This window comes from Vombatus ursinus, unplaced genomic scaffold (assembly GCF_900497805.2).
Source record: "Vombatus ursinus unplaced genomic scaffold, bare-nosed wombat genome assembly UNPS02014812.1, whole genome shotgun sequence".
In the NCBI taxonomy this organism is placed as follows: Eukaryota; Metazoa; Chordata; class Mammalia; order Diprotodontia; family Vombatidae; genus Vombatus; species Vombatus ursinus.
In genome coordinates this window covers 43,269,652-43,413,830 of record NW_020954590.1, presented here as the reverse complement: position 1 = coordinate 43,413,830, position 144,179 = coordinate 43,269,652, and positions in this window count along the sequence as shown.

The following is a 144,179-nucleotide window of genomic DNA, read 5'->3' as shown; positions in this document are numbered from 1 at the left end:
CAACATATTTTTTCATCAACTTTTTTTCCTCCATAAATGGTTTGACTGATTTTTTTTCATTGTAGATTTCATTGTAGATTTGTAGTATTCACTAAATGGACTTTGGATTAAGGCAAACAGAGGTTAAGTGACTTGCCCACAGTGTCACACAGCTAGCATCTGAGACTGGATTTGAACTCAGGTCTTCCTGACCCTAGGCATGCTGTTCTATTCACTGAGCCAGCTAGCTGCCTATTGTAATATTTACATGCTAAATGGGGGAAACTGTACCATGAGGTAAGAAAAGTTTTTGGTTTATAAACAGATGCAACAATAATAACTTTAAACATAAAATGAGCGATTTGTGATGCTTTCCCTTTACAACCTCAGAGGCATTGAGTGGAGAACAATTTGTTTCATAAGAGAATGTGTACTGGAAACTCAAACCTAATGAACTCTGAACTCCGAACAATCTTTACACATGTCCAGTGTGACTGCCAGCAGTAGCATCCTTCTCTAGGGATGAGATATTAAAAGGAAGCTCAGCTGGTACAATGCTCATTAATAGTGCTAGGCTGAACTGGACCCCAGCTTCTGTTTATTGTTTATCTCCCTGATTCTGAAACATGTTTTGTGTGGATTAGTGTGAGTTATGAGCCAAGATTAAAAACCAACACCTTCCAACTCCACAATGACAACATAAGAGAAGGACACCAGGAACTAGCTACAGGTGCCTCCATTGTACCTTACCTCCCAGCCTCCAGCAGCCCCTCCTCTATGCACACTCTGCTATGATTTTTTGAACTATAGCTCTGGTAAACCAGGCTTTGATAAAGCACATTATGATTCAAATGGAGTTAGTCGACTATGCCATTAAACCCAAATCACTCTGACTTTCACTAATTGGCCAACAATAGGTCCCAACCCAAACCCCTCTTGTTCATTGTTTGGTTTTAGTAGCTCACAGAGAGTACAAATAGCAACTGTTTCTGTTCTGGCCAAAAAATCTGAGGGTCTTCCCCTCCCAGACTGATTCTTTTGCGAAGGCAAATTAGGCCATCTTTTGCCTCAATTCTTTTTTTTTTTTTTTAGCCAAAGACAAGGTTTATTAAAGATAAAGGCTCAATTCTTACCTAGCCTTTAACTACTGAACAGGCATTACCTCAAATTGAGACCTGAGAAAGGCATTAGCTTAAAAAGGCCAAGATCTCCCACTGCATCGGGGCCATTGCCAGTTGTCTTGACCTATGTCTTGCCACTGGACTCAGATAACTCTGGAGAAGAGAATGGGGCTGATGACTTTCCATAGCTCTGCCTCACTGAAAACCAGTTCACTTGCAATCACATCACCCTCCTGATGCCATGGTCCTCTTCTAGAAAGAAGGAAAAACAACAACAATCCTCATGCCCAAATATGGGTCAGTTTCTATATGCCTCCAAATCAACATACAATAATCCTCCCTTAACACGATAAGTGTTAAAGTAATTCTTTGTTTCATCCTCTCTTCAGTGTTGGTTAGTGTTTTCTTCACTGAAGATTGTCCATTGGGGCAGCTAGGTGGCTCAGTGGATAGCGCACTAGCCCTGAAGTCAGGAGGACCTGAGTTCAAATCTGACCTCAGAACAAACACTTGACGCTTACTAAGGTGTGTGACCCTGGGCAAGTCACTTAACCCCAATTGCCTTAAAAAAAATGATTGTCCATCTTCTCCACAAATCCTCCCCTTGCCCAATTATTATGACTCTCTCCTCCTTCAGTTTTCTTATTACAATTAATTGTGTATACATTGTAAAGCCCTCCCTCCCCAATAAATGTAAGCCCCTCAAGGGCAGAGACTTTTATTTTTCTCTACTTCCCCAATATCTTGCACCTTGCATGTAGTAGACATTTTTCAATTCAATTAAATTGGATTTCTCATACTGTGCAATTCTTGTCTAGTTATGCCTTCCTGCAAATGCTTCAGAAGTCTGTCCCAGTCATCTGTACCAGCATCTGGTACAATGGATCACTTAGCACTTGAGGGCTGAAATATCAATCCCTTTTATAAAATGAGATAATATTTGTAAGGCATTTAACACAGTGTCTGTCACATAGTAGGTAGTTAGAAACATGCCCAAGTTTCCTTCCCTTTAAATAAAAACATATTCAAATGTCCCCAGGTGAAAGCAGGGCCCAAGGCAATTAAAAAGCAGTTCACAGGATGATATAAGTAGGTAAAAGCCATGGGCAAGAATGTTTAAAAAATAAAAATAATGAGCTAGGAAGTTCTATGGGCATGTTGAGAGCTCACTGCCAGAATCTTAGAATTGATTTGGTATCTTCCTTGTCCAAAAGGCCCACAGTTGCAACCCAGATCAATCCACCTGAGGGTAAAACTAACTCAAACATTCCCAGGTCTGCTCAAAAACTTTTTTGCTTACCCAGTTGGTGTGGTGGGGATATAACACAAACATCACTGTTTCACCAGTAAGTATCCTGTCCCACAAGAACCACTCAATACTCCACAGCAGGCCTGCACAACCTGCCCTCCACAGAACAAGCACACCAAAGGATTTCCTACAGCCTGCATAAAAATGTAGAGGAAAGCATCCTTTGTATGTAGAGGAAATCCTTCCGCAAGCTGCAGGCTGGACAGGTCTGCCCTAGAGGCATTTAGGTAATTCTTTTGATACTACATAGATGTAAACATAACACTTACACTGTGCATTTGTCCTTGACTCATCAGCTTAATTTCTTTTCTCATCATTCTTGTTCTTGATGAGAGGTGTATAACATAGAGTCTGGAATACTGGACTCAGTCACAAAGACTTAGGTTTCCATCCTATTTCTTGTACTTACTGTATGACCATGGATAAATCACTTTACCTTAATTTATAGAACAGAGGCATCTGTAATGCCTACCTCAAAGGATTGTTGTGAGGCCCATATGAGTTTGTGTGGGGTGTTTGTGACCCCCAAAATAATCAAATCAGAGACTTTTTCTTAAGAAAGGCAAAAAGGAGTTTTACTGCTTTCTCATGAGAAAGGACACACCAAGCATCCCCTCAAGATGGCTCCAGCTAGGGTGTGTGAGGGAGTGTAGCTCAAAGCCACTGTAGACCCTAAGGCGAACCCCTACCCTCCCACTAGCTCCTCTTCACATTGGCTGGGCTTCAGAGCTCACAGTCTAAGCACGGAAACTTTTCCCCAGCAACAAGGTTTGCAAAAAGGCGTGAAACAAGGAATTGTTGGTTCAGCAGGAAAGTAAGAAAAAAGGAGGGGAGAGCCGGAAAGCCTGGACAAACAAGATACTTTCGGGGACATCGCCTGATGTACTCCCATATCTTGTTTACATATTTGTGTAAACCAATAAACCAAGAAATCAATTAATCAATAACCTAATCTCCCCCTGTCCTGTTTTCTTATCAATTCTGTGGGAACCAAACTGTAAGCATTCCTCACAAGTTCGTTGTGACAACTTTAATGAGTTATATAAATATTAGTTATCATTATATATTGCTATACATTACGTTTGCATCTCTTGTAACTGTGATTCTCAAAAGCTTATGGCATGCTATGATGCACAAACACATAACATCATTGTGAGAATATTTGTATGAAAAAAGTTGGGCTTTTGTGGTGTGGAACAGTTTGGGATGGTTGAAATGTTCCATAATTTCCCAAATGGTCATCCAACCCAACCTCTTTCTCTGCAGTTCTGGCCTAGATCACTGTCTAGTCAAAACATGCGTAAAGTTGTTTATTAAACTTATAATTTTTTTTGGTGATTGTGATGTTTTCTAGATATATAACCATGTTGTCTGCAAATTTAGAGACATACTTTGACATCCTCATTAACAATGATTTTAAAAAATTGTTCATTATTTCTAGTGCTAAGATTTTGAAAACTATATAAAGTGAGAGTAGTAAGAGTGGACATCCCTGAATCACACCTGTTTTTAATGGAATCTTCTATTGTTCCTTCACTGTATATAATCATAATTTGTGGCTTTGAATATTCATTTTCAATTATATTAAGGAAAGATCCTTCTGTTCTTGCATATTTAATCTTTGTCTTGTATTTTTTATGTAGTCATGTATTTCTTTTAGATTCTCATGTTTATTAGCATAGAGACATGTAACAATTGCTGATAGTGTCTGAGAATGTCTGTGATCTGTCCTTTTTCATCTCTAATTTTGATGATTTGGAGCTTCTTTATTATTGTATTTGTTGAACAATTTCTTTTAGCTTTTCCAAAAAAATTAATTTGGATTTACTTGACAGGTCAATTTTTCTCCCCGCAATTTTCATTTGCGCTGATATCTGGTCTTGGCTATTTTCTCATAGTGACCCACTAGGGGACAAAAGGGGGAAGAATAATTTCTCAAATAGCCATTATTTTTATTTTCTGCTGGTGTGTCATTTTTTCTTGTTTGAGGTTTTTTTTTAAAGTGAAGACAATCAATTGATTTTTTTCTCTCTTATTTAATTAAGCTCTAGGACTGTTACTCTTTGAATACTGCTTTGGTTACAATACATAGATTTTCATATATGATGTCTTCTGTCATGATTTTTTTTTAATATAGTCTACTATTGTTTTTAAATTTTCTCTTTTACTCAGTCATTATTAACCCTGTTTTTGTTTTGATGTGGGCCTATGCCTTTTATCCATTGTATCATTAATTTTTTTAGAAGTCAATCAGAGTTAAGTGACTTGCCCACAATCACACTAGTGTGTCTGAGGCTAGATTTGAACTCAGGTCTTTCTGACTCCAAGGCTGGTGCTCTATCCACCGCACCACCTAGCTGTCCCTCATTGTATCATTACTTATAATGGATATTATTTCCCCATTATCCATATATGCAGCATATAGAATCTCTGTTTCTTCTCATGGGGCTAGTTTTTGCGTAAATTTTACATTCATTTGAAAAGTGTGTTTTTTTAGCTCTTTCCATTAAATAATTTCCATAAATTTTTAATATCTAATTTATTCAGTACTTTGTTCAGCCTTATAATAGCTTTATTATCTTTCTATTAGATTTATGATATTCTGGTAGTGATGCACTAAAATGTATTGATTGACAGTTATATTGACGTCAGCTATTTCTTCTTAGGAAACTGTGATATTTTCCAGTACAAATTTTACTGCAGAATTTTTCAAAGATTACTTTTCTTTGTTGAAGATCTTTGATTTAATCTGCATGGGGAAAACTCTTGGTTTTTGCAACTTATTTGCAAACTTATATTTGCAACTTAGAAACAGAGATTTAGAGCTAGAATTTGCCCTCAAACTTGCCCAAGGACACACAGCTAGCCAAGGACAGAAGCAAGAACAAAATGTAGGTTTTCACGACTCCAAGGTGAGTTTACCTGCCCTGTATATCATACTGAATCTTGGCAGAATTACGAAAATATATTTTAAATAGGCATACTCTCATTTTTAAATAGAAATTTTTTATATAACATAACATCTTTGTTTATATCTTTTAATGTTTCCTGGTTTTAATTCAATTTTTTTATACCGTCAGAGCCACTTTTACTTTTTATTATGTAGTGAAAACATAATAAACTTTAAAGCACATTTTCTGTTTTGATATATTCAAACCTTTAATTACATGTGTTTTCTGAAAGAAACATACTGTTGGATTCCAGTTTTTAATTCCTTTTTCTTTTATTAGAGAGATTCATCCATTAAAATTTAGCATTACAGTTGTTATATTTTTCTTTTCTTTAATAATTCTATTAAAAGGGAATCCATACCTCTTAATCTTATTATTTCTATTAACCCACTATGAACAAAATTCATGTCTATTAATAACTATGCAAGTTACATTAACTTGGACTTCCCTTTTATTAAAGAGAAGAATTTATTTTCAGAATTGTAATGTTCCCAACTCCCACTCCTTTCTTCTTCTGCCACTCTTTTCTTTGTTTACTCCAAATACCATTCTGAAACATTTATTGATTTAGCTGATATAATATTTGAATGGTACTCATTTTGTTAGCAAGTAGCTTGTCTTGATTTGAGAAGTGGGAATTGTTTTAATTACTTGTCTTTTGGGCTTGGAGGCTTGGCTGCTGTTCAAAGACTTCCCTGAAGTTTATATATGACTCTCTGCAAACTTTTCAAAGTCTAAATGTTTCTCAAATTTCCATCTTTTGCCTTCTTACAGAATACTAATTTTGCTGGGCTCATTGCCCATGCTTCTTCATTTTGAATATGTTATAGTATTCCATTTTCTGTAATTGGCCTTTCTTAAAAGTCTACCACTCTTTGGTATGTTAATTCTTTCTTCTTGTAATTTAGAGGATTTTTTCCATAGTTCATATAATGTAGCTAATGTCGAATGTGGGGCTGTTCTTTTCAGGATTCCCTTGATTCATTTTATTTTTATACTATTGCTTCATTTTCTCAATTTTAGGAAGTTTTCTTTGATAATTTGCATTAATAACTTTTGCTTTGGAGCAGCTAGGTGGCGCAGTGGATAGAGCACTGGCCCTGGAGTCAGGAGGACTTGAGTTCAAATCCAGCCTCAGACACTTGACTCTAACTGTGTGACCCTGGCAAGTCACTTAACTCCATTGCCTAGCAAAAAAAAAAAAAAAAAGGAACTTTTGCTTTCAGGAATAGTTTACCTGTCAGATTTATGGAGAACAGAAGAATTCGTGACCAAATAGGAGATAGAGAACATTATGAAATACAAAATGGATAATTTTGATTACATCAAATTGAAAAGTTTTTGCACAAACAAAGCCAATGCAACCAAGATTAGGAGGGAAGTAGAAAACTGGGAAAGAATTTTTACAACCGGTATCTCCTCATTTCTAAAATATATAGAGAATTAAGTCAAATTTATAAGAATATAAGTCATTCCCCAATTGATAAATGGTCAAAGGATATGAACAGGCAGTTCTCAAATGAAGAAATTAACCATCTATAGTCATATGAAAAAATGCTCTAAATCACTATTGATTAGAGAAATGCAAATCAAAACAACTCTGAGGTACCACATCATGACTATCAGATTAGCCAACCTGACAAAACAGGAAAATGATAAATGTTGGAAAAGATGTGGGAAAATTGGAGCACAAATGCATTGTTGGTGGAGTTGTGAAATGATCCAACCATTTTGGAGAGCAATTTGAAACTATGCCCAAAAGGCTATAAAAAAGTACATAATCTTTGACCTAGCAATAGCACTTCTAGGGCTGTATCCCAAAGACATCATAACAATGGGAAAAGGACTCATATGTACAAAAATATTTATAGCAGCTCTTTTCATGATGGCAAAGAATTGGAAATTGAGGGAATGCCCATTGAGGGAATTCCCCAATTTGGGAATGGCTGAACAAGTTGTGGTATATGAATGTAATGGAATACTATTGTGCTATAAGAAATGATGAGTAGACAGACTTCAGAAAAACCTGGACTTACATGAACTGATGCTGAGTGAAGTGAGCAGAACCAGGAGAATGTTGTACACAGTAACAGTCACGTTGTGCAATGACTAACTTTGAAAGACTTAGCCCTTCTCAACAACGCAAGGATTTAAGACATCTCCAAAAGTCTTATGATGGAAAATGCTATCCACATCCAAAGAAAGAACTATGGAGTTTGAATGCAAATCGAAGCATACTATTTGCTATTTTTTTTTATTCTGTTTTGTTTTGTTTCCTCTTTCTGGTGGTTCCTCCTATTGGTTCTAATTCTTCCTTTCAACATGACTAATGTGAAAATATGTTTAATAAGAATCCATATGTATAGCCTATATCAGATTGCATGCCATCTTAGGGAGGGAGGGGGAGAAAAATTTAAAACTCAAAAGCTTATGGAAGCTAATAAAAAAAATTTTTAAAAAAGAACTTTTGCTTTTCCAAGTCTTTTATTGGTAATTTTGAAGTTGTTGTGTTTTTCAGCTGTCATTTAGGCCCCATCACTTGAATCTCTATGTCAAGTTCTTTGGGTAAGTTAATGACTTTCTGATCTTGTTTTCCCCATTCCTTTGCATCATCTGCCATTCTATTTCCTGCTGCAATAAGTCTGTTGTTGGTTACTTCTATTTTTTTTTGTTTTTTATTATATTCTATGTATTTAGTCATTTAAAAATTATGTCCACCTGATTTTTTTTAGCCTCTTTTAATTCTGGCTTGTGATTGGTTTTGTTTGTTTGTTTGTTTTGTTTTTTGCTTTCTATAGATTCTTATTTTATATAGTCTTTAATTTTTTTACTAACATTAATTATTACTTAATTTCTCTGTGTGTTGTTGATCTATTTTTTTTTCTTCTTCTTCTTCTTCTTCTTTTTTTTTTGGCTAGGCAATGGGGTTAAGTGACTTGTCCAGGGTCAAACAGCTAGTAAGTGTTATGTGTCTGAGGCCAGATTTGAACCCAGGTCCTTCTGAATCCAGGGCCAGTGCTCTATCCACTGTGCCACCTAGCTGCCCCAGTTGTTGATCTATTGATGTAGTCTTTCAGGGTAGTCTTGTATTTCTTTCCCATTTTTACTGCTTCTGGTATTTTAGCTGTTTCTTTTGTTCCACAGCATTTTTTTCAAAATCATAGTGACATTTCTCTTTACTTCACTTATTTCTACTTTAGGTTGATTTTTACTTTCTAATGTGGATTTTGAGCTATTTCTCTTCTCTTTGGTGTTGCCATTTGTTGTTCTGGGAAGTGTATGTGAGCAGTCTACCTCTCTCAGAATCTTTCTCTCTTCCACCTTGATGAGAAAACTTTGTCATGAAATCTTGCATGCTAGTTACCCACACTTGGCAAGTACCTTTTGGGGGAAGAGCTTTTAAAGCTACAATTGCTCTTTTATTTCCAAAGATGACTAATTCCAACTGCCTACAACATATGTCTAGCTGGATGTCCCACTGTTACCTCAAGCTCAACCTGTCCAAAATCAAGTTTTCCCTCTTCAGTTGCTCTTCTAATTTTCATCATCTGGTATAAGCTTATTCATGTTCTCTTATCTGTTCCTCAGGACTTGTCAGCATCACCTATTTTTTTTTTATCCTTATCTCTGATTATAGCAAATATTTACCTACTCTTTATTATGGCCCTCTATATCCAGGATCCTATTTCCTCCTACTTTTACCAGCAATCTGGTCTATCAAATGCATCTTTAATGGTTCCCTCTTATCTGCTTATAGACTTACTCAGGTCTTTCCAAGCTTTAAAAAAAAAAACAACCCTCTTCTCTTGACCTTTCTACCCCATTTGCCTGTTGGCCCATATTTCTTCTGATCCTTTATTCTCACTCCAGGCTATTACCAGAAAGCCCTATGTCAGCACTAGATCCTGGCCACCCTCAAGATGTCTCCTAGCCTTTGACTCCATGCCAAGGTTTTCTAAGTGCATCCTATATTAGCCTCAGATGCTGGCTATCTGCCTCTTCTCTCTATATTCCCCTCAGAGTCTTTTTCATGGCCAAGAGGCACCTCCTCCTATAAGACTCACCTTCCTCTGTCATCTCTTTCCTCCTGATGGTCACTGCCCTCCAGCCCCTTTCCCCCTCAGGGGTCACCCACTGTTTCTTGCTTTGAAATGGGTCTCCTAGACCTCTTAGGACACAACATCACCTTCTGCCGCAAGACTGACCCTTGAAAAAATCTATTTTCCTGCCTCCTTCAACAGACTTCTTTTAACCACCAAAAAGACTGTCTAGCACCCATCTGATTCATTCCTCAATCATTAGCATACTTATACCTTTCCCATCCCAGTGCTCCTGAGCTGGGCTGCTACATAACAAATCCAATTCTCCATTTTCACTTGCCTTGCTCCCTTACTACTATTGCCCACTTAACCACATCCTCACAATGTCCCATTCCACATTTATCTATCCCTTCCTCTACAATCTATGGAATGCCTACTCCATAAGAAATTTGCTTTTACTTTAACTATTTCTTTTCTCATTCCTCCTACCTTCTGGTACTCATTGAGTGTGATCAGGTGGCTCCTTCTGTTGAGGTTTAGGGGTGCTGGGACCCCAAAATCATGACAGGTGGGTCCTGCCCGAATGAATTCGACCCAAGCCTTCTTTCAGCCAAAGACAAGGTTTATTAAAGATCCACCATATTGGCCAGACTCTTAAGGAATCTGAACATTTGTGAGCTATTGGCTAGGTTATAAGAATCCGAGTACCTAAATGGAGACCAGATGGACCTTATATACAGAAAGTGTAGGAGGGATCTAGGAATGGCCAAGTAATTTGAGGCAACTGGAGGAGGGATCTGGGTGAAGGGGTATCTTGATGGGAGTGACTGGGAGGTAGAATGGGGTCTAGATAGAATCAAGGGTGGGAAGTGGCCAGGGGGCATAGGGAGGTAATAGACAATGGAGGGCTGGGCTAGGTTAAGGATAACAGAGAATTGGAAGATTGGGTGAGGGCATAGAGAAAGGCCAGTTGATAGGATTATAGCCTCAGGGGACCACTAGAGACTTCCTTGATCAAGTGAGAGAATTCAAGGACAATCCAAGGAGGGGTATTCTTAGGGCCCTTCTTGGGCCAGTACTCTCACCTCCTTACAATACTAGCCCTGACCTTTCTAGTACTTTTCACTTATAACTCCCACTCATTGGTTGCAGTGGATAAATCATAATACTCATTGCTCCCCATTTCCACTTTTAGGTTGTTCCTCTACTCCTCTAACTCAGTAGTCTCTCTTCCTTAGAGGTTCACACTACTCAAATTTGTCATTCTATCCAGACCCTGGTGGTTGATATCTAAGCATCCTCAGAACATTCTCTTTTCTCCCTCAATGAGTTCAGTGTCTAGTACACAGTATTTCTCACCTCCCTAGCTCCTGTCTTCATACTAGAGACTTCAACATATAGGTAAGCTCCTTGAGGGCAGGGACTATCTTTTGCCTCTTTTTGTATCCCCTGCACTTAGCACAGTGCCTGGCACATAGCAGGCACTTAATAAGTGTTTATTGATTGAATGATATTAATGCTGCCTTGAATTTTTCCCACTCACTCAATCTGCTCAATTCCCATGACCTACTACCTTAGCTTTACACAAGGGAATCATACCACTGATTACCCATAAGAGTTTTACATCTATGTTTATGAACTACAAAATTCCTTTATTTAATCATAATTACATCTTTCCGTCTGCCTTATGAATCCTAACCCTCTTCTTCATTCCCACCAAGGCCTCCAATCCGTGCTCTGGCAATATTTTCCTCCCTTCCCAATCTTGACCCTTTGGTAAGTCAGTTCAATTGTACATTATACTTTACTCTTACATCTCTTGTCCCCTTGACCTTTCACTAATCATGATTTACCAAATTCCAAACTTGGATTACTCCTACTGATGAGGTCTAGAGGCTTAGGGATGCCAGAACCCCAAAATCACAACATGTGGGAGCTGCCTGAAAGAATTCGACCCGTCTTCTTTCAGCCAAAGACAAGGTTTATTAAAGATCCACCATATTGACCAGACTCTTAAGGAATCTGAACACCTGTGAGTTATTGGCTAGATTGTAAAAATCTGAGCACCTTAATGGAGACAAGATGTACCTTATATACAGAAAGACTGTGGGAGGGATCTAGGAGTGGCCAAGTAGTTTGTGGGGAAAGCGAGGTAATAGAATGCCAGAGACCTGGACCATATAGCCAAGGGAGAATGGAGCCTAGCTAGGATTAAGGGTGGAAAGTGGCTGGGGACCATACAGAGGTAAGACAATGGAGGGCTAGGCTAGGTTGAGGGTAACAGAGAATTGGGAGATTGAGTGTAGACACAATGAAAGGCCAGTATAGCCTCAGGTGAATGCCAGAGATTTGGCCATGTGGGAGAGTCCAGAGTTTTTCTTTTCTGGGGTCCAGATCCCAACCCCATCACTACCATTAAGCTAACTTTGCTGCTATTCACTGCTACTAAATGGAGAAGAAGAAAACCATGAAACTACCAACTTATGTTATATAATCTCAAAACCCTCAAAACAATGAGGTGAATCCCTTTATACCTTCCTCATCAATTCATTATCCCATCTGCCAAAGAGTTTATTCCAAGCCTTTTCATTCTGCCTCAAGTCTCCAATTAGTACCCATTCTTCTCACTCTTTCAACTGAGAAGCTCTTCTCATATTTCCCTGGGAAACAAAATGAAATCATTCTCTGTGCCCTCCTTCTTCTTCTCTCCTCCTCAATTCATGATTCAAGTATTTTCCCCCACGATTTCATTCTTTGCCTCTGCCACACCTGAAAAGGTAGACATTCTCTGTGCTAAGGTAATCTCCTCTACATGCATTCTTCATCCCATCTCCTTCTGACTTCTCCAGCAGATTTCCAATAGTCTTCAGTCTCTCCCTGTATACTGGCTCCTTTCCTGCTGTCTAAAGACTTGGCCCTATTTCCCCCTTCCTAAAACAAAACAAATTCAAACCAAACCAAAACAAAAAACAACCCCTCCCTTGATCATACCATCCCTGCTTATTTTTACCCTTTCCTTGGCTGATCTACTTGAGAAGGCCATTTACACTGGGTACTTCCAATTCCTTTCCTCTCACTCTCTTCTATACTTTCTGCAATCTGGCTTCTAATGTCATCATTCAATTGAAATTGTTCTCTAAAGCTACTCATGATCTCTTAATCAACAAAACTGACTTTTTTTTTTCTATTTCAACACTCCATCTCCTGACTCTGTGCCTTTTTGCTGATTGTTTCCCATCCTGGAAACCTGCTCCTACTCATTTTTACCTCACTGGTTTTTTTCAAATCTCAGCTCAAATTCCATATGCTGCAGTAAACTTTTCCTATTTCACCCTCCACTTTCTGGTGTTTCCCTTTAAGATTACATTTCATCTATTTTATCTATTCCATATGTGCACAGTTGCTTTCATATTGTCTCCCCAATTAGAATGTGACCTCCTCGACAGCAAAGACTGTGTTTTTGTCTCTTTTTTTGTACCCCCAGTGCTTAGCCCAATGTCTGAAACAGAAAGCACTTAATAAATATTTGTTGACTGACTAGTGCCTTTGACAGAAAAAGTAAAGTTTGGAAGAGATAAGGATTTGGGAGGGAAAGGTAAAATAATCAGTTTTAGACATATTGAGTTTGAAATGTCTCTAGGATGTTCAATACGGAAATGGTGATGTAGAAGTGAAGCTTAGGAAAAAGACTAGGGCTGGCTACATAGATCTATGAGTCATCTGCATAGAGATGATAATTAAACCCATGGGAGCTGTTAAATGAGCTGCTCCTTCCTTAGCTGTTCTCTAAATAAGATTTCAAAAGAAAGCCTTCCCAGTATTGCCTATTGAAGGCTATTGCCAGAGCATTTTTTTTTTTTGGCCTCTCAGGTCTACTGTAACCTGATGCCTTTATTATACTAAAAATACTATCCCTTGGAGCCCATAATTTCCTTCTTTCATTCTGTGGGAATACTGGCCATTTATATTTCTCTAGTTTATCTTTTGGTTATTCTCCCAATTCTACAAATTGCTCCGTAATAGTTGTTCAAAATCTATCCAATTATGTGGATTCCTTTTCAATGTCAAAAAATTTCACAGATTTCCACGTGCCAGGAGTTGTATTATTAGTATTCATTGACTGAGAAAATACACTATTACACAGTGTTAGTAGGAACTCAGTAATGCTTTCCATGAATTTGTACTTTATTATTCGCAACTTTATACATATACATTTGAAAAATAGCTACACACACACAATTTACAAGATATGTTTGCTTATTTGTTATGCAGAGTAGCACTAAGTATTTTGCTGGAGGTATATGGTGGGAATATGGCTATCCAGATACCTTCCTCAGGGGCTGTGGACCCCAGGTTGGGGGAGCATTGGTCTAGAATGCCTCTTCCTCCATAGCCTCCCACTCTTCTCTTTGTTTTTCCTTTCTTCTCCATTTATGCTTCACTTCTTTTCTCCTCTTCCATTGCTCCCCAAATCGAAAGATGTGTACGGCATAGGAGATATCGTCAGAAGTGAGAAGCTTAATGAAAGTTTGACCTTAAGTGTATGTTATCCAGAGTTCCCAATCACTTTGAGAGTTCTAAAATGTTTTTGTTTTATAAAAATACAATGTAGATTATCAGCCCAAATATAGGCATCACCTTTTACCCAAACCTGATTTCTATAAAATCTCATTGCATATCATCACTGGTGTTAATTTTTACTACATACATTTCTTTCAAAGAAAACACATTTTAGTGTCATGGCTTACATTTGGGAGTGGTCTATAATCAAACCAATATGGCAATTTATCTATTCATTTAGTGTAGGGTGTGAGATTATGTAGCACAGGAAATTTGATATACTTCTGTGAATATAGTACAGATAAAGGTAAAATATTTTAAAATATGAAAATAAACTTTATAGTTCTTGACTCTAGTTACATTTTAATGCTTTCCCTCCACCCCCATTTAACCCTAGGGTTTATAGTATATCTTAAGTGCACTTTATAAACAGTGTATCATAAAATATTTTTATGAGTTTGGATGGATATGGACTATTCCATTTTTAAAGTATAGTCTGGTGGGACTCTGTGTGGTACTCAGTAGAAGTGGGGGTTAGAAGTGGATGACAATATTTTAGTGATTTCATTAACTGCAAGTTATCAACTTTGCCTAAGACTTATTGAAGTATACCTTCCATGGACTAATTGGTCATTTAAGCTGTTCACAAATGTAGAGAAAGAAGAAATGTTGCTAATGTGTTGGAGCTGGCAGCCCAATAAAGCTGTAACAGTCTTGGGGGTGTAAAGGCATTTCAACCAGTTCTTCTTATGTCACTGTGGGTTATTAGTCATTAGTGGGGATGATTGCAGTGTCAAACTGATATTATCTATTTGTCTCAGAGACAAATAGCAGTCAGGTTGTACTGTCCCTAGCCACCCCATTTTGTAGAGAGACTATATTAAAATACAAAATAAACTGCTAGGAGGCCTTGCTTTCGTTTCCATTTGGATAGCCACTACATAAGATAGGGAAATCTTGTCTGTTAGAAAAGAATGGTCCCTATCTTATAGGCATTACTTCTTCATAAGAAAACTAGCTTCTTAGGAATTTTAATTATTTTTAAAAGGTAGTCAGAAGCTTTGTTTTCACAATAGGCAAGAGGATAGCTAATACTACAGAGTGGGTGTAAGCATCTGATTCTCCCATTCATAGCTAGGGTAGGGAAGGCAAAGGTTTTAAAATTAGCTTTGAATTGCTCTCACTGCTGGTTTGCCATGGCTGGCAAGGCTGTCCTTGTGAGGAAGTCACAGTCTGGCCCCGGGGGGTGGGGGTGGGGGTGGGGTTGGAGGGGGAGAGGAGAGAGGGGAATGGTGGGTAAGAAACATGGGACCATGGATTTGGAATTGATAGGGACCTCAGGTGCCATCTGGTCCAACAGGCAAATTATGAATCAGAAAACTGAGGCTCAAATGTGTTAAGTAGACTTGCCCAAGGTCACAGAAGCAGTAAATAGCAGAGGTGGGATATGAACCTGGGTCCTTTGCTGCCAAATTCCCCTTTCTGCCTGTAACAATTGAATTGTTGTGGTGCTTAAGCAGGAGAATGCCGGCAAATGTTCGACAATCAGCTCTCAGAAGAAAAAAATACTATTCAGGACACCCTTTTAAGTTTAATATTTATTATTAACATTTTCTCCATCACTTTCTTAAGTCTAAACTATCAACAAAACAATGACTATAATAAACAAACAAAGCCCTGATTTGTAGCTTGCTGGGGTTTTTTTGTTTTGTTTTTAGGCAATCAGGGTTAAGCGACTTGCCTATGGTCACACAGCTAGTAAGTGTCAAGTGTTTGGTCCAAGGTCAGATTTGAACTCAGGTCCTCCTGACTTCAGGGCTGGTGCTCTATCCACTGTGACACCTACCTGCCCTGTGCTTGCTGATTTCTGAAGTCTAAATGTTCACACTAAAAACTTAACATTCCTCTCCCTAACCCAAAGGAGCAGGCTCCAGCACACCTCTGACCTTACTTTTTCCTACGGGTTGTTGTGTGATCTTTTGGTGGCTATATAGTCAAAGAAAACAGACAGGAATTCATAGGGTATGCCTGTTTCTCCAAAATGTCCTCTGAAGAAGGAACTTCATTGACTATTTGATCCATCCCACACCTGAATGAGAATCTCCACTACAATCCGCCTGACAAATAAGAATCCTTTGCTTGATTTCCTTCAATGAAGGAGAAGCCACTAGCTCCTACAGCAAGCCCATCCTATTTTTGGACAGAACTAATTCTTAAAGTTTTCTTGACACTGAGCTTAAATTGGACTCTTTTCAATTTCTATCAATCATTTATAGTTCTCTCTAAGGATTTTTTTTTTTAACAAATCTTATCCCTTTGTAACATTACAGTCCTTCAAAAACTAGAATCCCAGTTATGTATCCCCTAAGCCTTTTAAAATAAGACTCCCCATTTCTTTCCCATTACTCTTCATTATTCTCCTTGCCCTTCTCTGGATACTCTCCAACTTATCAATGGTTTTCCTAACATGTGTAGCACAGAAGTGAACATATGCCTCTAAATACAGTCTGACCATGGTAGAATGCAATGGAACTATGATCTCATGATTCATGAATGGTAACCTCCTTTTTATGCAGCCCAAGATCACATTAACTTTTGGTCAGTCCCATATGACTATCTACTCCTATTGAGCTTCCAATTGGTTGAGATCCTCAGATCTTTTTCAAGTTAACTGTTTTCTAGCCACGCCTGCTCCATTGTGTATTTATAGAGGGGTTTTTTTTATTCCAGGTACAAGACTTCACATTTATCTTTATTGAATGTCATCTTATTTAATTTAATTCATTATTATCCAGTGTATTTGCTCTGGCTCTCAGTTTTGTGTCATCTGAAAATTTGGTGGCTATGATATCTCTTCTTTTATCCAAGTTATTGATAAAAATGCTAAAAGCAAGGGGTCAAGGACAGAACCCAATGGCACTCCATGGAGTCCTCCTTTCAAGTTGACATTGACTCATGAGTGATTTTTAAGGTCAAAACATTTAACTAGTACTGAGTCCAACTAATTACACTATCATCTTTCTAGCCCACATCTCTTCATTTTTTTTACAAGAATAGCATTAGAGATTTTTATTGAATGTCTTGCTAAAATCTAGACAGATTATATCTCAAACTTTCTCCTGATCTCCCTTTGCTACACTCATATGTGATCACTTATCATACATTCTAGAGTTTTCTAAGGAATGAAAATCAAATGTACTGGTTGATAGTGTGTAGACTTGACTTTCTTCCTTTTTTTTTTTTTAAAGTTGGGACAACATTTTCCCTTCTCCAAACCTGTGGTATGTTTCTCATTCTCTAAAATCTTTCAAAAATGCCTCATAATCATATTCCATAATTTTTTCAATACCTGAAGTTGTGGTCAATCTAAAACAGATTATCTGAATTTACCACTCTCTTTACTTAACTTGACATTGACTCTCAATTAATCCTTTTTGTTCTGTCCTTTCCAGCACAATGCCTGGTACAAAAGTGCTTAATAAATGTTAATTGACTATGACTATTGACTATTTTCCTTGGCAGAAAAAAAGAAATGGAAACCAAATAAGGGTTGAGCAACTTTGCCTTCTCTTTATCACCAATGATCATTTTCTCATCCAGTTCATGAAGAACTTTATACCTTCTTTGATCCTCTGTTTTTCTCCAGTATAGCTTATAAGAAAAATAGCTCTCTTTATTATCCTTAGCTTTCTTCTGGACTTTAGCCTTCCTGACCTTATTCCAGCAAGAAGGAAGGAAATAAATCTTTATTAAGTGTGCCAGGCACTGTGCTAAACCATTTGCAAACATCATCTCACTTGGTCCTCACAGCAACTCTTGTGAGGTAGGTGCAGTCATTATCCCCATTTTACAATTGAGGAAAATAAGACTGGTAGTGGTTAAGTGACTTGCTTAGGGTCATGTACCTAGTAAATGCCAGAGGCTGTGATTTGAACTCAGTTCTTCCTGACTCCAATTCCAGCGTTCTATCTGATGGGTTACCTAGCTGCCTTTCCAGGCTTCCAGGATTACCTGTCTTGCTTCCATTGATACATGTCTTTTTAAAATTTAAGCTAGGCAATCCTTGTTCGTCCATCCTGGTCTCCTTAGACAATTTCCCCTTTTTCCCTTTATGGAATTAATTCCCTTTGTATCATCAGAATTTCGTTCTTAACTATTTCCTATCCTTTTGGAAATGATATCTATTCTACATAGTGAGTTCATGGCAGAGCTGGGTTCTAGAGCCAGACCTACCCCTAATTGTGTATCCTTTTAATCTCTCAGTGCCTTCTTCCTCTGTAAAATGAGGGAGTTGAATCTATGGCATCTAAAGCTCCTTTCAATGCTAAATTTTAAATTTTTAACCACTTTTTTGAAGTCTTTGCAAGATCAAGGAAAACTAAGGAGCAGTGAAAGAAAAAAGCTAGACTCAGGGCTTGACAACCTACGTTAGAATCTCTGCTACTTTCCAGCTGTGTGACCTTGGGTAAGTCACTCAGCATATCTGGGTCTCAGTTTTCTCATCTAGAAAATGACTCTCACCTTTTTCAGGAAGCCTTTCTTGGTACTTCCCCATTCCCCACTGCTAATACCTTCCCTTTTAGACTACCGTCCATCTATATGTAACTTGTATGTTCATAGTTGTCTGCATGCTTCCTCCCCGATTAGATCATGAGTTCCCCGAGGAGACGGAACATGTTTTTGCTTTTCTTCCTATCTCCAGCACTTAGCATTGTGCCTGGAGCATAGGGTAGCTGGGTTGCACAGTGGAGTGAGCTCCAGGCCTGATGTCAGGAAGGCTCATCTTCCTGAGTTCAAATCTGGCCTCTGACACTAGCTGTGTGACTCTCAGCAAGTCGCTTCACTCTGCTGTCCTCACTGTCCTCATCTGTGACATGAGCTGGAGAAGGAAATGGCAAACCATTCCAGCATCTTTGCTGATAAAATCCCAAATGGGGTCATGAAGAGTCAGACACAACTGAGACTGAAAGGACTGAACAATAGCGACATGTATGTTGACTGACTAAATAAGCTTGACTTAAAGGATCTCAAAGGCGCCTCCTAGCCCTAAGTCTATGATCTCTGAACATGAGTGAAATTAATTCATTGAACTGGACTGAGTTTTTAAATGACTGCAAATACTTGAGGCTTGGTTTAACTTACTCCTTCTATGAGGAAAGGAAGCATTAAGGTTAGGAAGCTGAATGTAGAAACTAAAAGTGAACCAACAAAAGAACTTCTACTATGAAAAGTATGCTAAGTACCCTCTTTAATTTCTCCCTGTCACCTGACACTTACTTAAGAGGATCTGTTTAACAGTAAAAACCATATTCACAGAAGTGTAGGTGAAATCTTTTGGACCTGCCAAATGGAATCAAGGAAATTGAGACAAAAGACCCACATTAGGAGTTTTTCACAGAAGCAGGAGCAGAAAATCATGTTTTCATGGGACTTGTGGATCTTTAGGTAAAGCTTGCAGCCCCTGGATGACAGAAGATAGAGCCTAAGGTTGTCCTCTCAGGTCACCTGGACTGCTTTGTGCCAGATCCAGTAAATGCAGGGCTCTCACCACCATCTTTCCACAACCTCATCTCCTAGTTTTCCTGAAAGTTTTCTTTAGTTTTTCATTCCATTTTTATACAGGTCCAGGTGGTTATTTGCAAAGAATTCCATCCTGACCAGGCAATGCCAAAAGCAAACCCTTTGAATACACACAGAGGCATGAAGTCCTGCAACAGAAAATGTTCTAGAGGCTAAAGCATTTGGAAAAAAAAAAATAAAAGACCTTAGCCAAGGAATTAAGTGTTGAGGAAGATGCTTTTTGAAACTGTTGTTTCAGGGATTTAAGTGTCTTCCTGTTTAGTGTCTCGATTTATGGAGGGGTTTTGTGAAGCTGCAATGTGTATTTGTGTAGCTTTGGAAGGCCTTGTGAAGGGGATTCATTGTCTCAGACCTCACTAGTGTGCAAACTCAGATTCTTCCTTACTAAGGAAGACACAGTTAGTGAGTCAATAAGCATTCTTAATTAAACACCTACTCTGTGCCAGACACTGTGCTAAGTGCAGGAGTGGGGATGAGGGGATGGATACAAGGAAAAAGGAAAAAATAAGCCCTGCTCTCAAGAAGCTCGCAGTCTAATATGGAAACAACATAAGTGGAGAAGGTTGATACTTCTATGTGGGTTTCAAAATAAATGGAGATCCTGCTCATCTCTTCCAAATACACTCCCTCCCCAAAAATGGCCAGGCCAATGATAACAGTAAATAGCTGTCCAGGGCGTTAAAAAGCCAACCAGCCAGAATGGCCCTAATGAGAATCAGGCAGTGGACCTAAAAGCAACGGAATATCTTCATCTCTTTTCACTTTCTATGGGAATTTATATTTGCAGGGACACTGGGGCAATATTTGCTGTAGATAGATGTCTGTGTTCGCCTAGCCCAGAGATAGGGAGAATAGTAGAAAGAGAGAGTGAATGATTTGAAAGGTGGAAAGGTAGCCTTAATAATAAATTAAATGTGGGCCAAGCAAATGGAAATATACTAGGACAAATAGCATTTTCCTCAGAATACTGATTTTTTAAAAATGACTTTAAAATACTTTCAAGATTATTTTAATAGGTGCTTCACAAGATTATTTTAATGAACTAAATAGCCAAAGCAAAATGCTGCTGCAGAAATGTATTGGTACTCCCCTTGACTCTCAGCAAAACTCCAGCACTTTCCCTTACCTGTTTGATAGTCAGTTTTAAAGACCTCAACAATTATAGCAGGCTAAGGATAGATTTACAACAACAGAGCTGTCAATCAGCAATTGGAAGTGAGCCAGTTTACCACACCAGGAACCAAAGACACAATAAATCCCACTGATACACACACACACACACACACACACACACACACACACACACACACAAAAACACACACACATACATGTATGTATGTATATATGTATGTGTGAGAGAGAGAGATTGAGACAGAGAGAGAGAGAGTTGGTTTGATAGGGAATGGGGGAAATACTAAGGGAAAATGCATGCTCCTGAATCCAGCAGGGAAAGATCTTGTCCCTGGTACATGCCGACTTCGTAAAGATGTGACATTGATGGGAATGAGGTCTTAATCTCCAAGTGTTTATTGATCAGTTATTTCCAAGAACAGAGCTAACATCAATTTCAGGCAGAATAACTCTGGTTCAGGTTATTTTCTCCCATTTTCCACTTGAAATGGCAGATGGGAGACTGTCCCAACATCATATAGTTCATCAGAGGGTAATTTTCATCTGAGACAGTCAAAGGTAAAGCCTTACTCTGAATTTTAGTCCCTTTGGACATTACATAATGAACTCATTTCTCCCTTTTGAATCTTCTATGGATTTGGAGAGCAGGGAGGCGAGAGAGAAGGAGGAAGAGAAAGACACAGGGTTAGCATGAACCTTTCTAGGCAAAAATGGGAAAAGACGTTCCTTCTAATATTTCTCATATTTTTATGGGGAGAAAATCCTAAATAGTTCTTACAACCATGCTCCTATTAAATGGTGTCTGCGAAGAATAGGTTAAGTGTAATAGATTGCTAGTAACTGTTTAGCAACCCAGTTCTCCAGGGGAAGAATATATACATAATTTTAAATTTAATCTACTTTATTACCACTTTCTTAAGTCTAGACAATCAACAAAACAATAAGTCTATTCAAGATTTGTAGAGATTTCCGAAGTGTAAATGCTCACACTGGAAATTTAACAATTGGCTCTCAAGAGCAGGTTACAACATCCCTTCTCTCCTCCACTGCTGTTCCCCAATCTGGCCAGTATGTGCCACAGATTCATTCTAAGGGGCAATTGCCATTTTTCCTCCACTGTTTCCCAACCACACTCTAAGCCACTCTTCATCTGGGGATAAATCATAGCCACACAGGGAAAAACTCCAGTGGAGAGCATTGATGAAAATCTATGCTTATGTTAATTACTACCATCTGCTCCCATCACCAGCCATACAGCTAAAAAAAAAATACCCTGATGGTTAATAACCATGATGCAGTAATGCCAACAGCTCAATTTAACTCATTTCTGGTTGTTAGGACTTTCACTAGAACCTAACCAGGGCTTATATTTTTTTTTAAAAAAAGTGAAACAAACAGCAACAACAAAAATAATCCTTAAGTGACTTTTTGGTAAGTCCTGTAAATTGTTTTAAAACCCAACATTATATGCTCATATTTAAATAACCAGCCACCTGTTCTCTGAAATTTGGAATGAAGTGTAAAAGATGGATAACACAGAGAAATTGTGCAAGGAAAAAATCTTTATGAGATTTTCCTGGGAACCAAATTTTATGGTATGTTTTATATAGCATTTTTAAATGCTAAATTAATTGCTTCATGGTCTGTGGCTGTGGCTTTCTAACAAAGAGTGGGAACATTTCTTTCCTTGCCTTTGCAACCTTGTTTTTTCCCAACCCAGGTCTATGAACTCCTTGTTCTGTATATAGTCTGGGGGCTGCGCACACAAGACTGTTGCCACTGTACTCTTGAGTCCACAAATACCCATTTAGGTATCAGGCTCAGGTCAGACAACAGTGAAGCCAGGAAGCGAATGGCTGAAGACAAATTGACTTTGGCATCCTTCAACTCCTCTATATCTAAACAGGATCCAAATATCTACTAATTGAAAATGTTCCTTGAGAATGAGCTCTTCTTGACTTCAGCCCAGTTGGAAGGGTAACAGGCTTCTCAGGCACAGAATCTGAGGGAGAAGCTGCAGTCAGGCTTCTTTCCCCAGGCCTAAGGATGTGGGACTTCAACCTTTTTTCAGGTCAAAGGAGAAAAACTGAGCCTAGTGAGATAGGTTATTGGTACAGTAATATAAGCAAATTTGGGGTTCACCTGAATCCTAGTGGTGATGATGCAGTTTAGGGGGTTCAAGGGTGCTGGGACCCCAAAATCACAACACTTAGGTCCTGCCCAAAAGAATTTGACCCAAGCCTTCTTTCAGCCAAAGACAAGATTTATTAGGCCATCCATCATATTGGGCAAACTCAAGGAGTCTGAACATTAGAGTAAACTATTGGCTAGATTTTAAGAATCAGAGCAGTGGCTAGATTATAAGAATCTAAGCATCTTAATGGAGACAAGGTGGACCTTATATACAGAAAGACTGTGGGAGGGATCTAGGAGTGGTCAGTAAGCTGGGGTGAACAGAACTCCTGGGACCTGGACCTCCTGGCGAAGAGAGAAGGGAGCCTAGCTAGGATTAAGGGTGGGAAATGGCCGGGGGCCATAGGGAGGTAAGACAATGGAAGGCCATTTGATGGGTTTATAGCCTCAGTCAAGTGCCAGAGATTTGGCCAAGTGGGAAAGTCCAGGGTTCTTCCTTTCTGGGGCCCAGATCCCAATCCCATCATTCCCTCCTCAGACAAATGGGACCCAAATTCTTTTGGAGTAAGGGGCGAAGGTCTCAGCTTCTGAAACTGCTTCCTGCTGGCAAGGGGTCTAGAGCTGTCCCTGCCTCAAGGGGGTCCCAAAGAGGAGGTTGACTGGAACCAAGCACAGGCTGCATCCAGGGAATGATGTGGGGACATTGCCTGGTACTCGCTGTTTACTACGAACTGTAGGTGAATGGCCCATAGTCTAGAAGACATAAATCTGACAGAAAACTGCAGGGGCCAGATATAACAGGATAAAAACATCTTTAGCTCTGTTTAGATTCAGTTTTCCAACCATGCAGTATCAAATCCACCTCATAGCCAGACTCAAGAATAGCCGGGTGGGTAACATTCCCTTTCAAAGGAACATAATGGGGAAACTGAGCCAGAAGGACCCCATCTTAGACTAAGGCTAAAATTGTCCTCTCAGCTTTTCCCTGATGCTGACTACCCACCAGTATCACCTTCTCTGATGGTGGATTATTGATTATCGATGGATTATACCCATCAGACAACTCAAAATAAAATCCTATGAGCTTTCACCTCATACAGCAAGTTTTACTAATTACAGCTTCAGAAAAACTTTTCCAGGATTTACACCTCAAACTTAAATTTATCCTAAAGTAAAAAGCCAATCATTAGAGATTTCTATACACTTGCAAATTCTCAGCAAGCCATACATAACCCAAACAAGCTTTTTGGCTAGTTTACACGTTAAAACAATAACCAACAATAGCCAAATTATTTTAGCAGTAACCAAATTATTAAAAATTGCTTGACATAACTGATACAGAAAGTTCACCAATTTGAAACTTGAAACAAACTCAGTACCAATCAGGTGACTTCAGTTTTGTTAAATGCACTTCCAAATTACTTTACACAGAGAATCAACATCTCATCATTAACAGTTAAAACTACAAATTTAAAAGAGCATGCTTACCCAAGTTCAGAGGCCAGCTTCTTTACCTTGAGCAGGATGTGCTGAACCTGGGTGATGCTTCTAGGCAAAGGTTGCCCTCAGGCCCACAGCCATTGCTAGTGGGGCCCACCCTGTAGCTGCTGCCTCTCCCCGCTCCTTCCTTTTCCCCGGCGGGGGGGGGAGGGCAAAAATCAAAGGTGTTTCAAAACTCCCTAATGATCAATCACAAAATCTCCAGAATATACCAAGATATTTTTAGCTGTTCTAACTTTCCCCTGTAACCTCCATGAAGAAGGATTCAGAGGTGCAGAGGGAAGGGAGTAAGTAATCCTCAGGGAACCAAAAAGCAACTGCAGTTTTTCCCAATTCCTTAGCACCGAGGGATTTAACAGCTTACATACCTTCCAGTCTTGGCTGCAGAAGAACTTGGGGTTAGGCAGTTTCCCCATACAGGCCACTAAAATGATGTGGTTTAGGGGTTCAGGGGTGCTGGACCTCAAAATCACAACACGTGGGTCCTGCCTGAAAGAATTCGACCCAAGCCTTCTTGCAGCCAAAAACAAGGTTTATTGAAGATTCGCCATATTAGCTAGACTCTTAAGGAATCTGAGCATCTGTGGGCTATTGGCTAGATTGTAAAAATCTGCGCAGCAGCTAGATTATAAGAATCTAAGCATCTTAATGGAGACAAGGTAGACCGTGTATACAGAAAGACTGTGAGAGGGACCTAGGAGTGGCCAGTAAGCTGGAGTGAACAGAACTCCTGGGACCTGGACCTCTTGGCCAAGGGAGAAGGGAACCTAGCTAGGATTAAGGAATCCTATTAAGGATTATTTATTTTGTTATTTGTTAATGCCACCAACTATTATAGGAAGTTTGCAACTGGGGCAGTTGCTAACACATCATCTTTCACGCTTTACTTTTCATCCTCTCAAAAATCAAGTTCCTAGGTTCTTTCCCCCAACCTAGTCCTGTGGATCCAAATTTTTCATCTATAAGTCATTCCTCTTCCTAGCCTAAGGTGTATACAACAGTAAAAAAAATTGCATCTGTATTCACTGCTTTGTATTTGTATTCACTACTTTGTATACAGTTGAACCTAGACCAAGTGCCCGAAGGGCCTTCTTAGGAGAGATGGGTGGGGAATCTATAGTTTGTATATAGCTAAGGTCGACAAAATCCTATTAAGGAAATAGTGGGCAGCCATAGGGAGGTAAGATAATGGAAGGTCAGTTGATAGGATTATAGCTTCAGGCAAATGCCAGAGATTTGGTCAAGTGGGAAAGTCCAGGGTTCTTCCTTTCTGGGGCCCAGGTCCCAACCCCATCAGTGATAATAAAAGTTATTTTTTTTCCTTGAAGAAAAGGAAACATATTTACCTTTTCTCCACATTAGACCAATAGCTTTGGAGCTGGAAATGGCCCTTCAGATCACCTAGCTCTGATGTGGTTTAGGGGTTCAGGAGTGCTGGGACCCCAATATCACAACACATGGGTCCTGCCCCAAAGAAGTCAACCCAAGTCTTTTTTCAGCCAAAGACAAGGTTTATTAGAACATCCATCATATTGGGCAGACTCTTAAGGAGTCTGAACAGTAGTAAGCTATTGGCTAGATTTTAGGAATCTGAACAGTGGCTAGATTTTAAGAATGTTAGCATCTTAATGGAGACAAGATGGACCTTATATACAGAAAGTCTGTGGGAGGGAAGACAATGGAGAGGAGATTGGGTGTAGTCACAATGAAAGGCCCTTGATGGGATTATAGCCTCAGGTGAATGCCAGAGATTTGGCCATGTTGGAAAGTCCGGGGTTTTTCCTTTCTGGGGCCCAAATCCCAACCCCATCAGTTTACCTCTCCCCCACCCTCCCTGCTCATTTTACAGATGAGGAAATTGAAGCCAGTTGCAGACCATCTCAGAACCCACTTGGGATGACCAGGCAAGAAGAATGCCCCACTGGGTGAACCTTACCCCTTTGCCTTCCCTATCGTCTGGGCTGCTTGGCTGTTCATAATGTTTTATTGAGGTGGGAATCAACAACTCCTTGTCTTCTGATGAAATGGAGTATCCTCAGGCCCGATCACCAGCTCTGCCATTGCCTCCAAGGAATCTCTAAGCCTTCCCCCTCTCTAGCCCCACCAATCTCCTAATCCTTGTGGTGGAGATTTTTTTATTTCCTTTTATTATTTGGGACTTGGGACCATTCCTCCTCCTCCTAAGACATTTATCTCTTTTTATCCATCCCCAGCTCTTAGTGTACAGTGCCTGGCACACTGTAAACACTCAATTGGCACACTGTAAACACTCAATCAATTCTTTTTCATTTGTTTTCTTAGATAAGGAGTAAGTAGTAGAGTTAGGTACTCTTTCCATAACACCGTGCTGAATCAAACACATTTTCTCCCCTTGAGCGAGACAAACACCCTTTTTTGCTTACAGGGGAAGGAAAAACCAACAACAACCTTCTCTGTCTCTGCATTTTCTGATATGTTTTAAAACTCAGAGTGTTACCCACCATCATAACTCCATTCTAGGCTGTAGAATACTTAAAGAAGCATCATTTCCCCAATGGATTTTCAGTGAATTTTCTGAGATACAAGAGTTAAAATAAAATTTCAATACCTTATGGTAATTTAAATTCAATTCAGCAAATATTTATTAAGTGACTACTATGATGGGATAATGACCTTAGCTATATACAAGCTATAGATTCCCCGCCCATCTTTCCTAAGAAGGTCCTACGGGGACTTGGTCCAGGTTCAACTGTATACAAAGTAGTGAATACAAATACAAAGTAATGAATACAGATGCAAATTTTTTTTACAGTTGTATACACCTTAGGCTATGAAGAGGAATGACTTATAGATGAAAAATTTGGATCCACAGGACTAGGTTGGGGGAAAGAACCTAGGAACTTGATTTTTGAGAGGATGAAAAGTAAAGCGTGAAAGATGATGTGTTAGCACCTGCCCCAGTTGCAAACTTCCTATAATGGACGGTGGCATCAACAAATAGAAAGGTCTTTTCTGTCAGCAGACTTTGGGCTGCTGAGCTTTTGCAGTCAGTACTTGTGGCATTAGTCAAGGAGCCCTTCTAGATGATGATTGAAATGCATGGCAAGGCTATCTACATCCCTCCCCACAAAATCTAGTGTGACAGTGCTCTTTGAGGATATATCCTCCACCCCTTAGCAAGCAGTGGTCAATGTCCCCTAGAAATCTATAACTTAATTTTGACCCGCGGTTGACTTGATATTCAATAGCATTCCTTTCCCCTTGAGATTTCCCTAGCCAGATATGCCCTTCTAAAAGCCCTGATTGGGTTAGCAGAGAACAGAATTAGTACTCAAATTGCTAGATGTGCTATGCAGCAAAAATGTCAGTTCTTGTCTTCTACTAATGAGGGGCATTGATTGTATTATTTGTGATGCAGACTCCCCCAGAGTGGAAGGGGCTAAAGAATAGTACCTCTTACCATTGTAGTCACAAACCAGTTTAATACATTCTGTACTTTGCTGCTGCTAAATGTATTAAGTAATTAATTATGGATTCCATGCTTTCCTTGGGAATATTCTGGGCCATACATAGCTCAAGGCTCACCAATATGCCCAGAGGGCTCAAACTGTAATTAAAGAAAGTGATCATAATTAGTATCTCTGGGTTTTTGCAATCATATTAAAATAAAATTTCTATACCTTATTTTTATTTAAATTCAGTTCAACAGATATTTATTAAGTGATCACTGTGAAAAGACATTGTTTAGGCACTAGGAAAACAGAAGCAGAAACTAAAGAGCCTGCCCTGGAGGAAATTACATTCAACTTGGACAGCTACAATATTGTTGTTTAGTCATTTTTAGTCATGTCTGACTCTTCATCACCCGCCCTTTTTTGGGGGGAGAGGGTGGTACTTAGCAAAGATACTGGAGTGGTTTGTCATTTCCTTCTCCACCTCATTTTACAGATGAGGAAACTAAGGCAAACAGGATTAAGTGACTTGCCCAGAGTCACACAGCTAGTACATGTCTGAGGCCAGATTTGAACTCAGGTCCTCCTGACTTCAGTGCTGATACTCTATCCACTGTGCCATCCAGGGACGGCTCTGGATCCATACCACCCCACCCCACCCCCCCAAACTCTCCTCGAATTTTCCCACTTGATCTAGTAAGGCTATGGTGTTTGCCTGAGGCTATAATCCTCAACACCCAATTCTCTGTTACCCTTAACCTTGCCCAGCCTTTCATTGTCTAGAACCTAAGGATCTCTTCCAGCTACTTCCCACCCTTGATCCTATCTAGACCCCATTCTCTTGGTCTGGTGGTTGACCTCCAGCCTACTGGCCACTCCCATCAAGATTGTCCCTAGACCCCACTTCCAGTTACCTCAGACTACTTGGCCACTCCTAGATCCTTCCCACAGTCTTTCTGTATTAAGATCCATCTTGTCTCCATTAAGGCACTCAGATTCAATCTGGCCCCTTGCATTAGTGATACAAATGTTCAGATTCCTCAAGAGTCTGGACAACATAGCAGATTTTAAATAAACCTTGTCCTTGGGTGAAAGAAGTCTTGGGTCAAATGCATTCGGGTGGGACTTGCATCACTGTTTTGGGGTTCCAGCACCCCAAACCCCTAAACCTCAACACTAGCTGCCCAGCTATAATATGCTCCTTAATAACTAAATAACTAGATAGATATATAGATGATAGGTGAATGAATAAATAGATAAATAGTTAAATGATATATAGATAGATAGATAATATAAAGATGGAAAATACTAAAAATTAAAAATAAAAGATTACCAAAAAGCTTTATTGCTGAAAAGGACCTCAAAAGTTATTTAGTCCACTCTTCTCATTTTACAGATGCATTGATCAATTATTCATTCATAAGCATGTGTTAAGTACATATTACATGCCAGGCATTGTGCTATGTAATGAGGATAGATACAAAGACACAGATAGAACCACCTTTTCCCTTAAGGAGATTACAGTCTATCAGAATAGAGATGAAATCAGGGCCCAAAGAGGTTGTGACTCACCCAGAGTCACCCAAGTATCAAACTGAAGAGTCAGAATTTCAATGCAAATCCTGAGTCCCAAGTAAAATATAGTGCTTTTGTCTCTGTATTTTAGGGAAAGGTTCACAGAACAAAAAGCACCTGGATTATGGCCTGAGGTAGGTACCTGGGAGGGGAAGGGGTGTCTGAAAGGTGGATTTAAGTAGAGAGGCCATTACAAACAGGAGGGACAGTTTATGCAAATTCATGAAGGAAGGAGAGTAAATGTGAATTTTGGGTAATAGCCAGGAATCCAGTCTAGATGGAACATAGACTGTATATAAAGAAACAGTAATATATAAATCATCAGAAAGATAAGTTAGGGTGAGATTGTAGAAGGCTTTAAATACCATACTAAAGTGTCTGAATTTTATTCGAGGCAAAAGGACCCCTCCCCCCATTTCCTAGATAGCTTCTATTTGAGCTGAGAATGGGGGAACAAGAAACTATGAAGGGAAAAAATGTAAATAAAGGTTTACAAAATGCTTCCTTCACAACTCTACATTATCCCTGTTTTATGAATAAGGTAACTAAGTTTTAGTGTACTTTTGTCACTCAACAGGGCCACTCATTTGGAGCTAGGATTCAAACTGATCCTTTTGGACCCCAAGTCCAATGTTCTATTCATTTTACCCTACTACTGAACTTATTGTTACCCCCTCTTTATTGCACTTTCCTTTGAAGTAGGGAATCCATTCACATAAAGTTCACATAACTGATGGGGTTGGAATCTGGGCCCCAGAAAGGAAAAACCCTGAGCTTTCCCACATGGTCAAATCTCTGGGGTTCCCCTGAGGCTATAATCCCATCAACTGGTCTTTCATTGTGGCTACACCCGATCTCCCCTCCATCATCTTGCCTCTCTATGGCCCCAGACCACTTCCCACCCTTGGTCCCACCCAGGCCACTTTCCACCCTTGGTAATTCTATTACCTCATGGACTACTTGGCCACTCCTAGATCCCTCCCACAATCTTTCTGTATATAAAGTCCATATTGTCTCCATTAAGATGCTGTGATTCTTAGAATCTAACCTAATAGCCCATAGATGCTCAGATTTCTTAGGAGTCTAGCTAATATGGCGAATCTATCTCTACCTAACTTTAAATCTATAGATAATTACAGATTCATAGAACTTTTAGAATTGGGAGTGTTGAGGATTAGGGGTGCTGGGACCCCAAAATCACAACACATGGGTCCTGCCTGAAAGAATTTGACCCAAGCCTTCTTTCAGTCAAAGACAAGGTTTATTGGAACATCTGTCATATTAGGCAGATTCTTAAGGAGTGTTAGTGAGCTATTGGCTAGATTTTAAGAATCTAAGCCTCTTAATGGATACAAGATGAACCTTATATACTGAAAGACTATGGGAGGGATCTAGGAGTGGCCAAGTAGTCTATGAGGTAATAGAACTCCAGGGACTTGGACCACCGGGGCCAAGGGAGAATGGAGCCTAGATAGGATTAAGGGTGGGAAGTGACCTGGGGCCATAGGAAGGTAGGGCTAGGCTAGGTTAAGGGTAACAGAGAATTGGGAGATTGGGTGTAGCCACAAGGAAAGGCCAGTTGATGGGATTATAGCCTTAGGTAAACACCAATTTGTCCATGTGGGAAAGTCCAGGGTTTTTCCTTTTTGGGGTCTAGATCCCATCCTCATCAGGAGGAATCTGAGAAATCATCTAGTAAAACTTGTAATAGTCATAAATGAGGAGACCAAGGTCTAGGGAATTCAAGAATTTTATAAGGTGATATAGATCACATACATTCAAAAAAGTTATTATTACTAATAAAATATACAACTTTCTGAAATAAAGTACTAGAGATTGTAGGTTGGAATAAATAGAAAACAGCACAATGGGCCGCCATTATAATTTAATTCCAAGTGACTCATCACATCAATTGTCATGCAGATTGATAGTCTTCACCCTCTTTGTGAAGCCCTTCAGAAACCTATTGAAATGTAAAAACTAGATGAAGGATTGGAGAGGAAAAGTGTTGGTAATCAGAATTCCAAATTTCCATCAGAGATCCACAATCTTCCACCTAAATGTCACTGGTGTGCACAGTGTACAGTATTAGCGTCTTGAAATCTAAAGAGTCAGGGAAAAGGAAGGATAAAAGAATGCTTAGGAATTAAATCAGCTTGGCTTTATTTTCCAGTTCTATAACATCACAAAGTGGAATGTATTGAATCTCTCAAACTATAGAAATAAATGAATAGTTAATGTAAGCTTTTTGAATCCAGGCTGATATGTACGACAAGGTACACAATGTTTAGATCCAGTTGCACTGAACCATTTAAAATGGCTTCTAATAGCATGTGAATAGCCTTTAAGTTGAAAGGTTGCCCTAAAGGGAATTTGTTGAAAGTTGTATTGTTTACACCTTCTAGTATGCTTTGTTTGAATGATTGCATTATTTTCCATTTTTCTTATATATTGATATTGCTTTCATTTTAAGTCCATTATGGAAAAAGATGAAAATGCCAACATTGCCTCACTCTATAAAACTGAGTCTACATACAAGCTAAAAATGTCACACCATGTTTGCATCATTTTTCCTTCTGTGACTCTAAAGAGCTGAGGTTGTAAAGATGTAACTTTCATAATTCTGGCTAAGGGAGGGATTCTTAGCCAAACAAGGGAAGGAAGTGATCAAAAAAAGATGAAATAGATAGTTTTGATTACATAAAACAGAAAAGCTTTTGCATAAATAAAATCAATGCAGCTAAAAGAAGACAAGGTTGAGAAAAGTATTTATATCAAATATCATCGAGTAAATTCTGATATCTGAGACATATAGTGAATTGACACAAATATATGACCTGGAACCATTCCCCGTGATCAAAATGCAATTTTAAAACACCCTGCTATCCATTCAGATGCATGGTATAATCTGGTCAATAGACATTCTTCATTCACTTGGCTTTTCTCATGTGGATGGTCAGGAGAAGATCTTTTGAATGTTTATGATTCTCTTTTAGGAGACTCTGCAATATTTTAGGGCATGATGAAATCAGCAGACTCTCATCTGAAAACATGAGGATTTGAGTCAGGACCTCTCACAACATGTAAGATATACAGTATTGGATATTTTCTCTATCTCTCAATGTATTTAAATTTTGTTCTGGACAGATTTTGATCTGGTGTAATGAAGGATTTGGAACATGAATATTCAAATAACTGGTCATTTCACTACGGACATGTTTTCAAGCAGTATTACAAAGATACATAGGTATCATGGGTTGATTATCTAGAATGCCAGAAAAATCATTCTTGTTGTTCTAAAGCTCTGATATTTGTGTTTATACTATATAGTTCCAGATTTCAACTGTGCCCCCAACTGATTTTTGTAAGGGGTTGAAAAAGTTCTGGCTCAGAGGAGGAATGTAAATCATACTGAAAGCACATTTGTGTGGTAGAGATTGATTGATGCTGCAAACTTGTGGGGTGGCATTGGTGAAAGTTTGGGAGGGAAAAGCCTAGTCTCCTAACTTGCAGCTTTAAGAGAGAACATAAATATCCCAGATTCTTTTCAGGGAGAAGTCCCTGAAGAGAAAGACTCTGAAAAGAAGCCAACATATAGTATAATCATGTCAATGTTGAGGTTTAGGGATGTAGGGGTGCTGGGACCTCAAAATAATGAAAGCAAGAGATGCAGGTCCTGCTCAAATGAATTTGACCCAAGCCTTCTTTCAGTCAAAGACAAGTTTGATTAAAGATCTGCCAGTGGATCTTATATACAGAAAGACTGTGGGAGGGATCCAGGAGTGGCCAAGTAGTCTGAGGTGACTGTGAGGTAACAGAGAAGGACTGGGAACACCAGGGACCTGGACCATGTGGGCAAGGGAGACTGGGTTCTAAATTGGATCCAGTAGTGGAGGTCTAGGTTGGGGCAAGGTGCAGTGAAAGAACAGCTAATTAACTGTGAAGGGCTGATGCCTCAGGCAAATGCCAGAGAAAATAAATGGCCAGTTGACTGGGATAGGTCAATGTCTCAAGCCAAAGCCAGATTTGACCATGTCAGTAAATTCAAGGAGAGGTTTTCCAGAGCCTGTACCCTGTCATCCCTATCCCCAGCTTGCTTCACTAGAAACTTGGGGGAATTTTCCTTTAAGTGAGATCTGGAACTCTGTCTGTCTCTTTGTCTCTCTTTATGTCTGTCTCTCTTGTCTCTTCTTTTCACTGAGATATCTTGCTTCTAGGAGAGCTTATTCATTCTGTATTATCTAGTATATTCTCATATGTATACCTTCTCTGACTTCTATTTTGCTATTGACTTGATTAAATGGTTTTATTTACTACAAAGATACAGAGTGAGTACAGCTTTTATTATAGTCTTCTTATTACCCTGCAAAGGTGCTGGGTAACCCCCAGACAAAGAAAACTGGCATGACACTAGAGGTTCATTCAGAGCTGAAAGATTTTGAGTTGTAAAGAGGACATTAGCAGCCGTCTGCTGCTATTCATTCATTTTGGTACTTCCCCTTTATTTTTACTTTCTGGAAAAAATTTTACTTGCTGAAAGACTCAATTAATCAATCAATCACTTATCCAAGTAAGAAACACAGAGGAAAGCAGCTTGAGGAGAGACATACACAGTTCTAAGGAACAGAAAGAAAATATCTCTTCAGATAAAAACTGAGAAGATTTGAGGGGGAGTAGCTCAGAGGCAAAATCATAGATTGATGTTAGTGATTTCAGAATTATTGCTTAGCAACTAGTTTGAATACAGATGTTTTCAAGACTTTGGAGTTGATTGCTGGAAAACTCCAAATCGAAGAATTTTTTTGATAATGAGAAACAATTGTATAATAACTATTTCTGCCATATCTTGTGGAAATTTGGGGGGTTTTAGGGTTTTAGAGATCATAGGATCAAAGACAGAACTAGGAGGGACATTGACAGGAGAGGCCATTGTAGCAGCCTATCTAGTCCATTCCCTTCATTTTCCAGATGACGAAACTGAAGCCTAGGAAATTTTTGATTTGCTCAAGTCAAAGGTAATAAATGTCAGATACATGAAGAGGGTCTACTTTGCAGTATTAGAAGACAGTTGAAAAGCCACAACTTTGGGTGTGGGGGAGGGGGAGGAACTGAACTGATTAGAAGAAAGCTTTGATGCTGGGAGCTGATTGGCAAGAACAACATACCATTCTGTGTGAAGATCTGGCTGGAGAAAGGCTGTCTTGATATCTACAGCCACCTACAGGTTTAATATGGAAAATCCTTCAATGACTCACATTTCCCTTCACTGCCCTCTGTGACTCCAGAGGGTAACACTCCCTAAAGACTATTCCAAGAACTAGACCTGAATAGCTTTATAGAAGTCAGGATTAGATGGAACTAATTCTCCCTCATGTTGTTTCAGTGTTCAGCAAAGGGATCACACTTTGGAAGCTATTCAGATTTTAGGCTTAAGGTTGATTTTTTTGTCTCTTTATTTCTTTTTTTTTTAATTTTTAAATTTATTTTTAGTTTTCAACATCTTTTATAAGATTTTGAGTTCTAAATTTTTCTCTTTTTCTCCCCTCTCCCCAAGATGGCATGCAATCTGATACAGACTATACATGTACAATCTTATTAAACATATTTCCACATTAGTCATATTGTGAAAGAAGAATCAGAATAAAAGGGAAAAACCACAAGAAAGAAAAAAAAAGAGAGAGAAATAGTATGCTTCAATCTGCATTCAGACTCTCTTTCTATGGATGTGGATAGCATTTTCCATCATGAGTCTTTTGGAATTGTCTTAAACCATTGCATTGCTGAGAAGAGCTAAATCTATCAAAGTATCATTGTACAATACTGCTGTTATTGTCTACATTTAAGGCTGATATTAGCTGAAATAATTCAACATTATTTGAGTGGCCCCAAAGTAACAGATAAGTGGCTTTATCCAGTAGGAGAGTTCAGAAGAAGAGCAGGTAATTTATGGTATACACTGTTCCCCAAAGAGACCACAGACATCTAGCCTGCAAAATTGTAACTTGCCTCAGGCACGTAGGTTTTTCTACTCTTGTGTTTCACTGCTTGATTCTACACATATGTGTTCTCTCTCTCGCATGGACACTGTGTCATTAATGGGACTGTGACTCTGGTTTATGGATGAACTGTTATGTCTTGGTTATTCCTGCTTTTTCCTTCTATTAGTAAATGTTTCCTGTTTAAGAGTTATTGGTGCAATTTTAATTGATTTGTACAAATAGAAGGCACACCAATGGGGATTTAGGGGCTTCGTTTGTGAGTATAGGTTTGTATTTCCTCCCATACCAGGATCACCCTAGGACCCTGAAAGTAACTTGTAACAGACTGACCACCCTCTGAAGGACATCCTCACTCGCCTGAGTATGTAAAAGTTGGAGTGAGTGAGCCAGCCCCATTCCAGGAAGAAAGAACCTGGAAAGAACTGGGGCCATTTCCTTTATATGTGCTACGTATAGATGGGTGAATTGATGTCTGAAGAGGTTAAGAGACTAGTCCAAAGTCATACAGGTAGTAAGTGACAGAGTCTGATTTGAACTCAGATCTTCTGACTGAATTCTGACCAGTAACGCATAGAGTTGATACATCTCTTTGTTGTTATCAGGTTGATAAATTCACTAGTCAAAATAACATGAATCTTTTTTTAGATCCTTCAGACACCTTCACCTTTCTTTCTCAGAGGGTCTAGCTCCCTCCTCCTCAGAAAAATCTACATCTTACCTACAAGTGTTCAATGGTCTATCTTCTTTGCTTTATCTACTGGGCCTCTGACTCTTGAGATCCTTATTCTTTGTTCACATTGACACTCTTCTTCCATTTTTAAAGGGATATTTCATTCTCCCCTAAAACCTGGAATGTGGGATGGCGATGTTTGAGTCCATTCTCTTTCCTTGCTAGGAAAATAACCAGCCTGCATGGTAGACAGCAGTCACTTGATCAAGGCCAAAATATCACAGACTTTCGACAGGTCATTTCGAAATTCTCCTTGCTCTTAATACTTGCTGGAAGTGAGATGTTCAATCTTATGTTCTTGCTAGCAGCAACCCTGGAGAATTGCCTCCAGGAAGAACTGCTTGAAGTCAGGTAACCTTGAAGCTCCTGGTGTCTTTGAAATATATATTAAAACAATTGAACCTGATTCTCTGAGCATCACTTTAATGCAAAGGGATGGAAAGGATTCCTAAAGCTTATACCTTGGCACATTACCGACACATAGGCACAACCTTGTGGGGTGAATCCAAAAGAGATCATGGTCCTAGACAGAATGGAAAATGGAAGAAACCAAATGATGTCTTTACTTATGCACATTGTCAGCAACTTCTCTCTCCCATAATCTATTTCATAAATACCTATATATGTTGTCTCTCCTGATGAAATGTAAATTCAAGTATAGGAACTGTTTCACTTTTGCATTTTTATCTCCAGCACTTGGCCCAGTGTCTGGCATTTAACAGGAACTGAATAAATACTTATTGATTGGTTACTTACAGCAATCTTTTTCATATATGCAGTGTAGTGTATAGAACATTGGCCTTGTATTCAGGAAGTCTTGGGCCCTGATCTTGCCTCCGAGACTTACTAGCTATGTGGTCCAGGAAAATCATTTAACCTCTTTAAGTTTCAGTTTTCTAATCTGTAAAATGGGGACAATAATGTAAGGAAAATGGTACAGCGGAAAAAGCACAAGATGTGGAATCAGGAAATGTGGGTTCAGATTAAACCTCTGTCACTCACTATTTGTGTGACCTTGGGTCTCTCTGGGTCTCTGCTGCTTCCCTTTAAAATGTGGGGCTCAGAGTAGACTCCTAAAGTTCCTTCTAACTCTGTATCCATGTTTCTACAATCAGTTGAGATAATCACTTGGGTAAATCATTTTCCCATTCTTAACATTCTCTGTAAATATAAGCTTTAATTGTTGCCTTTACTTTTGAGGTGAACATGGCTATAATAACTAATGTTTATACAAAGCTTTAAGTTTAAAAAAAATTTAAGCTACATGGTCTCATTTAATCTTCACAATTCCCCTTTGAGATTGGTACTGCAAGTATAATCATCACTCCCACTTAAAATATGAAGAGACTGAGGCTTCAAGTGGTTAGATGACTTGTCCTTGACAACACACTCCTGTCTAAGTCAGGATTTGAAGCCAGCATCTTCTTGAAACCAAAATAATCCACAAATCCTCTGCTGTTCTCTTGTTATCCTACTGTTTGATGTCAGGACAAGAGACGAACTATTTTTTCTTCCTGAGGAAGAAGTCACATGCTTGGTGCAGTGCCTGGCATATAGTAAGCACTTAATAAATGTTGATTGATTGATTTGTAGCCCCTAGCCACAAAGGACATTTGCACTGTGTCGAATATTTCTAATCAAAATAAGGTGGAAAGTATTGGGGGAGGGGCATGCTTTCCTTCGGTTTTAAAGCTGTTTGACATTGGTTATCTCCTTTACCATGGAGTAGCCTTCCGAGTTGTGCCAAAATATCTAAGTCTTTTCACTGCCTAGTTATATTTCCATTTATGTTTTTTCATCATCCTTTTGATTTTTACAATAGACAAATCATTTAACATTATTTAACACTGATAATAGGCAATAACATTATCTCTCCTGGGTTGTAAGGGCAATTGTCATTGCTTAGAGAAGAATAAAAAGGAAATCTGCATAGCAATAAGGGCATTTAGACAAAAATAATTACAATTTATCACCACTACAAATAGATCAATCATTACCCCATGATGAGGGAAAAGGAATCATCACCCCTTGAAGTTGAAAGAAAAATATTCATCCATATTAGAAAGTATAAAATTCACAATTGAAGCCTTTTTAACAGTTTTGAATATGGACAGTTTTAGAATGCATTTGGGGAAAGATCCTCAGGGCACCAATATGCAACTGTTTCATAATTGCTTTGGAACATTAAATAGAATTTGTTACTGATTTTAAAAAATAACTGTAAGAGGGATTAAACATAAAGGAACAGTTATAAACATTAACCAGGCACTTCTCACAATTTGAAATCCTTGTCATAGATTAAAAAGACTAAGATTACACATTGTTTCTCAAAATGGAGAGTCCTGACTCTCTGAGGGCTTAGGCCACCATAATTCAAGAGAGAAATCTTGCTGCATGAGATGTGATTTGCATAAAGCCTAAACACCATCATGGAGCTATTTTGTCAGCAGGCTGTATTTTCAACACTTGCATTGTAAAGTAATAGTGACAGGAAGGCAGATCCAGAGACTAAAGGAAGCTAAGAATCACATCTTTTCAGGCTGTCTCTAGACTTTCACTTAACTTTTGATATTTAAATGTGAAATCTTTGTCCAGTGACCAATGAACTGACATTCTTCTGGAAGAACTAAATCACATTAATTTTGACATTCCATTTTCATTATAAACAATACCAGAAGACAAAAGGAAGTTGCAGCTAAATGGAAAGATGGTCCATAGCCTTTCCTCAGAAAGGTACAGAAAGGAATTAGTGGTGTTAGACAAGCCAAGCTCTTGAGGAAACAAACATTCCTTAAGCACCTACTACATGCCAGGCACTGTGCTAAGTGTCGGGGATACAAGGAAGGCCCAAACCAGTGCCTTGTCTCAAACAACTCACAACCCAATTAGGGAAACAATGAGCAAGCAACAAGATCCCAACAAGATAACATACACTATAAGTTGGAAATAATTTTGAAGTGAAGACATTAACAATAAGGATGATAAGGAAAGGCTTCTTGCAGAAGGTGAGATTTTAGTTGAGACTTTCGAAGGAATCCAGGGAAGCCTAGAGGAAGAGGTGGCAAAGAAGAGAATTCCAGAAATAAGAGATAGACAGTGAAAATTCCCAGAGTCAGGAGATAGTGTTTTGTATAAGGAAGAGCAAGGAAAGCAGTCACTCGATTGTACAGTATGTGAAAGGGAATAAATTGTAAGAAGACTGGAAAGGTGGGAAAGGGCCAGGTTATAAAGGGTTTTAAATGACACAGTTTGATATTTGATTCTAGAGGTGATAAGAACCACTAGAGTTTATTGAATAGGGAGGGTGACATGGTCAGACTTGCACTTTAGTCAATCAGCCAATAAACATTGATTAAGCACCTACTAGGTGCCAGGCACTGTGTTAACTGCTGGCAATCAAAATAAAGGTAAGAGACAGTCTCTGCTCTCAAGGAGCTCACAATCCAATGAGGAAACAAAAAGCAAACAACAATGCATAAAAAACTATATACAAGGTAAGTTGGAAATAAGCAATAGAGGGAAGGCATTAGAATTAAGAGGGATTGGGAAAGGTTTACTGCAGAAGATCAGATTTTAGCTGAGACTTGAAGAAAACCAGGGAAGCCAGGAGGCAGAGATGAGGGCATTCTAGATTTGGGTGACCGCCAATGAGAATGCCCAGAATCAGGAAATGGAGTGTTCTGTTCAAGGAACCTGAAGGAGGCCAATGTCACTGCACCGTTGTTGTTGTTGTTAGACCTTCGTTTTCAAAAAGGACCAATGGATCACAAAGTAAGGGGTAGGAGTAGTGTGGAAGGTGTAAGAAGGTTAGAAAGATAAGAAGAGGACAAACTATGAAGGGCTTTGTATACCAGACAGAGGATTTTATATTTGATCCCGGAGTGAATAGAGAGCTTCCAGAGTTACTGAAGAGAGGGGTGACACGGTCATACCTGAACTTCAAGAAGAACATTTTGGCAGCCGAGTGGAGAATAAACTGGAGTGGGGGAAACTTGACACAGAGACACCAACCCAAAGAGCATTGTAATAGATGAGGCATGAGATGATGAAAGCCCTAACCAGCATAGTGACTGTCAGAAGAATGAAGGAGGACATATGGGGGATGATGCTTAGGTAGAATCAATGGTACTTGGCAACTGATATGGATATGTGGGGTGAGAAAGACTGCAGAGTCAAGGATGACACCTAGGTTGTGAGTTTGCGTGGCTGGGAGGATGTTGGTGCCCATGGCTATGATGGGGAAGTTAGGAAGGGGTTTTGAAGAAAAGATAATCAATTTGGTTTTGGACATGTTGAGTTTAAGTTGTCTATGGGACATTTAGTTTGAGATGTCCTAGAGACAGTTGGAAATGTTAGATTAGGGTTTAGGAGAGATGTTAAGACTGGCTAACTAGGTTTGAGAATCATCTGCATAGAGATTGGTTTCATTGTCTGCTCCCAAGTCTCAAAAAAATATCCTTTTGTGATACTTGGTTATTTCATCTTCCAAGGTTAATGATAAGCATAGGCAAAAATTCCTGGTGATATGGTGATCTTGGTGATTATAATTGCAACTTATGTGCCAACAGATGTTTAATGCCACCCCTCTACTGTCAACGTGGGTAGTCAGGTGGCATAGTGGATAGAGCTCTGGACTGAGAGTCAGGAAGACTAACTTTCCTGGGTTCAAATATGTCCTCATACACTTATTAGTTATGTCACCCTGGGCAAAGCATTTAACCTTGTTTACCACAACTTTCTTCATTTGTAAAATGAGCTAGAGAAGGAAATGGCAGATTACTCTAGTATCTTTGCCAAGAAAACCCCAAATGAGGTCATAAAGAGTTGGACTTGACTGAAAACGATTGAATAACATACTACTACATCCTCAATAAACTATTCTTAACCTGTTTCTTTTCTAGGACAAAGATCCCATTTGTTCAAATGATCCTTGTGGAAGGTGTGTGTGTGTGTGTGTGTACACGCGTGCGCATGCACCTATATAGATTATGTGTGTTCATGTGGGTCTATCTACATGTGGTTGACAGGGAGGCATGAATAGCTAGATCTCTAGAGTTTCCTCTGACCACTGTTTTCCAAGGGAGACTTTGATTCTTACCAAGTGGAGAGCAGGAAATTTGGGCTATGCGGCTGGGTACTGTAGAGAGGGGGTACCAGAATAGAATTATATCTATTTGCTTCCTTAAGTATTTTTAATCTAAGGGAAATAATTTTTAGCTTCAAGCTGCTCTCCTGATTACTGTCCCTTTAATGGAAGTAATGTTTCAAACTATATATCTAAAGACTTGACTCCTTTCCCATAAGATACCAGTTCTATAAAAATTATCATTCACAGCAAATAGCAAAGGAAATCATTTATTCAATCCAATAGCAAACAGAAATCAGAGAAATTAAGCAGATTTGAATATCCTGGGCAATAGCACAGTGAATGATCTTTCCCTCTGGGACTAAGATATTTCAGTTCAACAAGAGAGAGACAGACAGACAGACAGACAGACAGAGACAGAGAGAATTCCTAAGGACAAGTTCCCTGGGCAACGTGGAACATAACTGCTTTACATGCTGGCTTCTTCTCAGAGTCTTTCTCTCCCTCCAGGTACTCCTCCTTGAAAGGGAGTCTGGATCTGAGAGTGTCTTCTCTTGAGGATGAAAGCCAGATGATCAAGAAAGTTTCCTCTGCCAAGTTCTTGCCAATTACATCCTGCACACGGGCATTAGAGCATTGACTAATCATTCTCCAACAAAAAAGAGTCATACAAATGAGCTTGGGCCTTGGATCATAATTGCATGATATGACTCTCAGTCCACCCAATTGTGAATGCACAGTTTTGTCAGTGTCTTTCTAAAATTTGATGCCATTATTACAAATATTCATTTTGCATTTATAGAAGTCTCAGGCAATGGGGAAAGAAGCTACATCTGGAATATAATGCTAGTGTTCTCTTGTGTAATGTAGTGTAATGAGAACAATACTAGTATCATTGATGCCAGAATGCTAGTAATCAAAGAGTGATTAATAGGCAAAGAAAGAGTCACCTAGTTTGCAGGAGCAGGGGAAGGGGCATGGCATAGGCAAAGTACCTTGGGACAAAGGTCCAAGTGAGTAACCAGTAAGCAGGTCTGGGTTCAAAAGCCAGAAATCCACAATGATAGAAGATTGAGGGAATAAGACAGAAAAAAAATAGACTAGAAACAACAGGTTCTAAATTGAGAAGATCCATGCAGACTAAAGTCAGAAAGCAATATGAAAGGGGATTTCCAGACCATTTGCTACTTAAAATTTGTCTCATGTCAAAAATCAACCCAACATAGTTTCCTTTGACAGCTGTAGGGAGCTAGCTATGCATCATCTTGATTCAGCTGAAGGTAATACCAGAGAGTGCTTACTGTCATACTCCTACTGCCAGAAATTAAAAAAAAAAGTGATTCCTTGATGTGATACAATAGTCACTTATAACCAAATACCACAATGCCCAAATGCATTGGCATCTCTAGAGCATGGGCCAGGTATAAGAAAGTTCAATTATAGTATTTCCCCAAACATTGCCAGCACACCTAGACACTCCCAAGCACACACGGCTTATCCACCTTACGTGCTTATGTAAATACATCAATGAGGGTATTCTTTCTGATAGCACATCCTTCCCCTTCTGTTTGTGTAACTCTCATCTATGTCCTTTCATGAATTCACCATAGAGGGTGCACTCAATATGAAGGGGACTCCCTTCATATTCTCTTGATGTTGCATAGGTATCTATTGAGCACACAGACTGTCCCTACCTTGCTCCTGCCCATTTCCCCCTTCCACTCATATAGCTATTTGATGGCATCTTTTATGTCATTTCTCCCTGTTCATGATGTATCTGCTCACATCCAGCATGTACCTCTCCTTCACAATTTAAGTCATCCTCAACTTCAATTCTTTAAAGATTAGTTTCTTGATTCCCAGTCATACATGGACAAGAGTATCAGCATTGAGAAGATGAGCTTTTATTGCCAGGAAAAGTTTGGGAGTCATTAAAAACTTTGCAATTTCCCAAAGAAAAAATATGTCATGCTTTTGTCTTCCTGTTTAATTGCAGGCCCAATTTATATATTTGCTGCGTTGACTCAAGATTGTGCAGTTATCTCTTCCACATTGCAGGGGATAGGGTCACGGGGCCTCTGCGGGTTACTCTCCAAGTAAAAATTTTGGCCCTACCTTTGTACCAGAAAAGAAGTCTGAATTTTTTCTTTTTCTTTTGTGAAGTGTTTACAATATCTTATTGTAAAATTTGGGTTAAGTATTTGGTCATAGGCTCTGTGTCATCTGCTGGCCTTCACATGTCATCTTCACCTTCCACAAAACTCCCCTAAAATTCCCATTTAATTTCTTACGCCAACATGTGATATATCAAAACTGCAATGGGAAAAGTCATGATGTGGAAGGGATAATTGTATATGTATGCTGTGTGTACATGTATGTGCATTTGCACACATACGTAAGCACATAATATTTAAATATATGCATATATATGTCATACAGAAAGTAACATTTCTTGATCGAGTTCAGAATGCTTCCAAACAGACTATTCTGCCCTGTGCCTTCCAGTTGTTCTTACAAATACCATTCCCAGTTATCCTGTTTAGGCTGCACTAGTTTATTTAAGAAGCATTTTGCCTTTCCACTGAGCAATTAGAGATGAGCCTCCGTGGTGTCATATTGATCTTCCCTGTTCAGATGTATAATTAGTTGTTAACATTTCATTATAATCAAGGTTTTCCTGTGTTCTCTATGACCCTTGATTCATGAAGTTCCAGGAGCTCTGAATGCTGTGAGTTAATTAATTTTGCTGCCTGATGTGAACATAGGTAACCTGAAAAATGTAGTCTGAATACTGCTATAGTACTTATTAATGACATTATTTTTCCGATTAGGCAAGCACTATCAGGCACTATAACAAAAGAAGGAGATTATCAAGTTGAAGCTCTCACTATTCCCTGTATGCAGACAAGTAAATGAGATATGAAATGATAAATTTGGCTATTTATACATTTTCCTCTCAATTGCTGTGCTAATGGGAGAAGCAAATATGCAGATAATCTGAAAGCATGGATAATCCTACAACCTTACTGTTTGATTTTAGAATGCCATCAAAGATATGTTCCCAGATAACCAAAAATGTTCAATCAGCCTATGGCCTATGAAAGCCCTGCCATCACTGACTGATGCCTGAGACTTCCCAGATGAAAACACTCTTTCTTGGTCCCCATTCCTATATATATCTATATATGTGTGTGTGTGTGTGTGTGTGTGTGTGTTTATCTTCTAGTAGAATACACACTCTTTGAAGGTAGCGTCTGTCTTGTCTTATTTTTTGCATTTGTATGCCCAGTGCTTAGTTTAGCATCTGGAACATAGTAGTGCTGAATAAGTTCATCTTCCACTCCCTCCCTCCCTTCCTCCCTCCCTCCATCCCTCCCTTCCTCCCTCTCTTCTTTCCTTCCTCCCTCCCTCCTTTCCTTCCTCCCTCCCTCCCTTCTTTCCTTCTTTCCTTCCTTCCTTGCTTCCCTCCCCAAACCTCTCAACTCATACTCTACTATTGGCACTGAGTTACTGGGAAGTAGAAGCAGTAGATAACCTACCATGTAAATAATGCTTCTAAGTCCAATTTAGGTGACACTCTTTTATGAAACCTCTCTTGATCCCCCTTTGAAATTTCCATTGCACTTTGTGTCAGTCTCTCCTTTGTACTTATAATGTATGCTTAAGATCATAAATATTTTTATCCTTTTCTTATCTTTCTCTTTTACATTGTAAATTCTTTGAATGCAGGGCTTGTGTCTTGTTTCATCTTTATATACCCAGCACCAATCCCCAATAATTTACAGAGTAAGTTCTTAATAAATGTTTGTTGACTTGAATTACTAAGAGTTGATATTTATATTAGCACTATATAAGGTTTGCCAAGCCCATCTCAAACATTAGGCAGCAGCATAGTGTAGTACGGAGAATGGTGAACTTGAACTCAGGGGATCTGAGCTTCATATATGACTGCTACTTACTATATGTATAACCTTGGGAAACACATTTAACCTCTGTGGACCTCAGTTTCTTCATCTGTAAAATGGGAGGTTTGAATTAAATGCTTTCTAAGGTCCTATCTGGTTTTAGGTGATTTCATATCTTTTAGATGATCTCATTTGATTCTTATAACAATCTCGTGATGTAGACAAGACAGGTATCTTTCGCTTCATTTTATAGATAAGGAAATTGAAAGCTAGCAAATAAAGTGATTTGCCTATGGTCACTGGGCTAGTAAATGTCTGTGGCAGAACAGAAATCCAGGTCTTCTTTGATTTATAGGTCCAGTATTTGTTCCCTTTCACTGCACTCTGTTTCGATGAATAAAGAGCTAAAGATTTGATATTATCATTTAAATTAAAAAATTATGCTACTTAAGGCTTCATCACTATCCTTGATTGTGAGTGTAGCTGAGGAGACCAAGTGTCCTTTCCAGATTGTAAATATGTGTAGCCCATGGCCCAGAACTCCAAACTGAGTTATACAACTTGGGTTCAGTTGTGGAGAAGCTTCCCACAAATCATTCTTTGGTTTATGCCCAGTTTCCCTGGGAACATCTACATTTTGCTCATTTTGTCCCTGATTAGGGTCTCTCTTGGGAACATAAGAATATAGCTGGCATCTGTGACTCCACAGAAAAGGTAAAAGGGCTTTAGGTACTATGCAAGCACTCAGGCTAATGATACACCAAATACCATATGGTATTTGATGTCTTAAATTCCCCAGAAAATGCAAAACAAAAAGGATTCACACCAGAACTCATACAATCAAGACATATCTTCTTGTCTCTCTTGTGATCCTCATCTCCCAAAAGGACCTAACCAGTCTACCAAACTTCTAGTTCTCCTCTAAAGTGGAGGGGAATTTCAATTCCCCTAAAGGGAATTTTGTGCTTGGGATTGTTGGAGTATCAGTCACTTTCCCCTAGACCTACATAGTGCATAGAACTCATATACTAGTGGAGGACAAGTTCCAAGTTTGCTTCTTTGCATTGTGCCTTGTGCCTAGATGCTCTTTCACCTTCAGGCCATGTGGTTGTTCCTTTTTTCTCAAAATGGTTAGTTCAGGAAATTCAGTGGAACTCCTCTCACCTCTAAGAACCTGGTCTAAGAACCTGATGTGGTGTAGGAAGGCATTCTCTTCTTTCCAGGAATCTCTCTCTTAGGGTCCCTTCATTAGCTATTTCTTCCGCTAGAAACTTCTTTGGTGCTCTGTCATTGCATCTTTACATTGCCATTTCTGGGACCAAGAGGCTTAATGGAGAGGGCTATATAGTAACCCTTCACTATCCTCCAAAGACCCAAGTGCAGTCTCTTTGTGTACTCACTCTCCCTCTCTCTCTTTGTCTCTGTCTCTCTCTGTCTCTCTGTCTCTCTCTCTCTCCTATTGTGGCAGCTTTCATTGGTCCTTTATTCTGTTTTCCAGGCTGAATTCAAGGGTGTGGCTCAAATCCACAAGTGCCATGATAAAATCAATCATCCACACATCTATGACTCAATCAATTATGCCCAGCTGTGGCACCAATGGCCAGCGAGCACCCAAGGCAAAGATACTCATTTAAACTTCATCAAGGAGACATAATTAAGTCTATATTTATATAGACTATAATTAAGTATAGGCTATAATTAAGTATCTACTCGGGTGTTTCACCTTGAAAAAGAAGTTATGTTCTAAGTTAAATTCAAAGTCAGGACAAAGGTCTTATCCTTTAACCTTATTGTTGACTAGAAATGTCTTTATTACACTCTCTACATATTCAAATGCTTTTAAAATTTGTAACTTTAGCTGTGTTTGCAGGAGTACCTCCCCACCTCTCTCCCACCCCCTTGGAGTTCTGCAATCAAATACCTCAATTAAAAGCAAGCCAATGGGTCTGATGGATGGCTTAGCTCCTCCAAATTCCACGGTGACAGTGCATCAGCTAAGAGCATGATTTTTTTTTCCTCTTGACTTTGCTTACTATAGCCCTGCTGAATCTCACCCTGCAGTAAAGACTGAATGGATGCAAGCATTCTTCAGCTTTGCAGGTAGGACCTAGCAAAAATGTGTTACAGCAAGCATAGATTCAATGCTGATAGACTGGCTGGGCCCCAGGATTTGATTATTGACAATTCTGGGCTGTCTTTTAATATTCAGTATAGTTCCCAGCTGACACTGATGAAACTGCTCAGGAAGCCAGATGTTATATCTGGCGGATCCAACTTTTATATCCATTTAGAAAATTATAATAATAGCTGGCATTCATTTAGCACTTTACATACATTATCTCATTTGAGCCCCATAGCAACTCTGTGAGGTATTTATTATTATCCCCATTTTGCAGATGAGGAAAAAGTGAGATTCAGATATCTTAAGTAACTTTCCAGTGGTCTCATTGCAGCTAAGTGGTACAATGGTTAGAGATCTGGGCCTGGAATCAGGAAAACCTAAGTTCAAATTCATCCTCAGACACTTACAAGCTGTGTGACCCTGAGCAAGTCACTTAATCTCTATTTGCCTCAGTTTCCTCAACTGTATAATGAGGATAAAACTTCAGATGGTTATTATGAGAATCAAATGAGTTAATGTTTTCACAAAGTGCTTAGTACAGTGTCTGGAACATAGGAGTTGCTATATAAATGCTCATTCCCTCTGCCACTTCCTTTTCTTCTCCTTTCTTTTCTTCTTTCTTCTTTTTCTCCTTACATCTAGTAAGTCCCCAAGGTCATATTTTAACCCAGATCCCTAATGATTCCAGGACTAGTACTTGTTGTACAATACCACATGCCCCCTAGATAGCTGGACATCAATGGCTTCCATTTGTAAGTGGGGGTGGTCCTTATTCAGAGGAATTCATTGTCTAATTTGTTTGGAGTCTTAGGAACCTTTGATTGTCCATAACTCTTTCCATAAAGTGAGTAGACAGAAATGAACAGAAAAGCAGTTATTAAATGCTCCTTATGTGCTGAGGGTTGGGGGGGGTAGGATGCAAATACAAAAATAAAGTAAATCCTTTCCTTCAAGACACTTATATTGCAATAGAGAAGACAATAGACAGGGGATAGTGTGGGCAAAGAGAGGAATTTATAGGGATGGCAAGTGGAGCCATATGGGAGTAGAATGACACCCCAATCTAGGAGCAATGGCGGAGTTGATTTGACCTCATTTCCAGAACTGGAAAGAAATGGGAGGGGGAGTGGAGGGGAGGAAGGGAATGTAGGGTGGCAAGGTTGCTGGTGAAAAGATATCTGGGGAGTAAGGACTGAATTCAGTACAGCATAGCTAAATTGCAAAGCTGTGTAACATGAGCAAACCTTGTTAAGAGGACAAAATACAGGTGCTGATTAAAGCTTAGTAACTGGGGCTGCCCCAACATGAACTGGTTGTAGTTGTCCCTTGGTAGGAGTTGCTCCTAGTAGATGTGTTTCAGAGACAGAGACTTCCCCTAAGATAAACTACTTGTCTGGGACTCTTGGGAGGACTGACTCAGGCCAGAGGAGCCATTCCGTTATAATGGCCTATAAAAGGAATCTTCATGGAGGAACATGAGTTGCTCTTTTCAAAAAAGGAAGGAGGGAGGGAAAAATCCATTAAGAGCTACCTTGAGGCACAAACACAGGGGAGCTGCAAAGTTGCATGTACTTGTCCATATAACCTTCAAGGAGACTTTCTTGTCTTTCTTTTACATTTCTTTTTTCTTTTTCTGAAATAGAGATTAGAGATCTATGAGAAACAGCTAGGGCAGTGGCAATTGTGGAATATCTTGGAGAATGTATACAAAGAAACAGAAACTCTTTTATGACTTGAGAGGAGTCCTTGGACAATGCCATTGATGAACCCCTGCCACTTAGTCGGGGGGGGGGGCGATTTTCTTAGTCAATTTGACCTCCTAGCCAAAAAAGAGAGATTTCTTAGAAAGTGCCAAGGTTGCTTTGCTAGTAACCTCAAATTTGAGAGTGTATCCACAAGCAGGCAACTGCTGAATAGCATACTTCTTGAAGGAAAAAGGAAATCACTCACGTGGTATTCCACTGTCAGAAGAGCACTGAAGGATCAAAGTCATGATAGGAGAAAACAAATAGCCCTGGTCTTGTTTCCCAATTTTAAAATAAGTTTTTTGGACACATGGGAAGGGGATTACCTATATAGGAGTTTCAAAGTATTTTTCTCTTCTTGAGGGAAGTCAAAACCAGGGTAGCAGTACTAGTCTGGAGGAGACTATATAGGATTCTGCAGGAGACAAGGAGTTGTTGTTGTTGCTCTGATAGCAACACCAAGTTTATTTTCTTTACAAAGGGAGTTCAAGTGTCATAGCATGGAAGACTTTTAAAACACTGTAGAAAAGTGAAATTCACTAAACAAGAAGTAGAGTTGTACTAGTTGTTTTTTTTTTTATCGTTATTAAAAGCCCTTTTATGAGTTTTCTCCATCTGTTAATGAGCTTTGGTGAACCTTCGCTTTTAGTGTGTTTACTCTGGGGTAAAATAAAGGCAGCCTTGTACCTGACAACATTTGAGTGTTTGTACAAGAACTGGGGACCCTATTATCTACTTCTGTGAAAACTTAAAATCACCTTTGGAGACTCCCTAAAATGAATTCTGGTTAGGGGAATAAAGAGTTAAAGACAGAATGAATTTTTAGACTCACCCCCAAGATTATACCAAATCCAGTGACTTGGGTACTGGATCACAGGTTACATATGCCTGGGATTGAGATTTTAGGTCATTTCTGAATGACTGATCAATGTATGACTGAATTGGTGGAGAGACGGAGGCAAGACTAATAAATAATGATTACTACTTACCTTTATATAGTGTTTTATAGTTTTCAAAGCACTTTATACTCATTTAATTTAATTCCAATTTAATTTCATCTAATTCTCACAGCAATCCTGTAAACATAGGTAGCATACAAATTATTTGTATTTTTAAATGAAGAAACTGAGGCTCAAAGAATGATTTGCCTAAGGTCACCCAGCTAGCAAGTGGCACACCAAGGAATTTGAACCCAAAGTCTTCTCTTTCCAAATTTAGGGCTTTTCTCACTCTTCTACAACTGATTTATCTAAAGGTTCCTATAGTACTTTTAAATAAGAACATCATATATACATGCTTACTTCTGGGTTCTACTCCCAATTGACAGATTGAATTTGTTATGAGGATCTAATTGAACCTCCAACCAGTCTTGCCTAACATTTTCTGTATCTTGCTCATAGGAAAGTTATACTACTCATTTCCCTCCAATTATACCACCACTAGATACTATTATCCATTAGGACCCTTCCGATTTCATTTGGAACCTGGCCCTGTGACTTGAGCTTGGTCCCATGATGGTGTCATAATCTATCCTCCAATCTATCCTCCAACCATAAGGTGTCTTATGGCTTTCTTTCTTTCTTTCTTCTTTTTTTCTGATGAGGCAATTGAAGTTAAGTGATTTGCCCAGAATCACACAGCTAGTGAGTGTTATGTGTCTGAGGTCGGATTTGAACTCAGGTCCTCCTTACTCTAGGGCATATGCTCTAACCACTGTGCCATCTAGCTACCCCCCCCCATGGCTTTCTTGACCCTATATTTTATTTCTTTCCTAATTTGCTGCCCATATAACACAATTCATTGATAGGTCATAGTTATTTTACTGCATAGTGGTAGGTTTCCCAAATGCAAATTAAGATTTGACCTTTTGGATTTCAGAAAAACCTGGAAAGACTTACATGAACTGATGCTGAGTAAAGTGAGCAGAACCAAGAGAATATTGTACATAGTAACAACAACATTGTGCAGTGATCAACTATGATAGACTTAGCTCTTCTCAGCAACACAGTGATCTAAGACAATTCCAAAAGATTCATGATAGAAGATACTATCCACATCCAGAGAAAAAACTATGGAGTCTGAATGCAGATTGAAGCATACTAATTTCACTTTTTTTTTTTTTTGTTTTTTCTTTCTTGTGGTTTTTCTCTTTTGTTCTGGTTCTTCTTTAACAACATGACTAATGTGGAAATACGTTTAATATGATCTTACATCTATAACCTATATCAGATTGCTTACTATCTTCGGGAGGAGAATGGGGAGTGACATAGGGGAAAAATTGGGGCTGAAAATCTTATAACAATGGAATGTTGAAAACTATCTTCACGTGTAATTAGAAAAAATAAAATGCTATTAAGTAGGGGAAAAAATTAAACAGATCAACCAAGAAAAAAAAATATTTGACCTCTTTTTTTTTAGACAAAATATAGAGCCATACTGTCTTCTGGCTAAGCAAATCTATGTATGAGTTATTGTTTCTATATGCACTTTGAGCATTGTCTTCAGCATATAGCAGTTCCCATAGGACTTAGTAACTTTAGATGATGCTTATGGATTGTTGATTATTGAGTTTCTCTGAGGATAATAAGTATAGTATACAATGTCAGGTCATATTTTGATTGTGTAAAACAGATTAAATTAGGCATAGTATGCAATGTTTCTTCAGATAATTAGAGATGGGTCAACATTGTCAGTGTTGATATTCCATAGGGTAACCTTAAATTCATTGAATTTCTCAGAGAAGCCATATTTGCTGGTAATTTCTTTTTTTTTGTTTGTTTTTTTAAGTTGGGCAATGGGGGTTAAGTGACTTGCCCAGGGTCACACAGCTAGTAAGTGTTATGTGTCTGAGGCCAGATTTGAACTCAGGTCCCCCTGAATCCAGGGTTGTTGCTCTATCCACTGTACCACCTAGCTGCCCCCAGATAATTTCTTGCAAATGTCCCTGATACAAGAAGTTTTCCTGATCCTTACAGTTATTATTATTTTTTCTCTCCTCAAATTACCTTGTATTTACTTGTCTTCTTAACATGTTGTATTCCCCAGCAGAAGGTAAGGTCTTCTAGAACAAAGGTTGACTTTTTCATTTTTTAACTTTGTATCTTCAGTGCCTAGTACAGTGTCTTAAGTATAAGAGGTGCTTAATAAATGCTTTCAGATGGAATGGGAATGTTTCAATTAGAGAATAAATTGACCTGTGTTGTTGTTGAGTTGTTCAGTTATATGCAACTTTTTGTGATCCCATGGACCATAGCATGCCAATACTGTCCATGGGGTTTTCTTGGCAAAGATACTGGAGTGGTTTGCCATTTCCTTCTCCAGCTCATTTTACAGGTGAGGAAACTGAGGCAACAGGGTTAAATGACTTGCCCAGGGTCACATAGCTAGTAAGTGTTTGAAGCTGAATTTGAACTAAGTTCTTCCTGACTCCAGGCTCAGTGCTCTATCCACTGAGCCACCCAGCTGACTCAAATGGACCTAAATACTCCTGGTTAATAGTCGTGGAGAATGAGAGCAAGTCTTTTTTTCATCAAACTACTATTTGATCCCGTGTTTAACTAGATTTAAAGATAGCTAATATGTTTAAATTATACCAACTGGAGGACAATGATGGAAAAATCTATTGAGCAGATGGATACAGTTGCTAAATCTATTTAAACACTGAGTCAAATAACAGTCTGATGAAGGAGAGGCTTGGTGTCATTCTTCCGGCTTCACAGACAGGTCAAAGATGGGTCATTTGGGATCTGATTTTTCACTGGTCCTAATCACTGAATAAGTTATATTCGTGAAAGCTACTAACCACTAACAAGTTTGAAACACTGGCAGCCAGGTGTGTTTTGATGCCATATTTTAAAATGAGTTCTTTCAGCATAGTGTTCTGGGCTGGGGTCCAGAGCCTATCTTAATGAGCATTCATGGCAGAACAAGGAAAGAGAAGAATAATCTACCCTCCCAGCCCTATCTCACTATTCTTTCCCCTAGAGGAAACCTCTGTTCTGTCCAGACAGTTCTGCTCTCCATATTCTGTGCATTTAAGTGCATTTGTATCATCATGCCTTTGTTCAAATCATTCCCTCTGCCTGGAATGTTATATCTCCCCCTCCATTCACACATCCCTAACAAAACCCTTAATAAATGCTTACTGACTGACTGACTCACCCAAATCCCACTCAACCTTCAAGGCCCACTTTGTCCATCTTTTTGCCTACAGTGCTCCATACTTCCTCTGAACTCATAAAACTTTGTTGGTACCATTCACTGATCACATGATCTCCTCTAATTATTTAATTTTTAATATATATGAGACATGTCTTCCCAAATGGCTTCTAAGTTCCCAAAGCCAGGGACTGGAACATGCTTCTCTATAAGCCTCAGAGTGCTCAGCACAATGCAGTGCTCAATAAATGTTTGCAGAAGGATGACTTGTTACAGAGAAATTCAGTGTCAGTTCTCAGCACCAGACTTGAAAAAGTACCTGGCACTTGCAAATCCAGGTCTGCCCCTTGTAGCCCTTGCCACGTGCCCGTATCATTAGGTTATGAGTACACTTACATCTGCCCCCGACACACATCCTCAGAATCCTCCCCCAAAATGTTAATTCCTAGGAAAGCCAAATTTAAAAAGGGACTGGAAAACAAAGTAGATCATCTAAAATTTATTTTGGGTTTGCAGCCTGATCCCTATTCTCTCTGCCTTGATTTCGTTTAGGGACTAGACAGATGGGCCAGCACATATTTTCTCTCTCACACACGTAGACCTTACCAAAACACTTTCACATACATCACCTCATTTGATCCTTAAAACTCTCCTTCAAGGTGGGTAGGGTGGGTCTTATTATCTTTGTTTTGGAGATGAGTAAATCAAGACTCCAAGAAATTAAGGCATATGACACACACACACACACACACACACACACACATATATGTATAAAGACATATATATAATCATGTATTTAATGTGTGATAGTCTAGTGAGAAATTCTTTGAGGGTAAAGACTATCTCACTTTTGTATTTGTAGCTTCAACACTTGCTCATAGTAGGTGCTTATTAAATGCATGTTAATTGATTGTTTGTTGATAATGAACAGTGATGCCTGGACTGAAATTCACATCTTTGACTCCTAGATGAAATTTCTTTTCTATCTCATCATGCTAGATTATATAGTTATTGATCAAGAGCTTGTTGGAAAAAAATCACAAATCTAACAACAGGTTCTCTTATAAAAGGATAGATATAGAGTTGAAAGTCAAGGGTTAGCACTGAAATATTTACTCATCTACTTTGTTTTAAGAAAAGAGGGATATTTTACAAATAGAAAAGTGTTTTTATTTCCAGACTAGACTATGAGCACATTTGGTAAAGATCAGCAGAAAATAGGAACCTCAGTTGAATGGATTTCCAAGACAGAACTGCAGACTCTTCAGTCAATCAATAGACAAGCAGTAATTGGGTGCCTACTATGTACTAGGAACTAGGTATAGGTCTTCCAAGCCTGTGGTGTGCTTAGTTATTCCAATTTGCTCCCTTGTTTAAATGATGAAATGACACCTAAGTATAAAAATGTACACTGAGGCTGTTCCTTTGTAGCATCAGCTTCATAACAACTATCTAAAAGACCTCGGGAAAGGCTCCCAGGACTTTGGGTAGCTTCTATGTGGATGATCCATCAAAGAACACGGACAAACACAGTGAAGAATGAGAAAACATGGATGGGTGGTGATCTGTACCATTGGAGGGACAAAGCACATTGCTGAGCTCACATATTATTGAATTATTATAGCATATTTATTGAGTACTCACTCTGTGCCTAGTATTGCCCAAGATGGTGTCTGAGAGTAGTAATGTCCCATTACTACCACTGAAGTTCAGCCTCCTGACCATGTAAGTTCATGTGTGTGGAAAATTTCCCATGCCTGCTCTCCTGTGACATTTCCCATTTTCCCACATCCCCTGGGAATGGTACTTCTACTTCAAAGGGGCAAAAAAGCAGGGGGTTGGGGGGATAGAGATTCCATAATAATAGCTGGCATTTACATAGCACTTCAAGGTTTACAAAGCACTTTACAGATATTATCTCATTCCTATTGTGCAGATGAAGAAACTTAACTATGAAGCGTCTTGCCCAGAGTTGCACAGGCACTAAGCGAAAAATTTGGCAAAATTTGAACTCAAGTTCTCCTGACTCTAAGCCCAGAGCTCTATCCATTGTGCTACCTATTATTGGGGTGTTTGCTATCATTTGCAAATCTCTTCCTATTTGGATTTTATGCCTTTGGATTCTAGGATTTTTGCAAAAATCTAGGGATTATATAATACACACACACACACACACACACACACACACACACACATATATATATATATATAGAGAGAGAGAGAGAGAGAGAGAGAAGAACCCTGTCTCATAACATGGAAAAGAGGAGAATTGACCACTTTTTGAAAAAAAAAAAAAGATGTTGAAAGACTTAAGAAGTCTGATAAATGTAAAGGCCAATCACAATTCCAGAGGACTGAAGATGAAGCATGCTGTCCATCTCCTAAAGGTTGGGTAATGGACTTAAGATTAATAGCCAGATCTGCATTTTTGTACATGACCAATGTAGGAATTAATTCTGCTTGGCAATGCATATTTGTCGCAAGGGCTTGTTGTTAAGTTATTTATTTTAACAATTAGATGGAAAGAAAATAAATGCTTGCTAATTTTAAAAAAGAAACAAAATATTTTTAAAATGGAAAAAATGCTGCTTTTTATCCTGGGATGCCCCTATCTCTAAAAGTTTCACCAGAGATGTATCTGAGCATTAAGGCTAGGCCTTTGAGGATGACAGTAGTAACGTTATGGATAATGAGAATGTTATTGTGAAATAAATGTAGATAATAGACCTGAGAGTCTGGTCCTTGTCACCGTCTTGTATAAATAAGGAAGATGATGGGCCAAGTGGAAGTTGATCATAACTCTTAACCAGAACAGGGACACTGAACTATAGAGCTCTGTGGTTAAATTTAGCTTTATTTTTCACATAGCAGCCTTGGCTCTGTATGTGCTTGTGGGTGTGTGCCTGACAGTGTTTGTAATAAACTTTCCTATTTTTCCACTCATGGAGATGTGCTAAGAATTGTGAGAAGATGCAGGATGAACCTGCTGATCCAAAAGTTATCATAGTGCCTCCTCCCTGAGCTGCAGATATCACCTATTGATTTTATGAGTAAGCACAAGATGTGGGGTGGGACACTATGTCCCACCCCAGTGGAGAGACTGCTGAGGTATGTATGTATATTGTATGAGGTTGTGCTAAAGAAAGGATTGGACACTCTCTAATGTCTCTGCCCCTCCCCCTGCCCCTATTATTCTTTATGTTTATCAATGAGGTACTGTTCTCAGTCATCACATCTGTCTCTGCAAATATTTTACCATTGAAAGTCTGCTCATATTTCTTTTTCCTTTGATTTTAGACACCTTCCCTTCAGCAGCCTTTGGCAGAGATGAGGCATCTGGTTTTCCTTTTGATACTTTCACTAGAAATGGTTACTCAAACCTATAAAGAATTAGGAATGATGCCCATAGATCTTTTGTGGATTGCAATATATCAAAACATGTTAAGACTCATAAAATATTGCACTATTTTGATCTCAAAGATGGATTGAGCCTCTCAAGCACCCTTGCCCTCTCCTTATCTCTGGTGACAAAATGATGGACATGGTGCTGGATTAAACATTTCTTGGAAGGGTTATTCAAAATTTATTTTCCTTGGATTGTCTGGTAGTTTTGAGGTTCTCTTCTATACTCAAACAACAACTTAGGAGTGTGGGACACTTCCGGCCCTGTTTAACCTGAGACCTACCATCATAGTTGACATTGAAAAGCATATATTGTAATTAAAAATTCAAATTATTTAGAGTACATGCCCATGGACAGACTTCATTTTCCACAATGCGTGGAGCTGAGAAAGCTTTATTTTTTGGAGTGTTAAGTATTCTTTGGAGTATATGCAATGAAAGTCTATACATGAATCTGTCATGTGATGGTGTCATGAAACATGAACAGGATAGAGTGAGAAAGCTCTGTAGAAGGGAGGTTTTTGCTTTTTAAGAAACTATTTTATTGACTCTGGGCAAGTCACTTAACCCCAATTACCTCACCCCTGAAATAAATAAATAAATAATTTTGTTGGAAAATAACCTATTTCATTAGAAAACAAACTCAAGTGGTAGAGATGGGAGGTGGGGAGAGATTCAGAGGGAAATTCCAGTGGCATAGACCTAACTATGGCATCCTGAAATTCTGACATCCCAACTGAGCATTTGAGGAAGATGGGGAGATCTATAGCAAGAGATTTTTAAGTTCACTTAGGAAAGTCACTGCTCACTAGACTGCTATGCCAATATTGCTGAAGAGATTAAGAGGCAGTATGATCTAGTAATGAATGGTGCACAGGGCTGGGAATTGTGAGTGCCCAGAGTCAAATCCTTCTTTAGCCATCAAATAACTATATGACTCAGTGCAAGACATTTAACCTCTTTAGGCCTTTGTTTTCTCATTTGTAAAATAAGAGTGTTGAAATCAATGACCTCCAAGGTCTTTTCCAGCTCTAAATATATTATCTTATCATTATTATTGAGTAGAATTTAATAATCTCAATATTGATTCTCTGAATGTTCTGTGTCCCTTTCTTTTGTGTTAGGGAGACAGAAGGCTTATTGGAGCATTGACTAGCATTCTCCTGAGGGAGTGGGATGTGGCAATTATTTGGTGTGGGATGACAGAATTTTATGTTTCTACCACTTACATCTCTCTCCACCATGACCATCTTTGTTGCCTACACTGCCTTCCTCCTAAGACTTTCATTGGAATGAGAAATGTGAGAAGGATTTCAATAGTTTTGCCAGTTCCCACACACATATACTAGTGTTGGCTTTTGCAGACCCAAGCAAACATTGATATTAGCCTATAGGGCCAGAGAGCTATTTTATATTAGAGAAGTGACCGTTACCAGAACATAACTGCATTTGCCAGTAAAGTACTTACTGACAGTGAATTTTACTATCCCATCTTCAAATTGGAGTTCTTGTCTTTCATGGATAAATTCTGAGAATGTATGTGTATGTTTATTATTATTATTATTATTATTATATGTAACCCCTGTTCCAAAATCCATTGGTATGGAACTCTCCTTATTGGTAGAGATAAATGTCCTGCCCTATATGAGGGACAGGAGCAGAACTGGTGAGAGGCAAGAGCTTCCATTCTCAGCCAGTCGCCCTTTGGGAACTCATCACTTGGGTACTCCTGGCTTCCAGCTTCAAGAGAGAAGATGGAAGAAGCCAACCCCATATCTGTTTGCGGAAGGAAAAGACACTGGGAAGATATGAAAAGAGCCTGCCATCTCCATTATGTCCCTATTTGTTATACTCATTACCCTTACTTTCTCTCCTCTCGCTCACTCTTTTGCAATTTGGCATTTGACCTCATCACTCAACTGAAGTGACTCTATCCAAAGTTACCAATGATCTTTTAATTGCCAAATCTGATTATTGTTCCTATTCTGCATCCTTTTTGACTTCTGTACTACAGCTAAAACTGTTGACCACTCTGTCCTCCTGGATACACTCTCCTTTTTGAGTTTTTGTGACACTAGTTTCTCCTGATTCTCTTCTTACCTCTCTGATAACTCCTTCTCATCCCCTTTTCCTGCCCCTTTCATCCACATAAAATCTCCTAAATACAGATGAATTCCAAGTCTCTGTGCTGGACCATCTTCTCTTCTTTCTCCACACTCTCTTTCTGGTTGACTTCATTAACTCTCCTAGAACCTCTTTCTCCTTGCATATTACTCATAGATCTATGTAACCAACTAGCCTTTCTCCTGTCCTCTAATGCCACACTGCCAATAGCTTATGGGGCATTTCAAACTGGATGTTCCTCAGACATCCTAAACTCAACATCTCCACAACAGAACTCATTATCTTCCCCACCCCAACTCACCTCTCTAGCAAAATGTCTCACCTTTGTTGAGGATACCACTATTCTTCTAGTCTCCCACATTAATAATTTTAGGATTATCCTCTACTCTTCACTCTCTTTTCCCACATCTATCTAATAATGGACAAGTCTCGCTATCTTATTCTCTACAATATCTCTCACATTTGACCCCTCCTCTTTACTCATGCAGCCATCTTCTTAGTTCAGGCTTTAACTACCTTTCATGTGAACTACTCTAGTGGCCTTCTAATTGGTCTCCATGCTATGAGTTTTTCCTTACTCTAATCCATCCCATATTGCTGCTATATTGATTTTTCTTAAGTCTAGATCTGACCATTTCACTCAATAAACCCCAGTCACTCTCAAGGATAAAATGTGAACTAGCTATTTGATTTTCAAACCCTAAAATAACCTTGACCGAAACTATCTTTCCAAACCTATCATATATAAATAACTCTGGGGACCATCACTAGTCATCTTGTTCTATGTCTTGCCACTGGACTCTGATGATCCTGGAGGAGAGTAAGGCTGATAACTTTGCACAGCTCTGCCTCGTTTAAATCCTATTGACTTCAAATCAAGACATCTTCCTCCTGATGTCATTGGTTCTCTCTGGGAACAAAAGACAAACAACAATATCATTCCCCTTCCTGAACTCTAAATTCCATCAAAATGGCCTTCTCTCTAATTCCTACACAATACTCCATTTCTCATTCCCATACCTTTGTCTTGCCTAATTGTACTGCATGCCTAGAATGTACTCTGTCCTCACCTCTGCCTCATTAAATCCCTCATTTCCTTCAAAATGCAGCTCAAGCACCACTTTTTTTTTTTAACACGTGTTTCTAAAACTTTAGGCTACAAATTTTGTCCCTTCCTCCCTCCCCACCCACCCTCATTGAAAAGGCAAGCATCTTGATACAGGTTATAGATGTGTAGTCAAGCAAAATACTTCCATAGTAGTCATGTTGTAAAAAACTAAGTATATTTCCCTTCATCCTATCCTACTCCCCATTTATTCTACTCTCTCTTTTGACCCTGTCCCTCCTCAGAAGTGTTTGCTTCTGATTATCCCCTCCCCCGATATGCCCTCCTCTCTATCAACCCCCTGCTCTCTTGTCCCCATCCCCCCTTATTTTCCTGTAGGGTAAGATGGATTTCCATACCCCATTGTGTATGTTATTCCCTCCTTAAGCCAAATCCTATGAGAATGGGATTCACTCATTTCCTCTCACCTTCCACCATTTCCCCTCCATTGTAAAAGCCTTTTCTTGTCTGTTTCATGTGAAATAATTTACCCCATTCTACTTCTCCCAGTATAATCCTCTCTCACCCCTTACTTTTATTTTCCAGATATCACCCCTTCATCTTCAACTCACCTTGTGCCCTCTATCTATCTAGCTATACATACATGTAATTTTTTTCCCTCCCACTACTCTAATACTGACAAAGGACTCATGAGTTACAAATATCAACTTTCCCTGCAGGAATGTAAACAGTTCAACCTTAATAAGTCTCTTATGATTTCTCTTTCCTTTTCACCTCTTCCATGTTTCACTTGAGTCTTGTATTTGAAAGTCAAATTTTCTATTCAGCTCTTGTTTTTTCCTCAGGAATGCTTGAAAGTCCCCTATTTCATTGAATAACCATTTTTTACCCTGAAGGATTATGCTCAGTTTTGCTGGGTAGGTGATTCTTGGTTGTAGTCCTATCTCCTTTGCCCTCCAGAATATCACAGTCCATGCCCTCCGGTCCCTTAATGTAGAAGCTGCTAAATCTTGTGTTATCCTGATTGTGTTTCCACAATACTTGAATTGTTTCTTTCTGGCTGCCTGCAAAATTTTCTCCTTCACCTGGGAATTCTGGAATTTGGTTACAATATTCCTGGGAGTTTTCCTTTGGGGATCTCTTTCAGGAGGAGATTGGTGGATTCCTTCAATTTCTATTTTGCCCTCTGGTTCTAAGATGTCAGAATAGTTTTCCTTGATAATTTCTTGAAAAATGATGTCTAGGCTCTTTTTTTGATCATGGCTTTCAGATAGTACAATAATTTTTAAGTTCTCTCTTGGGTCTATTTTCCAGGTCAGTTTTTTTTCAATGAGATATTTCATATTCTCTTCTATTTTTTCATTCTTTTGGATTAGTATTACAGTGCCTTGATTTCTCAAATTGTCACTAGCTTCCAATTGCTCCACTCTAATTTTTAAGGAAGCATTTTCTTCAGTAATGTTTTGGACTTCCTTTTCCATTTAGCCAATTTTGCTTTTTAGGGCATTCTTCTCCTCATTGGCTTTTTGGACCTCTTTTGCCATTTGGGTTAGGCTATTTTTTAAGGTATTTTCTTCAGTTTTTTTTTTGGGTCTACTTTAGCATCACTCTCAGTTTTTCCTTTACTTCTCTTACTTGCTTCTCAAAATCCTTTTTGAGCTCTTCCATGGACTGGGACCAATTCATATTTTTCTTGGAGGCTTTGGATATAGCAGCTTTGGATTCTTTGTCTTCTGGTTGTGTGTTTTGATCTTCCTTGTCCCCAAAGTAAGATAATATAGTCTGATTCTTTTTGCCCTTCTTGCTCATGATCCTGGCCAATTACTTGAGTTACAAACTCTTTGTTAAGGTAGGAGTCTGTTTCCAGTGTGGAGAATGTACTGTCCCAAGCTTCAGGGGTTTTGTGCAGCTGTTTTCAGAGATACTTCTAGGGACCTATAAATTTTCAGTTCTTCCAAGGTGTTATGGTCAAGTGCAAGGTGTTTACTCCTTTTCTGGCCTGTGCTCTGGTCTATGAGCACTCTTTTCTGTCTGAGAACTGTGAGGAGGATTTCTTCTCCACAGCCACTATAAGCTCTACTACGCCAGCGCTCCTCCTCGCCCCAGGACCGCCACCCAGAACTGTGACCCAGATCCAAGTACGGGCAAAGCAAGAGAATCCTGCACCAGCAGAGAGATCCCTGCAATTCCTCTCTGATCAGCCACTCGATTCCCCCTCAGTCTGTGGGCCAGAAGCTCAGGAGGCAGCTGCCCTCCAGGGCCAAGCTCGAGGAATGGGGCTGGAACCCCACTGTGCTTCTCTCTCACCACTGCAGAAACAGACTTTTCCCACTGACCTTCTAAGTTGTCTTTGGCGTTCATGGGTTGAGAAGTCTGGAGACCACCGCAGCTGCCCATGATTCAGTCCTCTGAGGCCTGCTCCAGGGTCGCTGTGGCCTGCACGCCCACGCCGAACTGTGCTGCTCTCCCAGCCTGGCACGATATACCTTTCAGATTAGCCATCCAGGTTATCTTGGGCTGGAAATTTGTTTCACTCTGTCCTTTTGTGGGTTCTGCTGCTTTAGAATTTGTTTAGAGCCATTTTTTATAGGTATTTGGAGGGATTTGGTGGAGAGCTCAAGAAAGTCACTGCTTTTACTCTGCCATCTTGGCCCCACCCCCTCAAGCACCACTTTCTACACAAAGCTTTTTGCATATATCTTTTGTGTATATACTATTATCTCTGGTGAGATGGCTTGCCAAGACCTTCCCAGGGCTGCTTATCCACCTTTGGTGTCCACCTGCCACCCAAGTCTCATCTGTGACTCCAAGAGGCTGTAGCATGTGCAGCTACAACATCTTGGTAAAACTGTCAAGCAGGCCGGCTAAATTAGGTTGAGAGTAAACCAACGGCTTCAAATCCATCAGTGAGTTAGGGGAATGTCTATCCTAAGTACATAAAGACTTCCCCTGGCAGAATGGGTGGATGAAAACAATTTGTTCCAATGGCCATGAAGATGGATGAAGTAGGTGCTGTGGAACACTTAGAGCTTGGTCGGACATCAAAAATGCCAAGGTCATCCATTGCATCCCAGGCCATTGCCAGTCATTTTGACTTTTGTCCTGCCACTGGATTTCAATGACTCTAGAAGAGAGAGTAAGGCTGATAACTTTGTGTAACACTGCTTCACTTAAATCCAATTCATGGGCAAGATATCACCCATCATCTACTATTTAACCCTAACATCACAATGTCATTGATCCTCTTCGAAAATGAAGGATGAATTCAACTTATACATGTACACGCTGCCTCCAAGGATACAATGGAAATTCCTTGAGAACAGGATTTGTTTCTTTCTTTCTTCCTTTCTTTTTGCTCTGTACATCCCTGGCAGCATAATACCTGCCACATGGTAGGTACTTAAAAATGCTTGTTGATTCATTCATTGATTTATGCCTTGTGGCCTCCTCAAAAAGAGTGATTAACCTAACAACCGTTGGGCACGTCTGGACTATGACCTTTAATAAAATCTTCATTTCAAAAAAATGTCTGTGCCCTGACTTGCTTAAAAACAGCAACAACAACAAATCAATGATTATGCTGAGATAAGCAGGACAACACACAAGCTTCTTGACTTTGATTGTTTAGTATCAAAGTTGAATGATTCTGTATATTTACAGTTTTAAATTGATTGTTCATGTGATCTCTGTAGGCTATCATTTACACAGCATCTCTTTAAAGCTTGCTACAGTTTGAGGTCTAAAGTGATGTATTGGACATGGACAGCCTGATAGGGATTTTATAAATCTTACTCAGGGCAGCACCCATGCAATGAACTGGTTTTTAGCTATGATATTCAGCACATTCATTTTGTGTGTGTGACAGTGTTGAACATTTGGGACATTTTGATTTTTGTACAGATTTCACAGATTTCCACATTCAGAGCATCCTCTCACCAGGAGGGCATCTGCCTAGATACACTGGTCTCACAGTCTTTAAAGTAATCTGTTCAGGTCCCATCTAGTCATTAAAAAGAAATCCCCCTTAAGTGTTCTATAGCACAAAACATGCCATACCAAAGATGAAGAGGTCCTCCTCCATCTCAAAATCTAAGAGGATGGGAGTCAGATGTTAGGCTTTTGCTATCTTCAAATGCAGTGGGAGGGGGCATAGAGAGGGGCTGCCTAGGTTTCTCAGCTTTTTCCATAGCTAAGTATTAATGACATATGCTGACCTTTGGAACAGGTTCTATGGTGCCATCAGCTCCCATAAAAATCCTAGGTGACATGGAGAGGCAACACGGATATCATTTTTGCCATGAATTGTGCCTTCCCTATCCCTATCCTGTGGTCTCTCTCCTTACAGTGATCCTCCTAATATAATAGTTTCGGTATTTCCTTCTACCAGGACTTATCCATGACTTGATAGAAAGGAGGATCTGAGCTAGATAGGCTTACACGTCATCAGTTGCTGATAAAGAGCTGATAAAGTTTCAATTGGTTTTCCAAGAGTAAAGAACAAGTGTCGCTTCTCATCTGACTCTCCTGCTGACCTCTGTTAGTGAGTCATTTCTCACATTGGACCCCATGGCCATGCTCTCTAGTTTTGGAGGGCTCTCGTGGAGACCTTGAGATTCAAGAGCAATTCTCAGGGCTTGTAGGGCTTCAACCCTGGACCTCTTCCTGGCAACTTGTGGGAAGATGGGAGACAGATTCTCAAAACTCATAATTCTAACAACACTTTTATGCAGAACAATTTCGATTCTGAGAAGATGTTGGTAATCTCTTAGGAGCTAACATATATTTTGTAAAGTCCAGAAAAGGAGACAGTTGGGAAGATAACTTTGTTAAATCTAAGGATCCAAAGGCTATTTTGTAAATTACAAAGAGATTTATAAACACCAGAAATTCTCCAGTAACACATCAGTGCAGAAGCACCTAAGGTAAGCATCCTTAGTTTTTGCAGGATCATATGACCTTTCTGAGGGCACAGATTATTAAGCCTTTTGTCTTTATAGCCCTAGCATAAAACACAATGTCCAAAACATAGTAGGACCTTAAAAATGAATCACAGATTTAGAGTTAGAAAGCACTTGAGATGTCATCAAATTCACTCCCTTATTTTATAAATGAATAAATGGATAGGTAAATAAATTGAGGCAATGAGAGCTTAAGCAACTGGCTTAGTGTCACACAGCTTGTAAGTGTCTGAGATGCGAATTAGAGAGAGATCTCCTGACTCCAAGTTCAGTGGCCTCCATACTATGTCACACTACAAATACACGTTGAATGAATGAATAAATTATTGCTTTACATACTTTTGAGGCAAAAGTACCACTCTCAGGACATATGAAGAAACCTGTCACAGGAGATTGAGGAAGGACATTACCCCATGTGTTACTGCAATGGAGGGAGCAAGTATTGGAAAATTCTCCTGTAATCCCTTAAGGAGTAAGTGTGGAGAAATTTCTCATTTAATGTCATAAGTGAGTGATATAAAGAGCTATAGTGACAGTGTAGGACATTGCTACAAAACATAAGATGTATTCTCTGCCCCTGAGTATCTTACAATCTTGGGGCCAGAGATGTGATTTACACAGATGAAATGATCAGGGAATAATTTAAGAGAGTAAATGGCCAAGTACCAAAATGTGAGCTATCGGCAATAAGGGACTCATCTCTGTACAGAGCTGAGTTACACAGCTCAGTGAAGAGAGAGATCAGTGTGCCCTGGTATAATCTGAGAAGGTTTCAAGGAGAAAGTAAGTCTAGACATGGGGTTGGTACAAAATAGTAGGAATTAGCTAGGCAAAATAGTCTACCCTGGTGCCTAGAATTCCCACTATTAGATTAATTCCTTAGAAATAAGACAGTGCTTTCTAAAAGACCTCGGTAAAAGGCATATGTGTTATTTGGAACACACAATATATTAATACATTATACCTTTTAACTCAGATTGGTTTATCAGATTAACTATCACCTATCAAAGAATAATATTAGTGAATGAAGTATAGGATTGGTAATATTTGATGATAGGAGAGGTGATTTGGAGGGGCTGAGGATATAGAACAATGCCTGTCAAGGGAAAGTGTCAGGTCCCATAATAGGCGACCCTGGAAAACTAGAGAGTAGTATGAGGGCTCTGAGCAACTAGGTCAGATGAGTGGGGTGGGGGGGAAGATCTTGCAATAAGGAATAGGGCCTTCCTGATATCAAGAAGGGTGGTTGGTACAATAGAAAACTGAAAAATTTTGCCTAGCCCTGGCTCTGCTCCTCAGCAAATGAAGGGATGACATTTCAAATTTTGGCATTAGGTAAATGGTATCACCTTCAATAATCTGTTTTTTCCTTTAAAGCCTTGATTTATGTCAAGTTGGTTCAATGTAGTTCTGAACTATCGACTAAAGGTAAGTAGCACTAAATGTTCCCTCAAACCAACAAGTGTTATAAAGGAGAAACTTAGATGCCAGGCCCATAAGGGAGACCCCAGGACAACATCCTCTGTTGGAGGTGAATAGAGAGACAGCAGAAAGCCATCTTCAAGAGGCAGAGACTTCAGGAAACCATAAGGACACTGCCATGGAAGCTGCCAAAGAGGAATGCACAGGATGGGTGACAGCTTATCTGACATTAATTTTTTTTCCATCTTCTAAATTTCAGTGTCTTGGGACATAGCCCTAGTCACCTTGCCCCAGTTATGACTCTGCTCTGGACTCTATTTTTAGTTTCTTAAAGAACCTTTTAATAGTGATTCAATTTTGAAGATGCACTGCCATCCCCATCAACGTACTTTCTACCTGGTGCCCCAAAAGACCACAATTTAGAAGTTAAATATTGATTCAGTAGTAGGTTCCCACGAGGGTTTGATTTGACATTATCATCATTACTAGCTCTTCTTTCAGGGGATATTTAATGATCTCAGTTTGAGACTCACTGAACTCCAAAAAGGCCCTCCAAAATGAAAACAATTTAAAAATACAGTCTTAATGAACTCATTTGCAGATGCAATAAGCTATCACATGAAATGGAACCAACGAATAATTGAAATGATAAAATGGCATAGCCTCTTTTTCAAAGTTAAGAACACACCAAGCTCCCTGCCTTGACTGCTTTTTAAGATAGACATGCCTGCAATCCTTTTCATGTACATGACTTTCATTTCAAGTGGTAAAGCCATTTTTTTTAACCTTTCCATTTCTGAAGACTCATTCAGAAAGCAGGTGGGTGAAATCCTTTAGAATTTAAATCATTACCAAAGACTAAAGTGGCAAGCTTTGGTACCAGCTAATTGGGCAGAAGAGGGAATTTAGATTTAAGATGCTGTATTGCCTCAATCTATTCTGAGTCAGCTCTGAAAGGAAATGGACTTAGGGAATACCTGACCTACCTGAAGCAGCTTTTGACACTTCAGAATAGACACACACTCAGCTTCATATACAGTAGTCTAGAGAGGATCTAAGCTTTGCAAAGCTGCTTTCTGTGAAGATCAGAGTGCTTAAGAGCAAGAAAATCCCTATCTGGCAAAGGTTCTAGTAAAGAACAAATAATGGAATCCCCTGGAGAGTTCTGTGAACCTCCTTAGGCATCTTGCTCTTCTAGAGAGAAAACCTCTCTGCATCGCTTCCACATTTTTCAAACAATCCACAAATATTTGAGGAATAAAAGAAAAGAACGAATTTAAAAATGAATCAACTCCTGTAAAACTGCGTAATGTCTACCAGGGCTCATCCTAGAATAAATTGCACTGTTATGGTGGCTGATATAGTCTACAAAGGTGGAGACACTGTCTCCATAATGTTAGCTTTCATGTTGCATTGGGATCCAGCCCCTTTCTCATGAACATTTTAGTGTATTGTCATGTGTTTTCTTATTAGAGTATGTAGCTGACATCTCGGAACATGGGGAAATGAGATGCAGAACAAGTAAGCATATGTGAATAGAACACAGCTATGACAATTCCTGTATTGCTGAGAAATTGGGAATGTAGAGCTAAGGAGGGATGTTTTACAGTGATAATACTCATTTGACCCTTCTGAGACTCAGTTGCCTCATCTATAAAACAGGGATAATACCTCATAGGGTTGTTGGGAGGATCAAATGAGGAAATGAATGTAAAGTGCCTTGTAAACTTGAAAGAACTATAGAAAGTCAGCTATTATATTACATTCCCTTGGGTGGATATGACATATATGAGGGTAAGGGAAATATAAGGTAATATGTGATGGGCTCAGAGAAAAGTCTGGGCAAGTGCTCTAAGAAATATGAGGGTAAACAAGAGCACTTTCAGCTGGAAAGATCAAGGAAGACTTGATAAAGTAAAGGAATAATCACCTACTATGTGCCAGACACTGTGCTAACTAAGCACTTCACAAGTATAATCTCATTTGTTTCTCACAACAACCCTGTGAAGTAGGTTCTATTTTTATCCCCATTTCATAGCTGAGAAAAACTGTGGCAAACAGCAGTTAAATGACTTAGCCACTGTCACACATAGTGTCTGAGACTAAATTCGAACTCACCTAGCCACCTTTACAAGGGAGCTCTTCAACTGATCCTTGAAGATAAAGATTCTGAAAGATGGAAATGAGGAAGGGATGCATTCCAGTTATGCGATATACCCTATGTGAATCCCCAGAGGCACACAATGCCATGTTGTTTCAGGGAATGGCCTATAGATCACTAACACTGAGAGAGTTATCACTGTAGCTCTCTCAAAATGATACCAATATCACAGAGTTGTTGTGAGAAAAATCCTGAGTGAGGAGATGGTAATAGCATTTAGCTCTTCACTCACCTCCATGAGTTCAACTGACAAGGCGCAGACAAACTCAATTCCCAAGTCTGAACAGAACTGGCAGTTGTGAGTGCTGAGCCACTTTGGGGCCTCTTTGTAGGACTGCAGGACTATGCTTTAAGAAATGGAGAGTATGAAAAATGCAGGAAAACATGGGAAGACTCATATGAGCTGATAGGCACACAAGTAAGTAGAACCAGGAAAATAATACTGAGACTACAATGTAAATGGAAAGAGCAAAACACAAGAACAGCAAAACTAAAGGCTGTATAATTATAGTGGCCAAGCTTGGTCCTAGAGAAGAGATGAGAAAATGCACCTCCCTTCCTTCTTTGCTGAAATGGGGGATAACGGCCTATGCTGTCAGGCTTACTCAACACCCCGTTGTGTGTTTTTTTCCTCTTTTTCTTTCTTATTTTTTGTTACTTGATTTGGCTCTTTAGTTAGAGGAAGTGGAGGATGTATATATATATACATATACATATACATATACATATATATGGAAAACAATGTGATGCAAAACCAAAAATTATTAATGCAAAATAAAAGACTGTAGGAAACAAAAGTGGTGCCATATTTGATAGTATTAATGGACTAGATTAGGGTGAATGCTGTCCCAAATTTTTTAAAAAGGAAAGAAGGTAAAGTCTACAAGCTATGGGCCTGAGAAAATTCTAGAACTCATTATTAAGGGTGTGGTTTATGAGCCCTTAGAAAAGGAAGTTGTGATCTCTAAAAGTCAACATAACTTCATTCAGAACAGATAATGCCAGACAGCACCTGTTTTGACAGAGTAACTACAAATATATAATGCAAAGCTGGGCACAGGGAAGAACAAAAACTGTTAGAAAAGGTGTTCTAGGATCAAGAAATATAAGAGGTGGGGCAGCTAGGTGGATAGCACAATGGATAGGGTACCAGCCCTGGAGTCAGGAGGACCTGAGTTCAAATCCGGCCTCAGACACTTGATACTTACTAGCTATGTGATCCTGAGCAAGTCACTTAACCCTGATTGCCTCAAAAAAAGAAAGAAACATAAGAGTCAAAAGGCTGATAGAAAACACAGAAGTTTTTACATTTAAATATCTGAGTACTTCCTTTCAGAAAGGAATCAGGAGCCTCCAGACATGACAAGCACCAAATTACTTCAGAATAAATGAAACTGACTGCCTTACAGACAGTTATTAATTAGGGAGTATTTCTCAATTAGCTGTCTGTGTATAGTCAAACTATTAATTTAGTAAAGATCGAAATAAATATCAAACTAGAATAAAATAGAGGAGAAAAACATATGGCATTCAGTCAAAACAGATGCAGATGGACCTATTTCAATAAGCTATTGAAAAATGGAAAATGGATGACAGAAAAGACATTGAAGTGGACTATTACCAATTTCCTTAGAAGTTTAACAGTTAAAGCAACAATAAAGAGGCCAAAGAAATCAAAGAACTGCCTCATCTAGCAAATACTCACTCTCCATGCCAAGTTGCAAGATAAGGCAACCAAAGATACCACCAACTTAGGATGCAATTTCATTGGTGAAATATTATGGAGGAATGTGATAGGAGATTATGAGCAATCAAAGATACCATGACTTATAATGTAATTTCATTGATAAAATATTATGGAGGAGTGTGGTAGAAGATTGTGGGCAATATTATTTTATAAAACAATGAGAAGTGATAGAGGGAATAATGAGTTTATAAAAGATATGGTGTGATACTCAACTAGGCCAACTCATCCTAGGGGCACCTTGGGATGAAACTAGAAGGAAGATAACAAATAGATGAGAAATGGAAAGACCTCTCAGCATTTCTCTAGCAAATTATTTTTTCCATCAGTGACAGTGGAATCACTCCATTTGGATTCTAACATCATAGTCCTGTTCATGCTATATGAGGAAGTGAAGTGCCATTTAAGAAAACAAAGATGACTAGAATAAGTAGGCCTTTCCAAGTATACATAAAGGAGAGTCATAGTAGTAGTGACACAATTTTGAAACTTGTGACAGAATAATTCTAATGAAATCTGAAAAGGGGAAGGTAACAAATGCCTGGAGGAAGAAAACCAGACATTATTACTATGCAAAAAAAAAATCAGTCAAGAGGATAGCATCACCTACAAAACCATATGCTTACTTTGTCAACTTTGTAAAATCAGTATGAATGATTTGCCAGTAAAAAGGATGTTCTCAAGGAAGGTATGAGAAGAGAATAGATAGACTTTTGAAGATAATTTTTTATGTTAGGTCAAAACTTTATAGTCATGTAATTGATGGAAAGTTATGGAGAATATATAAGATCCCAATGTGTTCATTGTTGGTTGACTATAAAAATATTTTTTAATTCGGTAGAACAAAATACTACCTTAAAGGCTCTTCTGCAACAAGGTGTTTCCCAGGCATATGTTAAGGTCATAAAATATTCCTCAATAGAATCAACCTAAGAGAAATTTTGCATGATGATTCTCTGATTATTAATATGAACTTAGACATAAAAGGAGACATATGTTTACCATAGGTGTTTGTCACTGTCATGGAGGTTGGCTTGTGTAAAGCTGAAGAAGAATTCCCTTTAGCTGGTAAGATCTTTCAGAGGCTCTCCTTTGACAATGACATGGAGCTGCTTCCATCAAGCCTTGGAATATGGTGGAACATTTGAAAAAAAAAAGGTTTTTGATTCTCTTTTCCTCTTTTAAAATGACCACTGTCACTGCTGTTACCTTCCATAATAGAACCCTCCCATCTAACAAATAAGTACAGTCTAGCAAAACAAGAGCTGAAAATGTGTGATTCTTTCTTTGCTGACTTTCCACTATCTCTTTGCCAGTGTATAAGATTCACTATCAAGGGTTTCAGTGTTATTTTCCTTTGCATTATTTTGGTCATCATGACTGTAAATTGTTCTTCTGGTACTGTGTTTTTCCTTTCCATCAGTTTCATGCTAGTTGTTTCAAATTTCTCTAAATTCTTCAGATTTGTCGTTTCTTACGGTGTCAATGACATTCCAGTACATTCATATATTAAGATTTGTTTGGTCATTCTCCATTTGATGGATATTCACTTTCCTTTCGGTTCTTTGCTACTTCAAAAAGTGCTGCTATGAATATTTTTGTGTATGTAGGACCTTTTTCTCTGCCTTTGTTCTTTTTAGTAGTGATATTGCTGGGCCAAAAGTTTATGTCCAGTTTAGAGATTTTTTTCATATAATTCTAAATAATTTTCCAGAATAATTGGACCAATTCCCAGCTCCATTAAGAGTATATTCGTGTTTCTATCTTCCTACATCCTCTCTCCAACATTTATAATTTTTGTCTTTATCTTTGCCAACCCGACAGGTAAAAAGTAAAATCTTAGAGTTATTTTAATCTACATTTTCTTGTTATTGGTGATTTGTAGCATTTCTTTAATCTGGTTATTGACAACTTGCATTTCCTCTTTTGAAGATTCCCTTTTCATCTCCTTTGATCACTTACCCACAGGAGAATGGCTCTTATTTTTGCCCATTTATATCCATTCCCCTAGATATCACAGATATCAAACCTTTATCTTTTAGTGATATTTGCTATAAAGTTTTTTCTAAATTAATTCCTTCTTTTCTAATTCCAGCTACATTGAATTTGCTAGTGCAAAAGATTTTCAATTTTATGCAATTGGTTATTTAATCTATTAGCCAATATTTATGTAGTGCTTTATGGTTTGTGAAGCAATTATATGTGTGTGTATATATGTATATATGAGATTATATGTGTATAAAATCTAATTTGACCTTCACAGTAACCTTGATGAGAGATGTACTGCTATTATTACCATTTTACAGATGAGGAAACTGAGGTTCACAGAGGTTAAGTGACTTGCTAGTAAGTGTCTGAGGCAGAATTTAAATCATATCTTCCTGACTTTCAGTATTCTATGTACCTTAAGTTTGCCTTTGTTTCTTGTTTCATCAAATTCTTCCCCTAGCCAGGACTGTGCTACAGTTTCCTAAATGAGATCCAAAATCACTCAAATCCTTTAGCCTAATTATCCACGTAGAAGGGAAAAAAATATAAGTGGATGAAGAACATCTATTATCTTAACTATGAATATGCATCAGGATGAACAACATGCAGAGATGGTCCATCAATACATATGTCTTGCTAACAATGGATAAGGAATTGTATCTAATTTGTATCTATGAGGACTAGAGCAAGTTGTCCTGAACAACTGTGTTATGCTTTCAGTGATCCCATACTTTTCCATGAAAGAAAATCTCACCTTTCAAACATCAATATTCTTCTGGGGATGTTTTATGGGTGGGTACCAGGGAATGTTGTAGCATATGAGGAATTAAAATTATGGATCACCCAAGGGTCAATGGAAAGATGGCACAAAAGGTTGGAGAATACTATGAATGGGAATTTGTGTGAATGAAGTGAAATAAAAGACATAATAAAAGAGATTTATGGAGGGAAAAGGAAGTGGACCAGTCAGATCAAGAATAAGGAATAAGGGATGGACAGCCCCTGGGCTATAGCTGTGCCCACACAATAAGGAAAGATCCACAAAAGCATCCTCAATAATGAGATCATAAATCCATCAATGCATTTAAGAACTTTTATTGCTGGTCAGTTGTTTTTCAGTCAACTCTTACTCTTTGTGACTCCATTTGGAATTTTCTTGGCAAAAATACTAGAGTGGTTTGTCATTTCCTTCTCCAGTTCATTTTTACAGATGGGGAAACTGAGGCAAATAGGTTTAAGTGACTTGCCCAGAGTCTCACAGCTAGTGAGTATCTGAAGCCAGATTTAAATTCAGGTCTTCCTGAGTCCGGCCCAGAGCTCTAACCACTGCAACACCTAACTGCCCATTTAAGAACTAGTCATGTTAATACTAATAACTCACACAGTTCTTTAAAGTTTGTGAAAACTCGATATACATTATCTCATTTGATTTTCAGAATGTCCCTGTGAAGTTGAGATATCTAGTATGAATATGCCCCATTTACAGATGAGGGAACTGAAGATGAGAGAGGGTAAGTGACTTGTCAATGATCAAATACCCAGTGTCAGAAGCAGAATTTGAACCCAGGTCTCACTTGATGCCAAATCTAGCGGGTTTTTTTTTTCAGACTATAGATCATTAGAATGTTGCAGACATGGTATACTTTCATCTCAAGAAAGCATTTGAGAAAGTTTTTCATACTATCCTTGTAGACAAGATAGAAAAATATGGGTATTTTGAGAGTGATACTGATAATACTTAGCAGTGACAGATATCAGATTGGCACGGCCTGGAGTCCTTAGTTGTCCTCTCAAGGTGAAAAAGAGTGTAGGTGGCGCACCAACTGACCCAAAACAGTTTGAGAATATATAAGACTGTTTTTTAGGAACCTGCAGAGACAAGATCAATATAAATAAAAATAAATGAAACAACATGTTCACATACAGCAGTCACTGCAACCTAGTGGTTCCCTACTCACTTATGGTCAGTCAGCTAACATGACAAGAACTGACCTAGGCTAAATGCCTAACTCACTAGTGTGTCTAGACTACAGAAAACTTAACCCTTACGTCATATGATTTCTGCCTAAAAAAAAAAAAACCTCCTTGTCATCAGCATGTGACTTTCATCTAGCCATAGGAACTCCTGAGTCATTTTGTATTTTCCCATCAGATTCTGAGAGTTGAGGAAAAGACTCTATACTTCCAGAATACTTTAGTCAGTGATAACAGCATAATTTCATTTATTCAAATATATTTTTTTCCAGTGAAGGGCATAGCACTGGGGAGGATACCAAAGAAATCTAGGGTACATTCTGTACCCTGTAGGAGCAATTCCAATTGAGAAAGACAAAATATCAAACTAAATCACAATGCAAGGCAATTTCAAAATTAGGTGGCATGCTATATGTTTCCTGTGCAATTTGGGGACTGAAACCAGGGAATGAGGATTTGGGATCTGCACCCCAGCCATCTCTTATGCTCCTTCCTAGAACATAGCCAAATCAAAACTGGAGTCACTAAATAGTTTGCTCAAATAGTGAGTGCCAGGGAATTGAGAAATAGAATAAATCTGGGAAATAGAGTGGAGCTATTTCTGGAGGGTCCAGATTAATCCTTTTTATTGATTCTATGTATCTGAAATTCAAAACACTTCAAAAATAGATCCACAAGGATATAAAGCTTTTTAATCATATAAAAAACAAAAAGAATTTCAGATACAGTACAGAAAAAAAGAATATAGCTTAAGTATTAAACAATGGATATTTATGGAGCACTTTAGAACTTGCAAAACATTTGCTTCCCAACATTGTTATGTAGAGTATGCAAGTATTATTATTTTCTCTTTATAAGTGTGGAAATGGAGACCGTAAGACACTAGGAGTTCAACAGCATCCATTAGGGGTCTTGTGGGATGGAAGCCACAAAAGGCAGCCCAGTGTAGAATAAGGGGGGAGGGGAGGGGAATAAGCATTTATTAAAAAACCTACTCCATGCCAGACACTGTGTTAAGTGCGTCATAAATATTATTTCATTTGATCCTTATAACCACTCTGTGAGGAAGGTACTATTATTATCCCCATTTTCCATTGAGGAAACTGAGTCAGATAGAAATTAATTGACTTACCCCCGAGGCACACAGCTAAGGATGGAGGATGGATTTGAACTCTGATCTTCTTGACTCCAGTCCAGCTCTCTATCCACTGCACCACCTCATTGCTTCATAGTAGATAGAGAGCTAGCTTCAGAGTCTGGAAGACTTAGGTTCCAGTTCTGCCTTTGACATATTCATTGTGTGACACTGGGAAAATATTAATTTCTCACTTCCCCCAGGCAACTTTCTAACATTATCCGTTGCTGAAGAGTAAGGGTCCTTGCCTTCTGACTAGGTCCAGGCCTCCTCCCACTACACCATACTACCATGTTCCATCAAAAGCTAACATATGTAAAAAGCTTTGCATGCCTTAAAGCACTGTATAAATGTTAGCTATCATTATTATTCCTAACGACAATAACACATTTATGTAGTGCTTTAAAGTTTATGAAGCATTGTATTTGCAATAACATCATAAAGTAAGTAGTATTAGTACTCTCATTTTCCTTTTTGCAAATTCTGAGGAAGAGGAAGAGGAGGAGGAGAACGACAGGAGGAATGAGATAGAAAGAATTAGGAGTATAGCTGAAGGGAGGGTTCTACTTTGTGTTGGCCAGAGATGATGGAGGTCTGAAATGGACCAGATCAGAAAATGACAACTTCCCAAAACCTCTAAGAGAAAAAAATGCACAATTATCTTTAGCCAATCTTGGCACCAGAACTGATGCCTCTATGGGGAAGTGGAAACGCCCAGAATGAAATCCTGATCTAAGCATATCTCCCTTACAATCCTTGTTGATCCAGTTAACAAAGGTCAACTAACATCATTAAAAATAGCCCTAGGAAACAGAGACTTTCTCAAAATATGGAGGATTATTTTTCTTTTCAATTCGCATATACATCACAGAAGTTTCTGGAATTTATGCTTAAAATTTTAAGTACTGCAATAAGATTTTCTAAATGCCACTGCTTATGATTTCCTGGCCCAGGAGAAAGAACAAGTCCTTTTTGTATGGGTTGGATTAAGGCATACCTTGTAGAGAAAATGAGATATGATATGAATCAATTTGGAGAAGAGAGGAAGGGAGGGAAGGGGAAGAAATAGGAGAAGAAAGGAAAGGGGAACAGAAGAGAAGAGAGGGGAGGAGAGAGAAGGAGAGAGGAGAGGAGAGGAGAAAGAGAGGAAAGGAGGAGGAAGGGAGACAGAGGAGAGGAGAGGGGAAGGGAGGAGAGAGAGGGAAGGAAAAGGGAGGAGAAGAAAGAGAGGAGAGGAATTCAGTATGAAGAGAATATTATAAGTAAAATCTTGGAATTTGGAACAAACATGGCTTGTTTTGAGGAAAACAGGAGAAACCCAGTTAGAATGGAAGATATTGGATAGCAGAGAGAGATAAGGTTAACATCATATTCAACAAGCCTCTAAGTGATATTGAAGTGGACTCAGCTGTAACAATCAGATACTCATCTCTAAGCTGAACCGGAGCACAGGTAATTATTGCCCTGCTCTCTCAGTGGTGAAATCTGTGACTAGACTCTAAAATAATGTAATAACCCAACCAGACACACACATTAATCCAAGGGGCACAGATACCATTTGGGGTATTGGAAACTTGTCCTGGGAACTGATGTTTAGGTGGACAAATACACACACACACACACACACACACACACACACACACACACACACAATAGGAAGACACTCAGAAGTCTCAAACCATCACAGTTACCCTGCTGTGCCATTCACATAAATCATTCAGGTCCCTGACCCTCACATTCTCCTCCCAAAGCTCTCATACAACAGTAACGCATGGGGGGCAGTTTAAGGTTCACTGGCAGTGAAAGCCCAGCTCATTTCAGCCTTTATTTGCTGGTTTCAGGCAGTCACTGCTTTGGAAACAGGATATTGCAGTCTTTAGAGCTATTAACCAGAGCTGATCCTGGGCAAATCACTTAAGCTCTTCAAGTTAACTTCTTTTAACTTAGCTTCATTTCATTGAGCTAACAGTTTCATTCCTGTGAAATGAGGGTGTTGGACTAGTTGGCCTTTAATGTCCTTTTTAGTTCTAAATCTATGATTTTATGATCCTATCTTGTATGTACAAAGCAATTGCCCTACCTTCCTGACTATGCTAATGGCTGGACCTGGGCATCTGACCTATACTGCAGCTTGGACTAATGAATAGAATGCCATTAGGAAAACCTGAATATGAATCCTGCCTATGACTTTTGATAGCTGTGTAACCATGGGCAAATCAGTCTCTCTCAGAGCTTGAATTTGTTTATCCACAAAATGGGCATAATAATGATTATAGAACCTACCATTTAGGCTTAAATAAGATAATATGTGACAGAGGCCTACTGGTAAATATTTAACAAACTGCTCTCCAAAAAATGCAGCACACACTTTAAATTTTTTTAAATTTATTTTATTTTTAATTTATGGAATAAAGCAATAATTTCCATAAGATAGTATAATAAAAAAGGTAATTGCACATGAAATTGCAAATCTACTATGCACAACTTGCTGGGTTTTTTTTCAAATATTCAACAAAATTGTCACGTAAATTTCTTTTTTCTTTCCCCCTCCCCCCACCCAAAGAAATGGCTACCATTAGATATAAATATGTATGTATATATGTAAATCATTTTAAACATCTATTAGTCTGTTCTTTCTCTGGAGGCAGATAGAGTCTTGCTTCATATGTCCTTTGTAGTTAATTTGGGCATTTATTTATTCATTCATTTATTTATTTTTTTTTGGCTAGACAATGGGGTTAAGTGATTGCCCAGGGTCACACAGCTAGTAAGTGTTATGTGTCTGAGGCTGTATTTGAACTCAGGTCCTCCTGAATCCAGGGCTGGTGCTCAATCCACTGTGCCACCTAGCTGCCCCCAATTGGGGTATTTAAAATAGACAAAATAACTGTCACTCAAAGTTGTTCTTAAAACAACATTGGTGTTACTGTACACAACATTCTCTTGGTTCCGCTTATTTCACTCATTATTTTGTGCAAGTCTATCCCATGTTTTCTAAGATCATTGAGCTCATCATTTCTTATAGCACAGTAGTATTCCATCACAATAGTATACCACAACTTGTTCAGTCATTTCACAATTGATTGGCATCCCCAGAATTTCCAGTCCTTTGCTACCACAAAGAGAGCTGCTATAACTATTTTAGAACATATAGGTTATTTTCCTTTTTCCCTAATCATTTTTGGAAATAGACCTAGTAGTTGTATTTCTGGCTCAAAGAGTATAGGCAGTTTAATAATTCTTTGGGCATAATTCCACATCACTCTTCAAAATGGTTGGATCAGTTCATAATTCCACCGAAAATGAATTAGAGTCCCACATCCCTCCAGCATTTGTAGCTTTCCCCTTTGATCCTTTTAGCCAATCTGACAGAAAATTTTATCTTAAGGTTATTTTAATTCACATTTTTAAAGCAATAATATTTAGAGCATTTTTATATGATTATAAATTGTTTTAATTTTTCATTGGAAAACTGCTGTTCATATCCTTTGACCATTTATCAATTGGGGGATGGCTCATATTCTTATAGATTTTATAAGTTCTTTATATATTTGGGATATGAGACCTTTATCTGAGAAACTGTCTAAAAAATTCCCCCCTAATTATCTGCTTTCCTTCTGATCTTGGCTACATTTGTTTTATTTGTACAAAATCTTAATTTAGTGTAATCAAAATTCTCCATTTTACACATCACTGCTCTCTATCTTTGGTTCATAAATTGTTCTCCTATTCAAAAACCTGATAAGTAATGTGTTCCATGTTCTTCAAATTTTCTTGTAATATCTCTCTTTATATCTAGGTCATGTAGCCATTTTGACCTTATCTTGGTAAATGGTGTAAGATATTGGTTTATGCCCAATTTCTGTGATACTGCTTTCTAGTTTTCCCAATAATTTTTACCAAATAATGAATTCTTATCCCAAAATCTTAAGTCTTTACATTTGTCAAATACAAGTTTACTACATTTATTTGCTGCTGTAAATTGTATGTCTACTCTGTTCCATTGATTAACTTTTCTATTTCTTGGTCAGTACCAGACAGTTTTGATAATTACTGCCTTATAATACAGTTTAATATCCGGTACTACTAAATCTCCTTCCTTTATATTTTTTCATTATTTCCTTTGATATTCTTTTTTTTTTTTTTTTTGGCAAGGCAATTGGGGTTAAGTGACTTGCCCAGGGTCACATAGCTGGTAAGTGTCAGAGGTTAGATTAGAACTCAGGTCCTCCTGACTCCAGGGCTGGTGCTCTGTCCACTGTGCCACCTAGCTGCTCCTCCTTTGATATTCTTGACTTTTTCTTCTTCCAAATAAGTTTTGTTATTATTTTTCTAATTCAATAAAATAATTTGTGGTAATTTATTTGGGATGGCATTGAATTTATAAATTGGTTTAGGAGAACATGCTTTTAAGTTTAATCCACATAACTTATTATTATTATTATTATTAATATTTCCCTATCACTTTAAGTCTATTCAATCAACAAACAATAAATGAAACCTGGATTTGTAGCAATTGAAGATTTCCAAGTTGCAATTGCTCATGCTGAAAATTTAACAATCAGCTTTTATCTCAGCTGATTCTAGCATGTGTAAAATACTTTGCGAACCTCCAAGTGTTATAAAAATGCCAGCTATTACTATTATTATGTTATATCTTGAACACCAGATTGGAGAATTTACACCTTATGTGGTAGGCAATGGGAAATGACCAGAGATTCTTAGAGGACTGACTTGCTGAAATCTATGTTTTGGGTGGAAAAATTAATTTGGTGGCAGTAGTAGATGGGCTGCGAGTGGAGGATCTGTCAGCAAGAGGACTCATAGGAAGGCTGTTAGCAGTAGTTCAGACCTGATGTGACAAGAGACCCAAGCTAGAGTGGTTCCTGAATGGAAGAATGTAAGAGATAAATGTATAGGAAAGAATCAGTTTGGGTGACATTGAATCAGCTCCAACATTCTGTATGTTCAAAATCATGAAGGCGGAGCATTATAGAAGCACCTGCTGTCACTATCAAACATTTATTAAGAGACAGCATGTACGCCTTTCAGCACTGAACTTAGAGTCAGATGAGACCTGGGTTTGAACACCACCTTATCTCCTACTAGCTGTGTGACCACAGGGCAGTCACTGACCTCCTCTGAACCTCAGTTTTCTCATATGTAAAATGGGCGCGATAGCTTTTCTTTTTAATTCAATGCCTTTCATTCTTCATACACAGACATTTCCAGATATATAACCACCGACACCACCAACCACCCTTCACCCTGCTAGTCCTCCTGTTCTGGAACTGAACACTCCCTTATGACAAAGGAAAACAGTTAAGTCAAAACCACTAATAGAGGGACTGGAATCTGACAACAAACGTTCTGACTTTGTAGTTCTTTTCCTCTCTGATGAGAAGTTAGGTTCATTTACTGTTTTTCTATTGCTTTGTATTGTAATGATGGTCAAATGTGAAGGCTTAGTTACTCTGATCAATACAATGATCCAAGACGATTCCAAAGATGATTCCATGATGAAAGATGCTATCTGCCTCCAGAGAAAGAACTGATGAATACAGATTGAAGCACACTTTTTTTTTTACTTTATGTTTCTTGTTTTTTATTGGTTGTCATTTTGTTTTTTGGGTGTTTTTTTGTAACACGGCTAATAAGGAAATGCATTTTGCACGACTTCACTCGTAGAGTTGATAGTATATTACTTGCCTTCTCAATGAGTGGGGGATGGGCAGGAGGGAGGGAGAGTATTTGGAACCTAGCATTTCAAAAAATGAAGGTTAAAAATGAATAAAATCAAAATACAAAAAAGCCTATTTCTTTAGGGGACTTTGTTAGACTTAGTACAAGGTGATTCAGTTCTTTTCCTCCTTAAATGACCTTGTATATACTTTTCTGTGTACGTGTTATTTCCCCCTACCCCCAGAATGTAAACTTCTTGAGGGAAGGGACAGATTTCGTTTGTTGGTCTTTGTATTCCCACCACCTAACATAGCGACTTGCATATAGAAGGAGCTTAATGAGTGTTTATTAAATTAAATTTAATTGAAATTCAAACCAATATCCTCTTTGCTCCTTAGGAATCTGCAGATTTCTTCTCTGCCATTATTCACCTCCTGTTCTAAGGTCAGATGGGGACAGCATTCAAGAACAGGCATTACTGGCAGACAAGAACGGGCATTACTGGCAGACAGGAATGGGCATTACTAGCTGTCCCTGGATGAGCTCCTTAGAATGAGTTGTCCTCTCCACTGCTGAATTCAAATGCAATTTCTGTTTCATAATAAATATGCATTTGCTTTATGAACACATTTTATGGCAAGCCTTTCTGTATTATGTAAACATTTCACTGTCTTTGCCGACCATGAAATTACTCACATTTTAATCTACTTGTTATAGTAAGAGAAGGGGCCTTTAATTTAAAAAGTTCCACAAAAGTAAGTAATTTATAAACATGTTTTCAGACTCTTTGAAACCAGATGAAGGGGCTCAGGGTTATGTTAGGAAGAATAGGTCAAAGTGACAGTTTTTGAATTTGGGATTAGGATGAGTCATGAAGCCCTTATGCCTCACACCCACATATCCAATTAATTTGGAAAACAAAGCCCAGGTAGACATCAGAGCCTTCTGTCTCCTTAAATGATTAAGCAGAAAATTCCCCTTGTTCTTAGGAGATGAAACAAATGGGTTGAAACACGTCAAGGCAGACATGCGACCCATTGCAACCCGCCCCCCATCCCCCAATTCCACTCAACACTAAGGGAGGAGTTTTTTGTTTTAAAATACATACATAAACAAAATACCTGACACAGGGAGTCAGTCTGATAATGTATATAGAACTCTGTTGAGTAGTACGCTACCTCTCTGTCCTAAGAAGAGAAGTAATTTCATTTCTCTGTTCTTTGGAACCGGACAGTCAACTAGCATTTATTATTTATTATTATTTATTGAGCACCTACTATGTGCCTGGCATGTGCTGAGTGCTAAGGATACAAAAAGAGGCAAAACACTCTCTGTCCTCAAAGAGCTCACAATCTAATCATCACTGGGTTTTTTTTACTCAGAGTTTGATACCCTTTTATTAATTTTTCATTTATATTGTTGTAGTCATAGTGCATACTGTTTTTTTGATCCTACTTATAGTTTACTTTGTACCAGTTAATACAAATCTTTCCAAATTTTAGGTGTTTTCATCTAATTTTTCATTTCTGATTGCAGAGTAATCTCCATTATAGTCATATATCTTGGGTTTTTTCTTTTTAGTTGTTCCTCCATTGATGGGCATAACATTCTAATTCTTTGCTAGCATAAAGAGTGTTGCTCTGAATATTTGGGTACGTATTGGGTCTTTGTTTCTGTCTTTGACTTCCTTGGGATTTTACACAAAGTGTTAGAATTCTGTCATTTTTTTTTCACAATTGTAAATTGATATCTAGAACAGTTGGACGAGTATCCAGTTCTACCCAAGTATAGAGCTAAAATACGTCCATCTTCCCACAGCCACTCAAACATCGATTTTTCCATTTTCTGTCATCCTATGCAAAAAGATATAAATCATCAAACTTTTTAAATTACCTATTATGTGCCAGGCACTAAACTAAGGAGATATAAAGGCAAATGCAGAACAGTTTCTGCCCAACTTGTTCCAGTTTGGTGGTTGTGAGATATAATATCAAAGTTTAAGTATTTTACTAATAGTAATTTGTAGCATGTTTTCAAATGGCCATCTACAGTTTGCAATTCTTATAACTGTTATGATCATCCTGTATTGGAGAATGTTTTTTGGTGTTGCACATGTGTGTCAATTTCCATTTATTTTTGATGTGAGATTTTATTGGTCATATTTGAAGCCAATATTTTCCCATTTTATAGTATCCCTCCTTATTTCTTAATTTTTTACTCATGAAAAAGCTTTTTAGCTGTAGACAAAATTGTTTATTTTGTTTTTTATTATCTCTGTATATTGTTTGTTCACAAATTTTCTCCTCAGCCATAGTTATGAATGGTACCTGAGGAGGAACAGTATGTTGTAAACTCCTGCAATCAGACTGCAAACTTCTTGAGTATGGGTTTGTTATCATATTTATTTCTATATCTAGACATAGATTGAGAAGCAGCGTGGTATATTGCATAGAGGATGAGTCTGAGAGCCAAGAGGGTTCGGGGTCCTGGCCCTTTTCACATACTGGCTATGTGACTGTTGACAAATCACTTAATCTCTCTGTGATCTAAGACTAAAAGTTACAGAGAAGTTGCCAACTTGCATTTCTAGAAGGAAGCTGGGAGTTCCCCATATCAATGAAATTGCTGGTCAAGTTCCTATTCCTGTCTTTATCCTATCTAGGCATAAAGTCTAGAACAGAATAACACTGGGCTGGCTCTGAGACACAACACCCTTACTAGATATGTGATCAATGATAAATTACATGACCTCTCTGAGCCATAGTTCCCTCCTATGTGAAATGGAGTCACAAAGTTGTTGTAAGGAGAGTTCTGTACAGGGCATCCCAAAAGACTCAGTGTAATATTAAGTTTTAATAGCTTAAAATTGCACTAAGACTTTTGGGACATCTGTTTAAATGGGAATTAATTATTACTACTAAACTGGGTGGTGGCTAGGTGGCACAATGGATAGAACACTGGAATTTCTAACAAGACCTGAGTTTTAATTCTGACTCAGATATTTACTAAATTAATTATCCTTACCAAATCTCCTAGCCTGTTTCTTTATCTGTAAAATAAGGATGATAATAGTACCTATCTAAGTACTATAGGGTTGTTGTGAAAATTAGCACAACAATGTATGTAATAATGCTTTGTAAAACTTAAAGTGATATATAAAGGCTAGTTTATTATTATTATTATTATTATTAGATATATAAGAATTGTTCAGTGAATACTTATTGAATTGACACTGTTTTACATTAGAGAGGTACTAAGTGAATGGTGAGGAGCAGCTAGGTGGCACAGTAGATTAAGTGCTGGGCTTGGAGTCTGGAAGACCCATCTTCCTGAGTTCAAATCTGACCCCAGAAACTTACTAGCTGTATAACCCTGGGCAAGTCACTCAACCTTGTTTCCCTCAGTTTCCTCATCTGTAGAATGAGTTGGAGAAGGAAACCATTCCAGTATCTTTGCCAAGAAAACCCCAAATGGGGTCACGAAGAGCTGGATATGACTGAACAACAACAACAACCGAAGTCAATGGGGAAGGAGACACTTAGGAGGAGTGGAGCACTGACCTCTCTTAGTTTGTGACCCTAGAAAGTGTTTAACAGACTCATTCTGCTTCCAGAAAAATGCCTTTTGTTTGTGTGTATGTGTTGACCCCAGTGTGATTGTCAAGGTATTAGTCAGCAAATAAGCATTTATTAAGCACTTATTATATTGCAGGGCCCATGCTAAATGCTGGTGCTATAAAGAAAGGCAAAAAACCGTTCTTGTCACCAAGGAAGTTACATTGTAATGGGGAGAAAACATGCAAACTCTCTACAGATAAGATATATTAAGGGCAAGTGGGAGGTAATCTCAGAGGGAAGGCAAGAGGGGCCAGGAATGAAGAGGTTAAGGCCTCTTGCAAAAGGTGGGATTGGAGCTGAGTCTTGAAGGAAGCCAGTGAAGTCTAGAGGTAGAAATGAAGAAGAAAAGCATTTGGGACATGATGGAAAAGCCGATGAAAAAGCACCAAGTTGAGAGATGGAGGTCATGTGCAAGAAACAGCCAGAAGACTGGTATCATCAGATTGTAAAGTACATGAGGGATAGTAAAGTGTAAGAATAATGGAAGGGAAGAAAGGGCCTAAGTAATGCAGGGCTTTAAAAGACAGAAGGAGGATTTTATATTACCTATAGGGAATAGGGAGCCACTGTAGGTTGAGTAGGGGGAGGTGACATGATCAAACATGCATGTTAGGAAGGCCATTTTGGAAGCCAGGTGAAGGATGGACTAGAGTTGGGAAAGACTTGAGGCCTAGATATCAAAAAGAAAGCTATTGCAATAGTCTAGGCATGAGGTGATTATGGTCTGTATAAAGGTGGAAGCTATATGAGTATAGAGAAGTAGGTCTACACAAGAGCTTTTGTGAAGGTTGAAATGAGAAGATTTAGCAATAGATTGGATATGTGGGGAGAGTAAGAGAAAGAAGTTGAAGTAGACACCATGGGTGAGTCTGAATGGCTGGGAAGATGGTGGTGCCATTGATAGTGACAGGGAAGTTTGGGAAAGGGAAGGGTTTGGAGGAAAATGTAAGTAGTTCTAATTTAGACATGTTGAATTTGAGATTTCTATGGAATTTCCAGTTCCACATCTAAGATGTATAATAGGCAGTTGGTAATAAGAGACTAGAGGCACAAAGAAAGGTTATGGTTGGACAAGTAGATCTGAGAATCATCTGTATAGAGATGATAATTGAATCCATGGGAGCTGATGAGATAACCAAAAGAGATAGTATAAAGGAGGAAGAGAAGGCCAAAGAGAGACCCTTGAGGGATGCCCTTGATTAGTGGGCATGACCCAGAGGAAGATCTAGCAAAGGAGTGGTCAAAGAAATAGGAGAGAACCAGGAGAGAACAGTGTCACAAAAACCTAGAGAAGAAAGGGTACCCAGGGTAAGAGAGTGATTGATAGCGTCAAAAGTTGTTGAGAGGTCAAGAAGGATAAGGATTGAGAAAAAAGTCATTAGATTTGGCAATTAAGAGATCACTGTTAATTTTGAAGAGAGAAGTTTCAGTTGAATGATGAGGGTTGAGAAAAGAGTGAGAAGAGAGAAAGTAACAGTCTAGGTTGTAGACAGCTTGTCGAGGAAAAAGAGGAAGCCCTCTGTAAACGGCCTGTGTTTTTCAGTCAAGCATGAGGTGAAGTCCTCAACTGAAAGCAGGGAGAAGGGGTGCCATGAGAGGCATGAGAAGGTATAAATAGGTTTGGAATAGTTGCTGTGGTGAGAGGCATAGTGAATTGACTGGGGAGGTATAAAAGCATTGCCTTGTTATAGTGAGAGCCCATATGAAATTATGTAATGTAAATTTAAATGGTGTGTGTTTTATCTATCTATCTAGATAGATACATATAGATATATGTTGTGTTGTGTTTTGCATATACATGTGTATACCTGTGTATATAATTTATGTAACATAAATATAAGTTATAGTGAACCTAATCAGCACGGTTTCTGAGTCTGAGGCCTTTTTAAATATGGATTGGATTTGATGGGCCAAGGGGTCCCTTTCAACTCTGGAATTCTGGGATCCTGTGAGATGCCAACCATTTAAGCTCAAGTTATAACATGTCTTGGTTTCTCTATGTATCTTGACACTTAATAAAAACATATTTGACAGTAATAGAGGTAAGCTCCCCTGCATACTTGGAAGGGAAGTGGTATCACTTATATTGCTTGTTTCTTATTAACCTATGTTAACACAAATATTGGTTTACAAAATCACACTGAAATTGGCTTAGCTTCTGTGGGTGATGACTAAAAAAATCCCTGTGAGTTGATTTATGTGTAAAAATACCTTGAGAATTCACACCACTGAAAGTCTTGCAGTAGTGCTGGTTGGTTTGGTTCTGGTTTTTTTTTAAGAGTTTAAAAGTTGACAGTCTGGAGAGAAGTGGGTAAATGACTCAGGCTTTGGAGTTTTCTATTCCTGTATGTATGACTCCAATTTCAACCTAGGGCGGACTATGGGTGAAAGCTGATTCTAAGAGTGAGCTACAGTACATATAGCTCTGGGAAACAGCATGCTTTGCTATGGAAATCACACCAGATCTAGTCAGGATTCAAATTATCTGGCACTTAACTAGCTTTGTGACCATGCGCAAGTCACTTAAGCTCTCTGAGACTCAGTGTCCTCATCCTCAAAATGAAGAAAAATAGTACCTATAGTAACTATCTCACAGGGTTGGGCAATGATCAATAAAGATAATGTATATAAACTGCTTTATAGGCCTTAAAGTGACTTAAAGAATACCTTTCTTTGTATTCCCAGCACTTAGTATGGTTCCTAGCACATAGAAGGTACTTAAGAAATGCTTTTTGATTTCACAGGGTTTGTTGATTATGTAACATGAGTGGTCAGTGGCTATTTTCAGGATGTAGCTTGCTCAGAGAGCTTATTGGATGAATAATCCTTCCTCCAATTGTTTTTTTGTTTTGTTTTGTTCTGATTTTTTTTGCTGGGTAGCCTCCATGACAAAGGAAAATACCTTTGGTAAGCATATGTCTCCCTGTGAATTGGATATACTAATGTTCAATGAGGCTATAGATTAGGACCAAGTTATGTGTTTCAAAAGCTAAACAGAGGAGTTAATTTTTCATCCTAGAAACAATAGAGAGCCAGTAGAGTTGATTGAGTAGGTGAATGACATGGTCAGGTCCACAATTAAGGAAAATCACTTCGGCAATGTTTAGAACAGACTGGAATAGTGAGAGACTTGAAACAGGGAAATCAATTAGAATGTTATCCCAATAATCTACCTGAGAGGTAATGAGAGTCTGAACTAAGGTAGTAGCTATATGAGTGGAGAGAAGGGGTTAGATGTGAGAGATGTTGTAGAGGTAGAAACAACAATATTTCATAATTGATTTAATATGTGTAGTGAGGAAAAGTGATACTAGGGAAATTATAAGGCTAATGATGCTTTCTATAGAAATATGGAATCACGGAAGAGGGAAGAGTTTTGGTGGGCCGATAATGAATTCAGTTTGAGACATATTAAGTTTAGATGTCTCCATGACATCCAGTTTGAAATATCAAGTAGGCAGTAAGTGATATGGTACTGAAGCTCAGGAAAGAGACTGGGGCTAGATATACAGATCTGCAGAGATCCTAATTAAACCCATGGAAGCTGATGAGGCTACCAAGAGAGAAGGTTTAGAGGGAGAAGAGAAGAAGACTTTGGATCCACACTAAGGGGTCGTGCTATGCATGATGAGTCAGGAAAGGAGATTGAGATGTTACAGTTAGGAAGAGAAACAGAAGAGAGAAGTATAATGGAAACCCAGAGAGATGAGAATATAATCCAAAAAGGCTTATGATTTCCACGGATTTATTTTATATCCAGTTGTCCAACTAGTTTTTTTCCCTTGAATTGCTAGAGTCCTCTAATTTTATTTCATCTGTTTTATTTTTATTCCCTTAGGTCTGACAATTCTTATTTGTTAAAAAGGGAAAGCTTCTATCGGGGTGAGAGAAATGAGATAGTGGGTAGTGCAAGAGAAGAAAAAAATTTAAAGAAAGAATAGAGCATCAATATAATATTAAATATACACAAAGGAAAACAAAGTTTTCAAGAGGACACAAACAGGCTACTTTTGTTTCCACCTTGTTAAATTAATAATGCACTTTAAAGAGACCAAATTGCACGTACGTAACAAGTAACATTTTTATATACAATTGCCTTTTTGGTTTTTTGTATATCGAAATGCATGTAATTGCTGATAATTATGAAGTTCAAAATAAACAAGAGAATTTAACTTTAAAAAAGTTTGAGGGGATGAAGAATACCTTCTGTCCTAGTTACCTGCAATCTGCATTGAATCAAAGGAACGTGGAAACAATAACTGACCAGCAATGGGCCAGTTTTTAGATTAGACATCTGGGTTGCTTGAGATGTACAATTGTGAGAAACTCCTTGCATCAATTTTCAGATCTGACTAGGTTTCTGGTCAGCATAACCTAGGTCCTTAGTTAAGGGTCTCTAAGCAACAGATAGAAGAGGTCCAGCTTCCCAGCCATGCAGGGCTAGGTTTAAACAGTGCAATAAAGTTTTCTCACAATTCCCATAACTGAATAAAATTTTCTCACAAAACAGAAATTAGACTAGATCCATAATCGAATAGAAGGGGGACTGAGTTAGAGCCAGAATTAAGTTGCAAGATGGAGTCAGCGCAGTTCACTCAATTCCCACAATTCCCACAATTCTGTCAATATGCCGTTGAATGGATAACCATGTATTTATAACTTGGACAAAACCCATGGCTGGACAAAGATCTGGGCCCAGAACTGATAGAAATTAGAAGGATAATAGTGAATTTATGCCTTTGGAAGATTGCACAATGTTTTTTAATGACCCCCATAGTGTTCCCTGATTAAAAAAAGGATCTTTTTAATGTCAATGTTCTTCCAATAATGTTGTATGATTACAGACTAATCAACAAGTAAACATTTATTATGTGCCTGCTGTGTGCCAGGCACTGTGCTAAACACTAGAGTCAAGTGATTCTTAAGCCTCTGAGGAACTAAAGTCACCCAAACAGGAAGGAAGAGGCATATGGTAGGTATAAGTAGCATGCAACACATTGCCAGCAAACATTATGCTGAAGAAGCAGCATAAAGGGTGTCATCACAAGGATGTGTGACTGGATGGGAAGGTGGACTAGTCATATTACTGGAAGGAATGATAACTAATGGATAGCTCATGTGTTCCATGAGCATCTGTGCAATATCAGGATATCTACACAAAGTCTACTAGCACATTAAATAGACCCCTGGTGGAAGATTTACAGAAGGACATGGACAAGAACTGTATGAGAAAAGAAGGTGTAAATGGATGGCAATCTGTACTGTGGGAGGGAGCATGCAAACTCATGAGATCACAGGTCTATTGAAGGAAGAAGAAATTTCCTAATAATTAGAGCTATCTAAAAGTGGAATGAGAAGCCTGGGGTTCACCCTTGCTGGAAGTCTTCAAGCAAAGATTGGATGACCATCTACTTAATACATCATTAAAGGGGTTCTTGTTAAGATAACATTTGGTCTAGATAACTTCTGAGGTCCTTCCCAACTCTGAATATTCATCAATTAAGAAGCATTTCTTAAGCACCTACTGTGTTCCAGTTACAACTTTGGCACTTGATTCTGGCTTTATACCACTTTTCATATGAAAGTCATTACTGGTAACATTCTACCAACCACAAAGTCCCAGCCCATGTCTGTCCATTGTAACTACAATTTGGATTTTTCTGAAATCACGAGGCTTTATGAATCTTAGCCATATAACATCATCAGGGCTACACTGGTGTTTTTAAAATCTCAACCACCAAAGAGTTCAGGAATATTGATATCACCTTGTAGTTTGCCAGATATAATCTGACATGATCTCCCATTCAATTCTTGGCCCACTTAATTGCCCATCTGTAGCACTTATTCTAAATAAAAGTACCAATGCACTAACTCAATGAGCTTCTTATCCAAAAGCGTGATGTTGAATAATGTGTCTTCTTTGTTTACTTTGTTTTGTTTTGTTTTCTTTCATGTGTGGATAGATAGGTATATCTCTTATGGCTGATCCTAAATCTCTTATGTAAAGTAGTACTCCAGAGTTCCATTCAATCAGCACGTTGCCATTTGCAAATAAGAGTATCTGGAAAACTCTGCTGTCAATAAAGAATCCTTCTTTTATTTGGACTTTGCCCAGTACATTCTGCATGACTGTGTTAAAATTATATCTTGTTCTTGTCCCTCTGATTACTCCTCCCAATTTCTTCTACACACACTCCAAGTCAGTACAGTAAGTTGCTAAATAGCCAACATAAAGGGGCAATAGCAGGATGTAAGATTGCAAAGGGGAACCTAGACATCACATACAAACCATTCCAGAGATCAAAGGAGCATAATTTACAAATTGTATAATATATGAACCAAAATTCACATCCTGGTAATATGTGCTGAATCAAGGGAAGGCATCTAGGTTTTTCTGTCAGAGCCTTTTGGTCCTATGATATGTAATCTAGACCTCTACAATAAAGATCAGGATTATCACCAAATGGGGCTGATAATTTTGAGATGATATAGGCATGTTAACTTTAAAGTTTTACTGATAATTTTGAAATCACTCAGATATGTTAATGAACTAACCCCAAGGTGAGACAGGTAAGACTTAGTCTGTTGCCCCCCAAACCCTATAAAAATAAGACTCCAAACTCTTGTCTCCCCTAACCCCCCCCACCAGACTTTTCCTTCTGCACTGGTTCCATGCTGCTTAGTACTCCCAACTCTAATCCATGGTTACCTGAGTGATACAGCCTCTCTCCCTCCTCACCCTCTTCCACATGCTGCTTGCCTTCTTTCACCATCCCCTGTCCCCACACCATTTGTCTCTGTACCCCTTTCACGGCTTGTCTCTATATTTTCTGTGCTGTTCACCCCCACACCCTCTGTGGCTATTAAAGTGTGATTACAGCCCCATTTCCCTCAACCATCATGGTCTTTCCCAGCAAGTACTCAAAGAATGTGGCATGCCTGCTCTCATTTCATAATATCATAATTTCACAAATTAATTATCAATTCGACAACACACTGGCTAATACCTTTGGTGAGCATGATTTCACAGAAGGCTACAACGGAAAAACAAGCTAAACACTGATTAAATCACTAACAGCTTTCATTAACATAACATTTTTTGAATGAGGACCTAGTGAGGTAAGTTTTAAAATAGTACTGTCCCTATTTTATAGATGAGGAAATAGAAGAACAGTGACTTGCCCTCAGTTATATAGCTAATAAGCGTCTGTATTGAGAGCAGAAGCTAGCCTTTTTGACTCGAAGTCTAGTTATTGTTCCTCTGTATTTAGTTTGCTTTGCTGGTAAACCTTAACCCTAATTCTGTTTAACAACCTATTTGCTGAAAAAGCACAGCTTTTAACCTGTATTATTATTTTCTCCATCACTTTCTTAAGTCTAGACAATAATTAAAACAATAAATCAAGCTCTCATATGGAACATTTGCTGATTTCTGAGGTGTAAATGCTCATGCTGAGAATTTAACAATTAGCTCTCCTGGAGAGTTCACAGTCTAAACAGAAGATGCATATTTATGGCATTGCAAACAAAGAGAGGAGGAGAAACAGAAATCTCCATCTAAATGGGAGTGGCAGGGGAGGAGAAATCATGAATAATTAAGATGGCAAAAGTGGCATTCTCTTTCCTTGGGAACTGCTAGACCAGGATGATATAATGGTCTGCTTATCTACAAGGGTCCTAGATGTACAAGCAAATTCCCAGGCTAATACAGACTGACTGGCACCCGTCTTGATCCCCAAGGACATGCAGGGAGTCCAGCTCAGGGTGCAAACAATAAATTATGTCAGCTCAGGAGGGGCTTTGTCCTTGACACATTCAGGGCCTCCTGCATGCTCTGGGTCCAGTGTTTCTGGAAAATATGACAACTCAAAAAGACAAGTTTAGGGGACCCCTTAATACCTGAGATTGTTTGAAGTGGCTCCAGTGCACCTATATAAGGAGGTATTTATTCAGGTGGCCTTTTCTGGAGTGATAAACAGCATTTTAAGTAGTTTGGAATGTCTCTTGGCGGGATTCTGTGATTAGTAAATCATGGGAATTGGGAGGGTTGCGAGCAAGCAAAGAAAAGATTCTACTTCTGCCCAGGTCTTTCCTATATGCTGCTCTTGTCCAGCCTGGCTTGTATTTCTCCAAGAACAAGTTTTCCTGAGAGTGTACCAATAAGTGTAGAATCTTTCAGCATCATCAAAACAATACTGTATACTTCTTATGAACATGGAGCATCCAGGACCCCAGACCACCAAGCAAAAGCAACATCATTTTGAGGGATTTGTAGAAAACCAGACTTTGGCCACACTGTTCATTTAACAAGTCATAGAATATGCAGGCATGACCTCAGGACAACTCAGATATATAATTCAATCTTTTTCTTATTGAGACAAATTCTTCCAGCTTCTCAAGCCTCTTTGGAACACTTTCACAGCTCTAGGGAAAATGCTTATCTTCCTGAATAAGGAATTTTACCAAACCTGATTCTCCTTCCAAAGTGACTGAGGGGAGCATCGATGCATAAATGGATGATTTGGTAATTCTTTCTTCCAAGGCACACAAATTGAATGGGGGGATACATTGTAGAGCAGACAGGAAGAATGCTAAATGTGGAGCCAGAAGACCAGGGTTCAAAACCTGCTTCTTTTGTTTCCTACCTCTGTGGACAAAGCACTGAACTTAGCTGGGTTTCAGTTGGCTTGTTTGTACAATGAAGGGTTAGATTAGATTGACCTCTAAGGTCCCTCCCAGCTCTAATTCTATGATTCTATATATCCTGTGCTTCTAGAAATGCTTGAAGCAAGAATTAGGACCCATCTGCTGCCGTAAAAAATAAAACCAAAAAACCATATTGCCAAAAGAACATGACTGATGGCTACAGAGTGAGTGCAGAGAGACCAAACCTCTAAAAGTTGTAGTGAGTCTGCATCTGTGAAATACCAATTCTCTTTTCTCTTTCGTTAGGGAATTCCTGTCTAGGCCAATACCACCCATACATAGCTTTTCTCTCTAGCCCTGATGCATAAAGAAGATATAAATACATATGTACACACACACACATATGTTATATATATATGTACATACATATATATGTTATATATATGTACATACATATATATGTTATATATATGTACATACATATATATGTTATATATATGTACATACATATATATGTTATATATATATATATAGGTATACATAATATATATATATTTCTAGGAAATGGAACATGCTGTCCAGTTTTTCTGAGTTTAAAAAACTGGGGCAATAAAACTGTACAATTTTTGTTTAAAATTTGCTAGCCGAACTCCTCATTCTACTTCACACAACCAGCTCTGTTTTTGTCTGTTTCTAGAGGATTCTGCTGAGCCATAAAGCTCTGCTAAGGAAATAACAGCTGTATGTTTTTCAGTAGTTGTTTCTAATGGTTTTCCTTTATGGTTTTTTGTGTTAGGATTATTATTTTTTTTTTTTTTGGTATAAAAGAAGACAAGCAAAATAAAACAAAATAGAGCCCAGTAAAACTAAATCATTCTAGGCATTTCTAGGCCTGGGCATAAACTGGTTTCCTAATCTTAATTAATGCTTGTAGAAAGTCTTAGGAAGCCTGTTGGATGCTGTAGCTCATTTTTTTTTTTGCTTGTCTCGTATAGAGGGCTGGAATCCTTACTTATGCATATTATCATGATTATTGATATTTATTTAGCATCAGTAGTGTGCTTGGATGCCACACAGAAGTAAGTAATCAGTGACCACTATTTAGGAGAACAACCAGCTGAATCTGATCAATTATCTCCAACAAAGAAAGAACTACCTTAGGAAGTGTAATTGAGAGGTTAGGATTGTACAGTCAAAAGGAGATGATTAGGTAGTCTCTGAGTTATGTGGTGCTCTCCTCAGGCAGAAAGTTTTTGTCTGAAGGAAGAGGTGGAGGGATTCGATTGAATGGAGAATGGAATGTAGGTGGATCACTAGAAATCCAACTGGCAACATGGAACCCCTGATCCTTTAGAAGGATAATATTTTAAAAACTAGACCAATAAAGGGTCCTGACATTATGGATTTGCTTATTTTGACGTTTCTCTATCATGATACTACAACTCCCATCTCCTGACTCCAGGCATTTTTCCCAGCTGTCCCCTATGCCTGGAATTCTCTCCTTCTCCCCCTTCATCACTGTCTCCTGGCTTCTCTGGCGTCCTTCGTGTCCCAGCTAAAATCCTACCTTCTGCAAGAAGCTTTTTCCTATCCTAACCTTCCTTAAAGTTAGTGCCTTCCCTCCAAGATTCTCTCCAATTTATCTTGTATATATCATTTTTATAACTGGTTTTATGTTGTTTTCTCCATTAGTCTGTGAGCTCCTTAAGAATAAGGTTTATTTTTGCTTATTTGCTTTTACCTCTATTTTTTTTATCGCCAGCACTTAGCACAGTGCCTGCCATATAGCAGGCATTTAATCAGTGTTTCTTGACTTGACTTATAACTTGATGGTATATACAAGGATAAAAGCACAGAGTCAAATCAAAGAGAGACCCTTAAAGAATGCTTATAATTAGAAGACAAAAGGTAGAAGAGGAACCACTGAAGTCAAAAGAAGAGGGAGCTCCAAAAAGAAAGACATGATAAACAGGAGTGAATACGACATTAACATAAGGAGAATAAGGTTAGAGAAAAGAGGGTTAGAGATTATTAGAAGAAGGTAAAGGACAGAGCACTGGCCCTGGAGCCAGGAAGACCTGAGTTCAAATCCAGCCTCAGATATTTACTAGCCATGTGACCCTGGGTAAGTCACTTAACCCCAATTGCCTCCAAAAAAAAAGAAAAAGGAAAGTAACTCTAGAGACAGTAGCTTCAGTGAACCTGGAGGGACATTGGTTGGAAGAAAGAACAGCTTACAAACTAAAAAGACTGATGCATTTCAAGAAGGAAGAGATAGGTCACATGGCTGGCAAGATGGTAGAATGGCTATTTTCAGTATAACTCTTCCACCTGCACATCCTTAAAACAAGAATGAATGTGACTAATACAGAGTAATTCAAACAGAAAAATTAAAACAACAGCAAGAAGAGAAGGTAACAATACCATGCACCAGATAAGACATTCCGAAATAAGCGGAATGCTGAACTATCTAAAACTCTTGCTCTTTCTATGCATACCTACTCCCAACCTAGATCTAATAAAATGAAATATGTATTGGGCTCCATGGCTCCAGGGTTAGAGCACTGGCCAGTGATTGTAAATTGTAAACCAGGGATTTTGAATTCGAATCTCACTGTGGCTTGTTCCTTTCTCTATCTTGGGAGGATAATGAATATGTAAAGAAAGCTTTCAAGATTAGAATATCATACAGTACCATAGACTTAGAGCTGGAAGGTCTTTTAGAGGCAGCCCAATCCCCTCTGTTTGCAGGTGAGGAAACCGGGGCCTAGAGAGGTAACAGGGACAGCTAAATGGCACAGCGGATAGAGCACCAGGCCTGAAGCCAGAAAGACTCATCCACCTGAGCTCAAATCTGGCCTCAGACATTTACTAGCTGTGTGACCCTGGGCAAGTCACTTAACTCTGTTTGCCTCAGTTTCCTCTTCTGTAAAAATGAGTTGGAGAAGGAAATGGCAAACCAGTTCAAGTATCTTTGCCAAGAAAACTCTTCAAATGGGGTCGTGAAGAGTCAGACACAGCTGAACAGCAATAATAGAGATAAATACAATATGAAACTTTGATTCAAAATGTTACAAGTAGAGCATGAGAAAGATGTTGCTTGAAAATAGTCTGAAAATAACTTGATGGACTGCAAATTCGATATGAATCAGCAGTGTGGTATCACAGACAAAGAGAAAATGGGATCTTAAGCTATGTTTAACCTATCATGGTATCCAGAACTAGAGAGGCCATGGTCCCCTTGCCCTCTCCCTCCCTCTTCCCAGAAGTATTTGGCTCTAGTCAGACCACACCTGTGGTATTATGTTTCATTCTGGGTCTTGAAACTTCGAGATTGTGTTATTTGAATTCTGATAGTGGAATTTCTTCTACTATTTCATGGGCTGTTATATAAAACAGAGATTACACTTGTTCTCATTGGCCCCAGAAAGCAGAACTAAAACAAATGAACAGAAATTGCTGAGTGGCAGATTTTCAGTTCAATGTGAGGAAAACCTTCTTAATCGTTAGAACTACCAACAGAAACAATGTGCTTCCTCAAGGAGCAAAGTGGCAATGACTGAGTGACCGTACTGTACAAGGGGTATTTATTCGGGTACCAGAATAGGGAGTTTCCTAAGTCCCCTAAAAGAATACAAACTTATATTTACATGGTACTTTAAAGATGGCAAAGCACTTTCCTTACAAAATTTAGGTAGGTAATATAAGTTTTATTATTTCCATCTTATAGACGAGGAAACTGAGACTTATAAAGCCTGTATGTCTCTAAGATGAGACTTAACCCTGTAAACAAGGAGTTCTCTAGGCAGGGTACATTCTGTGATTCCATGTGATTGTTTTAATTTCTGGGGCACATAATAAGCTGGCAGGGACTCCATATGAATCTATTCAAGATGGCAGCTATATTCCAATTGAAGATGCCTTCCTCCTCACAAGACCTGCAGAATTTTCCTACTTTCATAAAATACTACTTTCACCTTTCCCCCTGGTTTTCTACCGTGACAGAGCCTCTGACTGAGCAGCTGAAGGACAAGATTTTACAGTGGATATTGAAAGTGAAAGGTGGGTACATTTAACAACCAGAAGAACTAGTTTACTTTAGCACCTATCTTGATATTTCCAGATTTGAAGATACTGATGTGTTCAACATTACTGTAGGAGTCATTTTCCCAAAGCACACACCATTCTTCTAGTCCTAGCCCTAGGTGCTTGTTGATTAGTCGATTAGTTGTGTCTGACTTTTTGTGACCCCATTTGGGGTTTTCTGCAAAGATACTGGAGTGGTTTACCATTTCCTTCTTCAGCTCATTTTACAAATGAGGAAACTGAGGCAGAGTTAAGGGACTTGCCCAGGGTCATACAGCTAGTAAGTGTCTGAGGCCAGATTTGAACTCACAAAGAGGAGTCTTCCTGACTCCAGGCCTGGTACTCTATCCACTGCACCTCCTAGCTGCCTCTAACTCTGAGTATAATTGTCCTACAAATTGCCTGATGCAAAGAAGGAGGAGGAATTACATTCAATCCAAACCCCATGTTAGGCATGGAGGCATCCATGTTGTACCATCATTGTCCACATCAGTCATAAGAACCTAGAGTATTTCCTGACTATCCAGGAGCTCAATCACATGCCAGACCCACCAAGCACTATTTAAATAGGTTCAACTTGACTATCACCTATGTTCTTATACATCACAGTGTGCAGGCAGATATGTTGTTATCAGAACCAGCTTAACTAAGTGGTTTTCATAGCCATTCACCGGGGAATCCATTCCTCAATCACCCCTGGGCTTTGTGCCTACCTTACTGGGGTGCAAGTATTGTTCTCAATGGCTGTCAGAGAGTCAGAAATCATCTGTTTCTTAGCTCTTCGTCTTTCTACAGGGAGATAGCCACTTGAAACCTTCCTAAAGAATAAGGATTTTGTGTGGATTTGTGGATCTCTTCCATCAAAATTAACTCAGAAACCCCACGCAATGGCTAACCTCCTTCTTCTTTTCAGCTGGCTATAGCAATGTTAGATGACCCTGGAATAATGGCATCAACTTTATACAGATACAGAGGAGTTTGCATTTAGCCTTTATGGTCTGCATAAAGACTCAATAAATAAACAAACTGTATGTAATAACTGGACAAAATACACAACTAAAATATAAAAATCTATTACATAGCACTGAAAGGCCATCGTTCTCCTAGATCCTGGAAACTCCTCAAGACATAGTGTTGATCTGGACCCAGGAGTTCTAAGATACTTACAGTTTAAATTTACTTAGTTCGCCAAAGCTCCTTCCATTTGATTGAACAAAGGATTTCCCACTTAATACAGGGCTCATCAGGAATTCTAGTCCTACCACTAAGGGCACAGGGAATGGGATGGGGATCCAGGTATATTTGGGATCTCAGCTCATCCCAGGGTATGGAGCTCGATATCTGATATGAACTGGGCATCTAGGTGGTACACTGGAGGGAGAGCTGGGCCCGGAGTTAGGAAGACCTGAGTTCAAATCCAGCCTCAGGTACATACTAGCTGGGTGACCCTGGGCAAGTAGTTTAACCTCTGCTTGCCTCAGTTTCCTCATCTGTAAAATGGGGATAATAAAGCACCTATCTCCCAGGGTTGTTGGGAGGATCAAATAAGATAATAATTATAAAGCACTTACCACAGTATCTGGCACACAGCAGGCACTATATAAATGTTAGCTATTATTATCAATTATTGTTATTATCATCTAGAAATCAGAAGTGTTGACATTTTCTCTGGTATTGGCTGATAATGGGGACCTCTGGCTGCTTTTGGCCATTTAGTTTTTATCCCATTTTAGAGCACCATCAGTTTTTTCAACAGAATTCACCACAAAAGAATAGTGTCACCATTGTCTTTGGGGCCTTTTCTCACTTTGAGTATCACCTCACTGCTGGAGTTATATCACAGTTACTCCCTCTTTGCTGAAGGAGCTAAACCAGCCTGAAGCTGATGCTACTCCTTATACCTAGAGGAAAGGAAGCTCCAGAGGGAGGTGTGTTGTACTAGAATTTAGGCACCTGTAACATCAATTACCCTGATTGGCTGTCCTATAAATTATCAAATTGGTAATGACACATCTTCAGTCAGAACTACCAGAATTGACCCAGTAACAGTTAGGGGATTTCTGTATTCAGACCTGGTTGCTTCTTGTCCAAGCGAACATAATGCCTATACCCAAGGGGAAGGGTAAATTAATATGGGCTTTTGTGACTCCACTCCTCCCTAGCCATGCCTGGTAAAGTTTGTTGGGTAGAGCTCTGCCTCTCTCATAATAGCCTAGCAGCAGGTCTCTGAGGACAGTTCAAGGCTTTGTACACAGTTGCCTAGGCCTCTCAATGGCCGTGACTATGATAATGACAGCTGCTGGTGTCTTCTGTCTTATGCAGTATATGCCTGGGTTTTTTCCCTGGGTTGGAATAGTGCTGCCATGGCTACCAGTAATATGTTTTTGTTCAGTGGGAAAGAGGTAGGAAAATACTGAGATGGAAGAGAAAGAGACCTGCCCAAATATATGGTTCAGGTAACCTTCTTCCTGTACACAGAGCCCCTATATCTCAGGGGAAGTTTCCTGGCTCTGAAATGTTACCCCAATGGATCCATTGAAAAAATGATCTTGCCAAGGGCAAGCTGTATGAGCCAGTTAGTTGTAAGAAATGAAATAGCCAGTCTTCTGGACTTACACCCGGATGGATGGCAGCAATATATCTAGGTAGGTCTCATGAGACATCTTAAAGTAATATAACTCCAAGTAGTGTGTGCTCAAGGACACTTAAAGGACACTCTAAAGCAAAATTTCAAAGGCAAGATTCTGGGATGTGGTATGTCAACAAGGTGTTGACCCAACAGTGGGTTTCGGGGTAATATTCTTGGGAAGCAGCCTCATTTTCACCTTGTCTTCTGGGTTCACTTTGACCTCAAAAATGAGGTGAAGGGATAGGAAAAGTAGATTCTGTGTGGAAACTGAGGATCAGAGTATTTAAATAATTTGGCCTGTGGCTACATAGGTCTTAAGAGTTAGAAGTGGGACTTCAATCCCTGTAACTTCTGACTTCAAGTTTAGCACTCTTCCCATCACACCATGATAACCATGAGAGATCAATGAGTCCTTCTAACTAGACCCCTGGGTACTCAGATTCTAATCATTCTAGCCTTCAATCCCATAGCAGGGCTTTGAATGGTGGGGGAAGAGGGTGATTCCAGGTTTCCTAATTTGGTAGTTTTCACCAGCACCAGGCCCGGTCATACTAAATGTCACTGTGGCAGCCACACTAGGAAGACAGAGTACATTAATCAATTAACCAACCAATCAATAAGCATCTATTGAGTGCCTGCTACATAAGAATCTCTGTGCAAGGTACTAGAGATATAAAGATAAAAATAAAATTGTTTCTGCTCACAGGGAGCTTATGGTCTACTGGAAAATAGTTAAGGAAAAACTGGACTCCCAAACTTCTAGTTACATTCCCATTTTCCAGTAAAACCTTTCCATAATTACTTATATGCATGAAGACCCTGGACGCTGCTGTTAACTGTTGAAATGAATGTAAGTATATTATTTCATTCCAACCTTGAACCTAAACTACAAAGTGACTGATCTGGTCAGGTCTGACTTGCCGCACCATCGCTAAAGTATTTAGTACCTCCTGTGATGAGGAACATACTCATGCCACTTTTATTACCTCCATGATAACATAGAAAATTCTCTGTTTGGCTTTGAAAGGCCCTTGTAATCTAGCCCCTGTTGACCATTCCAGTTTTGTCATACTTTATTCTCCTCCACATACTCTGTAACCATTGACACTGGCCTCATCGCTGTTTTTCAAATATGTCACTTCATCTCCAGGCATTTTCACTGGTTGTCCCCCATGCCTCCTCCTAGCTTCTCTGTCTTCCTTCAAATCTCAGCTAAAGTCCTACATTCTGGAAGAATCCTCTTTCAGTCCTCCTTCCCTCTATATATATATATATATATAATATATATATATATATAGGTGTTTGCACATTGTCTCCCCCATTAAACTGTGTGTTCTAAGAGCAGGAACTTGTTTTTGTCTTTCTTTATATTTCCAGCACTTGGAACCATGCCTGGCATATAGTAAACACTTGATAAATACAAGTTGACTGACTACAACTATAAATTTCAGATCAGTTGCTGTAACTTTGAGCATCCATGTAGAGAGTTGTCACACCCAGGAAATCCCCACACTGATGAAATCATAGAGGTAGATATTTACAAATAAAAGACAAAGCAAGATGGCTACCATAGCTGGACTAAACCAACCTTGGTATAGTGCATGAGAATTTCAAAACATTTGATGAACTATGGGAGGTGAACCTTCAAGAAGACCTATTCCCTAGAGATTAAGAATACCCAGAACTTTTTATGATTGTGTAATCAACACAAATTTTACTTGCTTAGACAATACACCTGTAACTGTGGAAGAAATTAGCAATGGTTGGTAAAAACATTTAAAAAATAAAAAATCCCTAAGACAAAAATGTTAAGTAAATGTACATCTTGTTTGCTATGATCTTTATGAACTTGCTTTGGAGATAGTTTCTCAGCTTTGAAGGTTGAATGTTCAGTCCCTCAGTCTCCACTTCCCCTAATGATACATTGTCCCTCAAAAGGGCAACATAACTTCATAGAATTTTAAGTTTACAGATGAAGAAAGCTCAAAGTATTGGCCCAGATTTCTGTCTTTTGATTCCAAACCTAGAGAAGATGAAGCTGATGAGCTTGGGGAAGGCTGGATTTCTTTCTTTCTTTTGCTTTATTTGCTCCCTATCCCTAGGGACCTAACCCCATTGGACAGCCATCTGAGAAATGGTTCCAATATTCAAGGGAAGCTATTTGGCGAAAATACTGATCTCACAGCCTGGGATCTGTTTCTAGCTCATGCCTGAGGGCTGTTCTTTTTAGCTGACTGGTGTTCTGGATAGGTGAATGTCAGCAGAGATAAGAGAGTAAGGAGAGTAGACAGGAGTCGCTGCAGGGGGAAAACCTGGGCCTGGCCAGTGTGCTTTGAATGCCAGAATCAATTTTCCATTTACTTGTAACAGTCCACTTCTGGATTTAAAGAACAGAGAGTCATGCTCACAGGGAACTTCCAGAGATAGGCTGTATTGATGATAAAACAAAGGTTCTGGGGAGCATGTGCTAGTCTGCGATATAGCCACCTGGGTCCATTTTGCTCAGATAGAGTTCACGCTGCAGCATGAGGTCCCACATGTGATCCAAAGGAAAGCAGCTATGTTCTGCCAGGGTGTTAGATTACCTCAGCCACTCCTGACAATTGGAGATTAAACTGTTTTATACTCAGAAATAAACAAAGGGAGCTGGCACCTTTTACAAATGCACCAATCTAGAGTAAGCAGACGTTCAGCACCTTTGAATATACCAATCAAAAGTAAGCTAGTTAAGGATGCACACTAAACTACTGTCAATGCCTAGTGGTTCCCCCTTCGGATCCAGCAGTCGTTCTAGTTGCTTTTATCTATACATCCTTCCCGCTCCCTCTGGGGAGAAGAGTCCCAATCTGACAAGAATGCCTGACAATCCATTCTTAGAATCATTGAATAATAGACTAATTGAATTTCTGTACTCCTAGCAGCCTTAGTAGGCAAAGACCACATCATCTTTATCTCTCTTCCCTTGTGTCTAGAACAATGCATAAAGTAGATACATAAATGTTTGGGGAATGAATGAATCTAGTTCATCCCCCTCAGTTTGTAGATTAAGAAACTGGAGGCAGTAAAGTTCTTCCTGGTTGTGACTATTATAATCTTTCAGAACCATGAACCAAATATGGATAAAGATGCTTAGACTACAGAATTCCGTCATTTTTTCACAAATGTGGCCAATAGACATGAAATAAATAGATCTGCCAGTACAATTATCCCTTCCACATCGCTGGGGTTAGGGGTGTGCACCCTGGAAAATCTGCATAAGATTTTTTGGCCCTCCCTTCATACCAGAGAAGTCTGAATTTTTTCTTTTATGGGGTGTTTACAGTATCTTATTAGAAAATTTGGGTCATAGGCTCTTGTCGTCTTTTGGCCTTCTGGTGGTGTTGGCAGTTTCTGCAAAACTCCTCCAAAACTCCCATTTAATTTCTTATGCCAACACATGATATATCAAAACTATGATGGGGAAATTCACCATGTAGAAAGAATAACTGTATTTCTTCTTCTTTTGTTTTTTTTTTTTGCTTTTTAAAATTTTATTTTTCCCCAGTTACATCTAAACACAATTTTTAACATTTGTTTTTAAAACTTTGAGTTCCAAATTCCCTCCCTTCCTCCCTCCCCACCTCCCCTCATTGAGAAGACAAACAATTTGATATAGGTAATGTATAATCATGCAAAACATATACATAATAGGTTGTAAAAGAAAACATAGACAAGAAAAAAAGCTCGAAAAATAAAGTAAAAAACAAGTTTACTTCAATTTGTAGTCTATTTCTTTTTTTTAAAATAAAATTTTTGACATCCTTTCTTTACATTTCCCCTTGTCCCTTTCCTTCCCCTACCAAAGAGCCATCCTTTATAACAAATAAGTTTTTTAAAAAAGAGGAAAAAGAGAAAAAACCCAGAAAAATTTATGAATACATTTGAAAAATTTTGATAATACATGCAGTGTCCAGTGCCTGTGGATCCCCTACCTCTGCAAAGAAGTGGGTGGAGGAGTGTCCTCTCATATCTCTTGGGCTTATATTTGTTATCTGCAATATTACAACATTCTTTTTTTTTTTTAGGCAGTTGGGGTTAAGTGACTTGCCCATGGTCACACAGCTAGTAAGTGTCAAGTGTTTGGTCTGAGGCTGGATTTGAACTCAGGTCCTCCTGACTTCAGGGCCAGTACTCTATTCACTGCGCCACCTAGCTGCCCCAACAACATTCATTTTTGATTATTTTGTGATTGTTCTTTCTATTACATTTTTGTTTTGTTGTTCAATTGTTTCAGTCATGTCTGACTCTTCGTGACCCCATTTGGGGTTTTCTTGGCAGAGATACTAGAGTGGTTTGCCATTTCCTTCTCCAGTTCATTTTATAGATGAGGAAACTGAGGCTAACAAGGTCAAGTGACTTGCTCAGAGTCACACAGCTATCTGAGGCCAGATTTGAACTCAAGTCTTCCTGACTCCAGGCTCAACTCTCTGTCCACTGCACCACCCACACGGTTCTGCTCATTTCACTCTGTATCAATTCATGTCATCCTTTCCATTCTTCTCAACATTCATAATATTCATCATTTCTTGTAGCATAGTAATATTCCATTACATTCATGTAACACAACTTGTTTACCATTCCCAATCAATGGGGATCGATTCTGTTATACTTCTTTGCTACCATAAAAAGTGCTGCTATACATATTTTGGTATATTTTAGGCCTTTTTTTTTTCCTTCTTTAATGACCATCTTGGGTCTTTGCAGTAGAATCTCCAGGTAAAAGTGCATGGACATTTAAGCTACTTTATTTTCTGCCAGCATTTCTTTGATGATCTATTCTTATCAGTAATGATGATAAAAACACCACATTTGGGTTCTGTCTGCCTCAGTAAACAATGCACTAAATGAAGAAGTAGCAAATGGCAACTAACATATATTGGGAATGAGAAGCTGGACCTGGCCAAAGTTAAATGAAATATATCTTTATTGTAGGTGACACAATTTTAAAAGAACTTGGGCCTTGAGTTTCAAGGTATCTCAGAAGGGAGTAGATCCTAAAATGATGGAAAAGATCATAGAAAATATTATCAACAAAATAACAACCAAAAAAAGGTAACTGAAAACATATTAGTAATTCCCAACCCACATGCCTACTTTGTCATCTCTATAAAATCCTTATGAGAATGGTTTATACATACATTGAGGGTATCCTTGATTAAAATAGGAAGAAATATATGGGTTTTCTTAGAAAATTTTCTACAGCAGACCCTCTCTTAATAATCACATAATTGCCTAAAAGGCATAGAGAGTATAAGTTATTATTACGGATATTGCTTGTTGATCTCCCTCCTTCCCTCTCTCCTCTCTCTCTCTCTCTCTCTCTCTCTCTCTCTGTCACACACACACACACACACACACTTTGACTCAATTGAGAAAAATACAGCCTTTAAGGCTCTCTTCAAACAAGATGTCTCCCAATTAAATGTTAACATTATATGACATTGCTTCTCTATGAAATCAGTAATAACTCTGGTCAGTGCTCCACTGAGGATCAATCAGTCAGTCAACAAAAAAATGTCTTAAATGCTTACTATGTGATCATTGTACTAAGCACAGGGGATACAAAAAAAGGCAAAAACTAAATACCAAACTCAGAGATTTACACTCAATTCAATGTTTGCTAGTTTCATGGTTGATTTCCTGAAATAGTTTAGAGTAAGACTTCTCTATTGACAAGAAGGGTCTACCAATGATGCAACAAATGTCATGCTGATGACAGCCTTCTCAATAAGTGGAGCTTCATCAATGAGATCTGCTTTTTTCCCTCAATGTAAGAAACAAAATTAATGGACTACACATGTTCAAATTATGATGGGTGCTTGGATCGGTAACCCATGGAGTTATTCCACCAATTAATTTATCTTCTATCAGTGTACTGATGGATAATGGATGAACTAGGTCCAGGATTGAATAGGAGGCCATCCTACTTGGACCACATAAGGGTATTGTGCATCTCTGTCTATGATCCCAAGCTGTTTTCTGTCACAAAAACCCAGTACTTTTCCAGTGATGCTATATGATTACAAATCATGGAACATTGCAATCTCAGAAGAATTCCAATGGCAGATGACTTGGAGAGCAATGGAAAGATGGGAAGTAAATATACAGGTGGCAGCATTTATTAATGATGACTTACACTCAAGATATGATATAGAGGTGATACATACAATTAGAAAGGGAGGTGACAATGATGTCCTAAGAGTGAGAAGTCACAGAAAAACAACACAAAATATTAAAAGAATCAGTGGAAGGTTCTCAGATTTGTGGAAAGATGTAAGGATCAAAAAGAATGGGACTGCATCAATATGTTGAAATCTGCACTAGTGAAGGGAGTCGCAAGTGAATAAGACCAAGATTCATTGTATTGAACATCAAGCATTAGTGACTAGGAGTCAATTTCCCTGTGAGACAAGCAAATAAGCCTTTTGCTTTTCCCAGGGTTTCTGAAATAAGAGTGAATGAGAAGAGATACAAAAGCAAATCAGTCAGTGACTACTTTATGGAAAGTTCCCCACCCCCTTCTCTCAGCCTGTAAATTGGAATGAAAATGGCTCTGCTGTTCACTCTGAATCAGTCACTGGTCAGTGCCAAGGTCAGGTTAAGTACTTGTTGAGGAAAGAGTGCAGATGCACACAGTTAGGCTGTAAAATTTGGGAGAATTCTGCTAATGAGAAAGTGAGGTAGGAAATGAAGAATGCTTTCGGATTCTCAGCAAACAAAATGCTAAAATATTCAGTCATTTGGATATTGCCCTGTTACCAATTCAATTAACCTTGCCACATGCTGTAAACTGCTTTCAGGGATACTGATGCAATACAAAGCAATATAAAACATTCCAATGCTGATTATGGCCTTAGATACATGAGGAAACACAGCTCAATAGCATTACAGTTCTTTAAAGAGGTAAAATTCAACTCCCACTTATGAAGGCAGCTATAAACCTCTGCTTTGATTGAAAATAAATATGATTTTCAGTTTTATCAACAACATAAATATATCAAAATATTCAGAGTGTGAGGCTCCATGTTCTGATTAGGAGTGATAATAGGAAATGAGTTTTAATATCTCATTGTTGAAAAAGCCCATCAGTAATGAAATAAAATTAATACACTGAAATGTTTTCTTGAAGAAAGGTTATTTTGCAAGTAACAACTAGAGCGTTTCATTATTTTTTGCAATTGCTTTATAAACAGAAACAAACATTTCTTTTGCAGAACTTCACTTCCTTCTTGCAATTTCATTTTAAGCTAAGGGCATAAAATGTACTATGCAAGGGGTTGAGGTAGATTAATCTAGCATCAGTGTCTCGAATGGATTGTTCAGGGGAGAGAGTGGAGATGGGGAGACTAGTTAGGAGGTTATTATAGAGACACGAGGCATTAAGGTCTTGAATCACAGTAGTAGCAATAGAATTGTAAAAGAATAACAGGATAAGAGAGACATTATGAAGAAAGACGAGGTGACCACTTGGAGAAAAACCACAAGGAGTCAAGGATTTTAAACCTAAGGGACTGAGAAATGAAAGTACTAATGACCCAAATAGGGAAGTCAGGAGGGAAAGCTAATTTTAGAGAGAGGATCATGAGTTTGGCTTTATATATTCTGAGTTCTAGGGAGAAGCGGGACAAACAAGTGGAAATGCCTAAAAATTAGTTCTAAGAGATGTAGAACAAGAATTTGGGAGAGAGAAGAGTAGTGGAGGGTGAGATTTGAGAGTCATTCTCCTGGAGGTCATGGTTGAAGTGTAATTGCTAGCTCTAGCATGATTATCTGACTCCAAATTCCTCCAATCTTATCACCTAGGGCCATTTAAATTTCATATGCATAAATATCCTTATCACAGACTCTGGGGACAATTTGGGCCTTGAGCAGTAGAAAAATAACTAAGCCCTCTATTTTTTACCCTAGTTCTAGTCATTTGTTTCTTGTGTTTATTTTCCTGTACTCAAATCCCTGCCTTGGTTCTTCACCCAGTACCCCAGTTTCTCCTGGACTGAAGTCCTGCCCTGTCAGTTGTCTCAAAAATGGGAAACTTGCCTATAAATCCAAGTTGTCAAGGTTGCAATCCTGTTATCTGATGCCAGGCCACCCAAATGATGACCACCTGCCTGACTGGACTCCTGCCCAAATCCTGCTCTATTTTATACCTGCCATGACATTCCCCTATGAGTCCTTGCCAGACCTGCCTATAGCTGAACACTTGAATATTTGGCCTTCTTTGTATTGCTTGCTGCTGAATGAGATCTGTCCAGATTGCTCCAATTCTGATGCTTCTGTTAGTCTTTGGGTCTCATCCATCCCTATTATAGCCCATTGTATCATCTAGGTGACAGAGTGGATAGAGTGCTGGGCTCAGAGTCAGGAAGAGCTGCATTCACACCTTTACTAGCTATAATTCAGGTCAAGTCACTTAGCCTGACTCATCCCCTGTTTCTCCAACTTTAAAATGAAGGGGCTAAACTAAATGGCCTCAAAGGTCTCTTCCAGGTCTAAATATCCCATGATCTTCTGTTCAAGTTCAGGTTCTGACAGTAGACGAGATCTTTAAGAGAGTAAATGTAGAGAGAAGAGTGTAGGGTTAAGGATGCTAGTCATTTTCACATTTGGAAGGAAGAGAGAAGAAAGTATAACAAGTGAAAGAGAAAAGCTAATCAATTCAATGACCATTCATGACTCCAGAAGATTGATGATGAATCATGCTTTCCATCTCTTGGCAAAGAGGTGATGAATGAGAGGGACAGAATGAGATTTATTTTCAGACATAGCAAATGAATGGATTTGATAGGCTTAACTATTCTTCTTTGTTATAAAGAAGAGACTTTCTTTTGTGGGGAAGGGGGTGGGAAAGTTATAGATATTAGTGGAAGAGAGAATAGTGATAAATATAAGGGATTTCTGATTTCATCAATTTCAGAGTTGCCTTCAGTGCCTAGACCCTTTCATGCCTGCCCATCCTACCTGACTCCCAAAACTTCACTAAAATAAGAGGTCCACTGAGCATGCTGGAGGCCTTCTGAACTTCCTCCCAAAATCACAGGGGCATGAGTGGAGCATTCTGGTTACCCACTTGTCATTTCAAGTGACACATCTATCTTCTCTTTCTTTCATATCATTCTTTGATGACATCTTGACTCCTGTTCTTCTCTGCAGTTTCTCTTTGGTTAGATGTTGTAGCCTACTTGCACCCACTATGCATCTTTCCATTGCTTTCTGTGTGGTGCTCATCTTTAGTTCTTCAGAAGAGGTATTCTAGGGAAATCTATGGAGTCATAGAGGTTATACTCCAACAGAACACTTAGATCTGCCATATATCAATACTGGTTTCACTGCCATATAGTAATACTGGTTAAAATATTATATTAAAGATATGGACCTATACCTTGGGGTCAGCAAAAGTGATTTGTAATGTCTCGAGAATAATACAGCCTACCATCCTCCCTTTTCAACTTTAAGACCAGCTTTTTGTCTATTTGTATTGTATGTCTCAGATATAGACACTACTGAAAAAGCTCTATAGGGTTTCCATTCTCATTCGTCATCCATCCATTTGGTCTTTCCTGTGTAGGTGGACAGGCCAAAGTCCTTTGAGTAATTATAGATCTCTTTCATTTGAAATGTCTTGGGTCTTGATGCAATCAACAAAATGTAACCCACAGGAACATTTAGAAGGCCTCATCATCCATTGGGAACTGCACTGTTCCATCACAGTGGTGAATACTGCTGACAAGCATACATTTCTATTTTATGCCTCAGTTGTGACAAGTAAAATCTGAAATAACTAAGGAAACAAAGGTTTGAACTTCTGAGCATATTGATTTATTATGGAATTCATGCCAATTGCATAACAAATCGGGGCCAGGCCCCCTCAGCTTGGTGCTAGACCCCAAATACAGGGGGAGACAGATTTAACAGGGTATAAATCAGGATATAAGATTAGATAATCTGATTTCTAATAGGAGAAAAGATTAGGGGTTTTCTGAGTTGGGAGAGGAATGAGTGAGTTTCAAGAGTTGGGAGGAAAGAGAGCAAGCAGGTGGACTTTTCCAGATGCGAAATAGGATGTCACTGAATTGCCATGATTAGCAAGTAGGTAGAATTTACAGGAAAATGAAACTTAGGTCTCAAAATTTAGTCAATTTTACAAGATGAAGTCAGTTTGATTCACACAATTTCCACAACACTTTCACAGCCAATGTTTATTATCATTAAACAGGATTATCAAATATATCAAACTGTCATTAAACAGGATTATTTTTGTTGTTAGATGTCCCAAGGAGTCTTCAATGATTTTGGCATATGGTTGAGAGAGGCCTTATTGTAAAAGATCTGGCAAGGAGAATTCTGTTTCAGGATCAAACAATAAGCACCATGGGATCTTATATTCCCTACATCTTTTAGTCAAATCTGAAATGGTAAAGCTACTGAATATCATTTGGGAAAGTCTGTTTGTCCCCTAATAATACCATCATGAAGGATATTCTCAATTCACATATACATGATCTTCAAAGATTTTACACTGGTGGGAAGAGAGGCAACACAATATATTAGATAGTGAGCTAGCCTTGAAACCCCAAAGTACTAGCTTCAAATCCCACTTTTGACACATTCTGGGCAAGTTACTGAATGACTCAGTGCTCTAGGCATTTCCCTAAGCTTACAAGTTGAAGAGAAGTTGCTACTATGCCTTGATAGAGCTTCTTTACCCAGGAATTTTTTATACCAAAGAAATCACAGGTCCAAGATCTATCCCTATAGGTGTGAAAGTAGGCATATAGGACTATAGTTATTAATGTTTTCTCAGTTATTTTGTGGGGGAAATCAATTTGAGGTTTTTTTCCTGTGCCTACTGTGGTGACAGGGAAGATTGAGACACAAACCCAGAAGACAATGAAGTCAAAACAGCTACAAGCAAAGCCTCAAAGAAAAAAGTGATTTTTAAAATTAAATAAGAGCAGTAAAGGAAAAATTAGGTAAAGAAATGAAAGCAAAGAAAGAAAATTATGAAAAGACAATAACATCTTGGTAAAAGAAGCACAAAAATGCTGAAGAAAATAACACCTTGGGGCAGCTAGATGGTGCAGTGGATAAAGGACCATCCTTGGACTCAAGAGGACCTGAGTTCAAATCCAGCCTCAAAACACTCATTAGCTGTGTGACCCTGGGCAAGTCATTTAACTCCATTGTCTAGCCAGGAAAACAAAAACAAAAACAAACAAACAAAAACACAAAAAAGAAAATAACACCTTACAGAACAAAATTGGTCAGCTGGAAAAAGAGGTACCAATGCTCACTGAAGAAAATAATTCCTTAAAAATTAGAATTGGGTAAGTGGAAGCTAATAACTCCATGAGACATCAAGAAATAATAAAACAAATTCAAAAGAATGTAAAAAAAATAGAGGAAAACATGAAATATCTCATTGGGAAAACAACTGACCTTGAAAATAGATCAAGGAGAGATAATTTAAGAATATTGGATTACCCAAGAGCCACGATTAAAGAAAGAGCCTAGACATCATATTTCAAGAAATTATCAAGAAAAACTGCCCTGATATCCTAGAACCAGTGGGTAAAATAGAAACTAAAAAAATCCACAGATCATAACCCAAAAGAGATTCCAAAATGAAAACTCCCAGGAATATTCTAGCCAAATTCCAGAGCTTCCAGGTCAAAGAGAAAATACTTCAAGTAGCCAGAAAGCAACCATTCAAATACCATGAAACCACAATCAAGATCACACAAGATCTAGCAGCTTCCACATTAAAGAAGTGAAAGGCTTTAAATATGATATTTCAGAAGGCAAAAGATCTGGGATTACAACCAAGAATAACCCACCCAGCAGAATATAATCCCTTCAAGGGAAAAATGGATATTTAACAAAATAGAGGACTTTCAAACATTCCTGATGAAAAGACTAGAGCTAAATAGAAAATATGGTTTTCAAATACAAGATTCAAGAGAAACATTAAAATGTATACATGAAAGAGAAGGTATAAGGGACTCAGTAAGGCTGAACTGTTTACCTTTCTATGTGGGAAGATGATACATGTATTTTCTAAGAGGTTTACCATTATTAGAGCAGTTAGGATTCTACATAGAAAATGGGTGCAGAAATGAGTCAATTATGTTGGGATGATATAAAAAAAATACACAGGCAAGAAAGATGGATGTCCCAGATTGCTGCTGCTGCTGTTTGTCCTTTGTTCCTGAAGAGGACCACGACAGCAAGGAGGTGATACTGTGACATGCAAGTGAATTGGATTTAAGTGAGGGAGGGCTGGGCAAAGTCTCCAACCTCACTTTCTCCTCTGGAGACCATCTGGGTCCAGTGCTCAGATATGGATCAGGATGACTGGAGATGGCCCAGGATCCAGTGGGGATCCTTGGCCTTTATAAGCTGATATCTTTAACAGATCTCAGTTTGACTGAGGCAGTGCCCATTCAGGGATTAAGGCTTTAAAGAATGAGGCAAAGAATGGCCTCTTTAAAAAAAAAAAACAGATCTGGGAGGAGAAGACCCTGAGAGTTTCTGGCTAAAACAGAAACAATTGTTATTTACATTCATTCTGAGTGAATTAGAGTCCAAACAGCGACCCAGTAGGGCTTGGTCTGGGAGCAGAGTGATTTGGGGTTCAGGCTGGTCTTTAAAAGAAAAACGAAACAAAATAAAAGTTTCAGAGATTAAAATTTACATTCCCTTTGGGCAGAGCACCAGGTGCCCTAGGAGAATAGAGAAGGGAGAGGAAAAATGGGGCAATTTATCTCATATAAAAGATGTACCCAAGAAAGAGCTTTACAGTGGAGGGGAAAATGGTGGGGAGGGGTGTGGACAATGCTTGAACCTTACTCATATATAAATGGTTCAAAGAAGGAAAATATATCTATACATGCTCAATTGTTAAAAGAAACCTATCTTACCCAACAGGGAAGTAGGAAGGGGAAGGTGATAAGAGAGAGGGGGTTGATAAAAGGGAGGATAGATAAAAGAAAATAGTGGTCAGAAGCAAAACAGACTTTAAAGGGGGGACAGAATAAAAAAAAGAGAAGGAGAAATAGAACAAAACAGGATAGAAGGAAATGCACAGTTAGTAATCACAATTGTGAATGTAAATGGGATGGACTCACCCATAAAATAAAAGCAGACAGTAGAATGGATTAGAAATCAGAATCCAACAATGAGTGGTTTACAAGAAACATACTCTTAACAGAGAGACACATGCACAGAGTAAAAATAAGGGGCTGGAGCAAAATCTGTCGTGCATCAGCTGAAGTAAAAAAGACAGGGGTAGCAATCATGATCTCAGACAAAGCAAAAGCAAAAATAGACCTAGTCAAAAGCAATAAGTAAGGAAACTTCATTTTGTTAAAAAGAACCATAGACAATGAAGTAATGTCAATACTAAATATACACGCAACAATTGGTATAGCATCCAAATTCTTAAAAGAAAAGTTGAATGAATTACAGGAGGAAATAGACAGTAAAACTATAAAGAGCTAGATAAATCTAACCACAAAAGTAAATAAGAAACCAAGAGTATAAATAAAAAGTTAGATATGATAAACCTTTGGAGAAAACTGAATGGTAATTGAAAGGTGTATACCTTTTTCTCGGCTATGCATAGCACCCTCACAAAAATTGACCATGTATTAGGACATAGAAACTTCACATACAGAACAACATAAATATTAAATGCACCATTTTCAGACTATAATGCAATTAAAATTATATTTAATAAAGGGCCATGGAAGCATAAGTTAATTGGAAATTAACTTTTATAATAAATAATCTAATCATAAAGAATGAATGAGTCAAACAACAAATCATAGAAATAATCAATATTTTCATCAACGAGAATTAGAACAATAAGGCAACATTCCAAAATTTGTGAGATATAGCCAAAGAAATACTTAGGGGAAAACTTATATTTTTAAATGTATATATCAATAAAAGAGAGAAAAAGATCAATAAATTAAGCGTACAAGTAAAACAAAACTAGAAAAAGAAAAATTTAAAATTTTTAATTAAACATCAAATTGGAAATCCTGAAAATCAAAGGAGAGATGAATAAAACTGAAAGTTTAAAAAAATTGAACTAATAAATAAAACTAGGAGCTAGTTTATTAAAAAAAAGCAATGAAATAGAAAAACTTTGGTTAATTTGATTTAAAAATAGAAGATCAAATTACTAGTATCAAAAATTAAAAGAGTGCACCACCAATGAAGATGAAATTCAAGCAATTATTAGAAATTATTTTGCCCAATTACATGCCAGCAAAACTGACAATCTAAGTGAAATGACTGAATATTTGTAAAAATAGCGACTGCCCAGATTAGTAAAAGAGGAAATAGAATATTTAAATAACTTTGTCTTAGAAAAAGAAATTGAACAGGCTGAACAAAAAATTGGATGAGCTGCCTAACAAAAAATCCTCCAGGACCAGATAGATTTACATGTGAATTCTGAAAATCATTTAAGGAACAATCAATCCCAAAGTTTTTATATAAACTATTTGAAAAAAAAAGAATAGGTAAAGAAAGAGTCTAATCTGAAGTTCTTGATAGAATTTCCGTATTACTTCATTCTCAACAACTAATGAAGCTGAAACTACAAATATTTTCATGGTGGTCTTTGCACAAATATTTATCAACATTACAAGCCATGATGACCAAATGTTTCAAGAAATAATATTTCTTATAGCTTTTGAGCATATAATAGACCTCATTCCATCAACCTCTTTCTTAGACTTGCCTGTGAGCCCATGTTTCTTTCTTCTAGTTTTCTTTACAGCAATAATATCAATATTGATAGGATTCACTTCTAATTTCAACAGTGATGGTGCTACAAAAAAGATGGAGAAGGGGATGAAAAAGACATCAATGAAGCATTTTTAAAAATAAACAAAATTCAGAAAGGGTATAGATAAGCAAGATAGAGTTGGAATTATTCTGTTACATTTAAAATATACTTTAAAAAAGCTTTACTTAGTAAAGATTCATAGTTGCATAACCTCTTTTTTTGTTCTTTGTTTACAGAGGCATAAACATCTTTTTAAGTTCATAATTTTAAAAAAGAAAGACAGGGGAACTAGTAGTCTCTGAAAATGTGTGCAAATCTACATTGGAAACCTGATCCAAGTTTTCTAGTAGAGTCTGAAGCTTATTTGGGCATCAGGATTTACAGCTCCAGCATACTTGACCTATCTCCCAAAATATACCTAAATTCAGATGAGGATGATGGTTACTAAAAAATTTTTTTAAAAGTAAGGGCATTCCAACCCTCCTATGTCCTGATCAGAGAAAATGGTGAGGAGAACAAGATAAATGCACGTACTTCATGGGACAGGGCAGTATCAAAGCACTAAATGAGATGTAAGATATTAAGTGCCAAAGGAGTTCAGAGGAAGGGGCAGAATAAATACAGAAAGCAGAATAAGTTCCGCAACTAAGCAGTCAATCTATTTATTAATTGAGAGCAAAGGAGCTAACACATTTGACCTCCATGAGTGAAGTAACTGAATTTGAAATGCGGAGTGCTAAAGCAAGGTCAAGCATTCAAAATGTGAATGAGCCTAGAGGAGGTAGCCACGAAGTACCAGTCATGCTAAGACCTTTCTTAATTAGCCAGGCCTATGTTACATGCACATCATGGTTCTATTAGGCTGGGAAAGAAAGTCAGCTCTGGAAAGTTTTACTTCAGTGTTTTTGTAAAGAGGAGCCACTAGACTAAGAGAAACCCAGAAAGAGGGCAGCCCAAAAGGTGTTGGTGACTTAAAATCTCTAAATAAGGGACAGAGAGTCAATCTTCCCCCAAGCCAGCCCTTGATGGTTCTGATATGGGTGGCCCTGTCAATATTTTGTTATACCATTTAAAAGGCCCCATTTAATTTAGTATCTCATACATGGCCTATTAACCTTGTTAAACCACTTGGGAAAGAAAACATTTGACCAGCAAAGAGGGACTCTTTCTCTTGTTCTTTTTTTTTTTCTTTCCTATTGGACAAGACCTATGATTTCCTCAATATCTAAGGAGCTGCTTAGTGAGGAAACTACCTCTCCCTCTACTTCTCTCAGTAAAGATTAGGTCATTCTCTACAATTTATAGTCTTAGTGATTTCCTGAGGGCACTGAGAGGTTAAGTGATTTGATAAGGGTCACACGGATTAAGTGTCAGAGACAGGACTTGAACCAAGGTCTTCCTGACTCTGAGGCCAGCTTTCTATCCACTGTACGATAGTGTTGCTCATATTAACCGGAATTCTCTGCATTCCTGGGATTTCTATTCATTATTCCAACTAGCCTTGTAGTGGCCAAAAAAATAGCTTTATTTTGGGTGAGATATAGGAGTAGTAATTTTGAAAATTTTCTCTTGGCAGCCATTAAAAATATTCAAATTAACAAGTGATGATTTTGGAAATGACCATGTGTAAAGCCATTAATTCCAAATTGTTGCAATTTGTTGTTTTTAAATATGTGTGTGTGTGTGTGTGTGTGTGTGGACAGGGAGAGAGAGAGAGAGATTTAGCGAAACAATAACACAAGCATCCCATTTCTATCAGTATTCCTTTCTGCTCTTTCTTTTTTTTTTATGTATGTATTTGGTAGACTTTGTTTCCAAATACCATAAACTTCCTTTTCCTGAGTTGTCACCCAGCCACAAGTGGGAAGCAATAGTATTGAGGAATCTATATTGTTTCTGAGTATCAATCTGAAAAACCCACAAGGTACGTACTCTTAGTCTCCTGGATTTAAAGGATACGGCCTTTTGTATTGAGAAGTAGAAATCTCCATAAAGCAATTTGATATGTTCTATGGTCACCATGTTCCCCCTTTCACAAAAGAAAGTCCAGGAGTATCCAGCTTCTTCATTCAACAAAAAAGCAGACATGACATAAAGTGCTAGCCTTGAGTGTTCTCTTGTGAAAAAATAGTCTTATCTCTAATCCCTACTCTACGTTATCAGAGGAATAGGACTACCTTGGCTAGTTAGGTAAAATCATTGTCCTTCTAGTCATGCCCTTTGTTTAATTAGCACCTTCCTGGCCCAGTCATACTAAATTTCAAACTGTATTACAAAGCAGTAATCATCAAAATGATCTGATACTGGCTAAGAAATAGAATGGTGGATCAGTGGAATGGATTAGGCACACAATACATAGTAGTCAATGACCATAGTAATCTAGTGCCTGATAAAAGCAAAGATCTAAGCGTTTAGGGTAAGAACTCAATACTTAACATGAAATTACTGGGAAAACTAGAAAGCAGAAAGAAAACTAGAAGGCAGAAACTAGGTATAGACCAATATCTCACACAATATACCAAGGTAAGGTCAAAATGGGTACATGATTTGGGCATAAAGGGTTATATCATAAGCAAATCAGGAAAGCAAGGAATAGTTTACCTGCCAGATCTATGGATAAGGGAAGAATTTATGACTGAACAAGAGCTAGAGAATATTATGGGATGTAAAATGGATCATTCTGATTACATTAAATTAAGAACATTTGGCACAAACAACACCAATGTAGCTAAAATTAGAAGGAAAGCAGAAAATGGTGAGGTGGGAAGAATTTACTGCAAGTTTCCCTGATAAAAGTTCTCATTTCTCAAATTTATAGAGAATTGAGTAAAATTTAGAAGAATACAAGTCTTTCCCCAATTGATAAATGGTCAAAGGATATGATGAGGCAGTTTTCAGATAAAGAAATCAAAGTTATCTGTAGTCAAAAGAAAAAATGTTCTACATCACTACTGATGAAAAGAAATGTAAATTAAAACATCTCTGATGTACCACCTCACACTTATCAGATTGGTAATATGACAGAAAAGAAAAGTAACAAATGTTGGAGGGAATGTGGGAAAATTGGGACACTAAAGCATTGTTGGTGGATTGATTCAATCATTCTGAAGAGCAATTTGGAATTATGCCCAAAGGACTATAAAACTATATATGGTCTTTGACCCAGCAATACCACTAGTAGGTCTATACCCCAAAGAGGTTTTTTTAAAAAAGGAAAAGGACCTATATATACAAAAATACTTATAGAAGCTCTTTTTGTGGTGGCAAAAAATTGAAAATTGTTCATCAATTGGGGAATGGCTGAACAATTTGTGGTGTACATTTGTGGTGTAATATTATTGTGTGATAAGAAATGACAAGCAAGATGCTTTTAGAAAAACCCAAAAGGACTTACATGAACTGATGCAAAGTGAGATGAGCAGAACCAGGAGAACATTGTGCACAATAAGAGCAATATTTTAAGGATGTTCAACTGTGAATGACTTAGCTATTCTCTGCAACATAATGATCCAAGATAATTCCAAAGAACTTATGATGAAAAATTCTGTCCACCTCCAGAGAAATAACTGATGGACTCTGAATGCAGATTGAAGCATACTCTTTTTTACTTTCTTTATTTTATTGGGTTTTTTTAGTCTGTGTTTTCTTTCACAATATGACTAATATGGAAATGTATTTTGCATGACTGCACATATATAACCTATAACAAATTGCTTGCCTTCTCAAGGAGGAGGAAGGTGCAGGAAGGAGAAAGAATTTGGAGTTCAAAATTTTAAAAAAACAAATGTTAAAAATTGTTTTTACATGTAATTGGAAAAAATAAAATATTAAAGAAAAAAAATAACTAGCACCTTCCCTGACAAAGGTTAGAAAACAATTTAAAAGGAAAAAGGTAAGCTGCAATTCTAGAATTAGCCTGGATGTAAATATTATTTGTTCAGTCAGCAGATTCTTTTTTATTTGGATAGGGCATATTGACTGGATGAATTATTGTGTATCATAGTTATCTGTGCATGGCACATCCTCTCATTAGATGAACTACAAGTTTTATGAGAGGAGAGACTGTGGCTTATCTGAACTTTGTATAGCACACATTAAATCCTTACTATTTTTTTTACTTGAATTAAACTGTATAAAGAATAAAATGTTTCTTACGATTCCCACATCTTAATATAGTATAATATAAGTAAAGATACGTTGTAATTTCAAAAGGCGATTGCTATTACAGGAATAAAACATGGTGCCACTCAGGGTGATCAGCAATTAAATGTCTTAGATTAACATTTATGTTGTAGAATGAAGCAGAGCCAGAGGTGTGGTTTATTTTTAGTTCTTGCTGGGAGTGAATGACCATTCCCTGTGGTTTAATGATTACGTGGGCATTCCTGTGGTCAGTAACCTACAAAATCTATCTATGGTAAGGGCAACTTTGCTTGTTCCAAAGTGATCATTCTAATAGATGTCTCAAAAGAGGGGCAGCAATAAGGTCCTTCATGTAGATGAGACTAGACTGTAAGTTCAAATGCAGCCTCAGATGTTTACTATCTGTGTGACCCTGGACAAGTCCCTTAACCTCAACTATAAACCAGATGTCATAAATAGCACTTACCTCATAGAGCTGTTGTGAATGACAACTGAAGTAGTATCTGCAGTGATTGACACAGTGCCTAGTACATAGTAGAAGTTTAATAAATGCTTATTCCCTCCTCTCTTGGTATTGACTTCATTTACATGTTCTGCATAGACTAATACATGTAAGCTCCTTAATGGCAAGAATGAATTCATTTTTGTCTTTGTTTCCCTAGAGCCCAGAACAGTGCTTGACACCCACTAGATGCTTGGTGGATTGATTGCTTGATTGACGTATGTTTAAACCTCATCTGATCTAAATCATTGAAGAGGTTTTTGATTACTTGAGAATTAATTCTTTCTGAGCCTATGTTTGAGAGATATGGATGGATAAGCCCCAGTCCCTGACCTCACTGAGCTTCTAGTCCATTGGTGGATTTGACACATATAAAAATAACTATTATCACTATAATTACTGTCACTAATAATTACAGTTGACATTTGCATAGTACTTTAAAGCATGTTGTTTTTCAGCCATTTCAGTTGTGTCTGATTCTTTGTGACCCCATTTTCGGGCTTTTTTGGCAAAGATATTGGACCATTTCCTTTTCCAGTTCATTTTACAGATGAGAAAACTGAAGCAAACAGGGTTAAGTGACTTGCTCAAGGTCACACAGCTAGTAAATATCTGAGACCAGATTTGAATTTACAAAGATGGTCTGACTCCAGGACAGCCACTGTATCCACTGAGCCACCTACATAATCTCCCTTGACCCTCATGAAAACCCTGAAAGACAAGTATTATTGTAACTATTTAACAAGCGAGGTAACTGCACTTTAGAGAGGTGAATTTATATCAGGGAGTTAGTAAGAGGGAGGGGTGTTGACATGGTCAGATCTGTGCCTGTATATGTATGTATGTATGTATGTATGTATGTGTATATATGTATGCATTTGTATACATTCACACACATCCGTATGTATATATACATATATGTATACACATGCTTAGAGATCCAAACCAAAGTCTTTTAATAAGTCCAGGAAATCTTTTTCTTTCTTTTTTTTTTTAAGGCAATTGTGGTTAAATGACTTGCCCAGGGTCACACAGCTAGTTAAATGTCAAGTGTTTGGTCTGGGGCTAGATTTGAACTCAGGTCCTCCTGACTTTAGAGCTGGTGTTCTATCCACTGCACCACCTAACTGCTCCCAGGAAATCTTTTTCTACCAGAATGAGAGGTAGTATGGTACAATGGAAAGGGAACTGGACTTGGAGCCAAAAAATCTAGGTTTAAGTCCCTGCTCCACCTGTAGAACAAAGACAACCTGCGTGAACCTCAGTTTCCACATATGTAGAACAAAACGATAATACTTGCTCTGTCTTCCTCACAGAGCTGTTGCCAGTCTCCATCCTTCTCTGCTTCCATCCCTGCTACTTTCAAATACCTAAATCATCCTAAACTTACAAAAGAAGAGTCCGCTAGACTTTATCTCCTCAAGCTATCATCCTCTATCTAGCCTTTCTTTCTCAGTCAAATCCCTTTAAGAATTGTCTCCAATCATAACTTCTACTTTCTCTCTTCTCACTCACCTCAGTCCTTTACATTCTGACTTCTAACCTCATCACTCAATTTCAATTGAGTGATGGGGTTAGAAGTCAGAAGGACCTGAGTTTAAATCTGGCCTCAGAACAAACACTTGACACTTACTAGCTGTGTGACCTTGCGCAAGTCACTTAACCCCAATTACCTAAAAATTTTTTTTAAATGTCAAAAAAAAGGGGGGTCAGCCCAGTCACTACATCAGCTATGTAGATAGAGCACTGGCCCTGGAGTCAGGAGGACCTAAGTTCAAATTGACCTGGGCAAGTCACTTAACTCTGTAAGAGAGAGAGAGAGAGCTGTATACATAGATCTGGGAATTATTTATATAGAGATGATAATGAAAACCACCGGAGTTTATAAGGTCAGCAAGAGAGAGTGTTAGAGAAAAGAAAGCCTAAGGGGTAACATCAACATTTAGGGGGCCTGATATGGATAAGACTGAGAAGGAATGGTTAGACCTATAGGAGGAGAACCAAGAGAAAGCAGTAACAAAGCAGAGGAAACAGCATTCCAGGAAAGGGTGGTCAACAGCACCAAATGGTGCAGAAAGGTCAAGAAGGTCCTCAGGGTCAGTGCTCTATCCACTGTGCCACCTAGCTGCCCCCAAACCATTTCTCAATGTACTCCAGTGTCTCCCTATCAGAGAAAATATAAACCCCTTTGCTTCATCTTTTAAAAACTCTCATGACCCGAACCCAATCTATCTGGTCAGACTCATTATACATTACTCTCTTTCCTCTGGTCTCCTCTCCATTCCCCACATATAGCACTCCCTTCTCTGGGCTTTTACACTGACCCTTCTCCATACCTGGAACACACTCCCTCCTTACTCTGGCCCAAGGTATCCCTCACTTCTTTCAAAATTCAGCTCAAATACCATCTTCTACATGAAGCCTTTTTTATCTCCTCAATTATTAGTGCCATCCCTTCTTAAATATTTGCTATTTATCTATCTTGTGTTTATTTTGTATTTGTTATGAATATGTTTATGTACTTCTGTGCTGTCTCTTTGGGTAGAGAGCAGGCTTCTTGACTGAGAGCAAGGACTATTTCATTTCTTCGTCTTTGTATCCCTAGTACCCAGCACAGTGGCTGGCAAACGGCAGATGCTTAATAAGAGATTTTTGATTAATGGAATGTATTAAAAGCTTTTTGATTGGACAGTAAATCATTATACAAAAAGTTATTATTATCACCTGTTCCCACAATGCTATTTTTCAATTATCTTCCTGGTATGCTGTTTTGCCAGCACTCCTGAATGTTGAGAACTCTCCATAGCCAGCCCAACCTAGATCCAGCATCCTGCCTCTGGCCACCTTTATGCTATGCTCCAGTGTAAATAACCTCTCCTTCACCTATTCCTTTACTTTCTACCTCTAGCTCTGGGAATAATAATCAAATCAACATTACTATATGCCAAAAAGGACATCAACTACTCTATGGCTCCACTTCTTCCTGGCCAGAAGCCATGTATGTATGTATGTAGATCTATCTAGATACCTCTAGAGGCATCTCTAGATAGATCTAGAGGGGTGTGTGTATGTGTATGTGTAGGGAGATCTATGTATGTATGTATGTGTATATATAGACCTATGTAACTACTTCTAGATACACACAACACACAATTCATATATGTATATATGAACATGGATTATGTATGATATGTATATGTATACACATGCATTTGCATACATATATGCACATACACATCTACACAGACACAGGTCTGACCACGTTACCTTCCTTCTCAGTAAATTCCAGTGGTTTCCCTTGGTCTCCAGGCTCAAATATAAAATCCCGTTTGGCATTCAAAGCCCTTCATAATTTAGCTCCCTCTTACCTTTCCAGTCTTTTACCTTACTCTCAGACTCATACTCTATGATCCAGTGATGATGGCCTCTTCTACAAACAAGACACTCCATCTCTCAATTCCAGGCACTTTCTCTGGCTGTCACCCATGTCTAGAACATTCTCCATCCTCATCTCCCCCTCTTGGCTTTCCTGGCTTTCAAGTCCCAACTAAAATCCCATCTCTACAGGAAACCTTTTCCAATCCCTCTTAATTCTAGTGCCTTCCCACTGTTAATAATTTCTTATTTATCCCATATCTAGCTTGTTTCTACATATTTGTTTCCTTGTCTCCCCATTAGATTGTGAGCTCCTTAAGAGCAGGGACTGTCTTTTGCCTTTTTTTTTATATCCTCAGCATTTAGTGCATTGCCTATTAGAATATAAGCTCCTCAAGGTCAGGAGCTGTTTTACTTTTTATTTTCATATCCCCAGATCTCATAGCAGTGCCTAGATGATAGTAAATACCTGATATATTTTTTTCATTCATCCATCCATCCATCCATCCATCCATCCATTCATTTATGCCAGACTCTTAGAGTCTGCATAGTTATGCATGGGTATGCATGGTTAGTACCTGCAATGAACATGCTATTCTATGAATTCACTAATCTACATATATATTGCCCCAAAAGTCTTAGTACAGTTTTAAATGTTAATAACTTAAAATGGCAGTGTGACAAATGAAAAGCCCAAGAGATAGAGGTTCTGGGTAATTAACAATCAATTTATTATTAAGCTAACAAATAATCAATAAATTGATGGTCAGTGGTCTCTCGTTAGCCAAAGACATTCAGATCCCTGAATGCTTAAATACTTTTGGAGATAGATGTGCCCCTTACAGGTAGAGATCAGCCCTGATTGGTGAATAATCAATGAAGGGGTGGACATTTAACAAGGTGGACTAAAAAAAAGTCTTTAACTTCTCCTAATGAGACATTACTTGATCATGAGACTCAGCTGCCTCCAGCAATCTGGACAAAGGAATCCATCTCTATTCTGGTTGGTTTTCTCCTTCATAAGCTGGGTCACCCTAAATTCTAATGGAGGATTCCAAGGATAGGAGCTTATCTCCTAAGGGCAAGAATTCACCTAGATTAGATTCTGTTTGTAATGTCTTCTAGTTGGGTAGAGTCCTGCTCTAGGATCCCAGAGAGTGTCCCAGAGGATGTAAGCAATCTAATCTATCAGCAATATCTTTCAACATGATTGGCCTATGGGGGCTGGTGTCTGAATGAGGAAATAGAAATGAAAACCCTCAACTTTAATTTAATAATTGGTTATTAAGATAACTTAAAAATAATTGTTTCTGTCAGCTTTAAGACTTATGGAACATCCTGTATTCATCAATGCAAGCAATCAGAGGCAGGGCAAGGATGGGTAACATGATGCAAGATTTCTAATTGACCATTTACCCTGTGCATACTTCCTACTGGACCGCTAGAACAAAGGGCAATGGGCTATCCATGGCCTGCTAATGCAAAGGCAAGCAGAATACATCAGTGCAAATATTTGATTTGTGAACTTTTTAAAGATCAGCCTGAAAATTCTTCTGTTTGAAAGCCCCTTCTCAGTAGGAGGCAGACAGGAAAATACACCTGCCCTCCTCTGAACAGGCAAGAGAAGAACCCACAAGGGGGCTTTTTCTAAGGAAGTTGTTAGGGTTTTTTTGTTTGTTTGTTTATTGTTTGGTTTGTTGTTTAATGAGGTTGAAAAAAACTAGAGTTTTCCTAATAAGGAACACCAAACCCGGGCATGACTGCCACATCACAGCTCTTTGGTCCTAAGTTCTTAGGGACACTTAAGAGCTCGTCTTGTTTAAGAGATGCTGTTATGCATGGTTAGTACCTACAATGAATTGAGGAGACAATTATGAAGAGAAATATACAATAATTGCTGTTTTGTTTATCAATTGCTGCTCAACAAAAGGAATTCTGGCTTGTGAGGACTACCTTGTAATCATTGAAGATCTTTAGCAGGAAGATAAAAGACAGTGATATACTCATGGATCTGGAGGATGGGTCATGAGGGATTGGTAGAAAATTCACTACTGAAATTCTGAGCACACATTTTAGTTTGAAAATCGTGAATTGTGAAATATGTTAATCTAGGTATTAACCTTGGATCGTGCACGTTGAAAATTGGGAGGATTCTTCCATAATTATATTACATCAGTTCTCTGCACCTCCTGTGTGGCTAATGAAAAACAGAGCACATTGTATCTAGTCATTTTCATTTTCATCTTGTTCTGAGCTATGGGGACAACAATGATGACTGTTGCTATTTCACATCTCCATCCTATCTTTTCAAGAAGCTTCATAAAGCATTGAGTAAGAGATGGTGATCCACATAATACCCCTGAGAAAGTACTTACATTAATATAGGATAGGGATGGGGGCTGGACCCATCATACCATTGCCATGGAGAGCTTCCAGAGAGGATGTAATCTTAGAGCTTCCTAGAGCGGTTAAGTGACTTACGGTGGATCACGTAGCCAGTATGTGCAGCAGGTGAGACTTGAACCCCTGTGGTCCAGGTTAAAATTACGGCTTCCTTTATATTATGCCACACTTTCGTATTACATCCCCACCTCCAAAAGGATCAGACAACTTTTCCAGCCCAGGACAAGCAATGAAAAACATTAATTCAAATTTCTAAGGTGCTTCAAGATTTACAGAGTCCTTTTTTCACAACAAACCTGTACAGTGACAATAATGATAATAATAACAATGGCCAACATTTTATGCAGCACTTACTATGTGCCAGTCACTATGTTGGGCACTTTACCAACATTGTCTCATTTGATCCTCACAAGAACTCCAGGAGGTAGGTATTATTATATTCCCATTTTGCAGTTGAGCAAATTGAGGCAGACAGAGGTTAAGTGACTTGCCCAGGGTCACACAGATAAGAAGTGTCTGAGGACAGATTTGAACTCAGATCTTCCTGACTCCAGGCACAGAGCTCTATCTACTGCACCACCTCGTTGCATTGGTCATGTAATGTTAGAGCTGAAAAGGACTATAAAAACATCTAATCCAACTCTGTCACTTCTCAGATGAGAAAGCTAAGGCTCGGAGAGGAAACACCATTTGGTCAAAGTTGTTCAGATGGTTACAGGCAGATCAGGCAATTTGTCTTCTGTTTCCTAATCTGGTGCCAAAAAGGCTGCTTCTCATTAATTGTGTGAATGTGTAACCTTTCCGAGTTCTGAATTTTCATATTAAGAGGTAGATTCTAGTTGTTCAATTTATTAAGCCCACAGAGAGACTTGAATGGTGGGAATTTTTGGCATCCCTAGAAACCTGCTAAGGTAAGGCATTTGGGGACAGGTTGGCTTTTTATTGCCTCTCAAAGCCTCCTCTTGCTATACTATATGGCCTTTGGATCATAAAGTTTCAATGCTGTAAGAGATCTTAAAGGTTAGCCAGTCAGGGTTTTTTGGGTTTTTTTTTTTTGTTTGTTTGTTTTTTGGGCTTTTGTTTTTCTTTTTTTTGGCAAGGCAATTGAGATTAAGTGTCTTGCCCAGGGTCACACAGCTAGCAAGTGTCAAGTGTCTGAGGCAGTATTTGAACTCAGTTCCTCCTGACTTCAGGGCCGGTGCTTTATCCACTGCACTGCCTAGTTGCCCCCTCTTTTCTTTTCTTGATGGAAAGAATTTACATTTATTCAGATTAGGGAGAGGGGCAAGGTCATCATAGGGAATAAGGGTAATCTTGGGGGTCTGGGCTGTCTAATCCTAAGCTTCCTCCACACACTATTCAGTTGCATTCCTTCCACATGTTCTTGGGTAGCTTGATGGGGCACGAGCCCACACACTTTTCATTCATTTTCCTCATGGCCTGCACATAGTCACTCATTTTACAGGTGAAAAAAACCGAGCCTAGCTCAAGATCATACAGGCAGTAAGTTCCAGAGAAAGAAATTAACTTCCGAGCACGCCATCACCTCCCAGACAGCATCCCCTGAACTTGGCTTATGAGTTCCATTTCTCCTTCTCTTTAGTTCAGACAGGACATCCAGAGACTTTTTTCTCAGCATGCCAGAAAATGTATATCTAGTTTCCTTTGTTTGGACAATAGGTATGTTCAATACCAGTTGGACACCCCTCTCCATGTTAATCTTTATACTGAGCCAAAAAAAGAGATAATCCAAAGTCTTTATTTTCCTCCAGAGCTAAAGAAGCTCTGTGATCAGACTGATTGTTAGCAACCTGACCTCCCGTAGATTCGAACAATTCCTTTTATTGGGATTTGAGACTTGTGCTGGCATTGAAGTTATGCTCACAGGTTTTGTACTTCCTATGTCTGTATCTCTGTGACTTGCATTCCTACCAATGTCTCAAGTGCACTTTCAACGTATGGAGCCCCTAATATAGGCGTTTTTTTAACAACCATTCTATCCTTCCCAGGGTTTCTTTCAGGATTCAAAGAATGAGTAGACATTTACCAAAAGGAGGAGCGAAAACTAAATTGTCATGAGAGAAAATTCTTATTTTCCCAAGGTAATATATGCAAAGTGCTTTGAAAACTTCAAAGCACCATGTAAATGTTTATTATTATCATCATTATTATCCTTATTATTTTTTGTAGTGTCCCATGAAAGAAAATTTTTTCACACTTTAGGCTTTTTTTCTATAAGGGAAAAACATATAAACTACCTTAAGAGAGCTAAGCTATCTGACACTGTCTCATTAATATTCTGCCCTCTGATTTTTAGCTCCAGAAATTACAAGAAATTACTTCCAAAATTGATGTTCAAGTTTAAGATGATTGTCCTTTGTATCTTGTCCTAGTAAGGTCTCTTGTTGGTTTGCTAGTCAGTAGCCAAGAGAAAGAGGCAACTTTTGCCTTAGAAAATCCTGTGAATATTTACATAGTGCCTTTAAGCTGCAGGGAATTTAAGAAGCTTAGTAGAACTCTAAAAAGTTTTTTTTTTTCTTCTTTAAAGCAGGCAGGCTCCTGAAATACCAACTATAGAAATGCATTGATTTCAAATTTGAAATTGTATGAGTGCTTGCCATTATTCTTTTGGAACTGGACCCAGACATCCTTCTTAGCATTTCTGCAGTAATTGGAAACGGACATTTCCACTCACTCAAAGGAGTTTATACAAGGTTGTCTTGAATAAAATATTGGATGGTGACTATTTTGCCCTTCTGCTAGTAAGGACTGAGTATCTACTCTATGTCTTTGCTTTTCACTTGTACCTGATGTAATCAATTGAAAAGAAAGTACTAGGTCATAGTTATTAAATGTGCCTTACCTTCAAGTTCCCTTTTTCTTTCTTTCAAGGAGTACTGAAGCCAAAGAAAGTGAGTAAAAAATTTTTTTTCAGGAAAAAAGAGGGTTTGTCACCCCCAAATGAGGTCGGTTTTGGAGAGGCCAAATGGTATTCCTGGTTGTGAAAAGTGCCCATATGTAATACTACCAGTTGGCTCTCCTGGAAGAAGAATGTGTCTTCACAAAACAGCATTTTGTTTACAAAATCTTTATATTCATCCTGCATTTGGGAAAAGGGAAAAAGTCTTTCTGAATAAAGATCCAACTGACATTATTGACTGTGACTCATTGTATGGGTTATCTTTGTTCTTTTAAACATATTTAGAAGTAAAAAAAATACCAACCAGCCATTATACAAATCACCCTGTGACAGGTTCAGAGCATCTACTCCCTTGGTCTCCTCTCACCACACTATAATATCTGCCCAGGAAAGCTGAGCTAATTAGAGGTGGCTAGCTAGCAGTTAGTCAATAAACAGCTTGGCTTTCCAGTCTGAGTTAATGTAATGCTAGATCAATAGGAACTCTGAAAATTATTTCTTTATTTCCTTCTGTTGCAAGGAAGTTACCCATGAAAGACAGAATGTCTGCTTCCAGTTAAAATTGCAAGGCTCTTTTCATTAAACTAACAGTAACTTGTGAAAGGGCAAACTGGGAGGGAACCAATGTAAAATACTCCAATCTCAGTATCAGAGTGATGTCAGATTTTAATTTCAAAAAAAAACATTGTCTCAGGCTCACATACCGCCTCACTTTGGCAGGAAAGGTTTCGTATTCTAAACAGAAAGCATTTTTCCCTTACCTGGACTACTTCCACTAGAAATGGAAAACACCCTGCTGCTTACAAGGACTTGCTGTAATTACCATTTTTATTAACTATGGAGTAAGTTACCTGCTCTTGAACACTTGTCCTTCATTTTTTTTTAGGTGATTGGGGTTAAGTGACTTGCCTAGGGTCACACAGCTAGTAAGTGTCAAGTGTCTGGTCTGAGGGTAGATTTGAACTCAGGTCCTCCTGACTCCAGGGCCAGAGCTCTATCCACTGTGCTACCTAGCTGCCCCTGCTCTTGAACACTTAAGGAGAGCTAGACAAAGAGTAGTTATGGGGCAGAGAACTCACTTTCGAAGAAAAGCATAAAGAAATCCTTTTACACATGCTATGGATGTTTCGTAGATAGTGGTGTTTTGTTTTTCCATTTCACAGTACTTTCTTGCATCATGTTAGAGCTACAATGGAGGCCCTTTTTAGTACTGCTTTTTCTGAAAGAAAACAAAAAAACAAAAAAATCTCCAAGCTGTCGTGTTTGCTGTGACCGGCTAACAAGAACGGGTTACAGTAAAGCCAGTGAGTCAAGTCTTAAGGGTTGAATAGAGCTTCTTGTTGCTAATAACTCCTCTAGCTTATTAAGAGCTCAGAGGGAAATATGACGGCTGGCTTGATTCTGAGAGCTTGAGGGGAGGAAAGATCAAATGAGATGTCTTCAGATTTCCAGTATATGATTTGTTTTAAAATGAAGTATGATCTGATTAGAACAATTAAACAGTTTGAAATCTTCCTTTGAGAACTTCCAATGGAGAAAGATGCCTATACTTTAGGAATAGGTTCATGCTCTACTTATTTCCTCGGAACCCTCTTGCTATTGGTATCAGAGGGATATTTCCCCAAGGAAAAGCCAGCTGGAGTCAGAGACAGTCTTTTATTTGTTCATTTATTTATTAGTTTATTTATTCACTCATTTATCTATTTATTTTATTAGCTTATTCATTCATTTGTCTATTTACTTAATCATTCCTTCACGCATGCATTTATTTATTCATTTAATTATCTGGCTATCTCTTTATCGATTTATTTATTTATTTGCTTACATGCTTACTTATTTACTTGTTTGTTTGTTTGGGGGCAATAACAACAAAAGCAACAGAATTTTCCAATCCTCAGCAATCAAGCTCAGTTCCAATGTTTTAGAATTCTTTCATTTTGTCCAAGGTTTCCCCAAATCTCTTATAGGGAAGGATCCCAGTACACTGGATAAAAACAATCCTATAACTACAATGAGAGTTGTTTCTTAGGACTTCTTGGCTCACCCTTTGTGACTCAAGACAGGGAAGGGGAAGAAATAGGCAGAGGTCCAGCCTTGGAATGAAGGAAACCTGGATTCAAACCCCACCTTTGGCACAAAGGATCTGAATATGGGCATGTCTGTTTCTTCCTTAAGTCACTAAATGCAGTTTTGTCCATGGTTTTTGATACCCTAGGAAAACATCCCTACCAATAACTGGTGATTTTCTGGAAGGAGTATGGATATGGCCCAGGGATGGATTCTGCTGGCTCTGTAGCAGGAAGGATTACTTTGCTTAACCGTCATCGGCATCTTTTGTTGGGTATCTTCCTGGAGGGAGATACTGCAAACATTGCCTAGAACATTGGGCTTGAAGTCAGCAAGACCTGCAGCTTGTTTGACTCACTCAAGCTCAAACACTCACTAGTTGTGGATCCTGGGCAAGTGTCTTAATCTCACTCAGCTTCAGGTTCCTCATCTGTAAAGCAAGGATAATAATAGTACACATCTCACAGTGTTATTGTTGAGGATCAAATGAAAATATATATATATGAAATTATTTTCCTATATGTATATATGTATACATATATATAAAATATACACATGTTTATGCATATACAGTATTGCACAAACCTTGAAATGCTGTATAAATGATACTGTTATTATTATTATTATTATTAAATAATTATGCTTCTTCTTTGAAAATAAGCCCAACTTGGAACAGTGAAGAGGAAGTGTGATATAGCAAGAAGAGCACTGGACTTGGAGTCAGGAAAGATAGGAAGTTCAAGTCTGTTTCTGACATTGACTAGCAGTATCAGGAAAGTAGCTTGTTACCTAAACTCTCTGAGTCTGTTTTTTCATCTGTAAAATGGAACTGGGGCAGCTAGATGGTGCAGTTGATAAGAGTACTGGGCTTGGAATCAGGAAGACTTCTCTTCATGAGTTCAGATCTGACCACAGGCCCTAGCTGTGTGACCCTAGATAAGTTCCTTAACCCTGTTTGCCTTAGTTTCCTCATCTATAATATGAGCTAGAATAGGAAATTTGCCAAGAAAACCCCAAATGGGGTCACAGAGAGTTGGACATGATTGAAATGACTTGATGATAGCAACAACAAATGGAACTAATGATACTGAGAGAAATTGCTTTTCTATTATATTAATAACCAATTATTGAGTTGGGATCCAGGCTTCTTTCTTCTCCATTTCCTCATTTAGGGCCCAGCCCCTATAGAAGGTCAGTCAGTGTCTGAAGGACATGGCTGATTCATGAGACTGCCCTAATCCTCTGGGAACATACTCCTAGATCTTGGGAGAGACTCCACCCAACTAGGAGACCTTACTTCTATTTAGAGCATAAACAAAATCTAATCTAGGAGAATTCTTGCCCCAAGGAAATGAGCCCCTTTCCTTGCATCCCTCCTTTGGAGTTTTGGGTGACACAGCTCACAAAAGGAAAACTAGCCACTGTGGTTTGAATGGAAATGGAATCCCCTGTCCAGATTACTGGAGGCAGCTGAGTCTCATGATCAAACCACATTCTCAGCAGTAGTAGCTGAAGACTCCTAACCTGCCTCCTCATTAAATGTCCACCAATCAAGGTTGATTTTCACTTGTCAGGGGCACCCTCTTTTCCAAAAGTATATTAAGGGTTTCAGTTGCTCCATGGTTTTGTCTTTGGTTTTCCAAGAGAAACCATTGGCCATCAATTTTTGATTATTAGCTAACCTGATTAATAAATTGGTTATTAGTTACCTAGAAACTGCTCTCGAGCTTTTAATTTGTCAGCATACTTGTAGCACCAAGAAGGTTTTATGAGAATCATAAAAGCTAATGTATATACAGTGCTTGGCAAACCTTAAACTGTAATATAAAGGTCAGTTACTATTATTTTCTTCCTTTGATTTCAAAAGGGCTAAGAAATGTATCCTTTGTCACATAGAGAAGAAAAATCCATACTTTTTCCGTTCTCCTTATGAGGTTCTGTGGAATGAGCTCTGGGCTGTAAGTCAGGAGAATTGGGTTTTAGTATTAGTTTCAATTAACTAGCTGGGTAACTTTGGATGAATCACTTAATCCTTCTTTGCCTCAGTTTCCTCATCTGTAAAAACAAGAGGGCTTGATGTCTTCTGATCTCTAGGGTTCCTTCCAAGGGTCCATGACTTTTGTAACAGTTTTCGGTAGGAGAGTTTCTTCTTTGAATCTAATAGTTGCAGAGGAAATGGCTAAGGAAGGAATGATCAGAACACAGCTGTGACAGCTATAATCCAGGAACAATACCTGCTGACCAACAATTTTTGCCCTGCTCTGTCAAGCCAACCTGGCGGTTTTGTGCTATTGTGGGCATAATGTCTCCATGAAGTCAAAGGGGATGGGGAAGGGGAAATGGAAAGAAATAACCTACAGTGTATGTCTATGAAAGGCAATGAGATGTAGTGGATAGAATGCTAGTGGAATTAGAAAACTGAGTTCAATTCCTAACTTGGACCCTTATTAACTATGTGACCATGGGCAAACCACTCATCTTCTTTGAGTCTCAGTGGTTCCCTAAGATTTACAACCTTCTAAAATTTCAATGGGATATAATCACCATTATAGGAAAGTTCCCACACTGATAAAATTCACAGACCTTAGATATGTGTCCATCCCACTACCCTTGATTACAGATACTCAGGCTCAATACCTTTCAAATGTGTCCCTTTTCCACTTTTCCCAGTAAGGTCATTCTTATGATGACAGATATTTTCTCTTGGGGCTCCTGTGACTACCAGCTTGCCAGGTCTCTCATCCTCCATTCTGAACTGGCCTGTAGGATTCTTGTGTTCCCCTGAGGTTGCTATCAAGTACATTTTCAAACACAATGTTTACTAATCTCAGGCTATGTTGTTTGAAAATCAAAATCATTCAAATTTGTCACAAACATTTGTTTGTATTTGGTAAATAACCTGGTAGTGATACATCACTGACCAATTCTTTGACTGGATTTAACTGGCTGTTTCTAGAATAAATGGTTGGTTGTGACTGAATTCAACCTCTCCCTCCCCCATCCCCTGAAGTCCCCCCTTCACCTTGTGTGTGTGTGCATGTGTGTATAGATACAACCTAAGACTACTGATTCCCCCCACCCACCCCAGTTTTGATTTCCATTTAGGGAACAGTCTAACATGAAGAGATTGTTGATTACATCTGCGCCCCGAATTCACAAAGCCATAACTCTTGCTATAAAAGAGAAACTAAAATAGATGAATTTATGTGGACTTATTGCCCTCCTGTGATTGGGGCTGGCTCTAGGCAGAATTTGTGAAATAAGTGAATTTTGCCTTTGCTTCACCTGAGCCTTCTTATCCTAAAGCCCCTCCCTTACTTACTTGGATAAGATTGCCAGTGCTCCCATGCTCTCACTGCCACCTCTCAAACCTGTTAGCAAAATTTACCCTTGAACTCTTCATTCACACTAAGAATTCACAGGAGTTTCAAATATTACCATTGCAGAAGGCATTTATGGAGTTGTAATCTCTAAGGGCCATATAAGATGGACCTTAAAGATCATTTGACCCTTGTTTTGTAGACTAACAATTTAATAGCCATCAGAGTCTTAAGAAAAAGGGATACTGATCAGATGGTAGAATTCTGGCATTAACCAGAAGGTGGGGGAGTTGTTCTAGAAGAGGACCAATGACATCAGGAGGGTGATGTCTTGACCTGCAAGTGAATTGGATTTCACTGAGGCAGGGCTGTACAAAGTCATCAGGCTCACTCACTCCTCCAGAGTTATTAGAGTTCAGTGGCAAGACATGGGTCAGGAGAACTGGTGGTGGCCCTGGATGCAGTGGGAGACGCTGGCCTTTTTAAGCTAAGGTCTTTCCCAGGTCTCAGTTTGTCTGAGGCAACACCCATTCAGTGATTAAAGGCTGGGTAAGAACTAAAGCAAAAGATAGCCTAGTTTGACTTACCAAGAGAATCAATCTGGGAGGGAAGAACCTTGGAGTTTTTGGCCAGAACAGAAACAATTGCTATTTACGCTCACTCTGAACCCTCCAAATCCAAATGATGAGCAAGTGAGACTTGGGCTGGGACCTGTTATTGACCAATCAGTGAGAGCCAGAGTGATTTGGGTTTAAAGGCATAGTCAGGTAGCTCCATTTAAATCCCAGTGGGCTTTATCAAAGCCTGGTTTTCCAGAGCTATATTTCAAGAAATCATAAGTGAAAACTACATGAGACAAAAGAATTAACTGTTCCAATTTTTTCAGGAAAAAAATAATAGAATAAATAAATTTTTAAAATGGAGTATTATTTTGGGGAAAGGGATCCTAAAGACATCCTGCAAGGGGATCCAAGTTTTATGCATAAAACTGACTTCATTCTCTCTTTCCCATTCTCCCTGTCATCCAAGGTCATACAATTGCAAAACAGCTAATTAAGTCAGCTTTCACTAATTTAATTAATTAGTAAGTATTTATTGACTCCATTAAAGTCCTCCTCCAATGTTTCATATTTGTATGGAGGCAACCCTGGGTTCTCAGTGGAACACAAACTCTGTTATGTCCTGCCAAGCAGGAAAAGCTCTGAGTACTGTACTGACTACTGACTCCACAATTATTATTCAAAGTCCAATTAATTAAGTTTGGAAATTTATGTCATCAGAGATATGGCCACCAGGTGATTTTTTTGTTTGTTTGGCCACAATAACTACTAGAAACACCCACTAAGTAGTTTAGTCTGTATCAGTGGAAGGATGAAATCACAGACACCTGAAGTATCAAAGTATAGGAAATACTAATTAAGTATATATTAAGAAAAAGATAATACTAATTAAGCCTGCTAATTGTCATGGCATGGAATAGACTAAAGCCAGCTGTCCTGCACACAGATTGAACCTCATTAGGTCCACTAAACTAACCAGCTTAGTCTAGTTCAACCTTTCCATCTCTGTCTTTCTCCCTGTCCCCCTCCTTCACAGGCAAAAGAATGAAGCTATTATATATTCATATAGATATCATATATAACTATGTAGATGTCACACATTTATGGCACTAACTTGTCTCCTTTAAGCACCTGTATCTGGACCACCAAGTTTCAAAAGTCATGAATTTGATTCCAGGATTTACCTTCATTGATTTGCATTCCCCTGGTGACAATGTATGGCACCTCAGAGCCAAGTACTCATAAAAACCTATGAGGTGCAAAGTCATTCCCTTTCTTCTTTCAAAAAACCCTACAATTTACTTTTCTGGCACACCTTACTGATTTTTCTCACTGCTACCACAAGCCCTCTGTTTCCTGGATTCCTCCCTCTCCCATCCTAACCCTAACTTTGGCTAGGGGATGACATAGTAATTCATGTTTCTCTTTTGCCCTGCTCCCTGAAAACAGAATATATCCCTTTCTGGGATGGGTTACTGTTTTCAAAGGTCTATGATTACAGAAATAGGGAGCTACATGCGGGGATATTTTTTTGTTAAAAACTAAAAATATTTAGTGATTTCATGTGTGTAGGAGCTCCCTGGGGGAGGAACTTCCTTTACTTATACAAATTGGCAACTCTTCTTTGAGGTGGAGCCTTAAAGCATGAGGTGAGGGAGAATAGAGAGAATGTCATAATGTAAGGGGAAAGTTTGTGAACTAAAATGACTCTAAGAATGAACTTTGATTCTGTGGGCCAACTATATAAAACTAGGCCTTACTCTTCTTAGCTGCCTCCTCCTTTGTGACTAATGCCCTTCTACCGAGTCTTATCCTCGAAAATCGATTGGCTCAAGTGTTTTGTTTGGTAGATTCAGTCTGACAAGGTCTCCGCCTTTGAGAACTGTCTTTTCATAACCCTACAACCAGGGAGTGGGAACCTGGGACCTGGAGCAGCCACCTCTCTCCTACAGTTCCCCACCCCACCCCAATTCTCTAGTTCTGTTTATTTTAAGATCCTCAGGCCCTCTGCCTCCCTCACTCCTCCAGGGAAATCTTCATTCAGGGACTGGATGACCACTTGTCCTATATGTTAGAGTGGGGATTCCTTTGGTGTATTGTATAGTCACTGCTGATGGACCTTGAAAATCCCCCGTTCACTCCACATTCCAGTTTCCAGAAAACATAGAGTATCCTCTCTAGCTCATGCCTCCTTAGTCATCAATCACCTTTGATTCCCTCTGGAAATTCTAGTGTTCTGACCCTTGGAAAGTCTCATATTCTGTTACTAACCACTTATCCTTTCTTTTCTCCTTTGACCTGCCTCAATAAAAATTCCCCTATTATTATGCTCATTTTATAAATGAAGAACTTAGGGCACAGAGAGGTTAAGTGATTTTCCCAGAGTCATACAGGTAGCAATTATCTGAGGCCAGATTTGATTAGTAACAGAGTTTATAGGTTCCCTTGATGGATTTGTGTCACCTGACCAAGATGCACTACATCTCTGGATACTGACAACCAGTGGATATGATTTATGCATTGTGGTCAGTGATCTTTGGAAGATTCTAGAGAACAGGAAAGGTAACAAAAGATTGAAGAAGGGTAAATGTCCTAGTTTGAAGAAAAAGAAAGAAAATAAAGAGATAAACAAAAAAAAATGTGCTTTGCAAGCTACAGGTCAGTGAGCAACTCCTGGCAAAATTCTAGATAGTATCATTAAAGGGATGGCTAGTGAATATCTAGAAAAAGAAACAGTGATCATAAAGAGCCAGCATGGTTTCATCAAGAAGGGGTTGTGCTTGACTAAATCCTTTTTTTAACAGGGTTACAAAGCTAGTAGATTGCAAAATGTTATGCAGATAGAATCTATCTTTACGTAGGTAGAACATTTAATAAGGTCTTGCATGTTAGTCTGGTGGAGATGTAGAGATGTAGACTGCTGGTTGAATGTCTGGATCCAAGAAGTTGTCATTAATAGTTAGTATTTAACATTAAGGGAGGTCTCTAGGGGACTGCCTGAAGACTCAGCTCTTGACTTGTACTATTTAACATTTTTATCAGTGACTTGGCATGCTTATTAAATTTTCAAATGACCCGAAGTTGGGAGAGATAGATAACACTGGATGAGAAAGTCAGGACTCAAAAAGATCTTGGTAAGCTAGAACAATGGGCCCAAATGGCTAAAATGAAATTTAAAAGTCATAAAAATGTAAGGCCATATACTTGGCTCAAAAAGTCAAATTCCCAAATACAAGATGGGTGAAATAACACTAGACAGCAATTTGTCACAAAAATATGTGGATGTTTTTAGCAGACTGACACTTTAATATGAATCAAAAATCTGATATGGCATTCAAAAAGCTAATGCAATCTTAGGCTATATAGATAAGGAGATAACAATTCTTCTGTTCATTATCAAGTACACCTGAAGTCTTATGAATGAATGAATCAATATTACATTTATTAAGCATTTATGTGCAAAGTACTATGCTTAGCACTGGAGACATAGATAGAAAAATAAGACAATTTTTGCTTTCAAGGAGCTCACTTTTTTTTTTTTAGGAAATTGGGGTTAAGTGACTTGCCCAGGGTAGTAAGTATTATGTGTCAGAGGCTGAATTTGAGCTCTGGTCCTCGTGAATCCAGGGCTGGTGGTCTATCCACTGACCCACCTAGCTGCCCCTAGGAGCTTACATTCTAATGGAGAGACAACACAAATTGAAGGTTTCAGCTATAAGTCAGATGGAAAGTCTCATGGTCCTTAGGGTGCAGCAGCAAAGCAGATGTTAATGCCTATTCTTTAATGCCATTTCCACTGCTAGCATCCTATCAGGTTCTGATTTTGAACAGTTTGACATTAACAAGGACTTTACAAAAATTTTCTTTCCTTTGCCTTCAGTGGCTGTAGCTGTACAACCCACAGAAGCAGTTGCTAGGCTGCATCTCTACAGGGATTGCTTCCCAAGATGATGACTATGGATACTGGGTTAGAAGCATTGATCTTCCCAAAGCTCTTAGGTTCAGGGACCTGTGTTCTATCAGGTCTGAGGAGAGATGGTGGTCAAGGGGTAATAGTGGTTTGACTTGCCTTGCCCAATGCTACCTCCATTAAATGGACAGTTGCTATCCATTTAATTAACTGAACAGCTCCTGTCCATTTAATTAGTTTGATGATAATGATGATAACTAGCAGGTGTATAGCACTTTCAGGTTTGCAAAATGCTTTAAAAGTATTATCTCATTTTATCCTCACAACAACTCTGGGAGGTGGGTGCTATTCCATTTTACAGATGAGGAGATTGAGGCAGACAGAGATCAAGTGAATCACCCATCTAGTCAGTCTGAGACAGGAAGTCTCTAAGGTTGGATTTGAACCCAAGTCTTTCTGATTTTAGGTCTACTGCTCTATCCACTATCCACTCTTGCCACTTAGCTGCAGTCATGGAGGAGGGGGGCAGGGAGATTAGACTTGATTTGCACCCTGGATCCTCATCTGTAAAATGGAATAGTACCTTCCTCCTAGGGTTGTTGTGAAGATAAAATGAGATAATATTTTTAAAGCATTTTGCAAACTGGATTTTACTTCAGTGGAGGGAAGATCTTCCAAACAGTTAACACTATCTACAAACTGAATGAAATGCTTTAGGAGGTGGCTGATCCCCTTTTCAACAGGAGTCCTAAAGTAGAAAGTAGATGATTGTTTATAGGGGAATCCTCAGAGGGAGTTTTCTGTCCAGTGTCATTGACTTGATCTCTGAGGTCCCTTTTAACTTTGTAATTCAGTGATTCTCTGAATATTGGACCCATTTTCCTACTCTTACTTATTAACTCCAGGCATTTCACAGTTCTAGGAATGATGCATGCCTCTCATGTCATCCTTTCTTCCCAAAGGACTAGTCCACTCAAATTCATGCTGAAAATGAAACATTTCTTAGACTGTGCACATTCATGGAGCATCCTTCCCAGGATGAGGTATGTTTACATTGGATATTGTTCTTTGTGCCTCAGTTTCTCAAACTCCCCAATCGGGATGATTCCCTTAGGGCATTTCAGACTTTCTCCCCACCGGGCTAAGGGACTCCCCTGGTTAACTTCTTCCAAATTCTTCACTCCCCTCCTTGAAATAAACAAATCTATTCCTTTTCAAGGAGCTAATAAATATCCAGTCCACTCCTAGTGTGTCCTCAATTGTACTGCTCTTGTGTGTCATGTTTCTAGAGTGTAACTTCTTTGGTTCAGAAATGGAGTGGTTTTGTTGTTGCTGTTTGTTGTTGTTGTGCAAGAGAGCTCCATCTATTATAAAATGGAAGAGACATTTATGACACAATATGAATAATGAACAACAAGTATAACCTTGCCAGAGCTGGTAAGTTAATGAATCTAGCCTGGTCTATTGTTTCTAGATGAAGCGTTAACTTCTTTTGTGCTACTGTGTTTGCTTTTGACCTGAAACCCAGACATTAGCTCTCAAAGCCAAGTGTTCATAGTGCTGAACAAATCACCTCTGGATAACAAAGATGAGGCTGCTGGGGTGTTAGGAGAATCTCTTTTATTGAATTCCCAAAACTCATCAAAAAATTTAGTGAGATGGTGTTCTTTAGCACCAGCCTCTCTGGCCTTGTAACTCCTCACACTCCAAAACTCTTAACTAGGGAGCTAGCAAATGGTTTGAGGTTCTCACTTATTCATGGGGCACCCTCTGCTTACCTGAGAGAAGCCAGCGAGCCTGCTCTAACCAACCCTGTCTCTAAGGATCCTAGACTTAGAGGTGGAAGGACAGTTAGCAGCCATCTAGTTTTCTGATCCTAGTCCACACCACATATATTTCAGACAGGAAAGGTGAAGCCCAGAGAAATTAAGTAACAAACCCAATGTCACACAGATTGTAAGTGGCAGAGATAAGATTTGAATCTGGTTCTTCTGATACCAACTCCACTGTTCTCTCTGTACCAGGCTGACTGACCTTAGGAAAGGAGGGAATAGCATTTCAATGTAGCTAAAATTTTTTTAAAACCACTTGATCAATAAACATTGATTAAGTGCCTACTACGTACCAAACACTGAGGATAAAATAAGAGGCGAAAGACAGTTCCTACCCTCAAGGGGTTTACAATCTAATGGGAGAGACAAGATTCAAGCAAATATGTACAAAACAAGATACAAGGGAAATTATTAATAGTTATATAATTATTTAATAATTAACCAGAATTATATAATTATATAATAATTAACAGGAAGGCATTAGAATCAAGAGGGGTTGGGAAAAGCTTTTTGTAAAAAGATAGGCTTTTAGTTGGGTCTTGAAAGAAGCAAGAGAAGTTGGTAAGTAGTATTGTTGAGGAGAGAGAGCATTCCAGGTATGTAGGACAGCCAGAGAAAATGCCTAGCGTTGAAAAATGGAACATCTTGATCACAGAACAGCCAGGAGGCCAGTGTCACTGGATCAAAAAGTATGAGACTGGGAGTCAGGTGTATGAAGCCTGGAAAGGCAGGAGGAGATTAGGTTATGAAGGGCTTTGAATGTCAAATCAAGCATTTTTGTGTTTGATCCTGGAGCAACAGGGAGCCACTGGAGTGTAGTAAGTATGTGTATGTGTGTAGGAGTAACAGGAACTGACCTGCACTTTAGGAAAATCACATTAGTGGCTGAATGGAGAATGGATAGGAGTGAGGAGAGACTTGAGACAGGCAGAGCCCACCAGCAGGCTATTTTAATAGTCCAGATGTGAGGTGATGAGGGCCTTTTCTAGAATGGTGACAGTGTCAGAGGAGAGAAAGGGGTATATAGGAGAGATGTTGCAGAGGTCAACCTTGGCAACAACTTGGATATATGTGGTGGGTAGGGGGAGAAATAGTGAAAAGTCAAAGACAACTCCTAAATTTCAAACCTGAGGCACTGAAAGGATAGCATAGTCCTCTACAGCAATAGGGGAAATTGGGGAGGTAGGTTTTAGGGGGAAAGATAGTGAATTCTGTTTTGGAAATATTTAGTTTAAGATATTTACTGGACATCCAGTTTGAAATTTCTGAAGGGCAGTTGAAGATATGAGATTGGAGGTCTGTAGAGAGGTTGGGGCAGGAAAGGTGGATTTGAGAATCATTAGAATAGAGATGGTAATGGAATTCATGGGAGCTGATGAGATCACTAGGTCAAACAGTATAGAGAAAAAACAGAGGAGGGTTCAGGACAGACCCCTCTGGATGAGGATCCAGCAAAGAAGGCTGAGAAGGAGAAGTCAGCCTGGTAGGAAGAGAACTATGGGGAAAAATTAAGAAGAGAGTAGGAGAAGAGAAAGTTTGGGCACCTTTTGTAAACTGCCTTTTTGAGGAATTTAGCTGCAAAGGGTGGAAGAAATATACGATGATAGTGGAGATGGAAAGATTGAATGAAGATTTTTTAAGGAGACATGGGCAGGTTTGTAGGCAATAGGGAATGAGACAGTATGCTGAAAAAAATATTAAAAATAAGTGATAGAGTAAGGACAGTCTGTTGGAGTAAATGGGAGAGAATGGGATTACTTGAACAAGTAGAAGAGTTTTATATATATAATAAAAATAACAATTCTACCTAAACTAATCTACTTACTCAGTGCCATACCAATTAAATTACTAAAAAAAAACCAATCATTTTATTAAGCTAGAAAAAAATAATAAAATTTATTTGGAAGAACAAAATGTCAAGAATATAAAAGAAACCATAAAAAAAAAAGAATGTAAAGGAATAAAGTCTAGCAGTACCAGTTCTTAAATTGTATTATGAGACTATAATTATCAAAACTATCTGCTATTGGCTAAGAAATAGAATGGTGGATCAGTGGAATAGAGCAGATATACAGTACACACTTGTGAACAATTATAGTAATCTTGTGTTTGATAAATGTAAAGATTTAAGCTTTGGGGATAAGAATCACTATTTGGTAAAAAAAAAATTATTGGGAAAACTGGAAAGCAGTCTGGAAGAAACAAGTAGAGACCAATGTCTTACACCATTTACCAAGATAAGGTCAAAATGGATATATGACCTAGATATAAAGAAAGATATCATAAGTAAATTAGAAGAACATGGAACATATTACCTATCAGATTTATGGCTAGGAGAATAATTTATGAACAAACAAGATAGAGAGCATTGTGAGATGTAAAATGCATAATTTTTATTATATTAAATTGAAAAGTTTATATAAAAATAAAACCGATGCAGCCTAGATTAGAAGGAAAGCAGAAAATGAGGCAGAGGGTGTGGATTTTTTGGACAGTTTCTTGGATAAAGGCCTCATATCTCAAATAGATGGAGAACTTTGCCAAATTTATAAAACTACAAACCATTCCCAAATTGATAAATGGTTAAAGAATACAAATAGGCAGTTTTTGAAGACAATATTGAAGCTATATATATTCATATGGGGAAAATGCTCTAAATCATTATGGATCAGAGAAATGCAAATTAAAACAACTTTGACATATCATCTCATACCTATCAGATTGGTGAAAATGATAGAAGGGGAAAATGATAAATGTTGGAGGGGATGTGGACAAATTGGGATACTAATACACTGTTGGTGGAACTGTGAACTGATCCAATCATTTTAGAGAGCAATCTGGAATTATGCCCTAAGAATTAAAAAACTATGTATACCCTTTGATCTAGCAATACCACTATCAGGTCTGTTTCCCAAGATGATCAGGGAAAAAGGAAAAACATCTGTATGTTCTAAAATATTTTTATCAGCTCTATTTGTGTTAGTAAAGAACTGGAAATCCAGGAGATGCCAATCAATTGAGGAATGGCTGAATAAATTGTGAGGGAATACTATTGTGCTATAAGAAATGATGAGCAGATTGATCTTAGAAAAACATGGAAAGACTTGCATGAAATAATGAAGAGTGAAATGAGCAGAACCAAGAGAACATTGTATATAGTAATAGCACTATTGTTTGAAGAGTAATTGTGAATGACCAAGCTATTCTGAGTAATATCAATATTCAAATCAACAACAGAAGACCTACGAAGCAAGTTGTTATCCAACTTCAGAGAAAGAACTGATAAATGGAAGTATGTATTGTATGTTTTCATACACACACATATATGTGTGTATATCTATATCTATGTCAAATGTTGGCCTTCTTTAGTATGGGCTTGGGAGAGAGAGAGGGATAGAGGGAGACAGCTTGGAACTCAAATTGTAACAAAAAAAATTTTTTTAAGTCACGGGATAATTGTTCAGTACTCTATGTAGCCCCTTTGAGGAGGACCAAGGACTAAAGGAGCTGTGACTATGTCCAAAAGTGACAGTATCCCTTTCCCCTTATTCGAACAGAGAGGGGAGAGCTGTAATCTCACCGGTGGTGGGAAGTGAACAAGTGCCCTGGGGAGAGAACCAAGAAACTAAACAAGTGCTGGTTAGTTCTTGATATGAAAACACCAAATCCTTTCACCATTGAGCTACGTTTCCCCACACACAGACTTAGCATTCTATGGAATATATTCTAGTTAGGGGTCTGGGGGTTGGTCACTACTGCTGTTTAATACCCCCCCACTCATTACATTTATATAATTAACCTATGTGAATAAGTCTCAGAATAATTCACAAAATATATCTTTGTTGAGTTTTCTTCTTGAATTGGCTTTAGAAATGTAGTTGACAGCCTTTGTCATTGAAGTACATAGAGGTTAAGTGATTTCCCATCATCACAACCAATAAATGTAAGAGACTAGATTTGAACCCAGGTCTTCCTAACTTCAAACTCAGCAGGACCCACAATGTCATATAGTCTCCACAGAGGACAGATTTTAAAATTCTGTTATAAACTAATTTTATTTTACATCAAAATGTCCTTATGTAAATTAAAATTTGTTGAAAAGAAACTACTGCTATAGAATATATTCAGGATAAGATACTGTTTATGGCATGCCCATGTTTATGGTTTCTCCACTGATATGCTTAAGTTCAGCAGGTCTGTGTGTGTGTGTCTGCGTGTGTGTGAGATATTTCCAAATTAAAATTTGTAAGTTTTTTTTTTATAAAAGATGGTCTTTTAGTCTTTTTCTTTCTCTGCTGAGTGCTTCTCATCAAGGACAGTGGCTTCATGCTAAGGTCTGTAGGCTCAAAGATTGAAAATGGTGTTGGAGAGAGCAGAGCCATAGCTATTTGGGGAAATTCCATGAAATGCACCCTCAAACATTGCTGGGAAGGCTGCCTTGGTTATGCTCCAGGGAAAGGATGGCACAATGGCCTCAGAACAAGCTCTCCAAGGTGTGATCATAACCATCTGGTAGCTTCCTATTTTAACTAGTTATTCTTGCTAACTATTGGAAGATCACTTGTTTTTTGTACTGCTAAGGAGTTTCAAGTGCTGTAAGCACCCTTCAGATTTCAGTACT